This window comes from Aulonocara stuartgranti (genome assembly GCF_965226115.1).
Source record: "Aulonocara stuartgranti genome assembly, chromosome: 9".
NCBI lineage: Eukaryota > Metazoa > Chordata > Actinopteri > Cichliformes > Cichlidae > Aulonocara > Aulonocara stuartgranti.
This window is the reverse complement of record NC_138960.1, coordinates 15,143,431-15,287,609: the sequence shown is the minus strand read 5'-3', so window position 1 is coordinate 15,287,609 and position 144,179 is coordinate 15,143,431. Positions and strand designations below refer to the sequence as shown.

General features: G+C 41.2%; 1 protein-coding gene and 1 long non-coding RNA gene across 11 annotated transcripts; one reads left to right on the top strand and one right to left on the bottom strand.

Moving 5' to 3' along the window:
* Positions 1-44,120: 44,120 nt before the first annotated feature.
* On the top strand, positions 44,121-142,592 carry LOC309714817 (cadherin-20-like). 10 transcript variants are annotated; one of them, XM_082547518.1, is made up of 14 exons: positions 44,121-44,310; positions 44,408-44,553; positions 81,838-81,935; positions 114,185-114,488; positions 119,306-119,600; positions 119,903-120,022; positions 125,243-125,410; positions 126,849-127,036; positions 127,453-127,706; positions 134,577-134,713; positions 136,259-136,380; positions 136,635-136,752; positions 138,662-138,913; positions 140,795-142,592. In XM_082547518.1, exons 4-14 carry the CDS (start codon positions 114,270-114,272, stop codon positions 141,313-141,315), a joined length of 2,394 nt encoding a protein of 797 aa, XP_082403644.1. In that variant the 5' UTR covers positions 44,121-44,310; positions 44,408-44,553; positions 81,838-81,935; positions 114,185-114,269; the 3' UTR covers positions 141,316-142,592. The 10 variants fall into 10 exon arrangements, with proteins under 10 accessions (XP_082403644.1, XP_082403645.1, XP_082403646.1 ...); XM_082547519.1 differs by adding an exon at positions 112,027-112,134 and having other exon boundaries at positions 44,121-44,553; XM_082547520.1 differs by having other exon boundaries at positions 44,121-44,553; positions 114,188-114,488.
* Positions 78,329-79,558, bottom strand: LOC309714799. Its single transcript, XR_014279030.1, has 2 exons — positions 78,723-79,558; positions 78,329-78,478 (listed from the first exon to the last, which is right to left on the bottom strand). It is a non-coding gene; the product is annotated as an uncharacterized lncRNA (long non-coding RNA).
* Positions 142,593-144,179: the final 1,587 nt, after the last annotated feature.

Below are 144,179 nucleotides of genomic sequence, written 5' to 3'. Positions count from 1 at the left end.
GTGTTGCATGATGTCTTTCTGTGGCTGTGGATAATGGCTTGGTGTTGTCTGCTCAAAGGACATCGCTCCAAATGTCGTATTGTCTGTTCAAGTCCAGCTTTGCGACTCTAAACTGTTCTTTCTAGACAGAAAAGGCTTTCTCCCAGCAACTCTTCAAAACAAGTCATATTTGTTCAGTCTTTTCCTAATTGTACTGTCATGAACTTTGACTTTTAACATACCACCTGAGGCCTGTAGAGATATAACTCACAGCATCCAATATAAACAATACCTGTATCCCTCATTTTAAGAGGAACTCAGTCTTTCAACATACAATATTGCTGCAGCTGGTGCATCAAGACATCAACGGTAAAAGAAAGTTTTAGCCATTGAAATGCTTATGAATGACATATCTGATGCTCATGTCACTGGTTGCATCTTGAGGCTTCAAAACAGAATTTAAGAAAGCATTGTGTTATGTTCATCTTGCTAAAAGACAACTTGCTCAGATCACTGCGAAGTCAGCAGCATTTCACAGATAACCTTGATGTGTCTAAGGTTACAAAATACACCTATCTAGCCCTGGCAGAGGCTCATTTCCTTGTAGCAATAAAGGCTGCATCTGCCATTTAGACATTTTCCTCTCCAGCCCTATCTAACTGAACCAACACCAGATGTAAACCCAAACCATGAAACATTTTACAACTCCTTTGATGAAGAGAAAGAAGTCCATAGATAACAAGTCCATAGTACAGAGCCTTTACCTTGGCTGTGAGGATCCTCTTGATGCTCTCTCCATTGAGAACATTTTGCAGTTTTCATTTTTAGACTGCATACTCAATAACAGCCGCAGAAACTATCGTGGGAATCTTTTCATATTTCATGAGCACTCTTGCTGGAAATCAAGTTGTAATCCAGCTGCCTGCGAAAGAAATACAACTGTTGTTGCTTCCTTTATTTTCTTCCTCCAAGGCTTACAAAAAGGTGTTATTTCATCAGTGCCATTTTTTTTGTAAACACAGGTTTGTCAGAACCCCAGCACACCACCTCCACCACCGTGGTTGCCACACTGACTGATTTCTTTTGTCTTCCCAACAATACCGCCTTTGGCATTTTGATCAGAGCTTCAAGGTCCCTGATGCCCGAGCTTATGTTAAAAGCAGCAAGAGAAAGGAAGTCCAATTAGTTTTCCTTTCTCTTCTCATAATTCATTTTCAATCAAACAAAAGACTCTGTATAAAAAAAGAAGAGAATAACATCAGATTATGTACAGCTGCAGCTGAATACGTTTGTGAAGCCTTTAGAAGAAACCAGGATTTCTGCATTGATTCCTCGTATAATGTGGTGTGATATTAACAACAGCAGACAAACGATCTGACTAAATAATGACACAAACTGTGAAACCCACTGAGTAATCAAAGTGCCAGATGGAAAAAGTAACAACTTCCATCAGAAACTGGAGACTTGCACAAAAAGATTTCATTTTTTTTGTATCATTCCTCCAAAAACTGTTTCAGCTCTTCAGCATTTTGTTTTAGTGATTTGATTGTAAAGCCCTCGTCAGAAGCCTGTATTACGATGAAGCAGGATTTAGGCTTATTCAGGTAACATTAGGGTTAACCCTGCTTTCTCAGTATTACAAGTTCAACCTGCTCCCAAACAGGTAAGCTTCAAGATTAGCCACAAAATCACCATCTACTGACCGGTCAGTTTTCCAGAAAAAAGTGTCAGTATTGTTGGATGATCCCTCAGACCTCTGTGCATGGATAATGTACATTTCAGGTTATTTTTTTTAATGATTAAAATGCCTTTCTATTTCCCTGATGAATATAAGCAATAAATATAGATTCTTATAGATGCAAACTATTTTATAGCAATTTTAAAGCACTATATGTATTCATATCAATTGTACAACAGAGCAGCTACACTCACTGGATACAAGTGACACCTTGTTACTACCTAGTTTGTTGAGTTTTACCTTGAGAACTGCCTTAATTATTCATAGTATAGATTCAAAAAGGTGCTGGAAACATTCCTTTGAGACTTTAGTTCATATTGACATGAAGCCATCATACAGTTGCTGTCGATTTGTTGGTTGCACATTTGTGATGAGTATTCCATAACATTCTATGGAGGTCGTTTGAGTACAGGGAATTTCTTTAATAGTTTAAGAAACCAGTTTGAGATGATTTGAGCTCCATGCTTTCATGAAATTCGTGCCAAATTTTGACTCTACCATCATAAAGTTGCAGAAAAAAGAAAAACCGAGATTCATCAGATCAGATAATGTTTTTGGTGAGCCTACGCCATCTCGAGCATCAGTCTTCTGTTCTTACCTGACAGAAGTCTGGTCTTCAGCTGAATCACCCCTCTGACATCAACAAGGCATTTTCATCCACGGAACTACCGCCGACTGCAAGTGTTCATTTTTTACAATAAATTTTGATTTATATTTAATCATAGTCTCTTGACACTATACATTTATATTTTTTAGTTTTAGTAGACTAAATCTGAAGTTGATTAAGTTCACTAAAAGTAAAGTGTTTGGTGTGTTTTTACCTGTGCGAGTTGTTCCACAGTTTCCAAATATATTTTGCTTGACATCAAATGCGAAATGTGTCCACGTGTCTAATCTTCTCTCCCTTCAAACCTTTAACATGTTTTCGTATTTTCATGAGAAACAGGGAGCATGGAAGCTAGCTGCATCGCTTGCAGGGTGCAGATTAAATGAGCACATCTAACCCTACTGCACAATGAGATTACTTGGATCACTTCCTAACTTGTGCCATTTTCCACAAAATTTAATTAGTTCTGATTGGATCTCCTTTCACCTGAATGTTCTCACTCAAGTGTCAATACATTTCATCATAGTTTTTGTCCGTGTTCGTCAGTTTTTATTTGGGTATCATTTTCTTTTCATCAGAAAAACGAAGATTGTTGACAAAAACTATGACAAAAATTATTGTTCGACAAAATTAATACTGCTGTTAACCATGGAGATGGTTCTAGGTGTATGTGGAAAATCCCAGCAGATCAGTGGCAGATGGCCGCGCCTCCCTGAGCCTGGTTCTGCTGGAGGTTTCTTCCTGTTAAAAGATTTTTCCTTCCAACTGTCGCCAAAGTGCTTGCTCATAGGGGGTCATATGATTGTTGGGTTTTTCTCTGTATGTATTATTGTAAGGTCTACCTCTATAAAGCACCTTTAGGTGACTGATGTTGTGATTTGGTGCTGTATAAATAAAATTGAATTAAACTGAATCAGCAGTTTTTGAAATACTCACATCAGCCCGTCTGGCACCATGTTCAAAGACACTTAAATTGCCTTTTTTCCGATTTTATGATGGTACTTAAATTGAATTGTCCTGCAATGTGATTGGCTAGTAAAACATTTGAAAAGTTAAACACATATAATAACGTGTCTGATGAGTTGATTTGTACTTAAATCACATTTGCACAACCTACCTTTGAATTCTCTGATTATATTTATTCATTACTTGCTCTCAGACTGTTAAATGCTACCAAGGCTGCAGCTGTAAGAAAAAAACTGAAACTGTCTTGGACATTAAATGAATATTTTCACCATTATAGTCCTTCAGCTTCTCCTGAGTCTCAAACAGAGCTGTGATACTGACTCTTTCCTTTCACGTTGGGTATTTTTGCCTAGTTTCCTTCCTAGCTTCACACTAAACTTTATTAATATATTAGGTCTTTTCCCATCTTACTGACTAAATGTTTTTAAACCACACACACATATTGATACAACACTTTAGCATGTATAAACTACTGTTCAGTCTTTTCCCTAACACACAAACTTGCACTCTTAAGCTCTTCTTTTTTTTTTTTCTTTTTAGAGTTTTTATCTTCCTTTGTAAAAACCAGCTGGTCCGCTCTCAGGATACTCACCAGACAAAACAACTAAAGGCAAACATTTATTAGGCCAGTGGCAAAAATCCTAAAAGGCTGAATGAAGCCCCAAAGAAATTAAAAAAAAAAAAGAAAAAAGAAACACAATTCAAAAGAAGAGGCACAATAAACGAGAGGTGGGCTACAGGAACACAATGAGAAAGTACAACAGACAAGACAAACACAGGTGGGGAAGCAGGAATTCATGGAATACTAATTAGGGGAACAAGATGGACGTGAGGACAAAAACACAGCAGGAAACCTAACAGCAGGTGAAAACTACAATATCTGGGAAGAACAGGACATCACAGAGGAGGGAAAGGCAGAAACCAGAACTAGTAAGCAAAGGACAAATAACACAAATACACTACATCTTCTGTTTACTGTTGTTGTATTTATATTTATTCTTATTTTATGTTCAGCACTGCTTGGCTGAGTTAACCTTCTGTCACAGCGGGGCGCACCGATTGTGTTTACGTGAGGACGCAGACGCTGACAGAGGAATGCAGTTTGAACAAAAAGCGATCCTTTAGTTGGATGATGGCAGGAGTTAAACATGAAACACTGTGAAACAAACACTATGAAACTCTATGACTGACTCTGACTATGGCGGAGAGAACAGACAACCTGACGATGACACACAGAGAACACAGGACTTAAATTCACACAGGAGGCGATCAGGGGAAGTGGGAACACAATAAGTGGGGAAACAGCTGATTGACATGAACCTAATGACAGGACAGGGGAAGTGAAACTAAATACAATGAACAAATAACACAAGACTGCTTCACAATAAAACAGGAAACATGGAGAAAAATACAATAATCAATGAAATAAAACTAAAAAACACACAACACTGGGTCGCAAACCCAGTACCATGACACCCAGTTGATCGTTTGCTCTGGTCCGAATGAGTTGATGAGTTTGGAAACTTGTAGCTTTCCCTGTGATTAGTTTCTAAACCCAAGTAAACTCCTAGCGAAACAAAATGCAAACCAGTGGCTCATTGGCCAGATGTGCCTGGGCGGGACCAACAACAGCTGCTGTGTTCTGGACTCTGGATAAAAAGAACTGAAGCTCATCATGACCCTCATTAAAATTAAATCAAAACAGAAATAATCCAAACTTAAAGGCCACAAAGAAAAGAAAAATGTGACAATGAAAATTGTTTCATCCACTGACCTCTGGTAAGAGTGAAGTTCTACACTTGTCTTTTCCTGTGTTTAAAAAAATAAAAGAAATGACTGATAGAATTTTGAATTCATTGTTCCTTCAGAAAGTCCAGATTGAGACTGGAAAGAGGCCCAAACTTGCCAACAGTGTTCTAAATGTTCCCTCATCTGTCCTTTGATTTCACCTTGATTGGTAAGATTGCACTCTCTGTGTGATCTTTCAAGGATACTTACTCACAGGAAGAGCAGCAATAATCCTGAATTCCCTCCATTTGTAGAAATTTTACCCTATTTGAAATTTAGTACTAAGGTCTTTGGAGATGCTTCTGTAGCCTCTCTTTCATATTTCATACAAAGACTGCACTCCTTTTGTGCACACTTTGTATGCGTGTTATTTATAGGGAGGCCACCTCAGTAACACACACTTCCACTCTCATTTTCTTAACTTGAACATCTGCCCCCAAGTAAATTTCGAAAAAGTCATTAGCTTAACAGGTTGTACATTTTTCATCCTGGACTCTGAATGATTACTCAATTTGTGAAATAAAGATATAAAAGTTGCCGCTGTTAATGAGGCACTGAAATCCGGGCAATATCAAACCTTTTCTTACATTTGTATGTGACTATAGCCCATCCCAGCTCTAAAATGACTTGCACTGACACCTGCAGTGAGGAGCTCTGTGTTGGTATTATTTCACAGCATTACTATTTGTTGCAATTTATCGGTCTACTGTGTAGTGGGGGGTTGCTTTCCCCCCACAGGAAGCCTGGGGATTTCTACACTGAACAAATTACATTAAAGAACTCAGTTATTTTTTGCTAAAGCTTTTAAATACAGGAATTTGAGCCAGATAATAATTTCCCCAGGAGCCTGGATCAAATCCAACTTTAAAACAATAGAAGACACACTTGTGTAACTGCACAGAGAGGTTAAATGCATTTATAGAAAAGTGCTATATTTTTGAAGTTTGGATTTGATTGCTGCAAAGCAACAGGTTTCAGCTGGCCTGCATCATTTGTGTGCTTTTTCAGGCACTTTGAATTATGAAAGACTTATATTGACTTAGATGTTGAAAACTGGTAAGATGGAAATGTTATCAGCCGTTCCACCGTGATGAATGTGTGTGAGTGTTATTATTTTTTATTGAATACAACGCAACATATTAATTTGCAGCTGCAATATGGTTTTAGCAGGGTTTACAATCCAGGATGTATTTGCAGGTTATTTTAATGAGGATAAAAATTCAATCATGACTTCTTATAGTGAAAATACAGGAGCACGCTGGACAAACATATGCTGAGTAAAAAAAACAAAGTGCAACAATCCCGTCTTTTATGAATTTGCATTGTAAATATGTTCCTTTCAGTCCTTAAAAACATGAAATCTTCAAAGGAAGATGAAATTAAAGTGCTCTTTTTGGCTCAGTTAAGCTTAACAATTATTTAGAGATGGAAGCACAAACTTCGCATGCACTTTCTTGACTTCTCTAATTGAAGGAGAGAAATTGGCTTGTTATGATTCAGTGCAAAGAGTAGACCCAACAAAAGAAAGACTAAACAGAACTTAATGGCAACAGAAAGTACAGCATGAAACTGGCAAGACAGTCCCAAACTGAAATAATTCACAAAAACTAAAAGAAGCACCAAAAACAGCAAGCTTACAAAAGCACTGGGAGTACATGAATTTAACAGGATGTTAAACAGAGGGGGAGACACAGGTGGGAACAATTAAGGTAAACCAGATGATCAGAAAAAGGTGGATAAGGAAAAAAGGCAGGAAGTAAAAAAGAAAAAGAAAATAGAAAATAAAAAAAACATTCACAGTAGACGTGCCAAACAGAAAGGCATGAGAACAGAGGGCAGCAGAAAAGTGAAAAAGTAGAAACAAAAGAGGTACTTGCTCAGGAGAGTGATTGGCTTGCTGAATACAGGTCTGTATAAACCTGATATAAATCTGCCCACTTGTAGATGTGCTCAGTCTTCTGTGAAAATGCAATGACAAACCAGAAAATGAGGCGCTGTCCTTCGAGGTTGAAGTTGCCAAAGTAATTGTTCAGCTGGTTTTCTCTGAAGCTAGCATGAGAAGAAGCTCTGAAATTGTTTTATTGCGGGAAAATGAGTACAGTCCTCTTGATCTTCCACGTTATAAAAGTCTCCAACTCCTGCTGGAGAGACTTGAACAGTTGTTACCAAATAATCCCACACAGAGTCCACTCATTTTAAGCAAACGGCAATCTCCGGTTCAAGGTGTTGACCAAAACGTTATTTTATAAACAGCCTTTAATTAGCAGTGATAGCATGGCAACCTACTGTACCATAATATCCTTTTTTTTTCCATCTTTCAGAAACGGATGTAACTGGCCTCATGGTTCGTCTGTTGTGCCAAGAATATTTTTTATTTTTCGTTTAATGTTGCAGTGCAAACGTAAGTCTTTAAAACTGCATCAACTTCTGTCGGGAATTCTTAAAGCAGGCAATGCTGATGGGATAAGGAAGTGGATATGTTTCATCACTGAATTTATTACCTCTCCATGTTGGAGAATAGGGGTAGATTACACTGATGGATAATACATCTGGGTTATCCTGTCTTATAAGATGCACCTCTTTTCTTTTCCTGTTATCGGAAGGTCTTTCAGGATCCCGTATACTCTTGAGTGTTCCACTCCCACTCATGTGTGTTGGAAGTGCTGTGTCCTCAGTGAAGCATTTCATCTAATATACAACAAAAGCTGAGCATTGTCATTAGTTGATTCATCGGCCTCCAGAGCTATGTAAGGTGCACTCTAAAAAGCATCATCAAGCAATGGCTGCACATCCTGTGCTGATATTTTTGTTCTTTTTGTGGCTGAAATGGGGATTTTGTTAATGTTTTCACAGTTCATATCTTTTCTGTTTTTCATAACAGTCTCCAAGCACTGCTTTACTATTTCCCTATCAGTAAAGGTCTTCTTATATAGTCCTAAAATTCATGTTATTTGCAGCAGACACTTGTGTGTTTGTCCTGTGAGGGAAAAATTGTGGCCCTTTGAAGAAGACTCACATTGGCCTTGGAAGCAGCTGAAGATTCACTTACAGACTCACTTTTAACCAGTTTGATGGTGCATGATATATGTATTCTGTTTCATGCTTTTGTCTTCTGTGTTTTCTTTCACGCTGGTTTTTACTGTAGAGCATTTTGTGTGGGTTTTTTTTTCACCTATGAAAAATGCTGCATAAGTAAAATAAACTTTATAATTTATTTTTTGACTGTTGCCCTTCAGTTTCTTCGAAGTATCTATGTCTAGCCTCAGTGTGAAAATTATTATTTGCACAATTACAAACAAGCATTTCGTTCTCATAGAGTGCAGAAGGAATAAATGTTTCTTTTTTTCTCTGTTTATCTTACATACAGTTGTTAATAACTGCACATGTTTTCATGTTTAGTTACTTTTTCTCATACTACAGTATGCACAGGACATGACACTGCAGAGAGGGAAGCATTTACAGTGGCTATAAAACATTGTTGCAATGTCAAAGTACAGTAATATCCTCATCACTGGTACACTTCACATTTAAGCTTCCTTTCAAATTACTATGATTTACTTGGTCCCAAACAAAGTCCAGCTGTTCTCAGCTGACCTTTATGACAGCTATAATACAGTTAACTTGATCATAAACACACCAGTTTAACAGATTCTTAAACAAAGATGACTTCTTTATCTTCAAAGAAAGGAAATTCTGCTAAAAACTCACCAAGAGTTTGTCCACATTGCTAAATTTTGGGGATAATATTTCAGTACAACACAATATAATACCCCCCCACCCCACCCCACCCCCCCAAAAAAAACAAAAAAAACCCAGCATAATAATTACAAACTTAACAACCAAAACTGATCGTTAATAACCTTCATCTCTGCAAGATTTATTGCATGCTCGCCATATTAGACAGCATTTGTTTCAGTTAGCTGAACATAATAAAGTGGAAACTCTCTTTAAGCCTTAAAGCTGCACTGATCAATATATAATATTAACAAACTGACTGATAGGTATGAGTAATGTTAAAGAGTTGCTCGTAGTGTGAAACCCACAGGGGATTATCAATAGACCTCACAGTGTGGAGCAACATTAAGGCTTATTATTTTGGTTTCCTCACCAAACTTATTGGAGCTTCACAAACAAAAAATAAACAAAACATACAACTAAAGGGAAAGTAAGTCCCTAAATCAAATCTATAAATGTACCTTTGTATTAGTCATCCTTTCATCCATCCATCCATTCATTCATCTAGATGAATTTGGTGTGAGTTATATGATTTTGGAGATAATGCAACCACTCCCAACAATTATGTAATCACCACACATGGAGGATGTTTATTCATTTTTTAAACCTTTGTTTTTTTGGTGATTCATACTTTTCCCAGCAGCTGAAGCCATAATGTCAGCATCTTCAGTGTCTCAGCATCCTATTTTACTCAATAAATAAAAAAAACAAGAGCAGCAGATCTAGATATCTTTGAATGCCTGAGCTCCTCTCTCTAAGTCTGATCCAAGAGGAAACTCTCCCAAACCTTACCCGTTACCCTTAATTTCATGACCATTGGTCATGTATCTGGGATCTAGATGGACTGGTAAATCAAGAGCTTTACCTCACCTTCGGCTCAGCTCTCTCTTCACCATGGCAGTCTGGCACAACACCCACATTACTGCTAACACCGTCCCAGTCTGACAGTACTCACGATACAATTTCCTATCAGTTATGAAAAACTTCCCAAGATACTTGGGAGCCCACAGGAGTGAATCCAAACATTTACATACCATTTATTAGCTTTATGTATAAAAATACAGAAGTGTGGTAAAATCCTAATGTATCCTGTGGTGTGTTTATAGCTATTTCTACAGCCCCCAAAACATCAATTAATCGACCTTTAATAGTTTCTTATTGAACAGTAGCATTCAGAACTGGCATCACATATTTGTAAGAAGTGGAATTACCTTCTGAAGTCATTCCCACTAGTGTGCAAAATTCCCCCTAAGGGCCAAATAAACTCATCTGGAATATCTCTGTAGAAAACTTGGCAATTGCTACATACAACAGACTATATAAAGAACAGCTTCTGAGGGTCCCTCAGTATTTAGATTATTGTATTTTGGTCTGCTTTTATTAATTACCACACCATTTCACAGTACTTGTTCTCCCCATTCGCTGTATAATAAACATCATCCATTTGAATTTCTCTTCTCCTCACAGTTGCACCCTAAGTTTATCTTCTTATCATGTTTGGAGAGGGAGAAAGATAGCAGGCTGAAAAGTCTAAGCCAATCAGTGTTACTCGGTTCCTTGCAGGATGTTCACTACAAGGTAGCCCGGAAAGCTGACAGAGCCAATCATCGCCAAAAGACCACGCATACCGCCGGAAACTTCCCCCTCCCTATTTTGAAGCAGGCACCTCGTCATCTCATATTAGCCCCCTGCAAGGAGAAAAGACGTGCACGCACGCACCCCCAACCCGGAGTCATCTGGCATCAAGCTCTATCTGAGAGCTTTCATGAGCCAAATCAACACGCCGCACCTCTTCAGCCCCGGAGGCGAATACTGTACCTCCTCTGAATTACTTTGTCAGATGTTCATACTGCCTCAGAACAGGTAATGTCACTCCTGAGATCATCCAGCAAGTCTTTCATGTCATCATGAAAGACAATTTCCACCGTAATGTGAAGTGTGCTACCAGAGGAGATAGAACGTTGGACCAGGTGTACACCAACATGGCGAATCCGTACAGAGCCCAGGCTTATCCCCACCTGGGTCTGTCAGACCATCTCTCCCTTCTGCTACACCCAATATACACACAAAAGATCAGGAAGGCGGCCGGGCCGGATGGAGTGCTGGGCCGGGTGCTAAAAGACTGTGCTGCGGACCTGGCGGACGTCTTCACCTCTATATATAACACCTCGTTGTCCTGTTCACTGGTACCATCCTGTTTCAAAGCAGCAACCATCGTTCCCATCCCAAAACAGTCAAATGTCACATGTCTGAACGATTTCAGACCTGTGGCACTCACCCCCATTCCCGCCAAATGCCTGGAGAGACTGGTCATTAAACACATCAGAGCTGCTTTTCCACCATCCCTGGACTCGCACCAGTTTGCATACAGGGAGAACCGGTCAACCGAGGATGCGATCGCCACAGTGCTGCACACATTACTGAAGCACTTGGAACACAGGAACACCTATGCACGGCTCCTCTTTGTAGACTACAGCTCGGCTTTTAATACCATCCGGCCATACAAACTCCGTCCCAAACTCCACCAACTGGGACTTAACTCCTCTCTGTGCAACTGGATTGTGGACTTCCTCACTAACCGTAGACAGAGTGTCAGAGTGGGTAAGAACACCTCTTCCACCCTTGTGGTCAACACCGGTGCCCCTCAGGGGTGTGTTCTGAGCCCTCTGCTATACACTCTCTTCACCCATGACTGTATTTCCTCCTGCGCGTCCAATCTCATTGTTAAGTTTGCAGATGACACTACAGTGCTCGGACTTATATCCAACAATGATGAGACAAACTATAGGACAGAGGTGCAACAGCTAGAGTCATGGTGCCACGACAATAACTTGGTCTTAAACACCAAAAAGACCAAGGAGATCATTGTAGATTTCCGGAAGAGGGGTCATAACAACCATCTGCCTCTCTTCATTGGCAGTGAGGCGGTGGAGAGGGTGAGCAGTTTTAAATTCTTGGGGGTAACTGTGACCGAGGACCTGTCCTGGGGCAACCATATCACCTCAGTTGTACGGAAGGCCCAACAGCGCCTCTACTACCTGAGGAGACTGCGGAGCGCACACATTCCCAGATCTCTGATGTTGAACTTCTACAACTGTGCCATCAGCAGCGTTCTGACGTATGGATTTCTAGTGTGGTTCCCCAGCTGCACCAAGGCCGATCAGCAAGCACTCCAGCGGGTGGTGAAAGAAGCTGGCAGAATTATTGGAACAAGTCTGCCAGAGATCAGTAATATCTTCCCCACTCGCTGTCTGAGGAGGGTGCACAGTATCCTGCGGGACCAACATCACCCTGCGCGCCACCTTTTCCATCTGCTGCCCTCAGGGAGAAGGTACAGGTCTATACAGGCCAGAACATCCAGACTGGCCAACAGCCTGTATCCACAGGCTGTGAGGCTCCTGAACTCTCTGCCCCCCTCTCACGGACAATAACCATATCCAACTTCTTAATAGCAATGAACTGGTCTGCATTGGTGCATCATATCTTTATTCTCTTCCCCCTCCTGCCCCCCCCCCCTTTCTTTTCTTAAATAGATAACTATCATATCTGATATCATATCTCACAGTACAATAATATTGAATGGGTTGCATTGTTGTATTTTGTCATGTTTCTCAGGTCTTTGTCTGAATTTCTACGAACATTATTGCTAAGGATTGTCTTATTGCATTGGAGTCACACTGGGTTAAATATGTACACTTGGGTTTTAAGGGGTATTTATTATTTTCTTCTTTTTTTTTTTTGGGTTGTATGGAAGCCCCAAACGCAATTTCATTGTTCTTGACAATGACAATAAATAAATAAATACTAACTTGTTCATTACTGCTATCATGATTTGTTGTTTGGAAAAAACTGAATTCAAATACCTAACTTGATGTTATGTTTGCAACCCACAAATTTGAAAATCAAAAATGTTTGTTTGCACTTTTTTTTTGTTCAGTTTTATAAGAAAACCAGGGAAGCTTTGCAGCTCTTTATGGCTGCTTTAAACTGCTATAGTTGAAAATATTCTTCAGGGAACAGAAAGCGTTTCCACGCAAGATGCTCAAGGAAATTCAACTTTTTCTCATGATTTACTTAGATAAGAAAACAGTGATTCATTGATAGCTGTTAGTACATCTAATGGTAAATTGCAAAAAAAGAAGTCTTGAGAGTGGATTCTGAATTTTCCGAAATGTCACCTGACTCATCCTGCAGCCCTCAGTGTAGCTCGCAGCATCCACGGCAGCACCATACATCCAGTTGCTTTTAAAGGTTTACAAGATTGAAGCCCACTAATGTGACACAAAAATAAAAGCATTTGATATTCAAGTTCATATTCATTTAATGAAATCATTGCATTAATTATTTAAAGATCTCTTTTTGAGTCTGACTGGAAGTGAACACATAAATTAGTTGCTGTCGGGAATCGACATTTTGCTAACTGCATTAAGGAGATCAATTCAGGGATACTTGCTGTCCGACCTTATCATCCTCCATATTTATCCAACGAGGCCAAGTTACTTACAGTCTTGATGTTCGTTTTGTTTTTTTTACGCTGTTCCCTCTTAAATAACCCAACAAGCCACAATATCACCTTGACTATCACCTGGTTTAAATTTGAATTCGATTTGGCTAATTGTTTTGGTGAACGTGTTGGTCATGACATTAAGAATACACCGGCTCACTGACAGCACAACACATAAGATAAAATAAATACTGTATTTATCACAGAACATGAAAAACAACCAACACCTCAGAAATGTAAGAAAACACATTAAAATGAAGCAAGCATTACCTGTAAACCACTTTTGACAAACAGGAGTCACAAAGTGGTTGCACAAAAAATATAAGATAAAAGTTAAAACAGATAAAAGCTAAACACAAATGTAGAAAATGTATGAACGTAATTATTAAAAATGATTAAAAGCAGTATGAGAATCAAAGTCAGCATGTAAACTGTGCAAAGGCAGAACTGGCATAGAGTGTTTTACTGAGAGGCCTGAGTAAACAGATACGTCTTTAGCTGGCTTTTAAAAGATTTCACGGGATCAGCAAACCTCAGGTGAACAATTAGAGTGTTCCTCAGCTCAGGCACCATTGCCTCAAAGGTTCTTTTACCAAAGGTCCTTAGACAAGTGAGCTGAACAAACAGTTTGCAAGTGAACCCGAAGAAGCAAAAAACAAAACAAAACAAAAACACATCACATCACATAAATTAATTTGAATGTTCTTGAATGAAATAAGTATTTGATCCCTGAGCAAAACGTGACTTTGAACTTGATGGAAAACCCTTGTTGGTAATCACAGCTGTAAGGTGTTTCTTGCAGGTCGCCACCAGGCTTGCCAACGTCTCCGACAGGATTTTGGCTCAGTCCACCGTAAAGAAACTGGCAACTTGAAGCTTCCGCTCCCACACTGGATTTTCTCTAGGACTGAGATGTGGAGACTTACTAGGCCACTCAATGACCTTAATGTGCATCTTCTTTAGCCACTCCTTCAGTGCCTTTGCTGCTATTTTGAGTCGCTGCCATGATGGAAGACCCATCAGTGACCAGTCTTTCTTCCCTCAGTGTTCTGGCTGAGGGAAGAAAATTGCCCATCCATTGGCCCCTCAATGCAGTGAAGACATCCTGTCCCTTAGCAGAAAAACACCCACAAACCACAATGTTTCCACCTCTGTGCTTGACTGTGAGGATGGTGTTCTTCGGCTCAGCATTCCTCTTGTTTCAAACACGACATGTTGAGTAGGGCTGGGTATCGTCACTGATTTCTAGAATCGATTCTGATTCACAAGGTCCCGAATCGATTCGATCCATGATTCAATTCAATTCGATTCGATTTAAATCTGGGAAATTTTGCCTCAGACAGTCAGAAGTATTATAATTCAGATCAGTACATTTACATATTTTTGTATCTATAAAAAGGAAGCTGACACTCGCAAGACTTTATCAAAGGTGCAAGCATCACAGCAGATGCCTTTGTGTCAAAGCAGCTGAAGATAAAACAGAAAAACATGAAGGTGATTTTCCTGGCCTGGGATTTTATAAAAATATTCTGCAGTACATCAAAAATGAAAGAAAACCATTAATCAACTTATGAACATTACCTCTGAAGTTACAGCGGTTTTATTAGAGACACAGCGTTTTGCATTTTGCATTTTGCATGATTTTAAAAAGTTTACATTTGTTCAGAAGCCCATTGAACGGCAGAAATGAGTCTTTCTTTTCGGAAGTAAGTAAAAGGGGAAAAAACAGCGGCCGACAGCGCTGTAAGAACGGTAGACTTGTGCGTAACAAGCAAGAAAATAATGCAGAAAACAGATTTTTAGACGGGAAACTGTTCTTGAAGTATACAGAGAGAGAGAGAGAGAGAGCTGTGCATGAAGAGTGGTGGCAGCAAAACCGCAAAAGTCAGAGTGAATTCATGACGATGTTTTTGTGAAGCGTAGTTTGGATCTTCTTTTGCTGCTGGTTCGGTCAATAATGTTTGGAGAGAGATAAAACTAACAGCTTTAGGATCAGCGCAAAAAGGGCGTAAACACAAAGCGCGGAGCCGCCGAAACATCAGAATCAGTGAGCTGTCGGCTTTCAGCCCCGACCGTGTCCGTGTCGTCGGGTGAGAAAGGCGACCTGCTCTCATTTACTGTTTTAGCTGTTTGGTGGTTGTTGAAATTTTGTGAGGTTTAACCTGAGATTCTGGCCTTTCGGGCAAAATAAATTAATATTAAAAAAATCAATTCAGGATTTTAATGAATTGATATCACGTTATCCAAGCCAGAATCAATTTAAATCGATAAATCGATTATCAAAACCCACCCCTAATGTTGAGTTTATGCTGGAAAGCTATACTTTGGTTTCATCTGACCACAGCACTTTCTCCCAAGACTGAATCATTTAGATCTTCACTGGCAAACTTAAGAAAGGCCCAGATATTTGTCTTGTTGCCTTGTTTTGTTTTGGGATTTTTTGTGTGGGGATTATAGTAAGTGAGAAAATGTATAAATTCTGCAGGGGATCAAATAATTATTTCCCCCACTGTAGGTAAAGATGAGGATTTAAAACTGGATCCTAAATGTTGCAGACAGCCGGTGTGGGATGATATGAGACTGTTTGATCTAGCGAGCAGCAACATTTTGAGTTACCTGCAGTTGGTGCAGGTCAGATTTACTCAGTGTGAAGAAAACTATGAATTACAGAAGTTTATACGAGAATAGAAGTAAGCGCAGTGATGCAAATTTCCAGCTACTCTTCATATGTGTTGGAGCAGCTTCCTGTGTGGAGTTTGTATGTTCTCACCGTGCCTGTGTAGGTTCTCTCTGGATACTCTGACTTCCTCTCACACTCGAAATCCATTGTGTACCCGAGCCTCTCACCTAATGATAGCTAGGAGAGGCTCCAGACTGAATTGGATAACCAGAAGAAAATGGATGAATGAATATGAAGAACTATTTGTAAGATGGGTATGAAAGTGATAGCTTAAAGATAACCCCTAGATTAGATGACAAGCAGAGGACAGAGGAACTATATTTTTCTATATGATCTATATGAGAATCTCAGTCTTATAAGTTCTAAAGTGGGGAATTTGTCACTGTCCAGTCCCTGACATTAAGGTGAATTAGCCTAGAGAACTTCTAAACCTCGACTGGTGTGAAAGAGAATAAACCTGGATACCATCAGCAAATAACTGGCACCACCAAGCTGTCCAGATAGTCCAAATAGATATAAAGCCACCAGTACAGATAGTGAAGCTAATGCAATTAAAAGGCTTGAGTCTGAGGAGCTTGATAAACAGTTCTTAATAGTTTGACTTTTTAAACTAGGTCAAAGCACTTTAGTTAAGTTTTATTGCCAAAAGGTGAAAAAATGGGAAAAATGAAGGTAAAAACCTTCCATCCACACCTGAATGACAACACTTTTACATGCTGCTTATTTCTTTTTTTAAATCTCTATTCATCTTTTAATCAGTGGAAAAAAACTTTTCATTTTCCACTTACAGTATTTCACATAACATGGGCTCCAAAGAGAAGTGTTTTCTTTTTTTATCTGGCTCTTTCAGCAGCTAAAACAAATACATGTTTGTTGTTTTACCTCATTTCACACTTTCTGAGGAGAGTTGAAGTATCTGTTAATAAGTAAGACAAGCGGCGGGTAAAATTCCGCCTGTGTTTCTTCTTTTGTTTGTTTTAGGGAAACATTGTTATTGTGATGTCTCTACGGTGAATTGGGAAAGCATATCGAAGACAGGTCACAGCTCTCCTTGTATTTGCACATTAAAAAGGCTTGCGGTTTCTTCTCATTATTATTCTTTTTTTTCCTCCTGTATAACAGTGAAAAAGGTCCCTCGGCTTTCATGGCAAAAGCTATCTGACTGATACAAGGAAATGTCAGCCGAATCCAAAAGTTAAAAAAAAAGAAAAAAACAACCTGATTATTCCTTCCCGTGAAAGGTCAGCGGCGACATGGGATCTCAGAAATGTAAGATAAATTTGTGCAACATTAGGTGTACCGAGCCAAACCTGAGCTGGTTATATGTGTCTGTCCTCACCCCCTTTTTTTCATTTGTTTATGAAATCTATGGGTTTCTGATAAACTCCACGCAGCTCGACAGCATCTGCAGCTCATCTCGGGACTTCTGTTTTGCCTTCACAGTGAGCGGACACAGTTTATAGCAGCTGACACAATCTGACGTCTCCATCAGGCTGATAGTTCGCATGCAGTCATTTTGTTTTCTTCCACAGGTGACCGCTTTGCTCGCTCACACAGGCAGTGGAAGATGTAAGAAGCTTGCTTTTTATGGATTGCATTCTTAACAGTTGGGAGTGGGTTTTTTTTCCTCTTTCCTTTTTTTGGATGCTCTTTGCAAAAACACAAAAACACAGTGGGTGATGGAAAATGTTTTGAGCTGTGCATCACTTGAGGAGCTTTTAAAAAGGTTCTCCTCTGATGGCCAAAGGCAATTTCAAGTGGCATATGCAACCACCTTATATTATCATGCGTATTTTTTAACAGTGTTCTCTACTCTGGGTAATAACAGAAAACAATCTAGGACCAGAGCAGGTAGATGAGAGTGTCTCGTGTCACTCCCTGTTGAGGATCTTCACAAATTTCCACTGGAACTTGGCACAGCACGCCTTTGCTCTTGCCTAATGATGCAAATTATTAAAATGCTTTCTCTCCACAACCTGTTTCATCGCGTTTCCTTCCAGAAATAATTGAGGAATCTTTTTATGTTTTCAATTAGCTGCTTCACCCTCCTCTCTCCCCGTTCTTCCTCGCCAGTTGACATTCCTTCTAATTGCCAAAGATTCAGGCTTTTCTTGGAAATGTTGCGGGGCATCACAATAGCAGTCGCTTTATTTTCCCCGTCAATCTTCTACAATGGAAAGGAGGAGTGAGAAGGAGCTTACATATAATTACTTGAAGAATAAAAGCTTTAATTTTTTCCCCTTTCTGCATCAAAAATAGTGCATACATATTCCTCTCAGGGAGTAATTACACTGAATGTTGACACAGTTATATTTTTGTTGTTTTCATATATCACTGGGAATCCTGCCGAGAGCCTCCTAAAATAATCCCTCATGTTAGCTTTTCATAAGTTAAAGTTTGATACCTAGCAATAGACTTATTCTGGGGAGTTACATAATGCTGTTTAGATCAATGCTGTCTGTGTCTCATCATGTGACAGACAGCCACAAGGCGGTTTGGGGTTTGTTTTTGTTTTTTTTGTTTCTTTTGGCACTGATGCCTTGGTGCTCTGGCTGAGAGATAATGGCACCGTTTTATAGGCCTAAAAAGTCCATGTTCCATAGATTGGTGGAATGAAGATGGCATCAGATGTTTTCCTCACTCACTGATTAGGTTAAGGCACTAAAAGCTACTTAGTTTGGGTTATCAAAAGATTTTGGTTTGGGGCATTGACAGTGGTGTTTCCCTCATACATCAGGGGCCAGCACAACAGGCTTCCTTGTGTATAACTGGCATGTCTCAGTTATGCACAATTTGCCTGAATTCGCCCTCTTCTAATTAAAACTTGCGTTTAACTTCTCTAAGGACCTCATTTTTTCCCCAACTTGCATTCTTGGAAGATCCAGCCCTCCCCTGCCTCTGTTTGTCTCTAATACAGTATCATCTCCCTCATATGCAGCTTAGCCATAATGCAGTAGGGAGTAGGGCAGATTTTCCATAACTTAAACGTTGCTTGTTTGGCCTCTGAGGAGTATTTCCCATCTATCATAACAGCTCTGAGTGAGATAGATCCATCTCCTCTACCTGGATATTGAATTTGACTGACAGGTTTCCCCACCATTCACCAAATCAAAGATGGAAGCAGCTACTATGACATCACCCATGAGTTTGTGAAGTCTTGTTATAAAGTCTTGAGATGAATGCTTTTGTCGTTAGCATCTTTGTGTTTTGAAAACAAATTTGCTTGCAGAGCAGTCTATGTACTCATTCTTAAACAGCATAGCTCAGATAATCCTCATTTATGACACGTAAAATAATGAAATAGAAATAATGAAACAAACAAAGTCCCAACATTTGTCAGGAAACCGTTGATAGAGGTCAGGGGCAAGGGCTTTTCCCCCATAGACTCCTGTAAGGCCCTAAACCACAGGTATCGCCCTCTGGTGGACGCTGAAAAGAAGCTTCTATGTTGGCTTAACTTTTCAGACTCAGAGGCCATCGTTCATACCTCTATGATCTCCCAATCGAGGGCCATTCTAACTTTATCTTAATGAAAACTAAATCTGTCAGAAATTATATTACACATTAGATATGCACATGCACCGAGCCTGTTTTCTGTGAATCCCTCTTCACACAAATCTAATCTCCCTCATGTGAAAGAATGGTTAGTTCTGCCAGTGACAATTAAAACTCAAACCCAAATACCCTGAATGGCATTTGCAGAAGTGTCGACTATAAATTCTATCAAAAAATGTTTTATATATTAACAAACTTGCAAATTATAACTTGTAAAAAGCTGTTTAGCATTTCCAAGACACCATGCAGACTGCCATTCATTCATTCAATTATTTGTTTCCCCCCAATCCTCCCTCAGATGAAGACTTATTGGATAATTTAAATGTTCCTGCTGCTGCCCCAGTGCTGATAACGAAATTAACCACTCTGGATGGACAGTGGGCTCGTGTCACTGTAAAATAGCCTTTGTAGACCCTGTGTACGGGCTCCATAATATTGTGTCTTTATAGAAAAGTAAGACAACTCTAATAAAACCTTTTTACGGGGTTGCTCACTGCACTGGGGTTGATCTGTGATTTCTTCCACGGTTGGAGGCTTTAAATCTGCACTCTGCGACTGCAACAATTTGTTTGAACCCTTGTGGAAAGAAGAAACAACTTGTAACACTACACAGACAGATTAACACATTAAATTGATTGTGGACTCATTCAGCAGTTGTGGAGCAACATAATCAATGTTTTGTTCCATTAGTATATCCAGTATATGCATCTATATGATTATTGCCTTTAAAATCTGTGACTACTCTAATGGTGTTTTTCTTCCAGCTTTTCTCTTTAGTGCCTGCTGTAGTTGATTATCTGCCTCCGTCTCACCCTATTGCCAGCATGCTGCTCTATCACACCATCTCTTTGCATGTCCTCCTTTACTACATCCATCAACTTCCTCTAAGGGTTTCCTCTTTTCCTTCTGCCTGACAGCTCTATATTCAACATCCTTTGTCCAGTATATTCACTATCCCTCCTCTGCACATGCCTCTCTAAGTTTGTCTCCAAACTTCTCAACCTGAGCCGTCCCTCTGATGAGCTCATTCCTAATCCTGTCCATCCTGATCACTCATAATGAAAATCAGCTCTGCCACCTCTGGGTCAGCCTGCTGTCTTTTTGTTAGTGCCACCATCTCCAAACCATACATCATAGTAGGTCTCACTACCACTCTGTGAACCTTCCCACTTGCTCTTGTTGGTATCCTGCTGTCACAAGTCACCACTGACACTCATCTCCAGCCTCTCCACCCTGCCTGCACTCTCTCTCTCTTCACCTCCTCTGTGCACAGTCCATTGCTTTGGATAAAAACACAGTATTTATTTAAAAAGAAAGGATAATAATCTGACAAAAATATATAGATAAAATAAAGGCTACACACGGGGCACAAGAAAGTCAGATTTACACAAGAAACAATAATAAAACACCAACCACTGGTTGCTGTTTGCTTGTGTGTTTGCTTAGCAGATAATTTGCCTGTAAATAATAAAGTACAGAACCAGTATCCCACTGAAGCTGTGCACTAGTTGTTATCAAATGTTTGCAAAATATGTCGATGATAACAGCATCCAACAACCAATCCAGTTATGTTCACAAGGAAAGCAAAGGAGCGTTACAGTATGCTGGAAGAGCATGAAAAACTAGCGTTACCTCATTCTTACAGTGCGTACAGAAAGTATTCACAGCCCTTCTTGTCCACATTTTGTCATGTTACAGGCTTATTGCAAAATAAATTAAATTCTTTTTACGCCTCAAAATTCGACACACAATACTCCTTAATGACAAAATGAAAAAAGGTTTGCTTGAATTACCTGCAAATTAATTAATTCAAAATAAAAAACAAATATATATCATGTACATAAGCCTTTGCCTTGACACTCAAAATTGAGCTCAGGTGCATCGTCTGTCAGATAGCTTGATTAGAATCCATCTGTGGTAAATCCAGTTCACTAGACATGATTGGGAAAGGCTCACAGCTGCCTATAAAAGGTCACATAGTTGAAGTCTAATTGTCTGTAGACCTCCAAGACAGGATTGTATGGAGGCACAGATCTGGTGAAAGGTACAGAAAAACTTTTGCAGCATTGAAGATCTCAATGAGTACAGTAGCCTCCATCATCTGTAAATGAAAACGTTTGGAAACCACTTGGACTCTTCATAGAACTGGCTGCCTGGCCAATCTGAATGACTGGGATTAGAGAGCCTCAGTCAGGGAGGTAACCAAGAACCTGATGGTCACTCTGACAAAGGTGTCAGATTGCTCTTCAGAGAGGGAAACCTAACCTTTGCCAGATGGAAGACAGTCCACTTGGAATTTGCCAAAAGGCACCTGAAGGATTCTTGCACCACGAGAAACCAAATATCTAGTTTGATGAAACAAACACTGAACTCTTTGGCACAAATGCCAAACATCATGTCTGGAAACCAGGTACCGTATCATCACCTGACCACTTCCATTCCTTCATCCATCCATGTTGTGGGGATGTTTTTCATCCTGGAAGATTGATCAGGCTCAAGTTAAAGATGAATGCAGCAACATTCTTAATGATAACCCGCTCCAGAGCACTCTGAACCCAGGACAGCAACTGAAAGCACACAGCCAAGATAACAAAGGAATGGCTTCATGACCACTCTGTAAATGTCCTTGAGTGGCCCAGCCAGAGCCCAGATCTGAACCCAATTGAACATCCCTGGAGAGCTCTGAAAATGGCTGTGCACCGATGCTCCCCATCCAAGCATATGGAGCTTCTGCAAAGAAGAATCAGAGAGACTGCACACAAACAGGTGTGCTAAGCTTGTAGCATCATGCTCAAAAAGACTTCAGGCTATATTTGCTGTCAAAGGTGCTTCAGAAAAGTAACGAGCAAAGGCTGTGGATACGTATGTACTATGTTATATTTTTATTTTTCATTTTTTAAAAACTTAGAAGAATTTTAAATGATTTCTACTTTGTCATTATGGGATATTGAGTAAAAGTTTGAAGTAAAAAACGAATATGATCCATTTTGGAACAAGGCCTTAACATGACAAAATGTGGATCAAATGAAGCACTGTGAATGCTTTCCGGATGCACTGAACTTCCCCTGGCCTTTGTTTAATTGCATCCTGTGCTACTCTTCACTGGGCATCTTTCTTCTCCCGCTCATCTTTTTCTATTCTTAAGTCAAGCAGGCTGAGCAGGGATGACAACTGCTGACTGAAACATTCATAATAAGAAAGAAGCAGTTAGAACATTATAAATCTCTTTGACTTCAAGTTCACCACACCAGTCTGTTCCTGCCGACTCTGTGGCATCAGTGCTGCAATGCAACTAAGAAAGCTACTAAAATAAAATGAAAGGTATTTTTATATGTCTGCTTTATTATATTTGAGAGGAAAATGTAAATAAGTTTTTTAACCAATTAAAATGCATTAACTTATTCATAATATAGTATTTTTGTCTCATTTTTAGCTTGGAGATGCTGCTTTCCTTCTTTTATTATTGAAGACAGTAGTTAAACACTTTAATAAACTGTAACATTTCCTGACAGAATGCTAACACTAACTGTAAAGCTTAATAAAGATGAAGGAAACCGTAGTAAGTAGCAGTAGTAAAAACATCAGTTGTAGCAGTCTAATTTTAGGCAAACCAACAGGCCCTGAAGTAAAAACTGTATTTGTGACTGTAATTAATAAAGCAAACACATATAGAATCCTAGTGGGAAAAGCACTGAGCTACACGTGCCATAATGAAATCTAACTAAGAGTAGTTTACTGTACATCCTCTATAGTCCCAGTTGGTGAGAATAAATTCACCCTTCTGTCTCCTGCAGTGTCCTGATGGAGGTGAAAACTAGGCTAACCTTCCTGGCACTATCCCCTGGGAGGAAGTGGCAGATGTACAGAACCCTACTTGCCCTCCCCAGCACAAATGAAGCACACATACACACTCACACACTTCTAACCCAAAAGCTCTCCAGGGTTCTGTCTCAAGCCGAGCCAAATACCCAAGCTAGGGTAATCCCAAGGGAGCTCAACTCCACCAGCGGCTCTCCCTTCAAATCCGTGTGGGTCAGAAAATCCAAAGAGCAACTGCTGAACCTCTGGAGAAAGGGGGTGAGGGCGGGGGGGGGCTTTTGCTTTGTTCACCCTCCTATGTAGCACTGCTACTCCTGAGGAGAAAGTAAGGATAGCAGAGGGAGCCTGGCCAGCTATGTGCACCCTTTGAAAAAGCACACATATTGAATATACAGGCCTCTGTGGCCTCTCTCCTGGGGTTCAGCAGCACATCACAGATGTTTACCATTAGAGATCCATCAGTCATGATTATGCCACACAAGTGAACTGGAAGGAAAATCAACACTCACAGCATCCTGGAAGTACAACAATCAATTACACACTAATCCCATAAATCGCTCCAGTCTTCTGATCAGAAACAAGGCTTCAAGGTTCGCTTTTAAACATGGCAGCATTGTGCTGGATGCCACATCAATGAGCCATAATGTTAAACAGCTGTCAAAGAAACTAAAATGGAAGAAGTCAGAGTTACAATTGCAATCAGCCAAGCTGGTCCCCACCCCCAAACCGTCCTTCAAAGCAAAATCATCAGGATTATGGTAAAGATATTTTGGACTTTTTAAAAAAGTATTTATTCATGCAGTGACTATCATCCATCCTTCCATCCATTTTCTGGTGCATATCCAGGATGTTGCAGCAGCAGCCTTGAGCAGATATGCCCAGGTCAGTGCGGCCATCTCATCCAGCTCTTCTGGTGGGACACAGAGAACACTAGGAGGAAGTCAGGTCCCTAAACCACCTCAACTGGCTCATTTCAATGTGGAGGTGAATGGCTCTACTTTAAAGGGGGCATGAGACGCAACACATATAAAGGCTAATTTACAGCTTTGAGCCCTGCTCTCAAAAACTGACATAGATCTAACTCTGTCTGCGAAGCTGGATTTAAGAAATAAGTGCTTAAAATTGAAGTTTTAAAAACATGTTTAGTGCCATCTTCTATCGGTACAGAACGTGACGTCATGTGGTTGGTTGGAGCTAATAGACTTACTTTAGTTAGCTAACTAATGACAGAATTGATAACTCAGAGGAAAACAACGACACTAAAACTAAAAATCTGTTTAAGAAGGTCACTTTTGGGCTGTCCCTGGCTGCAACAATGAGTTTTATGTTAACACGCAAGCATATACTGTCCACTTTCACTCTCTGTGTCTTTAGCAGTAAGTCGCTGTTCGTTTGGCTAGATGCACTCAAACAGGAAAATGTAGCTGTTAGTCATAATGTTTGGGTTTGTAAAGCACTTAATAAATGAGGACTGTGAATAGCTGTATATTAGCCTTTATTTGTGTAGCATTTCATGTCCCCTTCAATTATTTTGGTCACTACCCAGCGCTCGTGACCATAGGTGTAGGTGGGGATATAGTTTGACTGATAAATTGACAGATCACTGTTGAAGTTTGGTGCAAATATTCAGAGCACTGCAAATAGTGCAGCAATCTGTTTGTCTCCAGGTCCCTTCTTCCCCCAGATACTTAAACACCTCCACTTGGGCAGAAACTCATTCTCAACTCAATGTGGGCACCCCACGCCTTTCCAAGTCAGAACCACGGCCTCAGACTCGGAAGTGCTAATTCTTATCTCAGCAGCTTCACACTTGGCTGCAAACCTTGATGAAGCCAACAGAACAGCAACAAGAGTTAGATCCTAAGACCAACAAACCCTCGACTTTAGACATTCTGTCCATCAATATTATGAATAGAATTAATGAAAAAGGGCAACCCTGCATAAAATCAGTTTTTGTTTACCAAAATATCCTGAAGTAACAGGAGAATATTTTCCTTATCAAGAAAACCACTGTAAAGGCACTGTAGAAGGAATCAGAAAAAAATAGCTCAGAAGTCAACACATGTAGACATGTTAAATTTGTGTTTTGCGGTGCATAACACAGAAATAATTTTTGGTTGAATATAAAAAGAGTAAAGCGATTTTATTCCTTGTACCTCATCCCATATTTTGATCGGTTCCTGGACAGGATCATTCTGACCAACAATGCAGCAATAATGTTTAAAATTTACAGGGATATTAAAAGTAAAAGCCTTCATACACCAAAGAAAATTAGGCTCCCAAAATGGAAATATGCATGACTGAGTCAGCTTTCGGGAGTAGCTCCTAAAGACCGAGTCAATATGGTTTGCAGTCATGAAATATTTACATCCAATATCCACATACAAGCTGTGAACTGATGGAGTGGCCTAATAACACCTCATTCCCCGATCCCCCTGTGCAAAGCAGCCAAAGGTCAACATCTGCTCTCACCAGTTTGGAAAACACTGGGATGCACAGGATGACTGGGAGGAGGGAATGCTGTCATTAACTGGAAACCAGAATCAGAATTGTAATTGCTTCATTTGAGCGCTGTGGCAAATGGATCGATGTCAGTGGTGGGGATAGTGTTGCAGGGATACATGAACAATATGCAGATGGATACTTAATGTATAGCGTGCTTATCAACAATCCTGCAGGATCATACTATCTAAATCTTAATAAACTGACATTAGATCTACGGAAATAAAACATTTGCTATAAATTTCATCAATATTTGTTTACTGAAATGAGAAAATCACATCACATTATCCTAAAAATGGTGAGTGAAACCTACATTCTTTTAATCCAAAACACTGGTCACACATTTTCAAGTAACATTAAGTCACATTTTTTTGCTCATTTTTCTCCATTTTTCTCTTTCCAGTAATGAAATGTAAAACTTGCTTTATTCTTAACAAAAAAAAAAAAAATCTCTTCCCTTTCTGGTTAAGAATGTCTAATATATATCACCAGTTGAATAGAAAATTACATCTCCCTCTTCAAATCAACTCCATATTGGTAAAGAATGTCTTTGAAACTAATTTCATTGCAATGAACAAAAATGCTACTTTAAAGAAGAACTGTAAAAAAAAATAATGAAATGTACAAATATTTGTATACAAGGTTAGCGGTACTATGAAACTCAGTCTACATATTTTTAACAGTATGCACGTCTAAAGAGATATTATGAGTAACAGCACTGTTTCAGCCTCAGCTCATTATCAGATGTCACTCATATGGCCAGTCTGTGAGGCCTTGTAACAAATGAAAGCGATGTCTAAGATACACTCATAAGATCGAGGTTTATTTTTACAGGCAAATCTTTTCCTTTGTTTCCCCCATCTGCCTGGGTTGGCAGTTGTATTCAGTATGTCTGATCCACCATGTAACATTTATTCCAGTACAATTTTAGATATTGGATTTGATTTGCATCCTCATGTGCGCAGCATGTATGGATCAGTCTGCGTGGCATCTCGCATTTCACACATCTCATCTTTGTGGAGGAGAGAGACGGTCCCCGCGGTGAGACGCAGCAGCTTCTGCCAGGGGTCCACACACCCGTATCATAAATACACAAACACACCCGAGCACAAACACACAATCGCTCAGTCACGCTGAGATACGTGGAGCAGACTGACAGTGTTTAGCTAAGGAAGAAAAAAGGCCATTCAGATTATTTGCTTGTTGATTGAAAGGTTGTTGCATATCAGTTCTGTGGTGCTGACAGCTAAACACCAGCAGACTAACAGTAGAAACGGGTTATGATCAAAGCCTAAAAATCTCAGCTTGTGCCATATCAAGTCTGATCTCTTCTGATTCGTCACCTGCAGGACCAACGCAGAACTCCTCTCTGAGCATTATTCATCGCACCAACACCAGACGATCCACTGGAAAATGGGAACCAAGAGAATGGTAACTAACTGTCAAGAAAGAAATTTGTGCAACCCTTTTTTCTCTCTCCTCAAGCTGAAAAACAAACCAACACATCAATCTTGCATGTGCTGCTGACGGATTTTGGACACCTTTTCAGGGAGATTTTGTTTGTCATTTGAATTTGTGCCATTGTTGTTTTACAGCCGGACCTTATCAACAATTTACAGCGCCTCTGCGGGTCTCTTTTCTCTTCTCTTTTCAAACTATGACAAACTTCATGTGACAGTTGTGTTTGCAGTGCAACACTGATCCAATATAGAAAAGTGTGAGGCTTCCAAACCTAATTTGCTGTATATGTTACCCTGGTGGCTCACTTGTTTCTTGTGCTAACTGACGATTTTGATTTATTTTCTGGCTACACAGCCACGACTCACATTTCACACCACAAATTTCAAATTTTCCTTAAACTGTGAAAACAAGATGGGCTTTACGTCTACCAACAACTGCTCACACTGCCAAACCAATTCACCGGACAATTATATCCACGCTCTTTGGTTCTGTCCACCAGTTCAGAAGTTTTGGCGCGAGATATCAATCAATCAATCAATCTTTATTTATAAAGCACTTTTCATACAGAAAAAATGTAGCACAAAGTGCTTTACATAGTTAAAAGCAGCCCACCCCACCCTCCAACTCACTCCCCACACTCTCAATACACATATATCCCCCCACCCCCACCCACACACACATACACACACGCGCACACTTAAAGAGTAAAAATTGGGCTGGGCTCGCATGAGCCAAGTGAGGAAACATTATAACAGAGAGCCGTCTGCACCGGGAGCCGGTCACAGACCGCAGCCTCCGGGCTGGGCACACAGCAGGAGGGAGGCCAAGGAGCCCCCCAACCAGGCTGAGAGGACCCCAGAGACCCAGCAGCCACGGTCAATAACAGCCCCGGTGCAGAGAGCGCCCTCCGAGGAAACACTGGAGATATGACGCAATACGATATATACAGGGTAAAATGATAAAATAAATAAGAACAGGATACAATATAAATATCAATATAAATAGAGTAAGAAGATTAAAAAATGAATAAGAATAAAATCAAAAAATATTAGGTAAATCCTAAATTAATAATAGAATAACAGGATAGAATAAATAAGCATAAAAAATAAATAAACGCTAAGTAAAAGCTAAATTAAAAAGGTGGGTCTTGAGCCTGTTCTTAAAAACATGTACGTTCTCTGCGGCCCTGAGCTCCTCCGGCAGGCTGTTCCACAGACGAGGACCATACCACTGAAAAGCTGCCTCTCCGTGAGTATGTGTCCTGACTTTAGGGACAATCAAAAGGCCAGTACCAGAGGACCTCAGGGTCCGTGAGGGTTCGTATGGTAAAAGCAGATCTGAGAGATAAGAAGGCCCAAGACCATTAAGACATTTAAAAACCAATAAAAGAACTTTAAAATCGATCCTGAAACACACGGGGAGCCAGTGCAGCGATTCTAAAACCGGTGTAATGTGGGCCCGCCCTCTGGTCTTCGTCAGCACACGAGCTGCCGAGTTTTGCAAGAGTTGTAAAGTTGAAATATTCTTCTTAGGAAGACCAGAGAGCAGGGCATTACAGTAATCAATGCGACTGGTAATAAAAGCATGCATCAGCATCTCCGTGTTGGCCCGAGAGAGAATAGGGCGGACTCTGGCTATATTTTTTAGATGATAAAATCCAATTTTGGTTAGATGTTTAACATGTGGGATAAAACCAAGCTCAGAGTCAAAAATAACACCCAGGTTTTTCACTTGTAGCGAAGGACATAGTGAAAATGCCTCTAATTTAGACAAGAGTTTCTCTCTCTGAGCCTCAGGACCGACAATTAAAACTTCAGTCTTGTCCTGGTTAAGCTGTAAAAAGTTTTCTGCCATCCAAGATCTTATATCCAAGATACAGTTAAAAAGGGCATCCATTGGTCTGGTGTCATCAGGAGACACGGAGATGTACAGCTGCGTGTCATCAGCGTAACTGTGGAAGTTCACTCCATGCCTCCTGATGACACTGCCGAGAGGCAACATATACAAATTAAAAAGTACAGGGCCTAGAACCGACCCTTGAGGCACACCACATGTCATTCTATGGATCTTAGAGGAGCATGTATCCATACTCACCATAAAAGATCTGTCAGAGAGATAGGAAGTGAACCAGTTATGTACAGCACCAGAGAGGCCCACCATGTGTTTCAGTCTGTTTAAAAGAATAGCGTGGTCTACTGTATCAAAGGCTGCGCTTAGATCCAGTAGCACCAGGACTGAGAGCTTTTGGGAGTCCCAGTTACATCTAAGATCATTTAAAACCTTTAGGAGAGCCGTCTCTGTGCTGTGGTTCACCCTAAATCCAGACTGGAATATCTCCAGGATCTGTCTATCATTGAGAAAATCAGTAATCTGAGTAAAAACAAGTTTTTCTAAGACTTTACTTAAAAATGGTAAGCTGGATACAGGTCTGTAGTTATTAAAATCATTACAATCCAAATTGCTCTTCTTCAGAAGGGGCCTCACCACCGCCGTTTTAAAGGCAGCAGGGAAGACACCCAACTGAAGAGAGCAATTCATCATGTATAAAAGCTCAGCCTCAAAAAATCCATAAAGTGTTTTAAAGAGTGAAGAAGGGATTGGATCTAAAGGACATGTGGTGGGTCTCACTGTGGAGAAAACCTTCTGAAGATTCTCAGCATTAACCAGGGCAAAGCTGTCCAGTGTCTCCTCAGGTACAATCGAGCCCTCAGATGTGTTTACAATCATATCGCGATTAGATAAAATATCAGATCTGATGGCGCTGATCTTTCCCCTGAAGTGGTCTGCAAACTGCTCACAGAGCAAGTCTGTGGGGGTTCTTTTGGAGCTTTTAAAATCAGGGTTAAATAAATGATCTATGGTGGAAAAGAGGACCTTGGGATTATTTTTGTTATTACTGATTATTTTGGCGAAGTATGAATTTCTTGAGTTCCTTAATGTATTATTGTACATTTTAAGTTGCTCGGAAAATATTTGATGGTTGATATTATTTTTATTTTTCCTCCATCTCCTTTCTGCTGCCCTGCAATTTCTTTTGAGTTTTTTGACTTCTTCGTTTCTCCAGGGTGATGCATGTTTTACGTTAATCTTTTTGGTGGTGAGTGGAGCAACGGAGTCAAGGCTTTTCTTCAGTTTGCTGTTAAAATAACTAAAAATCAAATCGCAGGGTGCAGGTAAAATCACAGGGGGGCATTTGACTAAAACCCTGGTAAAATTTGCAGCCACTTCAGAGGTTAGATAGCGCCTCCTCACAGTTCGCACTGAGGTCTTCCGCTGAATAAAACCGGTGATGTTAAAAAACACACAGTAGTGGTCAGAGACAGCCAAGTCAACAACAGAGGACACGCTGGTGGACAGCCCATGGGTGATGACCAGGTCCAGAGTGTGTCCTCTGTTGTGAGTCGGCTGCGTGACGTGCTGGGTAAAATCCAAACAGTGAAGAATGTTTAAGAATTCTTTTGTTGCAGGGTCAGAAGGATTATCTATGTGCAGGTTAAAATCACCGGTTAAAATTATCATATTATATTTTGAATGTATGTTTGTTAAAAATTCTGAGAATTCCTTGATAAAAGCAGCGCTGTCTTTAGGTGGTCTATAAATTGTGACAGATAAAACTGGAGGGCTGCTGAAAACAATAGCATGGAATTCAAAAGTGGTAAAATGATCAAATAAAATTTGTTTGGTGGTGAGTGTGTTGTTGGCTAAAGATGCAGTCCCACCACCTCTCTTACCACTTCTAATAGAAAAAGAGAAATTAAAATTTGGTGGGGAGGCCTCAGTGAGAACAACTGGTGCATCCGAACCCAGCCATGTTTCAGTTAAAAATAAACAGTCAAGTTTATTATCTAAAATTAAATCATTAATACTAAAAGACTTGTTCGACAGAGAGCGTACATTTAAAAGTGCCATGCTGATTGAGACTGGTGGATTTTTGACAATAGAGTTAGATGGATGTTGATATTTTTGAAGAGGCCGGAGGTTATTAATGTTTTTGGAGTTACTGGATTTATGATAATTCTGTTGCTCTCTGTTTGTGATTATGACGGGTATTGTGTTGACTGTGGGAGAGAAAGGTCCTAGTCCAGAGTTTTGTGTATTACTGTTAAAAGTGGAACAAATATAGGAGCTGGGACCAGGGGAACATCAGTCAGTGGCAGACAGTGGCGATGTGCGGGAGTGCTGTACGCCAAATGCCAAATTGGCGGACAGCAAACGGCGTCCCCAGGCGTTGAGGTGGAGCCCGTCTGCCCCAAAAAGATGCCTCCTCTCCCAGAAGGTATCAAAGTTGTTAATAAAACCCACGCCGTGGGAGATACAGGCAGAGGAAAGCCAGGTGTTAAGGCTGAGCAGCCGGCTGAAACGGCCTATCCCTCTGCCACAGGTGGGGGTGGGCCCAGAGATAAAAGCACTCACCTGCAACTGACCAAGGAGGCTGAAGAGTTCGAGGAAGTCCAACTTCAGCAGCTCAGATTGCTGTTTGGGGATGTCATTGGTGCCGATGTGGATGATGAGCCGGTTAACCTGTGGGTGGGATGCCAGAATGTTGGGAATTCTGTCCACTATGTCAACAACAGTGGCTCCCGGGAACGACAGCGTGAGCGCCCCCCTCATCCGCACGTTCCTGACGATGGAATCCCCGAGGACCAGCGTGGAGAGAGGAGGTGCCACCGAGGGCTGTTGGCCATCTGAGACGCCCGCGCCGCGACACCGGGGGTGTTCAGATGGAGATGCGCCAGCCGGACTGCGTGAGTGACTCCCAGGTAGCCGCGCCGTGGGTCCTCTTCTCCGAGGAGCCGGGGTAAAGCACAGCTCTCCGCGGTGGGTTTGCACCACAGCGTCGGGTTGCCCGCCGCGGCTCCGGGGGTGTAGTGGTGGAGATGGCGCAGACCTCAGCGACACAGCGGGATGGCGAGGGCTAGCGGTCAGAGGAGGAAAGTCCACAGGATCCAGGACATTGAATTTATTCTCCAATACTACCGCACCGGAGGGGTAAGGGTGCGAGAGACGGATCCTCCTGCCCCCTCTGCAGCCACCACGCGTCTCAACCATGGTCCATGGTGCTGGTTGGAGTGGAGTGGAGCTGACCAGAGCCTTGGGTCTGGCCCCTAGCTGAAACCAGGAGTTCTCGTCCTTGGCAGAAGCACCAGCGACGCAAGTTGAGAGCCTGTGTTGACTGTTGGCGGGATCTTGGGACACAGCAGCTGGATGGTGCACTGTGTCGGCTAGCTCAGCGCTAGTAGCGGTGGTTTGAGCTTTGCCAAGGAGGATCGTGTCAAGTTCGCATTCAGCCCCCTGGATTTGGTATAGCGTGGATATCCTTTGTTCCAGCTCGATCACTTTTTGGCTCAGGTTGATGCAGCTTTCACAGCTGGATGTTGAGGTAAGTGGTGCCATTCCGGAATCTCGTACCGGCGACAGCGTCAAAAACAAAAACAGACACTGCCACTTTAGCTTACGTTAGCTAAAAAGTCAGTTGTGACGCAGCAAGAAAAGAGTTTTCAGATCAATATCCAGCAAATGCAAAACCAAGCTTTCGTCAGCCTTGATAACTTTTAGCCGAGCAAAATATCACAGATCCGCACGGAGGTTACGGTGGAAGTCTACCTCCTCTTCATGTGAAGACTTATCGAAGTGTCTGAAATGTAACATTCCAACTTCCCCCTTAGTGTGTTTCTTGGGCAGCTTAGATAATGTCACTTCAGAAAAGAATATCGCCCATATGGTTTTCACTGCCCTATGCATAGCCAAGAAAACAGTCCTCATGAACTGGAAAAATAAAAATAACCTTAATTCTAACCAATATAGAAATTATCTATTAGATTACATTAGTCTTGATACAGCTTCTGCCACCACATCAGATCAATTGCTCTGGGCTCCTTTGATCAGCTCCATCACCTAGTGGGGGTGGGGGGTCATAGTTTGGTCCCGCCTTCACTGTTGTGATTGGTGTGGGGGTAGGGACAGGCTTAGGGTGTCGGGGGGTTCCCCGGAGGCATCTTCCTTGGGGGGCTCAACCCGGGGTAGCGGTCACGTCCGGTTAGGGGCTCTGTTGGCTCTCAGGTGACTGTTTCCTCGCGGCTGCGTGCAGCGGGGCTAGGGGAGGGTCTGTGCTGACGGACGTGGGTTACTGACCTGGTAGCCTGGCTGCCCCTGGGTGGGTCCGGGATGGGCGTGAGGTTCTGGGGGCGCTCCGTCTCTGGGCTGGGGCCCGGGCCGGGCCTTGGGTCCTGGTTGGTGTGTTGCCGGGGTTGTGGGCGGGTGGGTGCATGGGGGCCCAGCCCTGGAGCAGGGTGCCGCCGGTGCATCGAGCCACCTGGGGGGCTCTTCAACTGGTGGGGAAGATTGTCACATCTTGCAGGAGCTTTCCTCTCCTCAGGGGCTCTCTCTGCAGGAGGGGGAGATACAGGAGAGGTGGAAGAAGATCTCAGCCTGGGTGTTTATTGTCTTATGTAGTCTGGAAGAAGAGTGGATGGTGGGGTGGGTGCAGTTTTCTCTGTGGTGGGGTTGGGTGGACTGTCCCGGGCTCTGTGGGGCCGGGAGGTGCTGTTGCGCTGGGCCCCGGTCTGGATGGGCCTGGGGCGGGTCGCGGAGTATGGGGGTGCCTACTGGGGTAGGCGGGGGAGCTGGCCCCAGGGAGGGGTCACTTGGTGGTTGGTGGTTGGTGGTTCTTTGTGTCCGGGGATGGGCGTCCAGGTACACACCGGCTGACTCCTTGGCGGCCGCTTATCGGGGCCTAGGGCCTGGGGCTCGCTCGGGCCACTTCGGAGGTGGGGTGCCCCCGGCCTCTCGGCCTGGGGCTCGGTCACTCAGGCACGGCTGGCTGCCGGCGGAGCTCACGGGCGTGTCACTGCAACTCCCCCTGGCTTCTGCTCCGCGGCTGCTGAGTGACCCCTCATCTGGGACTCTCCTCAGCTCTTTCTGGGACAGTGGCGCGGCTGCCCCTCTGTTGGTCTTCCTTGGTCTCTTGTGTTCTGGGGGCCTCTGGATGTCTGGAGTTTTGATCTCCTCCATACCTGCTTCATACCCTGGAGGACGGGGCTGTGGCCCCCCCACACCCTCTAGCAGATCATTACATGAAGGAACCTTATAAAAAAAAACAAAAAAAAACAAGCGCGTCCATGCTCACAGGTGTACACACGGGTGATCACACCCACAAACTACACCCTTTTTGGCTCCTACCTCAAAGCACACTGTGTTCTGTTGCTCTTATGTGCTGCACAATAATGTTTAATATTTAGTATTTACTGTCATATTCCCATATATCATTGTGATGTTGTTTATTCTATTACTCTTGTTCTCTTCTGCTTGTTTTCTTTTTTCTTTCTCAGCAGGTGACCCAGGTGATCGATATATGCATTTTTTTTTCTTCTTTTTTTTTTTCTGCTCATTCTGTTGGTTTTTGTCTTTTGCCCTTCTCCCCTGTCCCTCTTCTCAGCTGTTTCTCTTTCCTTCTTTCTTTCTCCCCTTCTTTCCCCCAGTCAAGTCTGTCCCGTATTCAATAAGTGAAAATAAAATGAACAATAAAAGGTGAATCAAATGGACCATTACGGCAAGGCTGGGATGGTCAATTTGGTAAAGTAAATCCGTTGGGCATCTTTCTTTGCCTTTAGACAAAAATTCTGATGGCAAAAGAGCCAAACGGGACAGGCAAAAAAATAAAAAAATAAAAAAAATAAAATAAAATAAACTGTGAAAACACTGGATGTTTTTCTGTTTTCATTAATATGTACCTTGAAACTTTTTGTTGTGTATTTTTCAAAGCTTCAACACTCAGTGAACAAGAGCTTGATTTGACAGGTTCTGCACAGAGGCTTCTAACAGTAACAAGGAGCTGAATCAAGAATCAGACAGCCAGGACCGGCAGCCACTGCACATGTCCATCACAGAGAAAATGGCAGCTGGCCCAAAAAGCCGCCGTCAAAACGCCAGCCAGTCCCCAAACATGCAACTGTCACGAGGAAAGAACTACAGCTGACAATTAGGAAGCTATCGTCATTCCCAAATCATTCTTATATGAGATTAGCCAGTGGTCCAGAAACAGAGGATGGATTTTAACCAATCATGTTCAATCATTATCGCTCACTGATGCTTCACAGAAACTTTAACCACCTGTCAATCCCGGAGATTTGGTCATCAACCACGACACCCTAGGGGCATCTGGCACATCCTCAGTGCTTCCTCCATGTGACTTTCAGGGAAACTGCAATGTCCCTGCACAGCAGGCAAACCAGCAGGGAGATGTATGATGTCATTTAATACCAGCCTGATCTCTGCACATCTGCATTAACTCACAGAAGATGTGAGAATTTGAACGAACAGCTTTATGTTGCTCAGCATGTTTTCTGTCTGGATTGATGATGCCCGATGCAGTGTTGTGTCAAAATACTGGATTTTATGGCGACAGTCAACATAAATCTCTACAGTGGAGTGCATCTGCAGCTACTGGTGACGGGTGCCACAGCACACAAGTTGTGGTAGGAGCAGCAAACTTCACAATATTCAAGCCAATCAAAGAAATGTTGATTTAGAGTTTTTAGTTTTCAGTTGTTGCTCATCTGCAAGCTGCTTTGGAATATACCTCCACCCCAGATCCTTCTGCTCACACTGTGCCAGACTTAATTAGTATCATATCTGTTGACAGCAATACCTTCCCTTTTCAGTATGTGAGTTTTGCCTATGCTCTCTGAGCCATAATATAAAATGCAATAAATCAAAATAGCTTTATGTATACAGAACTTCAACAGTAGCTCTGACGACAAAAGCCAGATCACTTTTGTTTGCGAGCTGAGACCTTGGAATAATCAGCAGAGCCCCCTTCACCAATCTAATTAAACACCCAGGCACAAAGGATTTATAAGTTATTTATTTATGGGATAAGCTCATTGAAAGCTTTAAAATTAATTTGTGACAGTTTAAAATCTTAGTGTACGTTTGTCACGGCAGGAGTTATGTGGTGATGTTTCTTGGTGCCAGTTGAAATCTAAACATCTGAATTAGCTGATGTCAGGCAAGTGAGCTTTGACTGATGATGTGGTGAAAATCATTCCAGGTTGAATGAAGACTGATTGGATGACATTTAAATTTTTTTTATAAACATACAATTTTAAATTACTGGAGAGGAAAACAACAATTTTCTTTTGACTGTAGTAGTCCGGCATGAATACAAGACACACACTACAGTGAATCTTCAGATTCTAATTGATACTCTTTGACCACTACAAAATCTCTGCTCTAATAAAGGCTTTCGGTTGCTTCTGACCTTGTTGCATTGTAAGATCTTAAAATAAATAGAGCATGCAATGTTATGAAAATGTATGAGCTGAGCTGAGAACTTCTTGCATTGTTTTATTCAGAGAAAGTTTGTGAAGCCTGAAGAGGGAACCCTCTCACACAGGACACGAAAGAAAACGAACCTTCAAAGTAAAACTGCAAACAATCAAAAAGACATACTAAGAATGGAGACAAGGAAACACTCAAGGAACAAGGCACAAATCCTATGGAAGATACATTTAGGGAAACACTAAGGGCATTAAATCCACAGGAAATAACAATCTCAAACTGTGGTTTCATGCACAAGCTGAAGGGAAATAACTCTAGAAAACGTAAGATAAACGGTAAAAATTCTAATTCAGTGAGTAGCTTCTGTACAACTGTAACAACCAAATAAATAACCTTGGGCTCTGTGAATAAGACACTTGAGAGTTTTTTTTTTCAAATACATCTTTTTAAATTAGTGAGTAAAAATGAACCTTTTAACAAAGAATCAGTGCCATCAATATTGAACTCGTCCCCTGCAGCTCTACTAAAGTGAAGAACAATTTATAGTAGTTAGTAATAGAAAGCCTCACCAGTGAGTTCACCATGATCGGTCGTTTGGAGTGGAGGTCGTTTGGAGTGGAGGGCCCACTCCTGAAGAAATTCTATGACTCTGTTGTGGCTTCTATTCTACTGTATATAGTATTTTATTTTATTCTATTATGTACAGTTGTGTACTGTATTTATTCTTATTGTATTCTAATTTTTGCCTCATAACTTTTGCACTGTCCACTTCCTGCTGTGACAAAACAAATTTCCCACGTGTGGGACTAATAAAGGTTATCTTATCTTATCTTATCTTATGATCGGCAACTTTTTCCAAATAGTTTAATATTGAGTTAAGGTAAGGTTAAGGGTTAGGGTTAGGGTTACCCTAACCCTAACCCTTACTAAGGTTCTTTCAGTCAGGTTGATGTTTGAACTTTGATGGGGCCACTGCAGCACCTTGAGTCTTTTTTTTTCAGCTCCAAAACAAGCCCAAATCATCACCCGTTGACCACTGTGCTTGACAGCTGGTATTAGGTGTTTGTGCTTATATGTTGATACGAACTGTGGCCAGAACCTCCAACTTGGTCTCATCGTTACAAAGATCATCATTGAAGTCATGTGGTTTATTCAAGTACAGCTTTGCAAACCTAAGTTGTGTTGCTATGTTCTTTTCAAGAGAAGAGCATTTCTCCTAGGAAGCCTTCCAACCAAGCCATCTTTATTTTTTCGTATTATTGTACTGTCATGGACTTTAAGAAGCCAAGTGAGGTTTGTAGAGTTGTGGGGTTTTTGCAGGTTCCCTGAGTATTGCAGAGTCTGACCTTGGGATAAATTTGCCAAGAAGGTTGCCGACTGTCTTGATTATTTTTCACTTAAGAATAATCTTGATGAGCAGCAACAATCATTGTTGTCTGTCCTGTTTTGTTGTTGTTGTTTTGCATTTTGTTGACACATACCTGAATACTCCAGACCTACAAACTGCAAAAACGTCTGATTTTAAAGAGGTGCGCACTCTCGCTGATGATCAGGTGCATTTGATTAGCAGCACCTGGCTGCTACTTTTCAGTCCTATGGAAGCTGTAGGGGTGTATTAAGTTTTACACCCTTTGCTTCCACTTTTGGATTATTTTGCATGAAACAACACTGTTAAATGTCACGTGTTACTATTCATCTGAGATTAAATTATTATAAATCCTATTTAATTATATGCACACAAAAGGTGTACTGTCTTTTTACATCACTCTATATAAATATCAAGTAAAACACACACTTATGTATGTATATATATATATATATATATATATATATATATATATATATATATAAAATATGCTTATTTCACACTTTCTTATTTTGCAGAAAGTCTCTGCCTACCATTTCATATCTAGACTACAGTATTTTGAGACAAGTTAGACAGACTCCACAGGTCAGGGTTAGGAAAAAATGTCAGCAACAGTGTGAGAAAGATATAGAAAATAACCCGCTCTGCCCTATATTTAATGGCTCCTCTCTTTGACACGTTCTGTTTCTGAAACTCTTGACAGCTTGCACCAGCATCATCTTCATTTTGCCTTTTTTCTATTGCCTTTATTCTTTATCCATCTATATATCTATTATCTATCTATCTAGGTCTTACTTCTGTTCCATCGCTGTCTTTGTGTCTTCCACACTGCTCTAATTGTTTTCCCACCTCACTCTCCGGGGATGTGTAGGCATGGCCTTGTTATCCCGGCTGATCGATGTGATTTATAGGTTTAGGGAGCGAGACATGCAAACTTTCTCATCTCCCGGGGATAAACCGGGGAAATCAATCACATGCTTTCACTTTGTGTGGGCCAATTCAGACCCGAAAACTACTTTCTCCAAAGACTATCAGGGAAGCTTTTCAAATCAAGCTCTTTTCTTATCCCAAATACTCAATTTAATAATCGTACTCTGAGCTGTTTTTTTTTTTCCTTTTTTATCCACATCTGCTAAAAATATACCTTTATTCGCTTATGACTGAAGCACATTTCTTTCCAAATGTACCATTTTGTGATTGTCTCTACAGTTCCGCTGATTAATATCCTCATGCAACTGTACTTTGTGCTAATTTGCTATGATGCAGTTGGCCTTCCTAACATTATCGCTTTGGCCCTCATGAGGACAGCAGAATGTAAAATACTGTAGCTGTGGAGAAATAAATCCACCAAGGTTGGATGATAACTGCTGTCATTTTTTAACAAACATTTTTTTTTCTTTAAGGAGCTCGGCTTCATTAGAGAAAAAAAAAGGAGCATCGCAACTGAGTCAGGCACACATCGACTGTAGATTTGCAGCTTGTTTTTTTATCGATCTTACACATGACTCAGGCTGATAAAGGCTTCAGGATACAACAGCACTATCACATACTGTATTGGATTAAAGATGGTGGGATTTTTTTTCTTAAGTCTCTCTTGTCCTCGATAATGCATCACACTGAGTACCTGTCAGAAAGGTATGTCAGATAAGCCACTGGATCAATACCAAACAGTTAAGCATTCAGAATCAGCCTTTAGGCTCAGCAGAAGAGTTGTAATGTTTGATGCACGTACTAAAAAAAAGAAAACATCCCCATCAAACTCAGCAAACACTTTAAAGAATATTAGAAAATAGGAGGCAGAAGGATGAATATATGTCAGTCTGATTTCAATCTGCCGTATATTTTATTTTTGTCAATGCTTCTGCAGTAAAACACAGTAAATGTCTCAGTATGGCTTTGCTGAGAAGGAGGAGAGGTGCAGACACCAGCACATAACAGAGCGGGCATCAGAGACCAACAGCCATGATTAAGTCGGGCATAGCATAAAATTTGCCTCCAAATTTGCTTGCAGGCTGTGTGTGCTTAAATACTTGACATTTGCCAATTGGAAGTGTAGAATAACTTTGGCTTTGTGGCCTGCTTAAATTTTTTATCCAGGCTGATTATGCCTCAAATGAGGAGAAAATCTATAATATTCTTTTCACATTTGACTTTTGTGACCATTTGTAAATTTGAAAAATACCAAATATTGACATTCAAGCTTGTCAGAATATAGCCTATGGCTCATGTGTCTATATATAAGCCAGGTTTTAATAATAATAATAATAATGATAATAATTTTGGGAACTAAGCAGAGCCGAGACTTTAGTCCTTCCATAAGCAACAAGTACTTGTTTCAGTAATGCTGCTTTATTTGAGATTTTCCAGGTTTAAAAGAGTGAAATCTAACAACCACACAGCATGAAACAGGAGACACAGTTAAGTGGAATTTATGGTCCAGTGAAGCCAGTGGGCTCGCCGTCCACTCCACTCCAGGGCCTGTCCACCTGCCTGGAGTGAGGTCTGTAGTCAGATGGAGCCAGTGTAGAAGTACGACCGGTCTTTGGGTCACTTTGCTCGAGGTGTAGTTGGTCGCGGAGAATATCGAAATTATAACACACAAAGAGAGCGAAACCGAGAGATAAAAACAATGAAAAGTGTCACTGCAGCTGCTTTCTGTACTCGTCGTGCTTTGCTTTGCTTTATGATCTTTTAAGATATTCAAAGGTGGTGGAGACCAAAATAGAGCAAAACCTAAAGTTTCTATGGGTTTCTGTGTGAACAGAAAATTAGATATTATAAGTTTATAAGATTCTGCTGCCCTGAAGTGAACAAAAATAAATTCTTCTTCAATAAATCAAACACTTTTTGTCATGGGGTATATCTGCTTTTTCAAAATGCTTTCACAATTAACTTTGGTTTTCAAGCCGTCTCCAGCTTGTCGTTTCTCTCTTTTGAGGCATCATTGATTCTCCAACATGCACTTTCACTTTGTTTGTTACATCTGCACGTTGGTGGTAATGGCTTGTTATAATAGCTTTTGATGCCATGCAATTGATCAGTCGAACTAGGATTTATGTCCTATTCAGATCAAGTGGGATGGATGGTAGAGACGGAAAGGATTTCCATGTTGTTTGTCTAAACATTATATACTATGTGTTGTGCACAGACAATACATCAGTTTGGATATACCAACAACAACAAATCTGATGTGAGGCACTCGCAGTGTTTGGTTTCAGGTATTTGCATTGCATTACATGCCACATTGGACACTTTGAAGGAAAAATTTGCTTTTTAACTTAAGGAAACAACATTTACAAGTCAAAACCTGCTGAAACTACCATGACTTCAATGTGCGGTATAATCTTCAGATAATGGTTCCAGGAAGTTATCCATAAAACATGTGGAAAGCAATGCATATAACACGTGAGCTGCAGCAGAACCCTGCAGTGTGTATGTAATTCATCTGCTCCTGCTAGAATTATGTGTCAGAACACCAGTAAGCTTAAATATTGTGAAAATTCCTAGACAATGTGAATAATGTTGATTATCTCTAGAGAATACCAAAGTCAACTTCCTTGTATTAATCTTGTTGTGGGAGAAAAAGTCAGGTTTAAAGGCCTGAAAGTGAAATTTTGATGACCAGACTACTGAGGGAAGCATCTGTGAAACAGGCGAGACTCATGGTGACAGTAGCCCAATGAGAGAAAAACTGATGACAGGGTGTTACAGGACCTAGAGGATTTTCTGCTACCATCTGGTTGACCAACATGACATGGAACACTGCAAATGTTTTGTCAGATGGTGCTGACATCTCATAGATACAACTCATAAGGTGTTCTCTGGCATCTGTCCCTCGACACAACAACCAAAGAAATGTCAAGAAACTGGTCCATTTAAAGGCTGGAGGGGTGGCATTGAAGTAATTTGCATGTTTTGGGTTTTACACTTTTCTTGCTGTTTTCACTTCCCTTTTACTGTCACAGTAAGGGTTAGGCATTAGGCACCAAAAAATTGCTGTAAGTTTTGAAAAGCATTTTGTTTTGTTTTGTTTTGTTTTTTTGTTCTCAAACATCCACCCATAGTGATTAAATGTGATGCTAAGAGCTCATTTTTTGTAAACATTGATTTGTGATGAGTTGGGCGTGAGAAATTTATCCCGGTATTACCAAAAACAACATTTAACACTTTAGGGAGGAGGGTGGGCTGGACTGCCAGTTACCACAGGCAATCAATAGGTATTGTTCATTGTCATGTTGGATACTCGTACTACAAGTTTCAAAGAATAAGGTCTCAGATGTATTTTGCCAATACATCTGCAGGAATATATAGTAGATTTGGCAGTGTGGTTCTATTCTGTGGTCTAGCATGGAGCACATGATGCAGGGAGTATGTTGACACCAATAATCCAATTAAACAATGTTAATTCTGTTAATCTGGATGCAATGGTTTCAGTAGGAGAAACATTTTATCACTTGTCCAAGTGACCTCTTCAGTCATCTAGCTTATGGTTACAATCAAAACCAGCACCATTGCATCACCCGTGCTTCTTAAATTGAAACCCATTGCAATACAACCAGCATAACATTGCATGAGGCAGGAAGAGTATCAAAGACCAGATGATGTATCAGAAACCAACAACACTGATGCTGATTAAGTCAGGTGGAGTATGAAAAGAAGAAGGTGAAGGTCAGGTGGGTTGCAAAGTGGCTTGTAGGCAAAGGAAGCTTAACTTGGCCAACCTTCTACATATACGAGCTGAATAAATTTCTGAGACTAGTTTTAGAGTTTGTTTTTTTACACTTGTGTCTATATAATCTCAAAGAGAAAATCCTTAATATGGTCATTCCCAAGCTCCCAAGGAGAAGTGGAGAGGAAGGTCAGCTTAAATAGAAAGGAGCTAAAAGGTCTGGCTTCAGGCAGTTAATCAGCCGATGAACTTCACCAAGGCTTAGTAGACAATAAATACGATAATAAATTATTGTTTTAAGCTGGGACTCGTGCAAAGCCACCCTAGTAGAGACAAAAATATAGACCTAAAAATAAGCAGGTCTCCTTTTTTGTTATACGTAGCTAGTATGGTAATACTGTTTTTGCTGTTGCAGAGAGAAAGAATAATCAAACAGCAAAAATCTAAAGTATAGGATCACGTGTACACATGATGCTTTAAGAACACCTTTAACAATACCTTCGTTTGTTAGTGGGAATGAAAGCTAGGAAGTGTATTTGCTGGAAAGCTAAGTGCAACACAAAGATTTAAAAAGTCCCTATAGATGACAAAAAGGGCAACAATTGCTGCAGCTGCTGCTGTTATTGCTGTGGCATTGGTATCTGAATCTAAAAGGAGGTGTGTTTTCAAGCGATGTATAATATGATGCAGAACGGGCCAATGCCATTCAAAGTACAGCAGCAGAATTGTCAGCGGGGTTAAGGAATTGAAGCTGCACTTATCTCCGGTGACTTGACATAAATTGATGTAAGACTTTAAATCCGGGACTTCTTCAGACTTTGATTCGGAGGCATATGACGAGCTCGGCTTTCATTTGACTCATCGGAAACGCTTCTGAGCCCGCGGGGACATGAGCGGTTTGATTTTTATCTGTTTTCCAATGACTCAATACCTTCAATTAAGCCCAATTAGACTTGTTTAAGGACAGTTAATTATTAATCAGCCAAGGGAGAAGCAAATATTTACTTATTCATCATACATATTTCTTGTTTTGTTCATGATTATTTTATGAACCAATTTTCTTATAATGTGGAGTCATGTGTGCTGCATTCTAATGTAACAGGCTGAAGTCTGCTGGGGATGTTCGAGTCGCAATCCTTTAACCAAGCTTCAGACGGTCTGTTGATAAAACCCAGTAAAGAGAAAAGACCACAAAGTTAATAGACTATCACTCCCCCTAAAAAGAACTGATTGTGCTGCTCAGGGGGGTCACATACACAGTGAGAGGGGTTGCAGCCAATGCGAGAACAAAAGAATAAAGTGGGGAAAAGTGAGTGGAGCGAAAGAGTGTATTTTGAGTCCTGCGGGTTAATTCAGTGCCTTTCAGCTACAATTGCCGTGTCTAAACATTCATGAGCCGTACAGGGATGGATGAAGGGAGAGAGGGAGGGAGAAATGAGGGGAATAGATGGAGCAACAGCACAGCGCTCAGACACAAGAGGGAGAGCTGTGTGTGAGCTCATCCACAGCGCTCTGAGCAGGTAGAGCGAGCACAGGACACAGAGAGAGAGCGTGCAGGAGGAGGAAAGTGAAAGAAGGAGAGAGAAAGGGAGTCTGTCTCCTCACCTGAAGATATCTTTGCCTCACACTTCATTCACCCCGAGTGCTGGAAGGAGCAGCGAGGTAGAAGCTGAGTTCATCAGGAGTTGCCAGCGCTTGCTCTCTGGTCTTTTTCTTTTCTTTTTTTTAAATCCCCTCTTGCCTGGTTTTCCCTGCGCAGGGGGTCAGCTGGACTTTTCTCTGCAAGAAAAAACCCACAGTGGAAAGACTGAGATAGAGAAACCAACACGTCGGGAGGGAAAGTGAGAAAATTGCAGTAAATCCCAGTGTCTGCGAAGGAAAAGAAGTTCAGAGAAGCTCCAAAAGGTAAGGATTTTAATTTATTCCTCTCTTTTCCAAATCGTCTAATAAAAACATAATTATCAGAACAACCTGTAACAAGGTAAGTCAAATCCTTGCATTTTAAGAGCTTGTGCAGAGTGTGTCTTTGTGCAGTGGGTGTGTATTACAGCCATCATTTACGGACTTCGAGGAGAAGCAGCAATGTGCACTTGCGGCGGCAGGAAGTTGACTCAGGAGGATGGGTTAATAATACAAGAAAAAGCAGAGGGACAGCTCGAAGTACAGTGACAGAAACAGGGGAAAAATACATGAGTGTGAAGGAGAGTTGAACTGAACGACTGAGAAAGAGAGAGGGGAATAGGAGGAGGAGGGATAGAGTGGAGTGGCGGGGGCTCGCTGGCAGCCAATTCAGTAACCAAGGCAGCTGACATGAGGGAGAGCCAACAGGGGGACAGTGGGATTTCTATTTTTCACCCTTGCTGAGATACGCCGGGGCTCTGCCAAGTCCCCTGCCTCATCCCCCATGGATAAAGATTCCATTGTGTGCTGCTGTGACTGAATTCATTAAGCATCTACATGTACTCTCCTCTGGCCGCACTACTCTCGTACGCTCCTTCCTCTCTCCAGCTTATACTCACTCTACACGACCGCTCCTCCTCTCTCGCTTTCATTGTAGTCTCAATTGGCCCAGCTCAACTTGTGTTGCATCAACAGTTGTATTTTTTCCCCCAATGCTCTGCAGTGGATGATACTGTGAACACAATTTTGCCAAGAATGACCCCAAAGTTTATTTAAGCCTGGCTTCAGGATGCCACATGGGGTCGCTCAATGTAGGTGGGGGGGTGTGGAGTGGGGGGCATGGGAGATTTATTAGATGGCAGCTTGGGAACTTTGCTGGCATTAATAACAAGAGGGGCTGTGAAATCCTGCTAAAACATGAAAGAATGCAACATTACAGTGGCTACCAATTATATCAGTAACACCTTTATACTACAGTGGATCACATAAGTGTGTTTTTGTGTTCCTTGGTCTTATTTAGCTCATGTCCACAAAACTGCTTTTGTTTGCTGTCATCAGTTTTTAGCTTATGTCTCAGGGCAAAAGCACCAAAACGCCACGTGATGAAAATAGCAGATTTACAAGAGCTTATAAATAGATGTAAATGAAAGCTAATGCTGTTCTGTTTTTTTTCTGGGTGTTTGCATTTGCTAACAAACAAATCAGTGTGTTGCTTGCAGCTCGTTTGTGCTGCCCCCAAGTGGACAAAAAGCTTGTTGCTGTAGGTTTCGGTTGGTGTTTTACGTTTTTTGTTTCGTTTTGCTCATTTGTGTGGTCAACTCACACACACACAGAAAAAAACAAAACATTATTTGATAACTGACCTAAAGATTGCTATTGGTTGTCAAGTAATTGGTCCGAAAGAAAAAGATGAGTTTGCCTGCCAGCAAGCTCACGCTAAGGCTAACAAGAAGAAATTCATTAAATTTAGAGAAAAGGCAAAACAATGCACTGAATTAAAATTTATCTAATAAAAAATAGTCAATAACTGAGCTCAGAGCTGTTTTATCATCCCAGAATTGTTTATGGCAGCACATACATTGTGGGCTCTTTTTCTGCCAAGCATGCCATTTATTTTCTTCTACGCACTTAGGCTAGTCCCCCGGAGTTTATGTTAATTTCTCAAACTTTTATTCGACCCCATCTCTGACTTTAGGGAATCTTTAATTAGTTTCTAGAAGCAGTGACACTAGTGATTCTTGACAACATTAATTAAAAATTGTTTTTCTTAAAAAAAAGTCACAATTTATTCAAAAGGTCACGCTGAAAATGAAGGTACTGCTTCATTAAAAAGGAGAACGATTGAAGTAAGAGAAAACACAATTCAGATGTTGTTCACTTTTTGTGCATTAGCCTTTCCCTACCTTTCTCTCCACACTGAAGACCATGTCATCACCCTTTAGGTAAAAGGCTAGTATAGCCTTTATGGGCTCCTTATTGTTTCCAAGATGTGAGGCGCTTCGCTTGTGGTGAAATCAATAGCCCAGTAAATTCTTAATTGAATGACTGCAGGGCTTGGAGCCTGATGGTGCTTTATGGGCTACCAGAAGGCGCCTTTGAGAACAGACAAAATAACAAGGACCCTGCTGGCATTGTTGTGGTCTGGGAAGCAATGTCATGTCAATCAGCCAGGCCTGGCAGGCAACAGCGGCTGTGGGACGGCGTTAGTGCTTGTACACCTGCCATGTTATGCTTGAGTTGAAGCGGGTGTCACTTTACCTCTAATTAGCTTTTCTTCCTTTGAAATACTTTTTATGGCTCATTTGATCATCACGCAGTACATTTCAGTGCTATTTGACACCGGGGAGCCGTGTCACAGGTACCGCTGCTGTGATCGAAGACAGAAAACCGCCTTTGGGTTTAAAATTTGGAACACGACCAGATATGTTTCGTGCACAGGAAACACCCGTGTGGTATTGTGTGGTGGTGCGGATCCTTTTGTCATCTGTCTGAGCTACGGATGGATTGTCTTGACCTCGGGGCGCTCGCTGCCACTTCAGCAGAAACAAAAGACTACGATGCACACTTTTGGCCAATTTGTTAAATGTCACACTCTTTTAACACTGCAGTTTTTCACCCATCAGTTTGTTAACTAGTTGGGATGAGACAGTTATATGCAATTTTTAATCAAGTCCAAATCTTCAAATATTTTCTTTATTCGGAATAAAAAAGCTGTTTGCTAATTGTTTTTTTATTATCCTCAACAACATCATCATCATCATCATATTGTAACAAAATAATTCCTCAAATCTGGGATAAATATAGTATTGTATAGTTGATGCATTAAGTAATAGCATGAAAACTGGTATTCTCTGAGCCATTCTTGCTCAATGGCGAAGAGCTCTTTTGGCAGAAGAGCTGCTCTGGTAGTCATAGAGTGCTGAAAAGCTTATTTCATGCGGGTCCTGCGTGAGCCAGTTTCTGCAGCTAGTATCCAGCATTAGTTCTCAGCTCTCTCACTCTCAGCTGCAATCGGCCAGCTAGAACAGGTATGAAAACGGGCAGAGCTCCATTTGCTTCTGGTGTTTATTGCTCATTGCTAGTCGTGCTGAATATCAGGTCATGAACAAAGGCTGCAAACTTCAGAGAAACTCTAGGCAGCAGAGTCTGTCACGACACCTCTCCTTCACATATTTAACACACTCCAGCGATGTGCACTAAGTTGCTGGGTGTTATCTTTGAATATTGCCCGTTTTTGTGGGCTGTTTACTGATCTGAACCCAAAAAAGGGAAAATACTAAAACTATTCATTTAAATGTGTTTTATGTTTTGAACCAAATATCCAGAAACCATAAAATGATGAAAACCGATTTGGTAAATGGTGTTAAAACAAGGCTCTTTACTTCATTCTTTAACGGCAGAAACAATAGAGCTCACACCGGTACATTCAGATTTGATGCTTTAGGATATATTTGCTAACTTTGTGTTCATTGCACTTACCAGTACATAGCCTTATCCATACCAGCCAAGTGCAATAATATGCAAAAACTGGAAATATCCATAGAAAACAGGCTGATGAAAACCAGTTTCATTCAACAACCTCACACCGGCTGCGATTAAAAGAGAACATTTTATAACAAACTGTAGCAAAGAGCAGGACTACTTATGCTTTGGAATTTGCATTTTCTTTACAAAAACAGTCACAATTTACAGTTTAGACCCTGAACTCTAAAGTAGGCAAAGTTTCTCGATATTTTGTGTCCTCGTTAGCTCGATTGGCACCATGTAAGCAAAGAAATTATGTATTTCTTAAGCCACACTGGTGTGCCTTGACGCACCATTGGGAAGCCACTGCATGAGGGGGCACAGCTCAATTGGAGGTCAATCCATAGCAGGTGTAGCATCTTTTATGTAAGGGATATCATGACAGGAATGCAATAGGAGCTTGGTAGCACCCGCAGCATCCATACGACAAACAGCTACATGAATATATGTGTAAAATGTTAATGCTGTATATATAAAGTATACACATATAGCGTGACTACTCAATGGCACACAGGAAAGCCTGACTTATGTGGCAAACATTTATAATAAAACAACCACGATCAATACTGTAATTTACACCACACACACTTTTTTTAAAGCATACCACTCAACAGCACCGTTATCTGGAAAATCAACAATGATCCAATAACAAGCATACCGCAAAGTAAACAAACACGAGACAACAGCAGCTATGCACTGGCTGTTATGAAAGCCCGATTTAATAAATAGCCATCCATGAAATAGTCTCGAGCTCTACTGATTTGTCTCCCGAATATGATTTCTCATTTGTCCGGTCTCATATGTGCTCATTATCCTTTTCCCTTTATTTATAGGGTGAAAATGGCCACCTTCAAAGGTTGAGGCCTTGGTGGTGGATCTATTTACACCAGAGACTCAAGTTTAAGTCTTCAGATTTCACAGATGTTCACACTCCATTTGCATTGGGTTTTTTTTGTTTGTTTGTTTTTCAAAATATATTACAAAATAAAAATATGTCACTTGGTTAACTTTAGGCATTAAAAACTACAGGGTTAGGTTTAATATAGAAAAACTACCGTATTTTCCGCACTATAAGGAGCACTTAAAAGCCTTTAGTTTTCACAAAAATCCACAGTGCACCTTATGAATGAATTCTGGTTGTGCTTATTGACCTCGAACCAATTTCAGGTGGTACACGGCACTCAAAAATCTGTCAAAAACGTTTCAGTACGACTTTGGTAAGCTATGAAGCCGCACTGCTTGATGGATTGTCAGAACATTACGGCTACCGTAGTCAGGAGCCTCGCGGAGTAATCTGGGTCCAAAACTCCGTCTGCTTCAGGTCCCAAAGTCAAACAAACACTGCGGCATCACTGAGAGGTAAAAACTGCCTAAATTCTTTCATCTTTAACAAAATGATCAGTGTTGCTGCTTTACCAGGTGTAACAATTAAGTTTAACATTCAGGCATCCGTGAAAACAGGATTTATTAAATTTGACGGAGTTAGAAGTTAGCAGGAAGTTAGCTCGCTAGTTTCCACCTAAACATGATATAGCATGTTCTGACTGAGAGATTTCTGAAATAATTAAAACGTACAGCTTTGCTATCACTTCCAACATAAATGAAGACAGAAAACTAAACAGCAGTGACGTTTGTAGGGTTACGGAAGTTGGGCTAGCTGGTATATAATGATGTGCTACCTGATCGCTAGCTAACACAGCTTTGTTAGCATAATATAACCAGTGAAGCTGGAGGATGAATGCTAATGCTTGTTTCGCTTAATGCGCCTTATAGTCAAGTGCGCCTTATTGTCTGAACAATACAGTAGTTGGTTGAAAGTCACTAGGGTTGGTTTTGGCACAAAAAATTAGTCGGTTTGGCAATAAAAATGACATGGTTATGTTTAGGCACTGAAACTACCTGGTCAGATTTTGCAATGAAAACTACTTTTGTACAAGAAATTCCTCTGTTTATGCATTACAAGGACGTAGTAGATTTTGCAATTGGAAAAACTTTGCTATTTCTTTACGAAGGTCTTCTTTAAAACCTAACAAAGGTACTTTGGCTGTAATAATGTGGACTAAAAATGGCCCTTTTTTCGCTTCATTGAAAAATCCCAAATCGGCGTTCGGATAGATATTTACAGTTGCACCTAACTAAACCAAAATACAATTTGCACTGTTAAACATCCATCCATCCATTCTTTTCCACTTATCTTTATCAGGGTTGAACCCAGGCTGGAGCCTATCCCAGCGATCACAGGGTGAGAGGCGGGGTACACCTGGTCTGTCGCAAGGCTAACACAGAGAGAGAAACAACTATTTACACTCACATTCACACCATTGGCAATCTAGAATTACCAATATCACTTGACAAACTACATGAAAGTGGTTTTATTCATTGGCTTCTCTGAAATAAGATGTGGATATGTGGTTCTCTTTGATCACTCCACACTCTATGATCACTTCACATCCCCAGAGACTTTGGACAAGTTAAACTTGGTGCTCTTATTCAAGTTAACATTTCCAAGTTCAGTAACTGTCAGCTGACAGGTTGACAGTTGACAAGGTTGTGCTGACGTTGGAAATGTAACTTTGTTGTTGGCTACATGTACTGCTACAGTTTCACAAAGACGTTTTTGTTAGAGTTTCTGCTACAACCAGTTCTGCCCGGGGAGATGCTGTTACTGTTTTAGCCATGATTGCTGGAAGCAGTTGTGCATCTACACCTGCTTATGATTTCAAACAAATAAGCAAAAAAACTTTAGGACCTCTGTTCCTGCACCACATTAGCAGTCAGAACCTGCACATTGCCAGAAGCATCTGTTTAGCGGTTAAAGAAGAGGCACATAGTGAACAAATGGACTCAGGCAGCTAGAAAGTACAACTACAATTTAAACTGTCAGTGCCAACACAGCTAATATAGCTCTGCATCCTTAAAGAACACCTACAGCAAGTAATAAGTCCATTCCCATGGTATTCAGAGTTTTTAAATACAGAAAATATTCTCACTTTCCACCTCAGTGTATATACACTGCTATATTATCCATCACTTTGTGCCACATGTGTGCACACAGCTGATAGTTTGGTTGTTCATTGGAACAAATTCTTCAATACCTGATCATGCACCAAAAGATGCAGGTTTTCATTTCACTGAGCTGGTCCTGCAGCTCCCTCCAAACTCAGATGGTGAATTATTCCATGCCCTCCTGAGTTAAAGAAAGCAATCATGTTTTTTTTTTCTTTCTTTTTTTTCTGGGACTGACTCTCAGGCAGTGGATCTATTTAAAATGAGAGTTGCTTACAGTAATAGACAGAAACACCTCATCTTGAAAAATTAATTTGAATTGATTCCCCGTGGTCTTTCCCCCCACTGGTCTGACAGGGTTTTGAGAAGGAAATTTTCAATATTCAAGGCCACATGTAAAAATCAATGTCTAAATGAAGCTGATCGGAGATATGAGCTTTCTCTCTCAGTGGTCCTCACTGGAGCCAGGAGGGAAAACTGAGCACATAAACTTTCCTTAACTGTTACATTGTAGAGCCCGTAGAGCTGTTTTCACAGAGTGCTTGATAGATATTAATCAAACATTTGAGCATTTGTGAACCATATCCAAAGCCCACATATTTAATTCAATTCAGTTCAGTTTTAATTATATAGCACCAAATCATAACAGCAGTGCCTCAAGGTGCTTTATATTAAGTTAGAGACCCTACAGTAATATGTGATGTTCAGTATGTGTGTTTCTGGCTTTAGCTAATATTAGTTGATATTAGTTAACAGTGTTGGTCAAGTTACTTGAAAAAGGTAATCAGTAACTAATTACTGATTACTTGCCCCAAAAAGTAATCCCTTTACTTTACTGGTTACTTATTTTCAAAAGTAATTAATTACTTAGTTACTTAGTTACTTTTTTAAAACGTGATTTACAACCTGAATAGGTAATAAAGCGATAGATCTTTCAGCCCAGTTCTACTTTTTCTGCCTAATCCATCATATAAAATGGAATCAAATGGAAAAGTATCATTTTAAAACTTGTTTTATTAGTTTTAATCTTTTAACTTTATGCATCAAGCAAAAATTAAATTGGATTACTGCCTATCTCTGTTAATATTAAATATGCATGTTTCTAACATTAGCTAAGTTTTGCTAATGATAGTCAAAATGTTTCTGGCAAAATGAACATAACGAAGAAGGGCAATCACTCAAAGTACACCTGACAGAATTGTAATTTAAATGGTGATTTTTGAAATAAAACAAAATGTGAGTAAAAAGAATCTCAACTTCTCAGCTTCTATGTCTATATTTTTATCAGTTCATTCTAATGATGTCTTCTGGAAAACAACATTTTGAGTGGTATTCAGGGTACTACAAATCCCTATGAAAATCCCTATGCAGCTTCCTTTTACCTTTAATTTCAAGGTGAGTGGCAGAATTGGGAAGATAATCATAATATTTCTAAGTCTAGTTAGAAAAACACTGGTGGGGGTTTCAGGCTTAGATCATGGAGTTTACAACACAGGCTGGTTTATGAAGAGCTCTCACAAGGGATAAGAGTCAACAGGATGATGTCAGACTGGCTTACTAATGCCAATAGAGGATTTGAGGAGACCATCACCACAATGAAATTTCACAAGTGTAATTCATGCAACAGGAAATGTGTTCACTGTAAACCTGTTCAAACATCCTATCTGCTCAGTTATCACACTCTGGATTAGATCATCAGGAAACAAATAAAACACCTAAACTATAATCTACAATTTCATCAAAAGCAAACATCCCCTATTTAATTTTTTAACAATCCATCTTACAGGCATAGGGAAAAAATAAACAGCCAGTCGACCTTCAGAGAGGGCCAGAATGATCATCGCATTGCTTTAGGAACATAGTTCGACCTTGGTCCTGGCAGACAGTGATTACATTTTATTGGCCCCGAAAAAAGGAGCCCAATACTCACCAATGTACTCTGGCTGAATAAAATGGAGTGAGATGGCAAATGAATTATAGTCTCTGGAGTTGGTGTGCTCCAGTCAAATTTTTCTCATAGCAGTGGAGGGGATGAGCTACCATAAATCTGACCCAGACATCCATTAGGTTTCTGTACTCTGCAGTTCTCAGCATGGTGCTACTCTCTGTGAATTTCTGGTGCATTTTTCCCATACATGCAGTACGTAGTGTGCTCATATGGCTGTGCTCATTTTGCTAATGAATTACTTGAATTGTTCGTTGACCACTTTTTGGATTCAATCCATAGACTCATTTTTACAGAGAGAGAGACTAAAGTAAAAGGAATCCAAGGACACTTGGATAATTTTCAAACACAGACCCGTAGAAGACTAAATGCTAACCAGAGTTAGAGCGAGATCTCTAACACTACAAACAGCATGATGCACCACCAATTAGCCAGCATTTGAAAATAGTAACTATTTACTGTGATTTGACACACAGCATGATCAAAACTGATCTAGTCTATTAAAAAAAAAAAAAAAAAAAGCAGGGGCATGTTTCACCAAAAAGCAGCAAGAGCAAATTCCTGCTCCTATCATAATGCTTCATTTCTCCAAAATGATTTAAAATGTACTAAAATGTACTGCAATACATGCAATACATTCGAACTTTCAAACATTCACTCAATATGATTTGGATTTTATCAAAAATACATTTAGATGCTGTGTGTATAATTTCCAATGGACTTTTAAAAGCAGGAGCTAAAAATTTCTAGATGACTTGGAGTAATAACCATAAAATAATGGCTTGGGTTTATACCAACTACTGAATGCCTGGCAACCTTGGGGTTAAACTGATCACCCACAAGATATGTTATTTATTTAAGAGTTATTTTTCTATATAGAGAACAAAACACAATAAGATGTCAACCACAAACATAAAAAATTATGTAGCTTCCAGAGTGAATTCCTTAACCTAAAGGGTTAGAGAGCTGTGATTCTACAGAAACGTGATACTAAATCACATATCTAATTTAGTGAATACATAAATGTTTGTTGTATAACTGGAGATACCAAATTGCATTCACATTGTATTTTTAGCAAAAAAAAATTCTGTAAAAGTTCACAAGTTATTAGTGTGCTTTGAGTTGATATAGACGCCCAAAACTACTGAAGTCTTTCTTGGCTCATGGGTGAACTTTTCATTAAACACGAGAGGCAATAAAAAGAAGATTTATTTTCTGAGATACATTGTGCTGCAACTGAAGCTGTTTTCACCTTCTTTTCATGTCCAAGCTTGATGTGAAACTTGTTACTACAGTCCTAAGCATGAGAACATTTCTTTTTGCCCGTCATCTGTTCTCAACTTCACACGTGTGTGTGTGTGTGTGTGTGTGTGTGTATTTGAATCAGCGCCGATTGCTCATGAAATACGACCTCTGGAAAAGTTTCCTGTCCGCATTCTCCTCTTTGAACTCCAATCCATTATCTCCAGGTATCAAATCCATCCCAACAGGTGTAGTGTGGTAAATGATACGGGCTTGTGGCAGCTTGCCACAGATGCAAGGATGAAAGAGAGGATCGGGTGTCCGGTGTTGGATGCTCACAAGCACACATATACACAAGCATACCGTACACATTTCACAGGGCCCCTATATTGCATTTATCACCCGCATCATCTGTAGTTGTGAGACAAGCGTGTTTTCTTTTTTCTGCAGAATATGTACTCAAGGCTTAAAGATATATATTGTGTTGTATGATAGTTTGCTCTCTGATTGGCTAGAAAGCTTTTATCTGAACTTTCCTCGAACATTGTTTTTCCTTCATATCCCGAAGCTTCCGATCGATACAGCAAGGACCATGCAGACAAAGTCAGAAAACTAGACGCTCACATGTGTTTCTTTCCTGCTGTTTGCAAAGACGAGCTACTTGTTTGAGGTAGAACAATAAATCACTGGAAGTGAAATAGTTGTAGTTCATGCACTCTTCCCAAACTCTGCTATAGCAAATAATATCTGATCACAGTGTTGATCTGTAAGCAGCCCTCAGATATGTAGTCTGAAATTCTCCTGGCTGTGTCTCGTTAAAGCAATAGCTTTTGGGCTTTTAAGCTTTAATACATTTTTTAAAACACGGTGTATTAAATGCAGGCATCTAGCTGGTGAATGTAGTCAAGCATTTAGCAGACAAAGAGACAGATTATTTTTTTTATTTTAAGCCTCTAAATGCACAGCAGAAGACTTCTTTACATCCAGGTCCAGCTAAAATGGTAAGAAAAGATTTACAGAACAGTCCGTAAGAGGTCTGGGAGTCACTGTTAGGCATCATTTGAAGGTGAGACCTCCAACCTTCAATGTTTGTTGGAGGTCTTATTTTAAAAAGCCATGAATCTGAGGAAAAAGTTCCAACTAGAAGTAATAAAATAGTATTTTAACCCTTTCCTTGTAATTTAAGAGAAACAATTTCTCTTGTCTTCTAATCTCTGCCTTACTAGAGCTGCCTTTAAAAAACCTGGAACCTGTTCTTATGGTTGTCAGACAATTATTGATCATCATTAAGGGTATAGGGGAGGTTGTCTAGTCTTTTTGAAAGAAAGAGTCAAATATTGCTGAACTCATTTGCACACGGCTAAATAAATGTTGATTCATTTTATGTAACAGGTGTTCTGACTGTACAACCAAGGGTCATTCTAATAATGATTTATAGCGTAGACAAAACAGGGGTCAGTTACATCTTCATGTGTTTTTGCTGGCATTGAAAAATTACATTAGATTTTATTTTACAGAGTGTATAGGTTGCAGTCTCTTTCATCTATAAAAGGTTGCTTCAGCTCATCGAGGTTTTTCGGTATTAATTTATGCACAGCTCCTTTAGGTCCCACCACAGTATTTCAGTTAAGTTTTCAGTTTATTAAGAACCTTGACTGAACCACTGCGCCACCCTTATTCTTTACTATTTCTGCCATTATGTTGAAGCTTGCCAATGGGCTTGGGATCACTGTCTGGTTGCATGGCAAAGTTTAAGCTGTTAGCCAGATGTCCTTACATTTGATCCTGTATGACTTCATGGTCAACTTAGTGAGTGCAATGTCCTATGGCTGCAAAACAAGCCCAAGAAATCACCCATCCACCAATTTACCCAACAGTTCGTATGTGGTGTTTGTGCTGATTTACTCTGTTTGGTTTTCTCCAACCATGTTGCTGTGCACTATAGCCAAACATCTCCACTCTGGTCTTGTCTGTCCAAAGTGCATTGCTAGAGAAGTCTTGTGGTTTGTTCAGAATCAACTTTGCAAACCTAAGATGTGCTGCCATGTCCGTTCTCCCAGAAAGAATATGGCAGAGAGGACGCGTTCTCCTGGCAACCCAAACAACTTCTAATTGTGCTGTCATGAACTTTAGCTTTTCACAAGCTAACTGAGGCCTGTAAAATCTGAGATGTTGCTTTTGGTTTTTTACAGTTTCTCAGTGCATTGCAACCTCTGACATTGGGTTGAATTTGCTGGAACATCCACTGCTAGTAACCCTGTGGTGTTAGCACACACCTGAATGCTTCAGACCTGTAAACTGTGAAAGCTTCTGATCTCACATAGGCCTTCACGTTTGTTGATGATCAGTTAATCAGGTATATTTGATTAGCAGCACCTGGCTGCTACTTACCCTCTTAAATCCTGTGGAAGCATTAAGTGTGTACTTTACAGGTTTTTCACACTGCATCCACATTTTGCCTTAGTTTATGTTAAACAAACAGTGACATGGTGTAATATGTCAAGTTGTTGCTCATCTCATTTTAAGATCTGCTGTGGAGATTATTTTTTTTATTATATTCTGATACGTAAAACCTTAGAACCAAAAGAGAGTGTACTTTCTTTTTCAAATGTACTTTATAAGCTGGTGCAATGTAAATGTTATGTTTGAGGCTGGCTGCCGAGCTTCAAATGAATTAGTTATAGCTCATTTATGCACCTCAGTTCGGCAGCTACATGGAGATTTTTTGGCATCAATAGGTCCCACCAGGTTCAAGAGGTGATTGTCATTCTGCCTCTGTCCTGTCCTCCATATCCCATCTTCCATTTAATTTAGCTCCTCATCTTTTTAATGCAGCCTGGGGAACATGCCAGAATGATCTATGGGATAATCTGCCATTGCATTTAGCTGTCGAGTTTCCAGAAACTGTGCTTCACATATGTAAACAAACCAGGGTGATTAGGTCCGCTGGCAAGTTGTCCCTTATGGACATCCCTAATTCAGCCAGCAAAATGGCTGTTCCAGGCTGTTAATTTCTTTATTTACTTTCAGTCTCACTCTACGCACCAACACGGATGAGCCGTTTGATCTCACTCCACTCAAGTTAAAAAAAAAATCCCTACCCCTGAACCGCAGGCACACCGCTCCCCTGAAATCACTTCAACACCCATCCCCTCCCTCTCCCTCCTTCCCTCCTCCTGGTATCATTATTCTTCCCTTTGAAATCACATTACCTGTGTTCTCTTTGTGAGCTGAGGAGTGTATGCTAGTAGATGAGACAGAATGGAAAATGTAGAGGAGGAGTGAAGTGAGGAAATAACCACAGCTTGAGTTTTATATCACCCGTCTACAGGAATTCCCAGTCAAGTGGGTGGATCAGTTTCTCGTCTTCTTTTATTCAGGGTCTCATATGTCTCCTGAGGAGACTTATGTCTCGTGTGGTTGCCATGAAATCAAAAGTAAAGGAGAACTCTTTAACATTTCCCAGGAAGCATGGTTTTGATGTCTCACGGGTCAAAAATGTCTAGACATCTAGATTACATCTGGCCCGAATTCAGTTCAAAAGTGGATGTTTGGGGGTTGTTTTTAATACAGTATATATTGAATATATCAATATTTAACGGAAACATCACTTTGTTTTCATTACATGAAATCACCTTATGTAGTCGACATTGCTATCATGGCAGTGAACAGCTGCCTATTCAATCAGACACAACATTAGCAACATTATCATTAAGCTCACTGATTTTCTGCCATTTTAGTGGTAATTTTGGACATTTACTGGTTTAATTTTTAGTCAGTGAAAAAGCTGGTATACACAACACTGTACACCTGACATAGAAGATTAAGAAACTTTTATGCCAGATACAAACCTTACAACATACCCGGGCTTTGTTACATACACCTATCTAATCAGCCAACCACATGGCAGGAATTTAGTACATGAAGGCATGTACACGTGGTCGAGATCACCTCCTGAATTCCCACCTGAACACTGAAATGGAGATGAATGGCGATTTAGGTGAGTTTAATGTGGCATGGTCGTTGGTGCCATGGCTGGTCTTTTTCATAAACTGCTGATCTACTGGGTTTTACCCAAAGAACCATCTCCAGGGTTTATGAGAAAACGTGCACTGAGCTACAGTTCTGCAGGTGAAAATGCCTTGTTGATGCAAGCAGTCGTGACAGAGCACCCAGATTGCATTAAGCTGATAGGAAGCAAACTCAAATAACGCTCGTTACAACCAACGTATGCAGAAGAGCATATCTGAATGCAAAATACGAACTTTGAAGCAGATGGACCAAAGCTACAGAAGACGACAATAAGTGCGACTGCTGTCAGCTAAGAACAGGACACAGAGGCTACAATTCACACGAAAATTAGACAACAGAAGATTGTAAAACTGTTGCCTAGTCGGATGAGTCTTGATTTCTGCTGCAACGTTTACATGGAAGGGTCAGAATTTGGTATAAACAACATAAAAAGCATGGATCCCTCCTGCCTGATATCAGTCAGTGTTTCAAACTAGTGGTGGTGATGTGCTGATGCAGTCGTGTGGGAGATATTTTTTTGGCATCACTTTGGGCCCCTTAGTACCAACTGAGCCAATGCTGATTTTTATAATAATATTAATAAAAAATAATAATAATATTGGATGTAATTACTTTGTACACTTTCAAGGACAGAAGCACAGTGGTTTGGCATCCATTGTTCAGTGAAAAACTCTCATGGCCGTATGTTTGAGTAAGCGTCTGTCTTGTACAACAACCTACAACCACTTCATCAAGTGGAACCAGGATCCATGTTTGCAGTCTCTTCAGTTCTTAAGTCCTACCTTTAAATATTTGAAGAGCCAGACGCAAATTAAGAACAAGGAGATGAGAGGCTTTGCGGTGCACATGCAAGAATAGGACAGCATTCATAATGAATGTGCTTCGGCTCCCGCTCTTGATTTATTTCAAGGCGAACGAGCACGGCAAGTGAATAAACTTGTTTCACACGTTTAACATGCAATGTGAATAGCAATTATTTTTCCTGATCTGGAAATGCAAGGAGTGATGGTTATTTAAAAAAGAAGAATTAAACATTTCATTTGTCAGTGAAGAGTTCAGTAGATTCCAGGTGTGCAGTCTACTATAGTATTTTTGAACTCTTAGCCACTTTCCCCCTCTTCCTGCAGAGTATGTCAACTTGAGTTTGTCATTTCTGACATTTCCCAGAATATGTTTTTGAAAAGTGCCAGACAGCATGCTGCATGCAGTCGGGGGTTACAGTCAGGAAAAAAATGGGAGTCGTGTAGTGCGTCCATGTCTTGTAGCTGTATGGCACCATGGTCTGCTGAACCCACTGTTGTTTGAGAAATTGGTCTGTGTCTTACAATAGATTTTTCTCCGTATGATGCTTCAAATGGCTGTCAATAACTCTGAGGGTTGGGGTATTTTACAGATCACAACCCATTTATTTGGAGAATATATGTTAAAAAAAAAAAGAATACAGCATCACAGATTTTAGGATGGACTTTTCCTGTGGATAACAACATGTCTTTTCAGAGATTAGACATGGAATTATCTGCCTGGCATGCTGGTTACATTTTTCAATCTCCGGTGGTCAAACCAACCAAAAACTAAAACAATAATAATAATAATTTCCCCCTTTTTGTGTTTGTTTTGTGATGGGAATTGAACGTGTCTATAATCATGAGAGAGCTGCTATTTTGAAAAGCAGCTCGCAGCCTTCAGAGACGTGTTTTATTGGCTCGGTGGACGCCCTAATCTGTCATTTCACCGACGACAGCTTTACACATTTGGCGTCGCTGGATGGATTTAATGTTTATTTGAGCCCCTGAAGTAAATTACTTCTCAAGGTTTATTTCCTTCTCCAACAATTACCCAGCTTCGTATGCAACACTTTCTTTGGTTGCACTGCAGCTCTGAAACTATAATCTGCAACTGTACATGATGATCTGTATTCAAAAACACAAGGAATAGAGTGTGTGTGAAAGAGAGAGACTGCAAAATGTGCCAAGAAAAAGTGAGGAACGTTAAGATGGTGTGAGTCAGGAAGAGACAGCAAGACAGAGACAGACATATGTAAACAAAGCAAGCAGAGAAAAAGCGAGGTGGACGCCTGCTGAGTGTTGGACTGTGGAATTGTCTCCTCAGCTGCTGGCTAAGTCTGTCATCTGTTCAATAGTTGACTCAACATCTGGTGAATCCTGCATAAATACAGCTCTCTGAGCCACCGACAGAGAGGCAGCGAAGGATATTTAAAAGCTTATACACTCGACTGGGTGTTGTAAAGCACCTACACAGAACAGCAGAAGCCAATGATGGAGTATTTTCAGTGCATCATAGTCAATTCTGGTGGAAGTAATGCATTATAAAGCTGTAATCTCATTACTCCTTTCTGTAACACAGTAATGCAGGATATTAAAGCTCTAATTTTAGTTATCACATTACATTTACTGATCCTATCGACAGGTCGTGACTCAAATTACACCCACAGCATTGTAAATAATTGTGAAATATCATACCTGTTTAAGTCTTATTCGTTTATGGGAGTCTTTGTTCTCACCCCTGCATTACAACAAGGAGCACAGAAGTAGAGGATACATGCAGGAAAAATGAGAGGCTAATAGCCAGAGAAACAGATTTAACTTTGTTTTATTGGCTCAATGTGCATTTTGCAGGACTTAAGGACGCTAAATGAGTGAGTGGAGCTTAATGACTTTTTCCGGCTCCTGGTTCATCTGAGATCCAAGTCTGTTTTAGTCCTGGGTTTATTTGTTGAGTTTAAACCATGGATGCTTAGAAACGATGGACAAAGATATCGTAGCATGATCTGGCATAGCAGTTTCACCAGTGAAGGCAGTTCTGACTGAACGTCTTCTTGTTTGTCATCTTTTTTGACACTAATGGGGACAAAATTTTGAAGCAAAGAAAATCATGTTATATCCAATTAGATGTGAGACTAGCAAGTATTACTGTAAACTGTTTTCCAAGGTCACATATCAACAGAATATGAATGGAAATTGAAACAGGACAGTTTTCCCACAGACTTCCACAGCACTGTGCAGAAGTCTTGAGTCACACCTCATTTCTTTAAATTTTGTTTCGTGGTCTTAAGCTACAGTTTTTGAGGTTTTCTGAAGGTCTTTCAAAGTTTTTCTTGGGACATTAAAGGACCCGTCCCGTCTCAGCAACAAACTGTCCCAACTTCTGCAACAGCCAGAAGGTTCCGCACCATCCAGGCTAAAACAAAGAGGCTCAAGAGGAGCTTCTACCCTCAGGCCATCCGAGCCCTAAACTAAAACATGTTTTAGGGCTCAAAACATTTGTACATAATTCACTTACTGTATATAATGTTCTCTTTTTTGCAGAGTCGAGGAGCATTTCAGGACAGATTTCACTGCGTGTTGTACTCGTATAACTATGCATGTGACAAATAAAGAATCTTGAATCTTTTAACCCAGAACAGACAAGCAAGGAAACCAATTCCAAATTCTCTAGTGAGCTTGACAAAGAAGGCAGCTGGACTTTTTTAGGTTTGTGAAGTTCTTTCACAAAATATAAGAAATCAAATTCACTTAACCTGCATTCTCTTTAATTAATGCATTCAGGTTTAAGGCCCAACCCATCATCCTATATGGGATATAGCCACCCATTGGCTTGTCCCTACAAAGCAGAACACCAAACAAATGTTTTATGCCATCTTGGCATTGTGAAATCCAATGCAATAAGCAAGGAGTGAATCAGATTGAGAAACACTGCAGGGGAACACTGCAGACCCTTTGGCTAACAACCTAACAGTCAAGAGTCATAAGCCTTTTAGCAATTACAATCCACACCACAGTTATTTTGACCTGAAAGTAGTGTTCACAGAGATCACAGAAGAAGAGATGGCAGGGCCATTTCCTTACAGACGTCTGTATAACTGTAAGTTTTTGGCAACCAAGCCCTTTCAGCTTGCAAGCAGGAAGCTTCAGCAGGCTTTAACAGCTTTCAACCATCACAGCACTCTTCAGTTAATAATTACTTTTTTGTTTGATAAAAGGGTGGCCAATAAATCTGGAGCCAAAGTGAAATCAAAACAATCCACAAATTCGCACTTTAAGTGAGCGAGCAGGCTGTGTTTCATTCAGCCATCAGGGCCATCCTCAATGCATTAGGCTGTCATTCTATTTCTGGGCAGTGGGTAGAGAGAGATGTCCTATATCAGCGCCTGTTCAGGCTGGCTTTATGGGAGACCTCCTCCTCTTGCAGTTCAAGTCAATTGTCAACATGATTTATGGAGATGTGAGCTATCTCTAGACTGGCTCCTCAATCTTCCCCCTGACGAATTGGTACCATTGGCCCATGCAACTGCCGTTTGTTTTCCTCACTGGCCAATTTTCATCCAAGCTGACAAATTAAATCTGCCATGTTTTTGAGGAAGCTATTTTCCCCTCCCTCCTCCCGTTTTCCATATATGACCTGCTCCACAATTACCAGAGATATGAGATTGACACCAGCGTATAAACTTTCCAGAGCAGTTTAGGAGTCTAACATGAGTAATATCCGCACTTTTAATGGAGGTATAGTGTCATAACGTTTAATGGGAAGGAACGTGGCTAGGATGACATGCATCTCTCAAAGACACGCACCACTTATTGTCCCAATCATCTCATATGGCTCACCAACACCAGTACTGCCTGATTAATGCGACTGGCTTTTATGAGCAGGATAAAAGGCTCTGCATATTACCCAGGCAATTATAATACCTGGGAAAGTCTACTAAAAACAATGGAAAGCTCATGCAATCAACTAAGTGACAGTAACTTTTTAAAAAGTTTGGCTATTTAAGTTTATAATTGACTCCTCTCCACGACCACTAAAAAGGAAATGAGAGTCCAGTGAGCAATCAGCCGTATCTTTATCCTGAACCTTTGTTGCCCTGCTCTGCCCTGACCTGCCTGCAGATTAAGGGAAATTAACAGCCAGTGGCAAGGTGGCTGAAAGGTTGGAGAGAGCTGAAAAGCCAGCAGGTTTGACCCCTGCATCTACAGCCAATGAGAGTCCCCAAAAGTAAATGTCAATATTGCTAAGAGGTTTTAATCCAGACCCAAGTAAACAACATGCTACTCAGTAGTTTAGTAGTGTAAGGGTATGTTCTCAATAGTGTAGCTACATAACCATGTGGCATTTGTGTGGCTTAAGGGGATCATAACGGTATTCATCCAACATTTTTCTCTAAGTTTGTAGTTTCATGGTGGCACTGTACTGTATGTAAATATTCATGTGATCACGGTGACATCACCTGTTAGTAAAGCCCCTTTGGTTACCTTTGAGGTATCTTGAAACAGATGAATACCGCTCTAAGCCTAGGCCGACCCTAAAACACATCTTGTTTATTGTCCTTTTTGAATCTAAATTTGACCATAGCTTATAAAATAGACATCTTGTTATGTTTAACAAGTAGCTAAAGTTTCCATAGACTTCCATTTTACCAGTTGTGAAACTAGAGCAGTCGACGTATTCTTCTATATCGTTTTCAATGGTGAATCCACAGATTATCCACTGGTTTGTGAAGTCTTTGCTGTTTTGAAACCAGATATGATGATCTGTCACTTCTGACTGGCTAAAGCCTTGTCAGTCACGAATCTTGAGCCAATGAGGATACCAGGAATAGTCCTATTTTCTGAAACTTGAAATTACCAAAATTAGTAAATTGCACTTATTTCTTCCAAAATGAGACACTGGGGCAATAAACTCAACAGGAACTGTTTACAGAGGTCAAGTCTGAAGACATGCTTAAGTATTTTTGCAATCACAATTTAAAAGAATGCAGGGTTCAGGCTATTCTGCATTGGCTTCACTTTTCAAAAAGTTTACACATGAGGTGTTTGGAAAAGTAACCAACTGATCCAATCAAAATCAGGCAGTATGGATCTATGACTCGTATATAACATTTAACAAATATTAGGAAATTGTTTTGTGTGTCTGAAAGAAAAATATATCAGCCAGTATATCAGTTTTTTTTTAAAATAACCGTATATATGTTTCAAAAGTACTATATCAGTCGGGGTCTAAAATAAGTACACAAGCAAAAAGACAACATTCACGAGACATTCTTGAGAAATGTGTTAAAAAGACCCCCATGCTTACTTTTATACTACAGCTGATTAAAAAGCTATTTTGTGTTTTGTTTTGGGGTTTTTTTTTCTGAACACCCGTTATTCAGGAGAAGAATGGAGTGCCCCCACCAATGGATCTTGGTGGGTGTAACAACCAATGTAGTGACTGACTCTTTTTAGGGATTTTATTAATGTCAGCACAGGAACTTAAAAACAAAGAAACTCCACAATAATAACTTTTGATTTTTTCAATGAAAATGTGTTTAAAGTGTGCAATATATAGAAATTGTTACCTATTCCATGCATAAATGAAATAATATAATTTATTATCATAGCAAAAAACTAATGCAAATATTAAGAACATTTAAATGATACTGCAAGCTCTATGTTTATGTTTTGCTGTTGAAGACATTTACTCAGGGGAAAAGCTGTTTTTCATTCTTCAGTGTGAAAAGCATCTCTTATGAAAACAATGTATGATTCCTGCACAGGCAGAATTATTAAAAATGACTGTTCACTTTGCTCAAAGCCTGCAGATCCACCAGCAAATACTGTCAGACTTAACCAAACAAGATGCTAACTGTCAAAATTTAGGATATTTTGTATGTTACTGCTCACTCCTTCCACTTCTGCATGAGGCACAAACAACACGCACGCATTACGCACAATCCCACTCAGGAGCACCACCATCCACAGCGCCAACTGAGAGGGAAAGGTGGGGCGGCAGTGCTTTCTGATTTAGTCCGCACAATGTGGAGTGATTTTCTCTGAGGCACATTTGTTGCTTCTTTTAACCCTGCGAGGGGGATACACACCCTCCCAAATAAACCCAAGCCCTCCTCCTTCCTTGCTCCAACCTCCTTGCTGCTAAGAAGATTGCCTGAGTTTTTCCCGGTGTGATTGGGGCGATAACCACTAATGGATTTGGAGCCCCGGGCACATTAAAGAGGAGAAGTGTTGGTGAATCTTGTTTTAACTTCAATAAGAAGGAAGCACTGGTAAAAATGTTAATTCAGTGCTGTACGGTCAATATGATCAAAGCAAGATTTTAAAAAGGTCTTATGGTTTTGCATCTGAGGATCTCTTTTATTTGTGATTTATATCTTCTGTACAAATCCCTTGAATCTTCAGGATAAACAATAGTTAAGCGAGGGAAAACATGAAGATATACAGCCATAAATCTGCATATGCACACGCCGAAGACAACAAATGTGTACAAACACTGGCATGCTTGCACAGTACTATCTGTGTGCAGGCGTATTTCAGCTTGCCCTGGGGTTGGGGAACCCTCATTGTCATGTTTAACAAATGTGCCGTCAAAGATGCACTTTAAAGATGGGACATGTCACAAGGGGCATGAGAGAAGCCCGCTCGCCTGGAGGTAACAGAGACGAGCGGTCTGGAACAGAAGGAAAGGGAGGAGGAAGTAAACACAACAGGCGGCAGCAACAATCCTTGACATTTCGCTATGAGCACATGTCTTAGTTTCTGCAGAATAAATCATCTAAACAGCTGAGGAACGATAAAGATCCTGCAAGGTGGCGAGGGAGAACTTTGGGTTTGGGGTCATGGAGGAAGTAGGTCATTTTACATAGGTCTAAACAGGACAAAACCAGCAAATGCCATGTTAAGGTGATTAATTGGTATTAAACTTGTAATATCTTTGGTTTATGTAAGGCAAAAAAACATAAATTAATTAAGAAATATCTGAAAATTAAAGAAAACTATTCAGAACAAAATGTAAAACTCCTCAAAACTAGAGAAAGCAGCTTGACTCCAAATTCTAGTTATTTTAAACTACAGTAAATAAACCAAAAATAAAGCAGATTTTTGTCTGTGCCTTCTATAATTGTTTGGAAAAGATTGAAGTTTATGGTTGGGATTATACAGCAATCTGAGACTGTGGAAAAGCAGGAAATATATTATCATGTTATTAGTGTTATTTGCATGAGTCTGTGCTGTCATTGTTTCTTTGAATTCAGTGGTAATTTTTCCCTCCCTATCTATTTGTGACCACATCTATCAATCTATCAAGTCAATTTTACTGACAACCACTGTCATCTCAAGTACTTCATACTGTAAGGTCAAGGCCCACAAGACTAGAAAGAAAACCCCAACAATCAGACAATCCCCTATGAGCAATTGGTTGGTGAAAGTGGGAGGGAAGAACTCCCTTTCTATAGGAAAAGACCTGCAACCGAACAAGGCTCAGGTTCCAATATCTCATTGTTGTGATGGGTTGTGAATGAGGGGAAAAACGAGAGAAAAAAGGAGGGCAGTGAGACAAGGACAAAAGACAAACAACATGAGAGAGAAGGCAGAAATTAATGACACACAGTAGTGGCAAATAAGTCCTCAGTGCATGACGGGAAGTCCTCCAGCAGCCAGATGCTATAGCAGTATAACTGAGGGATGGGTCAGGGTCACCTGATCCAGCCCAATCCAATATTGAAAAACTGCTTTACACTGCCGTTCTCTCAGATAACGCTGGCATCACTGACATAAGGAGCTGTTAGGTGTTGTTGCCTTGAAATTCACCGCAATCCTGGATGCTGAATCCTGATAATCCTTTTCCATTACATGAGAAAATTTGGAGGTGGGCATTACCTTTTGTCTGTTACAATATGTCATCATACTTCATTACCTGAACCGCGCTAGTATTGGGTTACACCCCTTTTGCTTTCAGAACTGCCTCACTTCTTTGTGACATAAATTCAACAAGGTGCTGGAAACATTCCTCAGAGATTTGGTCCATATTGACATGATAGCATCACACAGTTGCTGCAGATTTGTTGGCTGCACATCTGTGATGCAAATCTCCCAGGGGCCTAAAGTGTGCCAAGAAAATATCCTTCACACAATTACACCACCGCCGTCAGCCTAAACTGTTGGTACAAGGCAGGATGGATTCATGTTTTCATGTTGTTCTGACCCCATAATCCAAATGATAGATAGATAGATAGATAGATAGTAGTTGATGGAAGTAGGCGTGGTCTTCTTTTGTTGTTGCCCATTTGCTTCAAGGTACAGTGTGTTCTGCATTCTGATATGCTCTTCTTCATACTTGTTGCTACAAGTGGTTATTTGGATGTTCTTCTCTGACCTCTGGCATCAACAAGGCACTTTTACTAGGAGAACTGATGCTCATGGGATATTTTCTCTGTAAACCAATGATATGGTTCTGTGGGAAAATCCCAGTAGATCAGCTGTTTCTGAAATACTCAGACCAACCCACATTCAAAGTCACTTAAATGACCTTTCTTTCTCATTCTGATGCTCAGTTTGAACTTCAGCAGGTCGTCTTGACCATGTCTACATGCTTCAATGCACCGAGTTTCTGTAATGCTATTGGCTCAAACCTATATAAAGCTGGCATAGAAACACACTTGGACTCTGTTAAAAATAGTAATTCAGATTAAAAAAAATTCAATCGATGACAAATACACAATAAAAACACTGGATTTTATTCATTCCATTGTCTTTAATCTGAATCCACAATTCCCTCAAATATCTCCTCATATTGCCTCAAGACAAGTTTCTGAGTAAATATTTTCCTCCTCGGTCCATCCCTCACACAGTGAGATCTCCAAACTTTCCAGCCTCGACTCCTCTGCTGATGTGAGGCTCAGGCTTTGAGTAAAATTAGCATAATTTAGAGCGATTGTGCCTTCCCCACAAACTTCTTCCCAACGTGCTCCAGCGAGCCCCCTCTCGCCCTGGCTTGCTCTGATCCGACGTGTATACAAAGCACAATGTTTCGGAGGCTTGTTTTTCTTGTTCTTGAGCTCCACAGAGGAAAAAAAGATGAAGAGGAGGCAGGGCAGATGTCAGAAACTTATCCAAACATCATTGATTTCCATGGGTTCTTGCTGGAGCTGGACAGAACAACCAGGAAACCTGTCAGGATGATTAAAAATGATATGAAGGCGCAAAAAGCTGTCCGCCCACACCTTTCCAGCTTGCTAACACATATTTCCGTTCAGTCCAAAAGCCTTTAACAAGAGAGAGGTACTTTGATGCAGGACTCTCTGGAGTGTTTGTACACGTGAAGAAGAAGAAAAGGAAAGAAGCAGGCATAGGCCAGAGGAAAGAAATAATTGGCCACACTGGTCATGTGTCCAGCTCTAGACCCTGTGTTGACTACACTCCTGCTTCTGTAAGTGTTTGACCTATCTGCCCGTTTGAAAAGCTCTATCTAGGTATATGTGCACCTACTGAAGCATGAAAGCCCTCAGAGGCAGCGTGTTAGACAGCCTGAATGGAGAGAGGTGCAAAGGGGGCATACGAATAGGATAACAGGAGGAGACCTGTCGAAGAAAATACCCATCTGGACAAACAGTTCAATCTAGCAGCAAACTTTTCCAAAAACAAGTGAAATAATCAGACGCTCGAATGACATAATATCACTGCTTCATGGTTCGAGGAGAATCAAATGATGCAATCTTGACGCCACAGTGATATAATGTCACTTGTTTCCAGAAAACAACTGGTGCTGCATTTAAAAGCAGTCTCAACCCCCTGACTGATTGTTTTACTCCTTTTTTAAAAAAGGATGCAGGCTCTGCTGTCTGATTTCACTAAATGACCCTAAATGAACCAACAAGTGCTTTGCCAGGTGTTGAGATCAGCGACTCCCCACCAGCCTCCTTGTATTTTGAAGTGTTCAACAAAAGAGGCAGGTGCTTTTGTGCTGCAACAGATGTCAACGACATTTTATTTGCAAGCCAAAAAAACAAATGAGACAAATGCTGTTTTACAGCTGCCTCCATGATCACAGATTTTTGCTGTAATTCTGCTGCATCTCTGCTTTAATTATAGACTATATTAATCTGTCAAGGAGTCGACATGCATTTGGTCACTGGAAGATGGAAATTGAAGTTAAAAGCATGTTTTTAAAGGAATTTAAATGTTAAAAAAGGGGGGTCTGTTATGCTTTATTTTCTCTCATAGATACCCCGTTAAGATGGTGGACATTCGTATTAAACACAAAGTAAATTTCCAACAATGAGCTCGCTGAATGTGTGAGAGATCCCTGACTTCAGACTGCTCCAAACAGCTTTTTTTAAACTCATGAATCCGTATGATCAAAGAGAAAGGACTTCCTTATTTGATCTGAAGCACATTCTATCCTCCCACCTACTAGAGCCAATGATACCATATTACACAGATTCTTAACTCAGAGAAGACACTTAACCTGTGGAAGATATATTGTGAAATATTGCGAAAAATTGAGAATTCTGCAAATCATGTTCCGAAAGGTAAACGCTGTCAATATTTGTAATGTTAATTAGACAAAGTGTGTTCGTCTCACCTCGGCCATTTTTATTGCTCCAAAATAGGATCATAAAGCACACAGGCTGGCCAATAATGTCAGTAAAACCTGTCATAAATGTTGCATGCACCTGGCAAACTGAACTGTTTGTATTGCAGTCTAGCCCAAGTTAACTGAATGCGAGCATGTGGGAATATTGGACTGTAACAGGCATTCTGAACGTGAGAAAGCAAGTCACCAGTGCTCTGAGATAATGAGCTGTTGCACATGAACCCCGCAGCCCGTGACGTCGTCCAGGTGTTGCAAGTTAATGCAACCCTTTTTTTTTTTTTTTTTTTTTTTTCCTGTCCCGTTTGGCTCTTTTGCCATCAGAATTGTTGTCTAAAGGCAAAGAAAGATGCCCAACGGATTTACTTTACCAAACTGACCATCCCAGCCTTGCCGTAATGGTCCATTTGATTCACCTTTTATTGTTTATTTTATTTTCACTTACTGAATACGGGACAGACTTGACTGGGGGAAAGAAGGGGAGAAAGAAAGAGGGAAAGAGAAACAGCTGAGAAGAGGGACGGGGGAGAAGGGCAAAAACCAAAAACCAACAGAACGGGCAGAGAAAAAAAAATGCATATATCAATCACCTGGATCACCTGCTGAGAAAGAAAAAAGAAAACAAGCAGAAGAGAACAAGTGTAATAGAATAAACAACATCACAATGATATATGGGAATATGACAGTAAATACTAAATGTTAAACATTATTGTGCAGCACATAAGATCAACAGAACACAGTGTGCTTTGAGGTAGGAGCCAAAAAGGGTGTAGTTTGTGGGTGTGATCACCCGTGTGTACACCTGTGAGCATGGATGCGCTTGTTTTTTGTTTTTTTAAAAGGTTCCTTCATGTAATAATCTGCTAGAGGGTGTGGGGGGGCCACAGCACCGTCCTCCAGGGCGTGAAGCAGGTGTGGAGGAGATCAAAACTCCAGACATCCAGAGGCCCCCAGAACACAAGAGACCAAGGAAGACCAACAGAGGGGCAGCTGCGCCACTGTCCCGGAAAGAGCTGAGGAGAGTCCCAGATGAGGGCTCACTCAGCAGCCGCGGAGCAGAAGCCAGGGGGAGTTGCAGTGACGCGCCCGTGAGCTCCGCCGGCAGCCAGCTGCGCCTGAGTGACCGAGCCCCAGGCCGAGAGGCCGGGGGCACCCCACCTCCGAAGTGGCCCAAGCGAGCCCCAGGCTCCAGGCCCCGATAAGCGGCTGCCAAGGAGTGAGCCGGTGTGTACCTGGACGCCCATCCCCGGACACAAAGAACCACCAACGCACCGATGTCTGAGGGGGTCCGCCACTGGCAGGGGAAGTGGTGGGGGGAGATAGGCCTCCAAACCTTGGAGGGCCTGAGATGTCCCCAGAGAGGTGGCGCCTGACACCCAACCTGACATATAGACACAGACATACAGGCACACACAGATACAAACATCCATTCCCACCCTCATGCTCTCATATGCACTTACTCCACACTCAACCAACGTGGAGACAGACATAAAGAGACGCTGTACACACGATCACACTCCCCAAGCGTACTCTACAAACCGGGTCTAGGTGCCCCCGCCCCTGGAGGGGGGAACTGCACCCAGACCCAGGTGGTGTTTCCCTTTTCCCTGCGGTTGGGGGAGGCAGACCGCCCCGACTCCGCAGCAGCAGGAAGGCTCCACACTCCAGACCGCAGTCAGACGGCCAACTCCTCCTCCTAGTCCTAGCCCCCCTGCTCCAGCAGGTCGCAGAGAACGGGGGTGAGAGAAGACTCCGAACCTCCCTCCACCCGCTCATAGTAATGTTGATGCATGTGTGTTCTAAGGTGCATTTAAAACCCAGGAGGGCATGGAGCTACCTGCCAGAGAGCAGCAGGTAAGCGCATGGTCCCTCCTGCTAGCCCTCAATGTCTACGTGTATTTAAAATTGAGAGGTGGGCAATGATGCCAGGGGTGGGGTGTACACCCTGATGGTACTTTGGACTCCGTGTATCGTGCCCACCCCCAAGATCCTATATGTATGTGTAATGAGAGTGTGAATAATGTGAATGTCTAAGTTGTGGGATAAAATTGAGGCAGAGGCAGCCAGAAGGGGACAGAGGGGGGGGTAGCCTCCTCTGCACCCTGGTGACATACCCCTACTCCAAGGCCCTGCATGTGTGGGTGGTTGTGGTGGAGCGGGAAGAGGGAGGCAGCTGGAGATGGGGAGGGAAGGAAGGGAGGGGCAAGTGACCCCTCCCTGGGGCCAGCTCCCCCGCTGACTCCAGTAGGCACCCCCATACTCCGCGACCCGCCAGGGAAAGGGGGCCCAGGCCCATCCAGACCGGGCCCAGTGCAGCAGCGCCGCCCGGCCCCACAGAGCCCGGGACAGTCCACCCAACCCCACCACAGAGAAAACTGCACCCACCCCACCATCCACTCATCTTCCAGACTACATAAGACAATAGACACCCAGGCTGAGATCTTCCTCCACCTCTCCTGTATCTCCCCCTCCTGCAGAGGCAGCTCCTGAGGAGAGGAACCAACCCAACCCTTTCTTCTGTTCGCAAACATTCCTCGACTTTAAGCTTCACTTCTCTGTGAGCCTCGGTACTGTGAAAAAACACTGTAACTGTCTGACATACCTGGGCTTTTGTGTTTTTTAAAAAAACAAGAAAACCCACCATGTCTTTGCACACGAAGGATGTGAGGTGTACGTGATATTGTGCTATCTTCTTTGCTGGTACTGAATTAGGAGATGTGTCCAGTGTTAGTTAGATTTTTGGTTGAGCTGATTTAACATTAGCTTAGCTGAGCCTTATCTCAGGGCAGTGGTGTTCATAGTATTCACAGAGTAGTCTACTTTCAGATGGCACTCCTTCGTCCCATCCCATCCGCTGTTGACTTCACTAGGAAAAGAAGAAAAAAACCTCACAGTGCCAAAGTGAGATGGGTCTCACTTCTTACTTATCTTCACGCCCTCATCCAGGAACACTGACTTCATTTTATATTGCTGAGCATATTTCAGTTTTTAAATTAAATACTTTATTTTTCTGTAATTTTTGCTCATTTGAATACAGCATAGCTGCACTGGTTTATTTCTATTGCTATTTCCATGTGTTCCTGTTACTATTATTTAGTAGCAGCGCATTAAGAATCAATCATGTTCACCTTACATCCCAGACAAGTCACGTCTGCTGCTTTTAGAAGTCATTGCCGACAAGGATCAGAGAACATATTGCAGCATTTAAGCACAGAGCGTTCTTTTATTCATCGGCTATCCCTTCAGCCTTGCTTCATTTCGGATGTGCTGAGAAGGGGATTGAGACCCAATATTGGCTCACCCCACCCTCCCTCTACAGTACTTACAGAAGGACAAGAGACATGGCAGGAGGTTGAGGATTGGAAGATTCAGCTGCTGTGTAGCATTAGGACTCACATTCCCAAATAGATTAGAAACAGCATCTGAGGTACACAACAGGCCTCTCAGGGATCGGAAATACCTGGCGTGAAGAGCTGCACTTCAACATTCGAGTGTGTCCGAGAGCTACAACTGCATATGAGCCTCGTGACCTGTGGCAGATGTGGAATTGGACGTAATGAGGGATGAGAACAACTCAGTGCAGACTGGCTGATGGGCTCGGGGGGGGGGGGGTCAGAGTGAAGGATAGCAACCAGAGAAGCAAACGCGTCTCTCAGAGCTCATCAAAACACCAAGTTTCGGATGAGAGATGGAGTATCCTGCTGTTTTTTAACATGGTGACTGTAGTCGTTATACGGATGAGTGGAGCGGGAGGTGGACAGAGGACTAAATGAGGAGTGAAGATGTAATCATGGTTGGACAGCTGTGGAGGATCTGAAGAGGCCGATGACTCTACAGCTGTGCTGTTACAGTACTTCAGCTTCATTTTTTTGAGGTGTGTAGCCAGAGACTGTCAACAACCTTCTCTCAGAGGCAGAGAAAAGTGGTTCTTTGCAAAGTTTAGTTAAAACCACAAAGACAAGATGGGAGCTCCTGTATGACTGGATGAAAGGTGCATGCTGTCTCAAATTGTATGAACATGTTTTGATTTTTCCTGATCCTAATGGCTTCACTCAATTTTACACTATATACCAATTTATCAAGTTCGCACCAAGATAGCAGTGTTATTCATGAGTAGAGATGTTCAAATTGCAGTATTGTCTTTCAGTCTTCCATGTTGTCTTCCCTGCCAGCTGCCTGCACCAGTACCAGTGAGCTCTAATTACATTACTGATAAAACTTAATGTGATGTAGAGATGTTTGAAAAGTGCTCCAACTCATTCCTGAATGTAAACACAGACAAACTAGTCAGAGTATCTCATGACAGAGACACATGAGCAGGATTATCTGAGAATGATGCAGCAAAATGTTGTTGAGTGAGTGGTTTCTTCACTTATTGTGGATAAGTGCAGGAAACATTTTAACTTGTAATCTGTTTAACTATTTTTTTCCCCAAATGCTCCAAAAGGTTTCTTTTGTTTTTTGTTTTTGGTGTAAATGTAAAGTTTGCAACTATAGAAAGAAATAATAGCCATGTACTCACATTCCTTATGTTAGTAAGCTCTGTGATGATTAATATAACCAGTAGTATGAATATAACCAGAATCTACTGGTGCTAGCATGCCTACAGGCTGGACGTTTAAGCTTTAATCTGTTTGAACTTTTAGACACAGTCGTAAAGTTTGCATAAGCTTACTCGGGCAGATCGGCAAATACAAATAATGAAAATGAGGCAGACAGTAAAGTTGTAGATTTTCACAGCTGTGCTTTGACCCCACCCTATGGGGAAAAAACACCATTAAGGTGGGGTTTTGCTAGTAATACCTCATTTCATTTGATTTAAAAAAAATATTATTTTTATTCATCATATAGTGAACGACAATATTAACGTTCAGGTATTTGTGTTATATTTGTTTTATTTTAGGAGTATAACATCCGGTCCACTCCTAAACATGTGCTGTGGTAAACCTAAATGTAATTTGCCCTTCCGGTCACATGGAAGTGGTGTTTTACGTCATCAAAAACTGAGCTTTTAAAAATGTCTTCCAAGGTGAAGAAACTCAGTCTCAGCCAACTCAGTTTCTGCTTTTAGATATGTACGAGGAAAAACAACATTTTATCTTAGAAAGTCAGATGTGCGAGTCTCTATCTACATTTGAGACAAACTGTGCCCTTGTATTGTTTGATGGCTTCTGATTGGCCAACAGCTATATGGTTGGAGTTACATAGCAAAAAGCACCTCCCATGGTGTGCTAAACAGGTACAGGCTATATGGCTGGGATTTAATGTAGACAGAGATATTTTTGAAAAGGAAAAGTGGTCAATTTTAAAACATATCCATGCACTTGTAGATTTATCTTTAGGTGCATGTAAATGAGTAAATTCCTCCATTATCACTTCACGGGTCTTTTTAGAAAACATTTGCTTTTACTGTCATCGTCTTAGCCATTAATTCTAATGTTTATGGCATTTTGCCCAGTGTGTTCCCTGTGTTGATTTTGCTCTCAAGGACTTTATTTTTCTGTCATTTTGACCCCCATAAAAATCAATGTAAAATGAAGAACTCAGCAGTCGACGCTGTTATATCATCAGTCAGAGCTAGTGAGATTTGATTGATAGACAAATACACAGGGAATGAATAATAACAGCAGGGCTGGATGGGCTGGTGATTGGATACTGAGTATAAGGCAGAGTAGACTTGATACATAGAGAACTGGGAAGGTTGCTGCTTGTGCAGATCAGCCAGGTAACCTCAGATGAACTGAACATAAAGTTCAGAGGGTGGACAACTCAACCAAACAGGCGAAAAGAGAAATATGCAGTGGATTTCAGGCCTGAAGAGCACAGCTGAGGAGGTGAAGGGCTCCACACTGGGGTAGAGCCCAGTGGAAAGTCAAAAAAGAGAGACTGGCTGCAGGTAGACAGCGTGAAATGTTTAGAATAATTAATTTATTAAAATGAGTTCCTTAATTTGTTGGAGCCAACTGTGTGGTGAATTTTAAAGGAAGACTCTTCAATTTGTTCAAGTGAGCACTTTGATTTTTATGCCTTGTTTATTTTTGTTTCACTGAACTTAACTTTTCCATATTTTTGCTGTGTTGCTTGTTGAAACCTTTGATATGCTTTGCTTTTACACCTCTGAAACGAATCTAAAATTTGATGAAAATTAGCAACTTTAAATGGTAAATGGCCTGGTAGGTATTTAGTGCTTTTCTACTCTGATTGAGCACTAAAAGCCCTTTGTGTAAGAGCTTTAAAGCACACAATCACACTCTGATGGATGCATTTGGGCAACTTGGGGTTCAGCATCTCAGCTGAGGACACTTTGACAGGGAGACTAGAGGAGCTGGGGATCAAATAATTGACTTTCTGATTAGCAGATAACCCACGTCCTCATGAGTCACAGCAGAGATTTCCTTTCTTGAAACCTCTTTCTGCTATTGGTGCAGAAGGGAGTCAAAATGATAAGGGGGTAGTAAAACACGCTGTTGGGCTTAGGGGACATGCACAGTTTCATATCTGAAGGGTGGGACATCATAATAAAGTTTAAAAGTAAGAATTAAGATTTGAAGGGAAGCAGAAACAGGAAGTCTTTGGCACCCTATGAGCCTGCTCTGTGCCAGCTCTCACTCGCTTCAGGCTCTATTACAGCCTTGACCAACTCCTTCTGTCAGGCCAGATCCAACCATAATCCCTCTGTGGCACACTGAAGCCAGGAGCTTGGGGCTGGGAGCATGTTTAACATCTCGAGTTCTCTTATTCCACTATGGGGAAAGCCATCTTGGCATGACTGCGCTCCAAGATCAACACAAGGTTGACGGCCATCTGGTCTACAGCGCTGCAAATCCTCAAATGGCAAATACCACCCACAGCTTGGGCTCTGTCTCCCCAACAAACACAGCAGCAGCAGTAGCAGCTCCAACAATCAGTCAGTCAGGCCGGCGGCCTCAGACCAAACGAGGGAGATTAGATCAAACAAACGCTCCCGTGTGTGGGAAGGTGGCACGTCTCTTTAAACAGAGAGGTGATTGGCTTTGTGTTCTTTTATTTATAGCAGCGTTTATCTGAGGGAGGAATAGACTCAGTGAAGGCCGCGAGGCTCAGTCATCCAAGGGGACAGGGTTTGTGAGGCAGTCAAGGCTCTCCACACCACATGGAAAGGGGCTGTGGGCACAAGGGTACTATTATCCTCCTTCGTCGACATGCCCTCTCTGGATAATCATTTCTACGAGCACCACTATAAATCACTTTTAGTGCAATGGAAACATCTATTGTGATTGCCCGCCCTTCTATTGGCAAATGTCATCATCATAATAATACCTGGGAGGGTTGGCTTTACTGTGATTATGAGCACCATGCTGATGCGGGTAGGTGCGACACCAAATAAGTGAAGAACATCCTCAGGGGGCGGATGACTTTTATACAGCAGTGACACGCTCATGTGTTCAGTATGAAAAGTTCTGTCGAGTACAAACAGAAGGTAATCCTCAATCATCTGCTTTTACTCAGTCACTGGGATTAAGTTTTGTCACGTTGAGAACATCATTTTACTTTTATGGCTCTGTCACAGTAAATCAGCCACTTAGTGATAAGAAAAGCTTTGGGTCTTTTTAGAGGTTATGAAATAAAACACATTAAATTTTATATAAATTGTATTCAGATAAAATTTTATTATGGCTGTGGTAAGGTGTGAGTAGGGACTGATTGAACCCAAAATTTAACCTTTAACCTCCTAAGACCCGAACTCTTCCACAGCATGCATTTTTAATTTCTCTTTGATATTTGGGCTGATTGGGACCCGATAAATGTAAAAACAAAGAATTACCAGATTTTTTTTTTGCCTGATTTTTGTTCTAAGAAAAGTTAGAGGCACATATGAGGATATTCGTTTAAAATTTCGATAGAACAGTAGCAGTATAATGTCCTCATAAGTGGATATCAGGCCCCTGTAGAGCAAAATTGAGTATTTTGGTCTAAATAACCCAAAATGTGATGTTCACATATGTGGACGCCAGGTCCTAGGAGGTTAAGCGTGTAAAATGAAGCCACAGGAGATGAAAAAGAAAAGCTGCAGTTCCATTAATGTCCACATGAGGCTGTCTCTAAATTTGAGTCGATCTCCATAGACGCCAGAGTTAAACTGCCAAACTTTACAGGTAAAAAAAAATCATATTTACAGCCTGCAACAAAAAGCAAATGTGCCTATTGTGACCACTTTTATCTTTCTTAAAACGCAACAAATTATATTTTCTTGTATTTATTAATTTTTGGTGCCATTTTTGTCCGATGTCTCGACATACAGAGCTGTAGCTATCCCCCCAGGTCCTGACAGCATTTTTAATCAACAAAAAGCAGACTGCTGGATGGTTGAACTGTCAAAGCACTTTTTTAGGTTTAATTAGCAGGCATCTGTTAGTGTGCATTGCATTTGCACAGTTTATGAATAATAATAACAATAATAATTCTGGCTCCAAATAACAAACAATGGCCAAACATAGCCCTAACACAATAATGTGTTCACACCAAACATGAAACAAAGGAATTCAATCCCATTAAAAATCGCATGGCACCACCACCTTTTTTTTTTTTTTTTTTTTTTTTTTTTTTAAATGACATCAGAAACAGCAGTATGCGACATTACGTGATGGCAGAGCTTCAGTTCATCCTTTGTCATTTTTTTTTTTTTTTTTTTTTTAATAAATAGGACAGGGGGAATGAATGAGAGAAAGAGGGGGAGAGAAAGAAAGAAAACCAAAGGGGAGAAGAGACGGTGAGAAGGGGGGGGAAGAGAGAGAAAAAAAAAAAAAAGAACTCCTGGGTCACCTGTATGGAGAAAAAAAAAAAACAAAAAACAAAAACAAACAGAGGAGACAGCAAACAACAAAGAGCAACATAATAATAGAGAAAACAAAGCACCATCACAATAAACTAGCTAGTCATAGATATCAATATTTACTAAATAATAAACGATATTGTGCAGCAAGCAAGATAGACAGCGCACAGTGTGCTTTGAGGCAGCAGCCAAGAAAGCTTTAGTCCGCGTCTGTGAATACCCATGTGTGTACACCTGTGTGGATCAGCATGCTTGCATTCCAAAGGTTTCTCCATGTAATGATCTGCTAGGGAGTGTGGGGGGGCCACAGCCCCATCCTCCAGGGTGTGAAGCGGGTAGGAGGAGATCAAAACTCCAGACATCCAGAGGCCCCCAGAACACAAGAGACCATGGAAGACCAACAGAGGGGCAGCCGCGCCACTGTCCCAGTAAGAGCTGAGGAGAGTCCCAGATGAGGGCTCGCCCAGCAGCCGCGGAGCAGAAGTCAGGGGGAGCTGCAGTGACGCGCCCGTGAGCTCCGCCGGCCCCCAGCTGTGCCTGAGTGACCGAGCCCCAGGCCGAGAGGCCGGGGGCACCCCACCTCCAAAGGGGCCCGAGCGAGCCCCAGGCCCCGACAAGCGGCCGCCAAGGAGTGAGCCGGTGTGTACCCGGACGCCCACCCCCAGACACAAAGAACCACCAACACACCGACACCTGAGGGAGTCCGCCACCGGCAGGGGAAGTGGTGGTGGGTGGAGATAGGCCTCCAAACCTTGGAGGGCCTGAGGTGTCCCCAGAGAGGTGGCGTCTGATACCCAACCTGACATATAGACACAGACATACAGGCACACACAGACACAAACATCCATTCCCACCCTCATGCTCTCATATGCACTCACTCCACACTCAACCAACGTGGAGACAGACATAAAGAGACGCTGTACACACAATCACACTCCCCAAGCGTACTCTACAAACCGGGTCTAGGTACCCTTGCCCCTGGAGGGGGGAATTGCACCCAGACCCAGGTGGTGTTACCCTTTTCCCTGCGGTGGGGAGAGGCAGACCACCCCGACTCCGCAGCAGCAGGGAGGCCCCACACCCCAGACCACAGTCGGACGGCCAACTCCTCCTACTAGCCCTCCCGCTCCAGCAGGCACCACCACCTGAAACTGTCAAGCAGATTATATGGATTGTTCAGTCTTTTAAGTTTTCAGTGGCGAGAACAAGCTTACATAATACACATAATTGAAATACCGCAAGACACTGACATAATTAACGAGCTAACCATGCTAACGCGTTGACGCTGTGCAGCCCTCGCACGGGGCGATCCGCGTTAACTCGCTGACGGAGATTTTCCGCATTAATGCGGTTATGGCGTTAACGTCATTTTGACGAGATTAACGCTGACAGCACTAATCCCAACACTAACCGAAAGCCAAGAATTTAAGAAGAACAAAGAACCCCAACCAAAATCGGCCAGTTACCGTGGCACGGATTGCCGGTGGGATGAGGATTTCAGTCAAAAGCTGAAATCAAACTACAGAAACATATTTTCAGAAGAAGTCGTACAACTTTACTGGCTTTTAGTCAAGCCCTCCTCTGTTTCCCTGATCTGTCAAAGTGCAAACCTGAAAAAGACAGCAATAGCAAAGCTTGTCCTCTATTTTCAACTGTTGGTCTGACCAGGCGAAGGCTGACAAGTTTTTTCAACACAACAGGAAATGTTTAACTTGCATGAACAGTTTGCTTTACCTCACTGGAAAGACTGTAAATAATCACACCTTCATGTTTAGTGTGAACTCACCGTAGGGCTTCAAAACTAATCCAAAGCCATCTTTTGTATACATTCTTTGATTGCACCTACTCACCAGAGTCCCTTCTGCTAATGTACAGCAGCATAACTCGGACAAACCACACACAGAACATAGTGAACCAATACTTTTAATTGCAAGTATTTTTCAAGTATGATTATAATTAACACATGTTGTGTTGATTCTTATAAAATAGCATAGGAAAAAAATATTTATACTTTTATGTAAGTAGAGGATAGAATGTGAAGACTGCAATTACAGATTTGAATGTTTTAAATAAACATAGCATCTGTTTCCCAGTATGGAAGTATTGGATAGTTATGTTGCATTTTTTACATTTTGGCAATTAGTTTACCAGAAATCTAAGAGAAGATCAGTTAAACTGCATGGCAAAGAAAAATTGTCCTTAAGGCCTTGTTGCTGCTTTTTCTAGTGCTTTAACTGCATTGAATGACCTTCTGCAGGAGATAGTGTGCTCCTTTCATGGAGATAACCAGCTGTCATTAATGCCTGGATGGGAGACTCAACCCGTGCATTGGTTCATATGTGATTTTTTTTTTTTTGTTTCCTCTCTGGTCAGTGCCTCTGACCTGCACTTGCCTGTTAAATTGCTTAGAATTAGCATGTACGACAGAACTGGGACACATAAAAGCTGCTATTTGCTTAAGTCCAATGTGCCGCGTCAAACAGGCAAATCTTATGAGCTGCATGCAAAGAAAAAGAGAGAGAAATATCTAAGTTTGAAACCAGCTCCCAACAGTCTTTTGTAAACAGTATCTTCCAGGACCCTGATGTCAAACATTACCAAGCACAGAACTAACAAAAGGAGTTCTGTTGTTTGGGATCTGGGATGCATCAACTGCGTTATGTGTCAGCTACCAGTGTAGTTTCCTGCTCCCCTATCATCCTCCCCCCCAAACCCATTACACCTATCTTATCGCATTTTCCACTCCCAAAGCTTTGCAGTCACATTTTCTTTACTTGCCTTCCTAAAATTAAGGATCTTGCCTGCCTGCCAGGTTAGCTGCTCGTAGATCAATCCCCTGCCTGTTTAGTTAATTGTCGGCAATTGTGAACTGTGTGTAATTCATCCCTCGACGTAATCCATCAGCTGATCGATCGTATTGACGCACAGGAGTCTTCCTGTTTCGACGTGTGTTTATCACAGCGGTGTGGAGAACACGTGTGGAGAGAGGCTGATGGATGTTTGTCATGTTGATGAATATGAAACAAAGCACTGAAGCAAGGCATACGTTAACATGACTGTGACTTATGCTCACTGTAATATTATCAATTAAGTTTAGTTTAATTGTTTTTTCTAGGACACTTAATCACACTGAGGCTTATATAAAATATAGATTATTTTTTTTTATCTGCTGACTCAAAATCTTCAATCAAAATCCATGTTAGTATTCTGTTTTATTACTGTACCATGGCAGTTATCATGTTCATTCGTTCACACTTAAACAAATATATTTATGGTCTCAAAAAAAATATTCATATTCACTCATTCTGAATGCCTGATTGTGATTCTTTGCTGTTTTCCTTTTTTTTAGACACCCTGAAGTCACCTGAAGTCGGTTAAGGTTCACATTTCGGACGGCGCCATCTTGAGCTTGACATCTTGAAACCAGGGACACGGCAGACTCATAAGGTAAGGTCGCCACTCCTTAAAACAGCCTTCTTTATTGTCTGTGTTACTCTAAATTGAAAAATAATTTAGAGATAAGGACTGGAATTCATGATTGAGACCATAAATATATTTGTTTAAGTGTGAACGAATGAACATGATAACTGCCATGGTACAGTAATAAAACAGAATACTTTTAATGACGAGTATTTCCAATGCCAGCTACTAAGAGCAGCAATGTTTAAACATATAGTCAAATATTTGCGCACATCCTTAGTTAAAATTGCTAAAACTGATGAAAAAGAGTGGTTCGTGTGCAATAGTAACCAGACCAGCATTATTTGTTGACCTAAGCTAAGAACTTGGGAAGGGATACTTTTATTTTGTGGAACAAGGAATATTATTTATCTGAAAAAAGTCACCATAACAACTGATCACTAAATGAAAATCTGTAGATACCAATTAAGGGGCTTTTTAAATAAAAATATTGTTTGTAATCAGTGATGGGAATAACAGCGTTACAAGTAACGGCGTTACTTTTTTCAGTAACGAGTAATCTAACTAATTACTATTCCTATCGTTACAACGCCGTTACAGTTACTAACAAGAAAATCCGTTACTATTTTACAACAAACAGACGGTTGAAGCTGTGTTCAGTTTACCGCATCTTATCTCAGTTGCAAGGAAGTAGCTGTAAGTAATCTGGACGCTACAGCTTTAAGCAGCTGTGCACTCCCGTGGACGGTAATCACGATCACTGTCTAGCACAACACCTGGAGCTAAGGAGGCAAAACAATGGCATGAGTGCTGCTGTTTGACTGAGGAAGAGTAAAGTAGTTGTGGTAAGCCAATCACACGACCACTTAAAGACAAAGCAACAAGGTGATATATACCAGTTTTTAAATTGTGTTGATAAGCCACGTAAAACCAGAGTCATGATAAACAATATATATGCGGCGTTTTTTCCTCAATAGTTTTGTCACGTTTACTGTCTAAGGACAGTGCAGCGAGACCTCTCTGCTTATGAGCTAAAAGACAAAAAAAAACAGGGGAAGTTTTAGGAGTGACGGCAAGAGAGAGAGAAAGACATTAGAAAAAGAGAGAGAGCAAGTTTTGAGATGTGTGATTTAGCATGTTTGGAGTGTGTAGTTAATGTGTTGTCTTGTGTAGTTAGTGTGTAGTGTTGTGGATAGTTTTGTGTTGTGTGTCAGAACAATGAGGCGACTGCTGTCTCCAGGTAGAAACAGGAGTGATACACCTGCTGCTGTCAGACCTGCAGGTATCAGGCTGTGATGTTCTCCTTTATAGTGGACAGAAATTATTTTTTTGGAGTGGCACAAATAATTTGTGTGGCATCTTATTGAATGCAGAACAGCTGATTGTTCTGTAAATAGTTTGAAATGGTTATTTAAAAAATCAACGTAAACATGTTTGTGGTTCTTACAGTAAAAAATATAACTTTTCTACTCTGATTTTATGTTTTTTGTCTGATTTTAGATCAACTGTGTTAGTACAGTATGTCAAAATGAAAACATGACTGTAAATTCAGACACGTTAGATTGTGCTGAAAAGAATGATACCAAACAAGGCAAAGGAAATAGTTTTTAAAGGTAAAATGTTGAGGTAAAATCAAAAGTAGTTAAAAATGGCCAATTATACCCTGGACCCCAGAGGGTTAAACGTTTTTTTAAAGTAACGCAATAGTTACTTATCAAGTAATTACTTTTAGAATCTTGTAACTCAGTTACTAACTCAGTTACTAGTTAGTTCTTCAAAAAAGTAACTATAATTAATTACTTTTTCAAAGTAACTTGCCCAATACTGTTTGTAATAACGTTGAACAAGAAATTTGAATACATCACTTTAGGTTTTGGGAAAGTGAGGACAAGCTATACAAGTTTACAACTGATACTTTAGCAGCAAGTTGATTTTAAAATTCACAACTGTAACAGCACCTGGTTTTCTTTCATGCGGAACGGGTATCGAGACAAATTTGAATTGGATGATCAAGGACAACCAAAGGCCAGTTTTTACAAGTGGTGTCACAAAGCATTTATAATGAATTCTAAGCACCTCAAATGCAGGGTCTGTTCAGTGAATGGGTTTCACAATTCTTAAGTTTAAAATGCTCACACTCTCACATGTGACAGCATCTGTTGTGCCAGTGATACACACAAGCCCACAGCAACAGCTCACGGTGTGAGCAAGGTGATGCCATGCATGCATAAAAACGGAATTGAATAGATTTCCCTGCATTTGCAGCACTGTAATAAAGTATTTATTTAGTATTTTTCTTGATTTCTTTTATTTCTTTTTTTACCTTTTTTGTCACACTTGTCGCACGTTACAGCGAATAAAACAAGCTTTATATCAGACAAATAAATAAATATATATTTATAGTTTTTTTGTTCATTTCTCAATGATGATTTCATTTATTATTGAGAAAGGGGTTATCCAAACCTGGTTATAAAATGGCCAGCTTCCCCCTCCGGTTAAATCATGAATTCTTTCTAATAACCACATGTTTTAAAAAAAAAAAGCTATCATATCAAAGTTTCACCCTCGAAATTCTTCCAGTTGTGACAACCCAATTATTTTCTGACATCTCATAGAAAGAGCACAAAACAGCAATTAACAGAACTAATAAATTTTGATTACTCGATAAGAAAGATGAATATTAGTTGCAAAACTAATCCAGCAGTCCTATTGTATCTTGCTAATGAAAGAAACCTGAGCTCACCTCTCTTGACAGACACACTGTGCTACAGAAAACCTGAAACTGTTCCAAAAATCATTGTGTGAGTAATGAACAGGATAAGGCCTGAGACTCGTTTTTTGATGGAGATGAATTACCGAGAATGAAAGAAAGAAGACAACGAAGGGGAAAAAACCACTACAAAAGCAGCAGAAACACCGACTGACAACCCAGACTCGGCGCTCAGATCTCAGAGTCCAAGTCTCTGACAACACTGATGGCAGTGTCTGCACTGGGTGACAGGCCCGATCCATTTGGCGCAGCGCGTGAAGACACAAACACAAGCTGTCTAAAGAGAGTAAGGTAGACTTCAATCAGCTAAAAGGTGATAAAACATAATTAATTCAATCACCCACTCAGAGGACAGGGAGGGTAGAGGAGAGAGAGAGGCTGAGAGGAAAGCAAAAACCTGGAGGGATGCATTCGCACGGGCACGTTAATGGGAAACTGCACTTACTTTCTTTCAAAGCCCTTTCTACCTATTTATCCACTACTCAATAAGGAGCTTGCATCTGATTCTGTGTGGTTTCACAATACAGCCATTAAACACACAGTCGTTCAGCAGCGCTTGTGCATGCAGATAAAAAAGAGAAGGGATCCATGTTAATATAACTCATACTTAGACACCTTTATTCATTAACAGTAACCCGGATCATGATAAATGACTAACAGAGGGGACGAGTGCATATGTATGCCTGCCTGCGTCGTCCTAAAGCTGCCCGAGAGACCATTAACACCTCGACCAGTCCAGCTTTCTGTATCAGGGTCAAGTAGGCTGCGATTAGTCCACCACAACATGCACCGCACCTCCTCGAAAAGAGCCTGAAAAACAGGTTTCAATAAAAGCAAGAGCATCAGATTCCTTCTTGTCAGCCTGGTGTGAAATATACACCAGGAAAATTAGTAGTTTGTGTGTGAAGGTAGATGACAGTGAGAGACGGAGATCAGAGAAGTGAGAGTGAATCCGTGAGGGGAAGTAGATGTTCATTTCATGAAGTATATTCCTGAGAAATGGCGTACTGGTGAAAGTCGACTCCACTTCCCCAAGGCACACCGGTCTCCCACAAGAGGAAGGTGTGAGGAAGGAGAACAATAGCTCCTCAAAGGCAGAGTCAGGTTTCAGCACAATTGCTGCCCGCAGTTATACAAGGCCGTTACATCCTGTCTCCCATGACAACCAAGCCCCAAGCTCCGGGGATTGGCCTCGCCGGTCTTACCTGACCACAGCAGGTAGTCGCTACTAGAGATGAGCTGATGACACAAACAAGCTCCTATTAACAAAACATTTAGCTTTCATTAGTTTGACATTTAAAGTCCTCATACTTCCATAATTTAGCTGCCAGTGGCAGCAGTTTCTTATCAGCATGTTTTGATCCTTTGTAGGTCTCCACAAATCAATATTAATTAAATAAATATTTCATACTCACAGTGAATCAAATAACAAATGTTAAGAAAGGGCTAGTGTGCAGTTGATGAACCCAGAGAAAATTAGGCTATCAGACAGTCTCTGAATTTAACATTGAGAACAAAGTAATTTGATTCCTAAATAAAAACATTAAAGATGCAAAGGAAAACTGCTGTTACCCGTTAGCCCAGTCTAACAGCAAATCATGAAACAATCTGTTCTCGTTCAGTAAGTAATATAATATCATGTACTTTATTGTGTCCTAAGATGAATTTGTTGTGCTGTTACAGAAGTTGCTTTAACACAGAGTCAGTAAACATGGAAAGAAAAGAGAAATTTCAAAGTGCTTTAATTTTGCAAGTTCACCTGCAACAATCGAAACATGAACTGTTTGGAAAAGCGGATTTCAAAATCAGAGAACATCAGGGATAATTATCAAGGAGCACAGAGAAGGAAGACACAGCTTACCAAGGTGACCTGACAATGACTGAGACAGTGTTTAAAAAAGGTATACAAAGCACAGCTGAAGACAACGTAATGAGACGGGTGGAAGGTAAACTTAACACAAGACACAGAGAACAATAGCTACCAAAATAAAACAGAAAGTAAGACACAACTGAAACAAGATTAACTTGAGACAGGAGACACCAAAAGACAAAAATCACAGAGACTGGAACAGAATGGAACAAAAAAGGGAGCAAACTAAGTACTACCTGAAAGTCACAGTAACAGAAGTCTTAACAAGACTAGAAAATAAACCATAAAGAACCCATGAAATACAGAAGATATACAACCACGAGTGAGTAAAAACAACTCTGTTAATAGAAAACTAAATACTGACTAATTAGGACACTCATGTAGTTCTTTATGTTTGAAAAACCCACAAAAAAAGAAAACCTTAATACAAGGCCCAGAGACTAACAAAAAAGCCTCTGTAAGAGCACAAAACGAATTCAAGGAGGCAAAATACCGCACATGTATTGTCACATGGACACAAAAAGCATGCGCTACAATACAATACAAAGTTTTATATGGGTAATGTTTTGTCTAGAAAACTAGTATTATGTGTTACATCCTACAGAGAAACAAGATCTACAAGAAGATTGGGAAAAATACAAGCCGCATAATCCAGACACAAAAATACTCGATTTTCAGAAACGGTGTATTTATAATCTGCTGCTCTTTAGAGCTGATGACTCAGTCTGTTGGCTCAGTTCTAAGGACTTTGAAAATATTTGTCTCTGTCCAATGCCCCTAACTGTCTGCTGCAGCTTTATAAAAGCATAATTAACCTTGTTAGCCATGTCCAAAACCTACAAGCTTACACGAAATCTGCTATTCTGTCTTGTTAAAGTACTAGCAAATGGCACAGATAACCACCTGAATCCACCTTGCCACCTTCAATTTGCAGATGTGGGACTAAAAAGAACATAGAAGTGCTCACGTTGGCATTGTAAATCGTAACAGCTGTGAACTTACTAAATCAATAGTTCATTTGTATTCGCGCACACGTGTTAGCATAAGAGAACTGAGTTCACTTGTTACAGTGTGGTTATCTGTATTTTGGGGTTTTTTTTGTGAAAGCAAATTTTCCTCTGGGATTGTAGATGTTGTCTTTGATATGAGAGCAATTAGATGAAAAAGAAAAATTGAATAAAAATTGAATTGGGTCTTGTGTGGATTGATTTTATGTCACTAATGATTAAATCTTAATATCTAGCGGACTCGTAGATCATTTTAAACTCACTTGACGCAGATTAATGGTGAGGCTTGTTTGATTTTTCTTTTTTTTTGGTGCGACTGAAATAACATTTAACTGACATCCACTAGATTTACTTTCGACCTGATGGCAGATTACAGCATCGCAGTCCAATGTAACGTAGCTGGCATACAGGACGGCACGCTATAATCCCGTTACAAGCTGGTTTGTTGTTGTTTGTATAAACCCCTTATAATCTTAATATCTGCCGGTCCTGCCATCATAATAAATAGCTCCTATCAAACTGTATCACTTTCTAAAGCTGCTTTGTCTGTTATGAGAATTTTGAAGCCGTAATAAATGGAGATAAGGCGGGCCACATGACAAAAATCCCCATAAATTTGTTTTAGGGACAATTTATATAATGATATGGATGGTTTCCAAAGACGACACACAGCTTTTGTTTCCTTTTGTGCGCCAGTGGATAATGACGCTCATCAAGAAAAAGACCTGTAAGAAAAGCGAGGAAGCATTATAGTTAAAAAGAGACACAAACAATGAGACAGAGAGTAGAAGGGAAACACAGAGCAGCTTCTGTCTCAATGTGGATAATTACATTTCTACCTTTCTCTGGCAGTTGCATAGCCTTAATGCTCGTAATTAATTTCATTATTTTTGGCCCTGGCTGTTGAGTGCAGATTAGTTCTCTCTGAGTTGTGGGGATAAACACACAGTAATTGCTTATTACTCTCAGAGCCCACATTAGATTATACTAAAGCCAATGAATTAGAAAATATCCAATCACCTTTAGCTAAAATTCAAAACCCGCTTCTGTTATTGCCGGCGCTTGTTTTCATTTGTCCAATACATCCTTCACTGTGTGTGGATCAACCTGTAACGATGCTCCAGGCCCAGATACTCTGAATTACTTCTGTATTTGTTCTTTTAATGTCATCTTTTCCTGGCTTTCCCAAATTTACTGCAAGATTACTCACTTAGAGACTTTCTGCATAGGTCTATATGAGCAAGAATATAGTAGAAATACAGGTTTTGATGGTTTTTTGAAACACTGTTCTCTCGTATAGAGCAGCAGTGTTGGCAAAGATGAAAAGCCTTACTCAAAGTGGACCTCCGTGGTTGTTGCTTATCAGCAGCTCCCAACTGAGATTTTACCAGCTGGACTCGAATTGAGTGCCTACTGCTTTTAATAGTGGCTCCCTGGCATTTGTTTAATATTCACCGGGCTTGTAAAATAAGTTACTCTGTGTTTGTCACTAATTCTTCAGAGAAAACTTTAGGAGGTATTAATAGTGTGAGAGCCAGAGAAGCTTTTTTTTAATCATCCGACTAATTAATTCTCACCAAAGTTCTCGTTAAGTTAAAAATGAATTTATGATTAACCACTTTACACCCACACATCTGTTTTCACTTATGTTGTTTTCCCTTATGTTGCTCTTCCCTGATTAGATCTCACAACTTCAGCATTCCTGTGAGTTTTCTTACACTTCAGAGCAAAACTGGTGGGACTGACAGGGCCATCGGAGCTGTTATTTGTTAATGAAAAGCAAGAGGTGATGGAGATCCTCCAGATCCTCCACTGGTATCCACCGGAGCCAGGTTGAAACCCATGTTGGTGCCATTCCTTTGGACATTCAGAGCCTGGACATGCCACCTGAAAATCCCACCTGGGCTAGCACGTGCAACTTTACACAATGCTATAACAATATGTATTAACAATTAAAAACATGTGGCCCAGCAAGCCATATATTATTATCATTACCTCCTTTATTTAAACAAGTACTCTCATTGTGATCGAGAACTTAAAAGACACCTATACAAATACACATATACAAAAATTGAGACAAACAGCTACATAACAAAAGGACACATATACACAAATGTTTGAATAGCTGCAGATGAACTAATGCAACCTTTAAAATGTTCCAGTGAAGTCAAAGAATACAGCATCACAGCTGTTTCATTTATAGGCAGCACGTTATTTAAATCCAGTTTTTCCCATTTCAGTATGAACAAGAGGTACAGCTAATGTTAAAATGTCCTACAAACTGACATAGTAAGTACTGTATTTAAATTCAAGCAAGGAGTGGAGGTAAGCAGGGAATCTTTGCAGCGAAGGCTTGAAAATAAGCATCATACAATGCTGCTCTTTTCAAGTTACCAGGCGGAACCATCTTTCTTATTCATATAAGATGCAAAGGTGACTAAGAAAAGAATCGCCAGTGATGAATCGTAACGCACTGTGATGCACAGAATCAAACGGCTTCAAGGTGGATATAGAAGCACGAATATAAACAATATCACCATAATCAAGTGCAGACTAAATCGTGGCTTGTACAATGATCTTACGACTAGTGAATGACAAACAGGATTGGGTTCTACATAAAAATCCAGTCTTCATCTTTAGTTTTCTTGAGATTACGCCCACACATGAACAAAGATCAGGCAGCTACGTCATTAACATTATGACACTTTTATTCTAAACTACTGCGTAATCCAAAAGCACATAGTTCTTCTTATAAAAAACAAAAAGACTTAGTTTCGAACATTTTTACCGTCACTACTGCTCACTCTCCTTTTCACTCTCCTAAGAGCCCTAGCTGATATTCCTGGCACTTCCCTCCCTCTTGGTGCGTAGTGGGGAATATTTCATAATTTTATTTTTGTTTTTCTATTTATACACAACTTTTGAAGAAAGTACTTTTTGCATAATTGTTTAAATTAGGTTTTAGACACTCTAAAGCTTTAAGTACTATATTTTTTTTTAAGTATATTTTTGGGGGCTTTTTGCCTTTTTTTTTGATAGCGCAGCAGTGACTAGATCAGAAAGCGGGGAGAAAGAGGGAAGACAGCACAGGGCCTTGGGTTTGAGATTAACCCAGGCTGGTGGATATTTTCCAGGGAAGGTTTGCTGTGGTTCAACCTCAGCCAATGACAAGCTGTTGGTAGTTTCGAAAGAATCAGATCACAATAGAAGCAACTGGAGGGTGCCTGAGCTCCCCCTTAGAGACAAGGTGACGAGTTTGGTTGTTCAGTAAGATAAAGTCACAACTTTTAAACATTAAAAACACCAAGTTGACGTAACTTACTTATTGCCTCCTAAGTGAGGTGTTTTGAGGAGGTCTCAAAGAGACCTCAAGATTATGCCTCTACAGCTGGAACACCTAAGTGTCCTCCCACAAGAGCTGCTGGAGCTGGCTAGGGAGAAGGAAGTCTGGGTATCTTTGCTTGAATTGCCGGCCTCATGCCATGACAAAAATGGAGGGATGTTGCCAGTCAATAACAAACTTTGCTTAAAGCTACGTGTTCTGCAGAAAGCTTTATAGCTCTATAGTGCAAAAAGTGGACGTGGAATAAAATACACAAATGAAGCATGAGTAATTATATCGGTGATGCAAACACGGTTAAACACAGAAATGGAAGGATAAAAGTGATGTGAAGCAACTAAAACCACTGGAGTTAAATACAGGTGTAGGGATCCAAAGTTAAAATTTATCCATAGGAACAAAAGCTAGTAGCAATCCAAAGCAACTCTTTTCTAAATTTCAAAAAGTATCCTAAAATATAACTTTGCAGTCACTAGTGTGGCAACACTTGGACATATCTCTGACTCAGAGCTCAATATGTGGTTACAGAAATGTGCTTATCTGTCACGAACAGGAGAAAATCTACCTGAGAAGCACATCAGAGCACAGGCTGTTATGAATGGGTCATAACTCCTGTAACAAGATCTCTGCAGAGAAACCTTGTGTTCCATCAGGCAGGGTGAGAGTTTGACGGGGACTGAGGACAGGACTTCTGACAGTGCTTCTTTTGATGAAGCCAGTTTTCAGTGTGACTCAGTGAAAAGCCAACATAACGAGATCTAGTAGTTAGGAGGGTAGGTGAGACAGACACCCAATGGAAAAGAGAGGAAAGATGAATCACTGTGGCAACAGAAAAAAATGGTGCTTCAAAGAATATTCACACGCCTGCTCTCGAGGTCCTCATTTCTGCATCGTCGTGCTTTGTTTGTTCACTTAGGAGCTACTCGCCAGAGATTTTTTTTCCCTGCTCAAGGGTTCTTCAGGGGACTAGAGCAAGATTTTAATGATAGAGGGTGTCCTGTGGTGTGTGCTTGTTAATCTGATGTTGTCTTATGATGATGTGCTGATGACCACAGTTCTAGTCACAACCCTAAAAGGATATTCTGATAGCATAGGTCTAGGTTTAGGATAATCATAGATGGTGACTTAGGTTAAAGTCCAGTTTACTTCACCCTGTTTATTTCCCATTATTGAGTTGACTGTGAACACCTGCAGACATATAAGACCAATTCAAGATGGTTTACCAGCAGCTTATAAACTTTCATGAACAGCCTTTTCTTTCTTAATTCTCTTTTTATAGAGACATTTTCTCCCACGTTCTGTCTTTTAGAGAAAAAGGATTTATAATAACTGGGAATTGCAGTGAGACCAGGTGTACCCTGTCTATCATCTATAAGTTTATAGTGGCATAAAATACAGATGCTATTTATTATTTAAATACTCAAAATCAAGGAGTGGACAGCTGAGGACAAACACGGCGGTTCTGTGAGTTGTCTGTCTACCCAACACCTGACAAGGAGCCACAGTTAGCTTTTATCAGTAAGCAGCTGGACTGTCCTTGAGGTCTTTTGTGGAGACAAAACAGAAGGCACCAAAACAGTCAGGTCATCATGCTTCACGCAGGTTCCACAAGGACTGAGATGTCAACTCCACCTCCCGAAAAATCTAATCTAACTTTGTACTCTCCATCACCTTTGTGAAAAAAGTAAGTCGTAAGTTAGTAACTAGAAGGCAAACTGTTTATGGTCGATCCATATGCATACAATTACACAGTGACCAAAAAAATCAATAAGCACAAGCAGTAATATATGGAAACATAGAAGGCAAACAGATTATCTGACAACTGATGAGGGAAGACGTAAGACTATTTAGAGACAGAGCTGATGAGACATAGGGCAAACCACAGAGTACTTCAGTTGAAGACAACTGGACTTGGAAGTCTTTCTTTCTTCTCCAGAACTGAAGGAACCTTTTATGGGATTGCTCCCATGGAAACAAACCAGCTACTTTAGTATTGGAACTGCCAACATGATTCAGAGACTACTCTCCAACTGGTCAAGGAATATACATTTCTCTGAAGAAATGTGTGTGACGGGTTTCTATAATTTACTACAAAAAACATGACTGAAATTGCACTTGAAAAAAGGGGATTAAATATGTAGCTAAAGTTCTTGGTTTCCTCTAGATTATTAGGGAGAAGTCTAATCTCAGTTCATTTTGAGTTGTATGGAGTTTTAAAGGTTTAAAGTTTGCAAGGTTTTGCATCAGCCACAATACAAAGCAGATAAATGTATTTTTAAAAGGTGCTCATTAGTTAGTTATAGCATCTAGCATGGCTGCATTAATCTGCTACAAGGCCCCAGGGGCAAAGACGAGGTGCTGGTTCTCTCATTAACTGCCCATTACTCCCACTCCGTGCGCAATGTTTTTCAGTAATGGAATACCCCCTGACCCAAGGTTGATGGTCTCTAAACTTGATTTTTGACACGGAGATCTGCTTAAATATGTCAGCTGATACTGCACTTTAAACCTGAAAGTTGATCTTACAGCACAGGTGAACACGTCGGCTAATAGTGGGTTGATTACATATCAAGCGCAGAATGGGCCCCATTATCGTTCATTCGTAAGGAGTCGTGTTTGAGTCCAACATTCACTCTTCTTTTATCACTATCAGATTATAGAACTCCTAAGGGGGATATCTCTCTCTTTAGCTGATAAATGCTCAAATATCTTCAATCTGTTTGGATGCAAGTTTGCTAGCAGTCACTTTAGCAATAGGCATAGTTGTTGAATCTCACTGATGTGACCTTATTAGTAGTTTTTCATTTACAAAAATGAACTGGGAAAGTCTCATGCTCCTGGTTTCTTCTTTAATGTTTGTGTTATTCCATATCTTTGTTACTTTCTTCTTCTTCTTTCTTTGCACTTCTGGTTTTTTTTTTGTTTTGTTTTGTTTTTTTACTTTTTCAACTTTTTGTCCATCTCCTGTGACTTGACTTGTTTTCTTTGGGTGCAGTTGAATGCTCGGTTTTGCTTAGGAAGAGTTAGTGAAGTTATCATGGATTTTTGAGTTTCAGTATCCAGCCATAATCACAACTGTATGATATCTAAAAGAAGACTTATTTGGCTTTTGGAATATGTTCTGCAAAGTCTTGGCACACAGGATACCAATGATTGACATATGACCTGGTAGTAATTATATTAGAGGGTTACCAACCCAAGTTAGTCTGGAATGAACGATCAGCTTCAAAGCTCTGAGTGTAGATGCAGAGCGAGACCACATTTTCTTATGTATGTAACCCAAACAAATTAAACAAAAGAGATTTTTTGGAGCAAGTAGAAGTTAAAGTTGAGAGAGAATTGGGTACTTACAAATGGAGGGAGTTTTTTCTTCTTTCCCCATTGTTGCCTTTCCCACTGTTTGTACCCCCGTGCTCATAGGGGCTCATATGATTGTTGAGGTTTCCTCTGTATTTTGTCGGGTCTTTACCTGACAATATAAAGTCCCTTAAGGCACATGTTGTTGTGATTTGGTGCTATATAAATAAAATTTAATTGAAAATTGAATTACAAATAAGCAAGATAATTTCCACTGTTAGCTCCAGCCGATTTTCTTTGTTGGCAGGCTGACCTGTGCTGTTTCTGCTGCTGCTGCTCTGGGGTTTACTAATCCTTGTGGATTCTACAATATATATACTGCATGATGTATGCAGGTGTTACATGAGCAATCACATCTAGTTTCCAGCCCCTGCAGTTCCCAGTAAAAACTAGTATAAAGGTGGACCTTGGCAAGCAAACATTGCCAACTTAAATTCAAATTAATGTCCCCTAACAGAGCCCTTCCAGAAGCTACTCTTGTTACTCAGCACCCATACTAAAATGCATTTAAAGCACTAAATTAACTTGCTTTCAGCGGGACATAAAATCTGCATGTGCAGGCCTATCTAGTCAAATCTGATATAAAACGCTTAAAAGTTTGCTGCGAATTAAAGTAACCCCGACCCCTATTAACCTTTAGTTCTCCTTGGAAAATACAGCAACTGTGTCTTTGTTGTGTGCTGAGCTAGCTAGATTCTGAGGTTCTGTGACCACAACTTTCGTTATATTTGCGTCTGCTGACACATGACAGGGATGAGAAGTTAAAAAATGATGTGCAGAGTGTGCAGGTAGGGCCTGGGGTGACATTATTTCCTCCATGGCTCGCTTGACAATGTTTTGTATTAAACTGTCTATCAGATTTAATTACTCATTAACTGAAGGTGATGTTCTGGATCGCTGCAGTCCACTTTAAACCCTCAATCCAGATACAAATACTTGTACAGAATGCATGGAGGCATGTTTAAAAGCCAGACTAAATTTCTTCTGAAGGACTGGAGGAGTTCTGGGCGGCAGCAGCCTGGCCCTGCCACTAAAGGTAATAGGGTCAGACAGCTGCATATTAGCCGCGGATCATCTGCTTTGACACAGCCTTGGATCTAACTGGCGGCAGCAACCCAGAACCCATACCTGTCCCAGCAGGCATATCCCAGAACTCGCTGCATATACAGGGGACTCAGTTGCATGCCTTTTCCTCCCCAGCTTCCCAGGTACACTTCACGCCTCGTGGATTCTCCGTGCGGGCCTCATCTTCGAAGACATCCACACTCTCTTCTTGCGAAGGTTGGCAGATACATGCAAAATGCACCGAAGCAGATGAGTTGCAGAATGTGCTTGCTCTGATATACAGCACCTTCTCTCCAACCACGTGTTTTGTTAGAGGTCCATAAGTCCCGAGGAGATGGGAGGTCTGGCCATTTATTTCACAGACACTAGAGCAGATCAGACTGAGAGAGCTCCCTCTCCCCACGGCCCCTCATTTGAACAAGACAAACACAAAGCCTGTAATTAAAGATGTAACAAAAGCTCTGTCAATTGTTTTTCCTCTCATCTCCGCTGGCGTGTCGCCTTGCATTACGGCACAAAGCTTAGTCTGGCGTGCTCCGGGACTGAAGGCTGCTACGCAAGGTTCAGCTGTCCTCATATCCACTTGACTTAAAAAAAATAGCCCAGTGCCCCTTTGAAACAAGAAACACACATTCATTTGTGTTCTTCTTTTGTTTTAAGCTTCATAATATCAGGGATGGAGATAATGAAATCCTTTGGAGCTCACAGTGATTTATATTGCATGACTGAGCAGTTTGGGATTTGTTGTCTCGCTCAAGGACACTTTGAAAGCACGCATGGTTGTTGATGGACGTATGCTGGCTGTAGAGGGAATTGAACCTATGAGCAAACTTGAGTTTGTTTTTCTGCTTAAAATATTTCTTGACGACAGAGCTGCTCTGAAAGCAGAGATAATCTAATTGATTACTGGACAGAGTCGAAGATCTGCAGTGGTTGTTGAAGTAACAAAAGATACAAAGGGGACAACAAAGACACAATAACTTGCATGTTTCGTAGGAGACCACTTGGCTTTGATGGAAGGTGCATCATCTCTTACTGTCACTGTCTGTCAAAGGTGTTCATTTGCAATTGGATTTGGAAGGATAGTGTTACTGAACTCCTATAAATCATCTTCACAAAGCACTTATTAAATTAGGATAAAATTCAATGCACTATCCATTGCCAGCTCACATCTCTTACAACATATTAGACAATTCTGAACACCAAATAAATTAAAAACCTAACTACTTCTGTCCTTTTACTCCTGGAACTACACCTGCATGTAATTTCATTGTCACTGCAGCAAGGTGAAAACACTGGAATTCAGCAAAGATTCAACTTTTATTTGCAGAATGTGCAACAGAAAATTACGTTTAATAAGTCCAGTGCATCAGAGTCCAATAAGGGAATTCAAACGCCACAAAGGAATTTGACCAGGAGCAGACGTTGTGACAAAGACAGCACTACATAAACACTGACGATGAACTGGGGATTACACACAGAACAAGACAAAACCTTGTGGTGAAGTCAGCTAGGAAGCAATCCTTTAAAGTAGGATATAACAAGTGTTGTAACTACCCTAGAAAACAAAGGAGTGAAAGAAACCCAAGATAAACTCTTAGGACAGGGTCTTTGATTGATTGATTGATAATACTTTATTCATCCTGAGGGAAATTGGGTTAAGGCTGCCAGCCTTGCCAGCGCCATCTTACCCTTCCGACCATACATACATTACACAAACATCACATGGGGAAGACAGGTCAGAGAGGTATAACAATGGAAAATGCACAACACGAGGAAAGACGGGGAGAAAAAAGAACTCCCCCCAGACTCAGCTCCAACAGGGGGATCAGTTTGAGAACAGAAAAAAACACCTCAGCACATGAATCATCACATCTCACAACATAGAAGACATAAGCTTCGAAGGCATTTGGAGGGGATGGGGGAGTGAGTTTAGGTCTGTGTCAGTGTACATACATATGTGTGTGTGTGTGTGTGTGTTTTGTGTTCAACCGAGAGAAAGTGTCCCTTCACCCGGTTAAGCACAAGTCAACAATCTTCGATCAACGCGGATGGCCTTGAAGGAGGAACAAAGAGTTCTGACAACAATCCTGTTATCATGGAGAATTTTGTTGTTCCAGCCAGCTTCGACCTTGGCAGGCCTTCAGCTGGTGCCAGTGGGATAGCCGCATGAGTGAAGATGGTGAATGTTTGGGTTTAGTGCGAACAACTGCATCCAATTTTTCCAGTTGGACTAATGTCCATCACTGGTCACCAAGTCTCTCAATTCCCGTTGTTCTTCTCCAAGATCTTATCCATATTGCTTTCAAAACACAGTCTGAGTACTCACAGCCCTGCCAATCGTCTATCATGTCAGCCAGCCTTATGAGATTTTGAACAGCTGTAGCCGCTTCTTGTTCTAAGCCAGGTCCGAGCCAGCTCCAGTCAACCAGAACTCTGTTATCGTGGTTCCGAAATGGTAGATGTCGTTCAATGTCTTCCATCGAGAGTGTCGCCAGACACACGACGCAACCGAGCATCGAGTACCCGGCAGCAAACGTCTCCGCAGGACAATCGGGCTCTCCCAAGCCCAGGAGGGTGTCAATTCCGTTATGAGACCAGTTGATCAAATCCATAATTCTTCTTTAGGTTTTAGAGAACAAGACTGAGAAACTCTTTGAGGGTTAGAGAATAAGCGAGACTATACAAAAGACATGAGAAGCCAAGCTAGATAAAGATAAGGGAGAGGGAGATGGAGAAAAGTGCGACCGCCTCCATCAAGAGCCAAGAGAGAAAAAAGTAATCTTTGTAATCTTTATACTGCAGAAAAAACAGTCTAGACTAGAGCATGTCATTATAGCAAACCTACAGCTCACTAAAGGGTCAAAGTTCTCACTGCCAGAGTTTAGGTTTGTCATCACCCTTACCTTCTGCCCACTGTCTATCCTCTTTACTATCCTAAAATCCCCAAATAATTCTCAAAAAAAAGCATCTCTATGAATGAATATCTGCATATATGGTGGAATCAAAGGGAAATGGCCAAGAATTTTAGTTCCCTAAGTTTTCTGATTCCACTTGTAGTCTTTCAATTTGCATTCTTGCAAAAAGAAAAGTGTATTATGAGTGTGAATGTTTTCACCAGAAGCAAATCTCAAAACCACTTGTGTCATCTGATAGTAATTTAGGTTTTTATTAGCTCTTTCATATTTATCTCCATTACTAAGCAAACAGGACGTCTAGAACCTAGATGCCCTGAAAAACGCCGCTGCTGCCATGAGTAGGCAGACTAGCTGATGGGCTTCCTGACTGCTCGATTATAAACACAGATGAGTTTTGGAGCTCTTTGAGATTAGATTCGATTGATGCTCCACTGCAGAATAAAGTGCAAAACTTTGATGTGCTTTCTGTGATGCATTTTCTTGATCTGTTTATAGGTAATGAAATTTACCATTACTGAAATAGGTTTAGGAGATGGTTCATGCACTGGGTCACTTTTCCAATGAACTTTAAAGTCCCCTGACACGATTCTGCTCCTAATAGGCCATGTCACACTGACTCCCTGACTTCAGCATCTCTACTAAATTCGAAGATGTCAATTTGGTGAATGTGGAGGTATCATATTATCCCATTTTGTGCACGGGGGATGAATTCTGGATTAATTTTCCTACAGATAATGCCAAGATCAGTCCCAGAAGTGTCACGTTTAAAAAAACTCATTCATGGCAGCAGCCAAAGTGATGGCAATTAATTCTGACTTTAGGAGCGTAGGCCTGGTTTCTTCCACGTTCGTCAATACCAAATGTTTCCACATCTCAGGATAGTTTTTGTCAGCTCCGTAAATGAGGTATTAAAATTCTTCTTTGCTTTCCGTGGCTGTCTATCCAGCACAAAAAAGACTGTTCTTTAGAAATAACTGATGGTGACGTCTCAGCTACGCCTCCAGATTCAGCAGCCCAGATTCCTACTTCGGTGTAGAGCTGAGCACAGCAGTAGAGTCATTAGAAGAGTCAGAGAGAGATGATTTCAGATCAGTCTGTCACCAACCTCTGGGCTGTCAACCGGGCATGGAGTTAATGGGAACATTATTAAATCAGCTAGAAAAACAGGTGCCAGATTTTTCCACAAATCAAGCAGCACTTCAAACCTTTGTTTTCCTGTGCTCCTTCACTTTTGCCTGTTCACTCCATTTCCATTTTCTCTTTGTAAGAATCAGTGTAACTATACAGTAAATTCATTATTCAGTATGCACTAGACGAAAACCTTTTACTACAACTTGAAACAGACTGCCAAAAACATATTAATTTGTCTTGAAAACACTGAAATAGAAAGAAACTGGCAGCTTTCTTGCCAGTTCAGTTCATTAGTTATTTATATGGCACCAATTCACAACAATAGTCAAGTCAGGGCTTTTTAAAGGGTAAGCTTAAGCCCTACGTTATAGATAGAAACCCAGCAATCCAATAATCCGCTATAAGAAGCACCTAGATCAAAATACATAAAACTACACTGAAAAATGAAATAGTCCTGATTAAATTTGTCCTTGTATAACTTTTTTTCTTTTTTAGCCAAAGTAGCTTCTCAAGCAATGAAAATGTTATCCTTTCAGACATTTAGCCCACAACCTTCAGACATTCATGTTTCCCAGAGGGTGAACCCTAACGAGTGCTGTAATCCTAAAACATTTTCCCTAAAGCCACCGTGAGGTTGACATTTGCCATGAATAGAAAGGTCAACTTTCTAATAGATAACCATGACATCTGGTGCAGGCATTCATGTTCCCCTGAGGGTGAACCCTAATGATTTTGGTTATTAGTGATTTCCCAATCACACAATTATAGGTTTCAGGTTTGAAGAGAAATGCCTCAGCAACTGTTAAGTGACTTGCTATGATATCTGCTTCAGACATTCATGTTCCCCAGAGGATAAATTTGAGTGACTATTGTTTTGTCTGATTTTGTTTTACTTGATAACCATAAAATGTTATATCTATTCATGTCCCTTTCCGGATTAGGGTTGTTTTGTTAATTTGAGAATAAACATCCAAATTTTAGGATGATTTAGTTATGATTATGAGTATAAAAACAATTTTACTACAGACAGTAAAAATAGTGGATGTAGCGTAAAAAACAGGAAGTCATTAGCAAAGGTGAGGGTAGAATCCTTGATTTTTCAGTCAGATTCACCCCTTTTATCGTCACATTGTGCATCCATTCAAATATAGTTTCACTATAGCATGTATCCCAATCTACAATTGCGTCGCTACCCCTTTATGGCAAGCAGTGATATTCTCTGATTCCATTGTTAGTCGCTTCAGTCACTCACTTCATAGTTGAGTTCAGCTTAGGGCTTGCCCACTTTGTGCTATTCAGCTAAATTTTAGGGTCTCTTAGTAGGCTACCTAATTAACGAAATTTTTAGCTCATCCAGCCAAATGGCTGATGAGCACTTATGATGTTGAGGCATCATTTCTCCGTCCACAATTCACAAAACATTACTTCTCCCACAGGATTGGTAAGAATTTCACACTTATACACAATGATCATCTAATGGGTCTTCAAAGTCGCATTTGTTACTTTCATGGGCACTTTCTCATGTTCCAGGTAATTGCTACTTCTTATACATTATTGGTCAGACTTTAGTGAAACAAGATGAATTTGTACCGGATTTGACTGTGTGGGTGCTTCCTTGACTTCTCAGTGGATTTTAATTCCTATTCGTTTGTGCAATACTGCCAACCCATGACAACAAAATCCATCACTTTCTTTCTGTACATCACAGATTACATTAACCTGTGACTTGAGTTGGACTGTGAGTCAGACATTTCTGGTATTTTTAGCCTGAGCATGTCAGCATGCTCACATTAGTGTTACCTTTAAGCTCCAAATGTGACTGTTGTAAACTGGTAGCTCATTTACAATTTTGAAAACGTATCTGTATGAGGGTTTTTGACTTCACTATATGCAAGCTGAAATGATTATCCCTTAATTTATAGCTGATTATTATATTCAGCTCCCTGATGCATCACTATTTACTGTTATCTGTGCTTTACCTCTTTCTGTGTCTTGTTATTCCCCCCTTTTCGTGCAGGAAGTTTGACACTAATGCCGTTTGGCGTACACTGCAAGGCTGCACAGAGGCTGGTTGTTGCTTATGAAGCTACACGAAACCAGACACACATATAAAATATGCGAGTACCTTTTTATTCCGTAGCAACTTGAAAAGTCACCAAAATGGGATTGTTCAACTTAATTGTTAAGTGCACTGATGAAAAAGTCATGTTCTTTGGTAAAAGGGTTCACTGCTGCAGCCTAAGAATCTCTGACCTCCAGACAGTCTGTTTGCTAGAATAAAGCAGCAGGCACAGCTCGGGTTTTTTGGGTCGTAGACCTTCTGAGATGAACGGGTCCTTTGAAGCTTTTAGTTGCCAGGTGACAGGGGTAAAAAATGTTATGCTGTGACAGACCTCACGAGTTAGACTTCAGCGAGGACTTCATAACCAACCTAATTGTTTTCATTTTTTCCGACTAACGAGGAGTCAGCCAAGACTGGGCAGCACGAGTTTTAGAAGATGATTCTCTGTTCTTCTTTTTGGATTCATCACATTTATTTTGCCGAAAAACTTTTCATGCACAAAGCTTTGAAAGGAATCACTATGATAAGCAGAGTTTGTTTCAAGGTGGAAGAAAGTGGCGGATGGTGTTGTTTAAACCCCCGCTGAACTATTTCTTTTTCTCTGATTAGTGGATCAGTGTGGAACTACAAACACACAGAAACCTACAAAAGAAGGCATTTGTCATGTGTGTCGCTGCCTCTGGCATACCTAAAATGTAATGGAGCGCGCACACCTAATTGTTATTTTGTTTACTCTAGGAAGGGGAGATCAGGACTCAGACTCAGTCAAACATGCTTATATCAGCGTCGTGAGAATTTCTTAACCAGAGATGTGTGTCTATTACTTCCACTAAGTCCTGAAGAAAATATTTTTTATGCTTATGCAAAAGTTACCAGATGCTGCCAGCGTGTGATTTAAAATACTGTTGAACAGGATGCTATTTTTCATTTGGAGAAGCATGTATTCCTTTCTTCTTTCTATATTCATTTTGTTGGCTTCGTGTAAATAATTAAGCAGGAGTAGCATTGCAGACTGGATACATTCATAATTCAGGCATTTCATGTTCTGCACGCATTCGCGTTTGTTGCTTGCATCAGTCACAACGCATGTGCTCATCCTTAATTCCTACTTCAAAAAGTTGCTCCAGTCTTTCAAATTCAGCCTCGCAGACAGGGTCACAGGGACAGAGCGCAGAGTAGGGGTTATGGGGAATGACAGAACTAGGAGGGGTAAATATCAGAGCAAGACACACTGTTCCTGAGGTTTGTGGTCCTGCTGCTTCGAGGCCCCCATGTCTCCTCAGCTCCTGTCAGCTCATCAAGGCCAAGTCGCTGCCTATTCCCGCTGGAATACCGCATCAAACAGCCCGGGGAGCCTTTTATCCCAAACAGAATGCCGCCTCTTGTCACAGCGGAGTCTCTGCAACAAGGCGTACACGGATGGCGAAGTTTAACACGGTGGAGTGAAAGTCAATACCCTGCTGAGGTGGCGTAGCTCAGACACGAGAGGGGGAAATGGTGAAAAGGTCACCGGGAAAATGGGATCTGGAAAGAGGCAGCTTATCTGAGACAATAGCACGAGAAGCAGGAAGCCAGATGAAGCCAGGCAGGCAGGCACTTAATGTCACGGTTCACTCTTTCAACCCCGTGCCAGTTCTGATGCCTCACAATTAAGGCCAAACATCTTATTTTTGTCTTTTCTACCAATTACTGTAAAGGTTACCGCATCTTGGCTTGCGTACACAAATCCTCCTTCACATGTGTGTGTGTGTGTCTCTCTCTACAAAGACACAATGACTTCCCCGTCTAATTTCCCTTTGTTTCGACCCGTAGCCAAAATCAGACATGAAAAGGCTTGACTGTGCACCCCAAAGACACAGAAGAGCTCTTTGTACTCAGGCTTGTTCTGCTCCATGCCATTTCTAATCTCGGGCAGAAGGGAAGAGAGCTGCTCCTCTTATCTTAGATGACATGGAGGCTTTGCTCCCTCTCTCTGGAGCTCTCTCATCTTGTTCTTCTGAAACCTAACCCTCTTTCATGCTTTCTCCTTGTGGTGGTTGTGGTGGCAAAGCGATACGCTGAGTGAGACTGGCTGAATTTTGTTTAGGTTATTCCGTCTGAAAGCTGTTACATGATAAGTGAGAGTAAAGAAGCCGGGTTTTACCTTCCCGGGATGGTTTTTTTTCCATCACTTCTTTGGACCTTAGCTTTGTCATTATTTTTTAATCGGCTCTCTGAAGCATGGCAGTATTGAGAGCCGTTTGAATGTGGAAGACTAGGGTTTATCAAGTGTAGGTTTCTCTACTTTCCCTTCTAGAAGGGTGGCCTTGTGAATGTCTGTCTCCCAGCCAACCCAAGGCTTTTTCTGAGAAACAATATTTGGGCTATCTGAAAAGTTGTTTTCAGAACTCTTCAGCTTACACAAAAGATAGTGCTGTGTGGATGCAGTCGGAGAGATGGATGCAGCCAATTTCTCCTGGAGAGCACTTTTACTAAAGCAACAAAAAGAACCCCCTATGGCTCCAACCCTTTCACTAATAGATCACTATTAAAACCAAACAGTAATTTTTAACTTAGAGAAATTTGGTTTTATTTATTTATTTATTTTGGTTGTTTTGTGTCATCACAATGTGGTGTTCAATTGCAGTCAACCTAATCACTATCCCGTGAGTGCTCATAATATCTCCTTGTATTATCTAATATATTTAGTTGTTTTCTTGTTTGCACAATAATTACAGAAACATGAAGTGCGACATGTGACTGCGTGGTAAATACATGAGAGATGGAGCCTGCAGACCAGCCATTAGATACAAAGTGATGCGCAGCAAGCAAACAGCTTCCTGTGTGGACGGGGCTTTACGTTGCATACCTTTAATACTTGATCGAATTTAAACTGGATGAATAAGAAAATCAGCCCAGAAAGTTTTTTTTACAGTGGAATATTAGCTAGCATAGGTGTCAGGGGTTGACTCACTTTTGAAAGCAGCTCCTGGTGGCCAATTGATGAACTGCATTTTATAATTTTGGGGGTTGTCACTCATTGCAACATCAGTCAGTTGATTGTAAAATGTTGTAATCAAGAACAAAGCTAGTGTGACTGTTTCATGTCATTGTGTGTAAGACAAACAAAAGGCAAGCAACAAAAGGAGGAATCAATAATGCAGCTTTGTTTTGAGTTGCTTCTCTAAAGATTGGCGAAAGACTGAAAAACAATCAATAAAGCGATTAGTGGTGTGGTACCAAAACCTTTAACTTCTCTGCAAGTCTAACAACCATGACATCCGCTTTCCTCACGGACGCCTCCGTTTGTTGTAAGTTGTGGCAAAAGGTGCACTGAGGTGACACAACACGTCACGGCTTTTAAAAACGTTTAGAGAAGGCGTACTTTATCCGATGCATGAAAAGCAGCGTATCCTTATAACATCCCGCATATCACAACAGAACCAAAGTCTGGCAACATGCAGAACATAGCTGTATCCAATCTATTTAAACAGCAGGTCTGGGCCATTGTGACGGGTGCCCAAAGGGACCTGTTCTCCAGACGTCCACCAACACAGACAGAGGCCCTTCCATAAGTCCTATAGGTTCAATTTGTTCTGCCAATTATTATCCTCTGCTCTGCCACAGTGATGGAAGGTGTTGTTCAGTGTGCCTGAATGCCACCCTCTCCAACAAAGAGGGAGCCCCTGCCTTTTTTCCGGGGGTCCAGTCAAGCATTCGCTAACAGATTGGCCGGGGCGCTAACCAGTCAGGTCTTCAAAGAGACAAAGACGACAGGGAGGGCAGCAAAGGAGGGGAGAGGGGTCGGTGGTGAAGAAGAATGACCTGCCAAATGAGAAAGAAGACATATTGAAAGGGACAGAGTGGGAGAGAGAAAAAACATATTGAACCGATGGAGAAGTGCAACCTTTTGACCATCTGGCTCGGTGGGTGACAACAGCCTTCATCTGTATTTTTAGAGCTGTACAACACACCAAATTACTCTGTCAGGAAGATTAAGGAGAGTCAAAGGGCTGTCGAGTGGAAAAAAAAAGAGCAAAGTTGTCCCAGAGGGAACAGTGGATAAACTTTGCTCCATCACTTTACTTTGTCTGTAAATACAATATGTAAACAGTTCAAACTGTGTAATGAAAGAGGAAAATAGGAAGCCAAGCAGCTGCCTAGAACACTTTCTGTGCAATATATTCTCATTTCTGTTTAAACATGGTTGAGTACATCTCCAATATGATTTCACTTTCGCTGTCCTCCTCCTGAGGAGAAATATGCAAGAGACCCGACTCCGAGAACCTCTGCATTAATTCCATGATTGCTTAAATGAAACGCTGCTATTTTCTCTCTGTCGGCGCTAAACAGGGATCAGATCTCCGTGACCATGACTAATCTTCCGCTGCGCTTATTGTGTGTATTGGTGTGCGCCCGATTTTTTTCTGGCTCTTTTTGCCAATTTGGAAAACTAATTGCTTTGATTCTGACCGCGCGAGCAGCGGAATATAATGCAGTGTAAAGCTTCATCTTTCATGCCCATAAATCCCTCTACAGATCCAGCGGTGTACAACACCGGCTCATTAAAATGCATTAGGGCAGGTTTGCCGGCATTTTCCTCTTTGTCCTCCATCCTTTTTCTGCTTCTAGTCGGTGATCTTGCACCCCTGGCAGTTGCCACACTCAGCCCATGTTGTTCCACTCCACACTGGCCACTTTATTCACTTGCAAATACCCCGAAATGAAATGGGTTGCACGCCCCTCCACAGCATACTATCTACCACCTACCTCATGCCTCTCTCGTCTCATTCCTTCATCCTTTGCTTGCTTGATTTTGCACCCCCCCCGCTGTAATTTCACCCCTGTCCTGCTCTCAGAGCCCCCACCGCTCCCGTCCTCTTTCTCCACCTCTTCTCTACCCACTGACCAAGGTTGTAGATTGCTGGATTACGCTGGAGCCGGGGGGAGGTCGTCCCACTGATTGTAAAGAGAGGGACAATTGGTCCTTTAGTGTGATTGGGTTCCCAGATAAGCAACACCCGGGATGAGAGTGTGCAGACAGGCATGAGAGGCAGAAAGCAGTGGAGACGGAGTACACAGGCAGCACCAGAAGATCTATATTTATTTATATATACGGATGGAGAGAAGGGAAACTTTACAAAGAGGCCAGTGAGAGACGAAGTGTGGACTCGGGGTGACTTTAGGGAAGCTGATTCACTGCAGGCAAAAGCTCTCACAACTTTTACAAGGCAAATTTAGCAAGCGCGCAGGGAAAAGAAGAACAAAGAGATAAAAGGAGGAGAAAAACGAGCAGAAGGAGGAATAAAGTTAAAAAGGTAAGGCATAGATTTTAGTGTGTGCGTGTGTGTATGTGTGTGTGACTTTCACCGGTCACGTTTTGAACTGTGCCAGTAACACTTTCAAGCTGTAAACAGGGTACAGTTAGGGATGGTGTAGGTGCCACTGGGGATTCCTCAGCGATAACTGCACCCTCCGATCAATAGTTGGAATTTCTTTTGGTATGCATTAATTAATAGGGAGTGCTTAGAGAAACACGCATGTGGCTGTCAAAAGTAGGTCGTGGTGAGTATTTTTTTAGCAGAGGAGGGGGCACAACAAACTTTCCGTAGCTCCAATTCTCAGCACGTCTGTGCTGTCGCTGCTTCAAACAAGTCATGCCGAAGGAGAGGAATGCCTATCTGCTTTTAAAGGACCACTGTTTGGCATTCAGACCTCATTCGACAGCCTGAGTCGAGGTTCTAGTTTCTCAAGATGCGGGCTTTTTTTCCCTCCCCACTATCAAACCCATTAAGCTATCGCCTCTCTTGTAAGGCCCACAAATAAGATACTAGATTGGCAGGTGCGTCCTCGCAGGAGCTGACCGGCTTTTCTTGCCATTATCAGAAGCAGGATTCTCTGAAAGATGAGCATCAAGCGCTGGAATCCAAATTCACAACACCGTTCAGGTTTCTCAAATTACATTTCCAGCACAGGAAATGGGCCTAACGAGGAGCGGGGGCTTCTCCAGCTGCTAATTTGAAAGGATCCGTCCCCAAGACGCCGCGGTTTAATTTGTGACACTGATTGCAAACTTTTCCAGATGACGCTTATGAACTGTGACATCATTTCCATGCACCAGTGCCCGGGATGAATGCCAGTTTGTGTGATTTAATTTCTCAATAAATGACAAGGCTCCTTTTATGGCCTCTACTGAGCGATGAATGAACTGAATGTGCATCGAAGGAGGAGATAGAGGCTAAAACTACAGTAGAGATGGAATGAAAGAGCCTTACGGAAAGTTAAAAATAAGCTGGAGCGGTACAGTAGCACAGATGTTCAAAAAGAGGGAAGAATGATGAAAGGGTGAATGGATTAGTTTTGTTACCAAGCTTCTGAAGCTCAGCCAGAACACAAAGAGAAGCAGAGTGTGGAGGGAGGGAGGAGTAATTAAAAACACCTTACAGTAAATGAGCTGCAGGGAGGGAGACGCTCGTTGCGGCGCAGCGGTGGCGGCGTGCACAGCTGCACGGGCCGAGCATCCCACAATTAAAGAAGCGGGTTCAAAGCCGGGCCCACGCCAGCATCTGTGTCCTGAGGGGGTCCAAGGTTGGAGGAAGGAAGGCGAATACAGGGTAGCAGCCTGATGGGCACACACACACACAGGCATGCTGTGAACTTATATTCATACCAGCACACAAACAACTGTGTGATCTTGAGAGAGTTCGGCCAGATTGCACACACCCCCCCTCTCTTAGCTCGATGCTGCCTTTGAAGGCTCACCCTGTGAGCCAGCTCAGGAAACTGGGTCTTTGCTCCAGGCAGTGACGGTATAGAAACCACAAGAAGTGGTCAGCTTTATCCACACACATACAAACCACACCAGAGGCCACGCTGAAGTAAAGGCCTGTTTATTAAAAGTTAGCGCACGCAGCAGCCGAGTCTCCGTTTAATTACACGTAAATCAGTAAATAAACATTCAGAAATATACAAAAAACGACACTTCTATAGGGAATACAGCCCGTCACGCTCGGCCCTGGAAGTGAAATTAGATTCAGAAAGCCCTTCTGCATTTTGTAACAGCAGCCGCTCGGCTTATTGTGTTCGGCTTAGTGAAAGACACTTTCTCATGCCGGTTCTGCATCTCAAAAAAGTGCATCAAGGCAGCAACCTCGCCTGGGTCGGCGATATTCAGACCTTCCACATGACCATCGCTCTTCACCATGCAAAATCAATTGTGGTTAACAAATTGGCCGTGACGTTTTGCCCTGCCGGGGTGGGTGGATCCCTTTTTCATGGGTCCACCCAGTTTTTAAGAACCTTTTTCCACAGTCTGGGAGGCCTCTTTTTAAAGCTGAGGTGAGTGGAGCAAAGACATGGCCACTGTGAAATTAACACTTAATAATGCTCCACATAACACTTGAACAGGGTGAACCCATACTAATGTGCCACACACTGAGCTGGCCCCTGGTAACCTCACAAAGTAAAGGGTTTGAAGAATTGAAACGTTTCTGGAAAGTATTTAATAGCATTTAAAATCAAATTAGCCACATCTTTTTTATTATCGACGAATAACTGGCCTATAAAATAAATAAATATATGAAAAATGAAAAAGATGACTTTCGAAATGTTTTTAATATTGCTTGTTTTTTACATAATGTAAAGTTTAGATCCCAAAAACAAGTTAACTTTTTGGAACTTTCCCTCAAAAATAATGAGGTTCCAAACTTGGAATGTCATGCTGTCCGAGCTTTGCTACAGGCATAACCAACTATGTGCTAACTTAGTGACTAAATAGTAGCTTTGTTGTACTTAGTTGTGTAGTATGTTCTATTTTGACAGGGTTGAGTCAAAGTGAACACAGTGTGTTGTGTACTTGCCAGAAGAAACTTTTGCAAACATTTGACTGTGACCGTCACGCTCGGTACTACCTTTTATAAGCTTTTGCAGCTTGTTGTGTCTCTCTGAACACTATATTATTCTATATATCAATATAGATGAACATTTAATACAAAACAACACGAAACAACACATGTAATGTGCAGTCTGTAATTCCTGAAACTACTTGTAGGTAATGAAGCATGCAATTTGGTATGGTTGCTATGGGCTCAGCATCTGCAAGCCTCTAGCGCAAATTTTGTCATGCACAGTATCCGTGTCAGAAAAGCTATGCAGATGCTTGATTTTTGTTCTGTAAACTTTTCACTGCTGTGATTTCCAGAGGGTGGGCCACGGCCCCCTGGAGTACTGTGAAGGTACTGCAGATGGGCAAAGAGTGGCCATTTACAATAAATATGTATTGTTTAAAGTCTGTTCACTGAAAAAAAGAAGCTTTTAGTCTATATGCAGAAGTGCAGAGGTAGTTTTTAGACAACGTTTTTTCCACCTAGATCGTTTAACTGATTGTTAACTGGTAAAAAAAGAAAGAAAGAAAAAGGACACTGAGTTACCTCCAACAGCAGTGTACCATTCAGTTTATATGCTCTTAAAAGAGTAGCATGAAGTAAAAATGTAACTTATTTAATCCTATTCATTCATTTTGAGAAACCTCTGTGCACAGGAAAATAAAAACGAATGTCAAGAGGATGCCAAAGCAACAGGTGTATAGAAATGTTGAACAATCAGAAACCTGCAAATAATAACCCTATGAAGTCTGACATCATGAAAGGAGTTAAAGACGCACGCGTTTGAGGCAGCGAGACAACCTTCAGTTTCAGCTTCGTTACTGAAACTTTACAGAGTTCTCAGTGACCTAAAAGGCGGCTTACATGCGGACGAAAAGACAAAACATGGAAAAGACTATATGGTTTAGCAAAATACCAAATACATATGGACACGGCCTGTAAGGTAAAACTCTGAGGAATCAAATAAATTCTTCTATTAAAGATTTCTTGTGGAATCCTAAAAGACTTTTGACTAGAAAGAACTTAACTTGGGAAATAAAGCTATGTCCTCTTCACCTGCTTCTGTTAATTTTCTCTGGGGTCTTCCTCTTTTCCTGCTCCATGGCAGCTCCATCTTTAACTTCCTTTGTGTAATAAATCCACTATCCCTTCTCTGGACATAACCAAACCATCTCAGCCTTGCCTCTCTAACTCTGCCTTCAAACAGCTCAACCTAAGCTGTCCCTCTGAAAAGTGTGTTGATTCAAACCGGATTGAAACAGCATTGATGGAAGCTAGCAGTTCAATGGTCAGGCCTCAGAAGCATTCCTTCACAGTAAGTCTGTGATTAGACTAGTTTTCAATTACAGCTAGTGCAGTTCCTCCATATCTCTTCTTACCTCTCAGATTTATCTGGTACAAATTTACATGCACTGTATTTCAGGTGTTTTCTGCCTGCTGACACTGAAACCTTTGCACAAGTACCCAAAATGACCCTAAAAGTGTCTCCAAAAGCCTCTCGTAACTAACTTTCGGGACTTCTTAACTTTATGATGGCTCAGTCGGGTTTAACACCCACTCCTATGAGCACAAGTTCCACCAGTTAGTTCACCTGGATGGAGGTGCTTTCTGAGTGTATTCAAGCAGCAGTGACTCAGTATGAACAGGTGGAGGTACAGATTCTGTCCGTCAGTCATACCGCAGCAGTTTGTTTTCCTCCATTGGAAGAAATCACTCACCTCACTCCCTCACGCAGGAACAGTTTGATATAGTCTGTTGTTGTCAGATCGCAGCTAATGGAGCAGCAGGTGGACTCTGAGTACGATGATACGACAATATGGTCTATCATTTTCTCACACCAGCTGCTCCCTCTGACAATCACTGTCACTCATTTTCTTCCTCCAACCCTTCCTTCCAATGCTTTCTTTCATTTTAAGACAAACACTGGACAAATTGGATGTTTCTGTAGCTTCTTTTCTATTTTGATTTGTTATTTTTCTTTTGAATACAAAGGCAGATTTTTCCACTTGGAGGAATGCTTCAGCCCGGTGGGAAAATACCTCTTTGCCTTAAGTCTTGCAAAGCTTTTTCATATGATTGCTCTGCTGCCCTCCGCCTAGCTCCTCATCCCCTCAACCCTTCATCTTCCCATCCCCTTCTATCCGCTGTTCACACCAGCTGCCGTTTTGCTTAAACAGGTGAAATGCCATAAGATTAACAGAACAGAGATGTGAAGAATGTTTTGCCAGCACAATTGCGTAGCATGTCACCTCATTAGGCACGACAAAATGGAGCAAAATGCCCGGGTGCAAGCTGCGACCTTTGAGGGGAGGAGCCGAAAGGGGAGGAAGGTCTGGGAGCTAATTTGACTTCATAATGGCAACCAGTCAGCTTGAATAGGCAGAAAAGAGAGGAGCAGCGAGGTCAAGTGTCAGTCGTCCTGCCAAGCGGCCCTCGCGGGGATTGTCTTAACACACACACACACACACACACACACAGCTCAGCCTCCCGCTGACAATGCAGCCACGCCTCCCACCCTTCCCTGCCTTTTGTGCCTCTTCAACAATGATTAACTGATTCAGGGACTCCACGGCAGCACAATGCACTCTCTCTTACAAAACATAATGGAGTCAACCAATGAGTCAAACAGTCTCTCTTTCTTCCGTTGCTGCAAACTTTCTGCTAACAGCCTCCTCTCTTCTTGCTTTTCTTTTCCTTTTATCCCCTCCCCTCCTCGCTCCCTTTTTCTACTTTCAGACCTTAAATCTGCCTATTTTCCCCTGAGCTCATTAATGCAGGAAGATGCGGGCAGATGCAGCCGTCCTCCTAATACATAAAACCAGGATGCAGATGGGAAGAGGCAGCGTAGGTGCCATGCGCTGCATGTGAAAAGGTATTGATCTGAGTTAATCAATACCTTTTCACAAGCATCTCCTGCAAAAATTCACAGACGTGACCTCGCTGATCTTAAGGATTCCTGTGATGCTCGTATCAAAAAGAGCAACATGGAGGAAGATGGTATTTAGAGGCATGAAATCCTGCAACCAGGCAGCACCATAGGGGCATTCAAAACCTGCGATATGGAAGGAAGAAGAAAAAAAAACGTACACAGCACACTTGTAATGAACGGTGTGCAGCGCTGAAGGGAGCTTGTTGAACACGGTGTGAGTAGAGCTGAGCAGGGGTGTTAACAGAAACACTACAATCTCAGAACATCACACCCCCGGGTCTTTTACAGGAGGTGTGAAGGAGCTCACCTCTCCTCATGACAGGAAGAGGAGGAAGGAAGAGAAAGAGTGTGCTTACACTTGCTGATGTTTTGTGTCCCGAGCTGGAGGGAAAGAAGCTGGAGCTGGTGCTTCATTATTTCTGTTATCTCCTCCAGGCTCCAAAACCTTACATTGCTTTAACATTTTTAGGGGAAGTTTGGGCAATGTAATATGAAATGTGCAGGCTTTTGTATGACTATATAATATGAGATAAAAGATGAAATGCCTGCATATAAAAGATGGAATTAGCCACCATTAGCAACAAATTAGCTTTTTAGGTGACTCCATCTTGGGTTTTTGTAGCCAAAAATAACCTTGTTTGTAAGAGAGGGTGGAGTGCTACAGCTACTGTATCACACAAACACAGATACCTGCTAATTGCTGCCAAGAAACAAAAATAAAGAAGTACGATTGATGGACAGATAAATGGATTAACCGTGCAGTTCCTGAGTCCTTTTCCTTAGTTGGATGCTGTGTAGCTAAGAGTGCTAATCAGTATTAATTGAAGCACAGATTAAGTTAACGATAGAAAGCAGTAGTCTTTGTTCAATAATTACAATAACAATGAAGTGGAAAATGAAGCCAGCGACAGAAACTGCAGTTCTAGTGTTTGCCCAACTGCAAAGTAAACTAAACTTCTGAATAGCATGAGTAGGGTGAAACTTTTTCTCACTCATCCACCTGCATGAGTGTAGCTGCTGTTACTGACAGGAATCCTGGCATCTGCTTGGGCCCATCCACTAATATTGTACTGGACCTCTCCACGGTGTGTTTGTGCTGTTGGTGCCTTTTCGACCATTTTATGTGACTAATATTGCGGCTTGCTGTGTCGTGCAGACCATCCAAGAGGTCTGTGCATTAACTGAAATGAAACGTTTATGGAGGTTGCTTTGTGGAGGAAGCTGATAAATTAGGCTGACTAATTTTTGCTGCCAGCCTCAAGTGGCCATAAGAGGAACTACAGTTTTAGTGACTTCATCTTGTTGTCATGACTATTAAAGCTGGTTGGCTGTTGGCCTAGCTTGGTACTGGTTGCCTTACTATTAAAATTTAAAAATGCACCTGCCAGTGCTTCTGATGCTCCCTACTTTATATAATACATTCAAGTAGAAATGACAAACAGTGGTTTGGAAGTTACATTAGTCTGTTCAGTTCCTGAATTTTGTACACCTACGGACTGATTTGATGTACTTAAATGACCCATAAAAACCACAAAAGGTCATCTTCATTCTAAGGCAATCCTCACTAGAGATGTTATAGTTACACATACCTGTGACATCAACAGTCTTTTTGTTTTCATTTTATAACTTTTAAAAAGAAAAAATACAGCACAACGTTTATTTGGTTTACCTAAAAGCAACAAAAAAAAATCTGAAGAACATGTACCCATTCTCCTCATTTCTTTTCAACTCCACATTGCCAGTACAAGAGGAACCCTCTCATTCAGCCGTTATAAGGCTCACACAGATACACAGCTCATCATAAATCTACAAAAGCTCAGTAGTAGAGAAATAATCTGGAGTCAGTGGAAATGTCCTTGTTGTATCCCGTGGCACTGTTGGAGACCTGTGGATGACACATATTAACAGAAATGAATGTGTCCAGAATCTGAGACTCATCTGTGCTCTTCCTTTTTTCTCTTCCAGCAGCCACAAAGACGAGACCCAGGAAATAGCTCCACTTGTCAAGAAAAAGGGAAAAGTCTTTTCAAATACTACTCCGTGTTTCACGATGGGAGACCGAGTGCATCTTCCAGCAGTTGCGTGGACCTTGCTCCCCGTGGCTCTTGGCATTTTGACCCTTCTGCCTCATAGCCTTCTGGGTACGCCGGCAGAGGAGGAACATGTAGGGAGCTCAGCACTGCTGCAACGGGCAAAGCGAAGCTGGGTGTGGAATCAGTTCTTTGTCCTGGAGGAGTATACTGGACTGGAACCACTTTATATTGGAAAGGTCAGTCTTCACTATAAGTTGCACTTTACATGTGGAGGTATAAGATGCAAAGAGTGTGGGTTTCTAGCCTTGCAAAGAGCATGGTTTCTAAGTAACCTTTGAACTGATAGGTGCTGCAAAGTGAATTTAACTCCAACTCCTTCAAACAGAGCAAACTAAGAGATCTATAGGGGAGCTCTACTGCTGGAGGTCATCGGCAGCTTGGCTAGAGCTGAGCACATGAATACAAAAAGAGAAGATCATGGGTGGGCAAAGGCAAGCTTCAATAAACACAAGAAGAAGAAAAAAGAAAAAGAAATTCCAAATTTAATCCCTGGATGCACTGAGTTCTTCTGAGAGACAGCCTCTCTTCTGTCCACTTTGAACCAGAGCCAGACAGCAGTGATTGAGTTAATTGACTCGAACCGAAGCTTCAGTCGGTCTCCGTTTCTCAGAAGTGGACGGCACATCTGCAGCACCGCTGACATGCTCTCACAAGAGCAGAGGAGAGGTGCTCACAATGGAGCACTTTGATTGCTCGCTTGCTAAAGTGAATTGAACATTTGATCAATAGTTGTAATTCTAGTCATCATCGGCAGAGAGAAGCATCATTTCTGCAAGCTCAAACTTAAAAAAAAAATGCCATTATATCACTAAAAAAGATTTCTCTGGAAAGAGAGAAAGCAAAAAAATAATTTAGTGTCAAGTGCCTGCACAAATCTGAGTCGATTTAGGAGCCATTTCACTGAGTATTACTCTCACAGTATAGAAATTGTCTGCAGGAGCACATGTTTTCTTTTAGTTTCAACAAATACAGAAGTAATAATGTATCTAAATTTAAACAAAATGCTCAAGCCTGCTATTTTTTCTTACTGTGAAGCCAATTTTAACCAATTTACGAGCAACAAACAAGTATTATCAGTGCAGCTAACACCACAGACACTATGAAAGATGGATGTGAAGCCAGTGCTTATTGAAGTCTTTCTTTTTTCTGAACTCAACCACCAGGTTTGGGTCATTCTGAGTAAAATATTAACTCAATTGTGGAAGTTTTGGTCTTTCTGAGAATGCTGATTGGCTAATGACTTGTGATTGATGAATCACTCACTTATCACAGCTGGTTTCAAAACACCAAGAAAATGCTTTTTGCTATTCCTGAATAGCTAAAAGTATAAAGCCCCGATTTCAGAACTACCACTCCCTCAATATCCCTCATCAGCTTTTAAAGCACTGCAGTATTAACTGCTCATCCTCAGAAATCACCCTTTGGGAGTGATGCAAACCTGCTTTAATTAGTCTTCTGGAATAATTTCACTACCACCGCTTGGGAATACTGAGGAAAATGTCAGATTCCTAAAAGCCATGTGCTTATGCAGACAGAGAGATCTGCAGGAAAAATATTACTTCCACTTAAATATGGCGTGAAAAATTTCCATACCGTGTTTCTCCTCATCTCTAATTTTTTCACACTGAATGGATAAAGTGATTCTAACAGGCTGAGCTACAACCCAAAGGGCCACTCAAGTCCGGGGCAAAGCAGAAGATGTATTGCAGCCTCCGTCCTTAGTTTGCTTCTCCTCAGTTCTCCCTACCTCTGCTGAGGAACTTTGTATTCAGAGCCGCTGGGTTGATGGAGGTTTGGGGGTTTGGGCCAAAGCTGAGAAGGAGCAGGTAATTGATAGCCCGAGTGTCAAACTTGCTACTTTCAAAGGCTTTGAAGGAAAGGAGGCACTGGAGCCGGAGAAGGTGGATAAGCAGAGGAAAGCTGAGCCTGTGATATATCACTACCAGACACAGGGCTAAAGTCCACAATGAGGTGCTGATTAGGAAATCTATTCTGGGCTGAGCTGGGCTTTGCAGGAGAGCGTGCAGGTGGGCATGTTGTCGGCAGTGATAGGAAAAGCTGTATTGTCTGCTTCTCGGCAATGAAAGATATTGTAAAAACTACTAGTGCATTATCACTGGCATAACAAGTAGCAAAACTTTTAGCCGTTCAACCACCTCGGCTCGGCCCCAGATGAGAAAAACAGCCAAAGGAAGTGTGTCTTGAAAGGAGTGTTTGCAGATTTAGTGCTGTGTTGTGGCCTGGCTGCACACCTGTTGATTATATATGAGACAGACTGGGGGGCATTTAATTTCACTCCGCTAGTGTGATGGCAGCAAGCACTCATCATACGCAGAGGCCCTTTAAGTACAAAGTAAAGTCTGATTGCAGATCAACAGGATGACATTTGCTCTTAGAGGCTACAAAAGGCTTCTGATTGCACTGCAGGGTCTCGGGCAACAGGCTATAAGCTGTGATTATATGTCTACTTCCAGCAACAATATTAAGAACAACACATAAGCACACACCATCCCTGGAGGTCAAGAATTTTACAATTTTGGGGGACTCAAATCAGTTTGACAGTAATGCATTAATTTATCATAAGGACATTTCATGTTTTTCCAGATTATTTAGACTACAACGTAAAAACCATTAACAATGAGCCCTGGTGAGGTCAAAATTAGTTAATTGCTAATCACATTACATCAAATTACATCAGGAAAAGCTTAGATCCATGTGCCAAAATCATCACATACCCACTGATCTGAAGTGGGCCAGACTGGGAACTCTATTGGTACATATCCTACATATCGCAGAAAACATTCAGTGAAAAGAAGTTTAACTACAAATTGTAGTGCAGCGCAAACCCACCAGCATAGCTCGACATGCTTGTCAACACAACAAATTACAGGACAATGTTAATTTGCAAAAAAGTGCTGAATTTATATATCTATTTGTTTATTTGTTTTCTTTTTTGTTTTTCTTTTACTGTGACAAAAACTGGAAATTTTCTGTTATTTAATGTAATACGAACAATAATAAGCAATTTAACTACAACCAAAGTACTTTGATGCAGTACAACGAGCAACGTGAGGTCTTTGCCAGTGAGACATTCTGGCCCCACCCGGGTCTTAGGTTTGACACCCCTGGCTGAAGCCGTGGAGTAACCTCTGGGGCTGAAAAAAGATGAAAAAAAAACTGATAAAGCGACATCACTTGAATTATGTTCTTCTGATTTTATTTTACCTACTTTTGATTCAGAGCGTATCTTATATTCCATTACTGACGAGAGAAGAGGGAGTAAAACGGAGCAGGTGGTCAAATGAAAGCTGTTAATGAAGAATCATCTTCAGCAAGCAAATCATCAGAAGATCAAAATGAATCCCTGACAAAGGCAAAGATACTTTAATTCATCTTGTTCTCTTGAATCAAAGGTTTGAGTGCGCTGCAGCAGATTTTAGATAACAAATTACTTACCCAAATTTGACAATATCCATGAAGCATCACCTTAACCATTGTCAACAATGCCAGCATATGCATTGATTTTTTTTTTTAACCTACTCAACCTACTTGCTATTCAAACCGTCTCTTTGTTAGGGCCAGTCAATAAGACTAAAGCTGTTTACAGGGGGAGGGGCTTAAATGGCTTGTTTCAGACAGAGAATCCAAAGCCCCTGACAGAGCCCTTCTAATAAAAGTGTCATGGTCCTGGGTCTTTTGACCCAGCGTTTTAAGTTTGAGTTTATTTTGTTCATTAGGTTATCTAAGTTCATTTGGTTATTAGACTCCTTGTGTTCTCTTCCCCTGTATTTAAGCTTCCCCTCACCCTTCGTGTTTCATGCTGCGTGTCTTATGTTATCAAGTTTGTATTATTATGCCTAAGTGTTTCTAGTTATTATTTTCCCCTCGTGTTTCCAACCATGTTAAATCTCCCCTGCTCTTCATGCGTTTCATGTCTGTGTCTTACGTTGTCAAGTTCGGGTTGTCATGTCTATGTCTCATTATGTTTCCTGTTTTATTGTGAAGAGGTCTGGTGTTCTGTGTTCATCATGTTCAGTTTTACTCTCCCACTGTGACGTCATTATGTTCATGTGTGCCAGCTGTTTCCTCATGTGTCTCCACTTCCCCTAATCACCTCCTGTGTATTTAAGTCCTCTGTTTTCAGTGTGTGATTGTCAGGTCGTCTGTTGTCCACGCCATGTTTCCTATGCCATGCTTCCAAGTGTCTTGTCTAGGTTTTTCTTATTGTTTGTTTAGATTTCCCAGTTTAGGTTTGTGTTAATTTTGCTTCAGTTTGCCTTGCCCTTTGTTTGTACCTTTTTTACCAGCCATATTAAACGGCTCGCTTTTTGTTAACATTCAAGTTTTGTTCCCTGTTCCTTGGAGTCTGCATTTTGGGTCCTTTTTCAATTCATACAGTCTGCCCTCGCCAGACTGTGACAAAAAGCCCCAAATAAAAATATGGAGCTGGAAAGGAGCACAACAAGTCCACTTTAAGAAAGTTACCCTGTAGCTGTGTTGTGCACACTGAATCATGGCTACTCTTACACTCCTAACAGTCAGGTTGCAAAAATGTGAAATAGCAAATTTTCATCACATACTTTACTGTTCTTTGATAACTTGACTAATTCCCTAAATAGGGAGCCACGTTGTTCCAGGCATGTACTACAGCCTCTTTTCTTGTGTATTCTCATTTCTGGGTGTGTGGGTTTTTTTTTTTTTCTGCAGCAACTATAACACATGTTTAGTTGGACTGAGATCATGAGGTTGACTTGGACGTTGCTTCATTTGTCCCAGTAAAGCTGTTTGTTTGTCATTTCTGTATGCTTAGGATCGCTGTGCTGTTGCATTTTTCTAAAATTGGAAGATACGACCTAATTATCATTCCCAAAACATGTCAATGCCCTAATACTTTTGGACTGCACCATTTGTCTGTTGTACTGTCAATTTATGACTGGTCTTTCATGCTGGTCATGAGAATTTCACTTTTAACTAACAACTCTGAACCGCACAGCTCCACTCAGACATGGACAAAGGTGATGGCTCCATTAAGTACATCCTCACGGGGGAAGGGGCGGGCACCACGTTCACCATCGATGACAGCACGGGGGACATCCACGCAATCCAGAGGCTGGACCGAGAGGTGAAGGCTCAGTACATACTCCGTGCACAGGCCCGCAACCGCCTCACGGACAGGCCCCTAGAGCCTGAGTCCGAGTTCATCGTCAAGATCCAGGACATCAATGACAACGAGCCGAGATTTCTAGATGGCCCATACCAGGCGACTGTGCCTGAGATGTCCAAAATAGGTAAGCAGAAGGAAAAGGAAAGGCGGGCGCATGGTAGGAGACAGAAACAAAAATGTTCTCTGTGCATGTTTGTCCACGTTTGCAGCCATGGCGAACAATAACAAAGTGCATAAAAGCCCTTCAGAGTTGACGCTGTTGCTTGTTCTTACAGCCTCGTTTCCATCTGCTTCATTCACAATTCATAAAGATACTTTTAAAGTAAATAAGCACAGTTAGTTTGTGTCTACAGATGGAGAAATCTCCACCTAAGAGGATGCTTCCTATTTATAACTGCATCATCTCCCGCTAACCTCTGCTTCCAGGAACATCTGTGATCCAGCTGACCGCTACAGATGCTGACGACCCCACATATGGCAACAGCGCACGTGTGGTCTACAGCATACTGGAGGGCCAGCCTTATTTCTCTGTAGATGCCAAGACTGGTACGAAGCTGCAAAACCACTCATTGCATGCAGAAGCTGGAAATTTCAAGCTTCACCAGCTACTAACTATTTTATGAGCTCCATATGAATTTGTAATTACTCGGAATGATGTCAGATGACCCGATAAAGTCCACAAACTTCCTTAAGATTTATTAACAGGCACCTACCACCTCTTTTTTAACACTATATCACACTGATTTTGTCTGATTTTAGCAGTCCACACCCCTGTGTATACCAAACCGACTTTGAATGTAGGAAGCTCAGCATGGTTCCTGTTGTTGCTATGAGACTACCGAACACTTGTCTGAAACGCGACGCAACTTGCCACGTCTCTAAATCCTGGCACCCGACAAAAAAAGAGCTCAAAGTGTGACTTTTCTGTTGAAAATGAGGACAGAATAAGACAGACGGCGCCTCATAGCATGGAGAGCAAACGCTTGGAGAAATATAAAATTAAATACTATGTATTTTGCAGTATACTTTTAACCATCTTGCTGGTTTCTGCTCACCTGCTTTCTCTTTTTTATCTCTTTCCAAGCAGCAGTTGAGTCCCAGTTACCGGCTTATATTTTGAGTATTTTCTTCTGAGATGATGAATCCATCAATGGTGACAGAAACATACAAAGTCATTTTATTAGTAAAGGACTATTTGAAGTTTTTGAGAAACCTGCTTTAACCCACATCCTGTTAGCCTAGCTTAGCATAAAGACTGGATCAAGAAACAAACAGCATACTTGGCTTTGTATTATGTATTTCTTGCAAATGCTTTTGATCACACAGCTTGACCTTCTTCATTTCAATCAGTACCAGAAGTAATTAAAAATAATTATTAGTATACAGTAGATAATAAAAGGAAGTGTTGCACCCTGTACTTAAAGCTAAATGATATAGGCTACTACATTTGACAAAAGTCAGGGCCCCAAACTTATGTGTGGCGTACTCCCTTTGGTTGTAGCGAAGATTAAAAAAAAAAGAAGAAGCAGTTTTTGGTTTACGGGCAAAAACTGAGTCACTCCCCCGAGACTCTCACATTAAAATGTCTGGCTTTATAGCAGAAATAAATACGTTTACAGCTTGCTACAACCTGTCTGTATATTTAGGATAATTGTGCTGTTGTCTTGATTTAAAACTGCAACCTAAGCACCTGGGTTTTTTCAGGCTTTAAGTTTTCTATTATTGCTGTGGCAACCTTGACTTGCAGCTGGAAGCCACAGCTTCACTTTCTCTAATTTGAGTCACTGAACTAGATTTTGTGTCTTTTTTTAGTGATGTTAGTGCCTTTTACCAACTAATATTCCATTATGTTGCATCCAGTTAACTAATTAAATGTTGTCAAGTATGCAACTACACCATTTTAACACTCCTAGTGTCACACATACATTCATACAGTGTTTTTATCTAGACATAACATTACACACATGAAGCACTGGGGTAACTAGCTGGTTCAGCATCTTACTCAATGGTGCTTCAGACCATTGATGGGAGGAGCCAAGTATCCAACCATCCAACCAGCCACAGCTGCCCCCAAAAGACAGGAAGAATAATGCACGAATACTAACTGCAGATAAGAAACAGAGTACAGCAACATGGAGACTAACCAGGGACCTCAGGATGACAACAGACGATCCCAAAAAGGGAGACAGGAATATTTACACACTGAGGGTGTTTAAAAAAGTGGAGACATTTTTGGTAGTGCACTTCCACCTTTGTGTATTTATCATTTTCCTGTTTCAACATGACAGTGCTTCAGTGCGTGAAGCCAGCGTACAGCATGGTGTGGAAAAAAACTGGACTTGTTCAGACAAAGCTCTGACTTTGACCATCTAACAGCTTTGGGATGAACTAAATTATCAACCCACAAGCGTGAGAGACCTCTCCAATACTCTTGGGTCTGAATTAGATCAAACTACTGCAGCCAGGTATCTTTTCAAAGAAGAAGAATAAAGATTATTGGTTGGCCAGCGTGTTTTACAAAATAACAGCATATAAAAATAAGGTAAACATAACTTGTAAAAGAGGAAGATTTCTTTAAACCTGTAGCTTTCTAGGATGTGGTTAAAGGATTTACTACCATGTCCAAAAATCCATTAGTACCTCTGGCCAGTGTTTAACACAGCTGTCCCGTTTCTTTGTCAGCACAGAATCTGTTGCCAAACCGCTGAGGGTGCACTGCCCATCAACAGCCAGTCAGACTACTGCTACCGCTGCTGCTGTAGGTCGGCTCTGCAGCCATCAATCAGCCTCACTGCCTCGACTATAGGCACAGCTTTTATTGGTGCTGCCACAATGTACAACTTAAACACAGACAGCCTTGGAGCTGCCCGCAACTTGAACTCCTTTTCTGATTCTGTAGCACAAAACTTTTACCTTGCATGAATTGTGCTGCAGATTTAAAATAAAAGCAATTGAAAAAAGCACGCAAATGTGATTCAGAGAAATTAGGCTGTAAGCCAATAGTGAGGTTGCAGGGTTGAGGTTGGTTACGTGCACTTTAACTGTGCAGCTATGCAAAAAAATACCTTATTTAATCCTCTAGAAGCAACAATTTCTTACTTTTCTTTGCTCTCATTTTCAGTTCGAACTAAAGTAAATGTGATTATTTCCACTTCTTGATTAGGACACTGACATGAGTGATAACTTCATTAGGAACACCTGTGCATCTGTGTAATTATGTGCTCATCTGATCACGCAATCATGTGTTTGCAGAGCAAAACATTAAAGTCTGCAGATAAGTCCGAATGCTTACTTAATCTAAACATAAAACATCAGAATCAGGAGTAATGTGGTTTTTCTCCAACTGCTGATATTGTGAGATTTCCACCACAGCTGCTTCTGGAGTTCAGTTAGGTGAGAGGTCAGCTGGCAGACCGGTTGGAGCTGGCAGACAGTAGCATAGATAACCAATCTTCACGTCCGTGCTGAGAAAGAAAGCATTTGAGTCAGAGGTGGACAGGCTACAACAGCAAAGGACCACATTGAGTCTGACTGAGGCAGCAGAGGTCACAGACTCACTAAAACTGGACAAAAATGTATCTTGGTCTGATTAGTCTCCTTTTTGTCCTAAAGCTGCAGATAGCAGGCTCAAATCTATGGTCAGAGATGATGTTTTCTGTACCACAGTTGACCTTTTCTAGAAGCAAGTCACGTTAAGTCAGGTACTGCAAAATTATTTTGAAGTCCACTAAATATGAAGCCACAAAGTTTGATTCTTTTGACTCAAAATAGAATCTAAAAAGGACATTATTACATCTTCATGACCACCACCACATTGTTGTTATTTTTTTTTTCAAAGTCATGGTAGTCTTAGGTGCTTGAAGGCAACTCTTTTTTTAGGTCCTTGAAAATGATATCATCGATCAGTCGCCTACAGATATATTTTGAGATCCCATCTGTTTCAACTCCCATTCACATCTAGATGCATCTGACCCTAATAACTCTCATGATAACAGCATAAGTCAAACCTCAGGTCTACTTCCAAGGTGACAACTCCACCAGGGTTTAACTGGCTGAGAATCCCATCAGCTGTTAAAACCTAAAACCTCTTGGATGAGAAATTGGCAAATTGTATGAGTGCAACACCTATACCTGCTAATTAGTGCTAATTAACTAGATTTTCTCACCCAAACTGAAACAAAAGCTTCTTGGGCAGGCTGTTTTTAGCAGCGGCCAATATTATTTGTCAGGTAATTCAATTAGGCGGTTCAGAGGTCCAGTTCGTTGACTCCCATTAGCAGAGGTGAAGTCTACCAACTACCAAAGACAGAATAAACAGGAACATAGGAACATGATGCGTCTCACTGGTTGGTGAAGTCACGCTATAAATAAATCAAAATCAATTAGCAAGTGAACGAGTGAGCATCACCAGGATAACAGTCCTTTCTGACCAATTTTTAATTTGGCTACATCGTATGTACTGTCTATGGCAAATACCTGTGCATTCATCTGCTTGTGCCAGACCCCTAACTCATCCAGGTTGATGATTCAAAACGTAGTGCCCTTTGTAGAGAAACTATCCGTAAAGGCCAGAAAAAAATTTTTATATCAGGCTATAAAGATGTTTTTGAAAGCTGCAGCTTTTTGCACATCTGTGCTAACTTGGTCAGTGTCTGCTTGTCCCACAAAAGCTCTGGACAAATGCAATCTAAAGTCATGCTATGGCTACAACAGCAAAGCAAAAAGAATGCTTATCAACATTTCTACCACATTAACAAGTAGATATGTCTGCTGCTGCACAATTAAAATTGTCCCAAACCTCTGCTCTGTGCATGTCTCAGTGCAACAAGATGATTGGCTTTCATATTTCTCAGCTTGGGCGTTGATTGACTCTTTGTGGTCTGGGACATTTGCCTGTAGATTTTGATTCATTATTATCTGAATACCATGTCTCCCCTTAAACGTTCCTGGTCATTCGCATGGTTTACAATCTCCTAATGACTGCTCTCAGCATGATAATGCACCATGTCACAAAGCCAAAAAAGTAATTTGAACCTGGTTTCATTAACATGACAATGAGATTATTGGGCTTAAGTGGCATCCACTGTAACGATGCACAGATTGCACATATGTCCGCAGGCACAGTGGTTAATCTGCATAAAAATTAACATTCTGAAAAACAGAGGATGGTTTGTGAGATGCATCATTAATGAGGAAAATATTAATTATGATTTCTAAAAAAAACATTTTTCATTTTTCATCAGGCATAAACTAGACTGCCATTCTGCTAGCTTGCACAATTTATAATTTAAAAACAGTGTACAGTTGCCATAACATCATATCATACTAACATATTGGATATCCAAATGAGAAATAACAGTAATGTGTGTTTGGGTGGGGGACTCTAAATTAGAGAAACTAATTAGTTGTGGTGTGTGGTGCGAGGATGATTTATGCATGCATGTGTATTAGGATGACACTGGACTCCTCTCAAGCCCCCCAGGCACCAGCAGATCACCTTTTGTATGTAGCAGAATGCACATTTACTGTCGACTTTATTTGGTACACCTTGCTAGCGATGGGTTTGAACTCTTTTTGCCTTCATGACTTGCGTAAATCTTCATGCACAGATTCAACGAGATGCTGGAAAAATCCCTCATGAACAGACAGAGATCAATATAAAATCAGTTGATCATCAAGGTTTTACGTTCATTTCAGGACACCATCCTTTGGCTGTTTCACCTCAGTCTGTGTCAACTGACCTTTAATTTGCCTCTCTGTTTTTAGGCATGGTCCGTGTGTCCCTGGCAGACATGGACCGCGAGACCAGAGAAAACTACACTGTGGTCATCCAGGCGAAGGACATGGGCGGGCAGCTGGGGGGGCTAGCCGGCACCACTACTGTCAACATCACGCTCAGCGACATCAACGACAACCCGCCCATGTTTGACCAAAGTAAGCAACCCTCTGCAGATGTTTTTCTTAGTTTTATTGATTTTCTACCTGAACCCATATCAGCCTCGAGGAGGAGCAACATGTACTTTGTCTCAGCAGCTATGAAACAGCAGCGTGTGATATACTGCAGGAAAACTTCGAAAAGAAAAAGAAAAAGCCTCTGAGTATATACAAACTGTGCAGCTTTGAGCTATGACTCCCTGAGGTAATGAGGGCTGAAACAAAGCATTACTTTAAATGTCAGAAGATATTCTTCCAGTGAGCTGATTTGTCCAACCAGCAGTCCACAAATTAGCTCTTAATTTTTATCAGACAAATGACTGAACTAAAAGGAAAAACAAACAACCATTTAACTTCTACTGCAGTAAACACTTTTTTTAATCTTCATAAGAAGTCCTCTTTTCAAAGTTAAGTTTTGGAGTCTCTGGAGAAAGCTCAGATGTCGTTCTTTAGGAAGACCTTATCATGCAGTTTTGTATATTTTTATGGTTCAGCATAATACTGATACTGTTTTATTATTTTTGGTAAGAAGTAGGATTAAGTCTCGATTTTGAGCCAGTTGGTGTTTTTGCTTTCTGGAAGCTTGGCCTTAAAATGATGCTGACTTTACACTGAACTCTGCCTTGTGCATTATAGTACAGCCTGAGCGTGCTGCAGCTGAGACAGGCCAGGAACCCAAACTCAGAGCCCTGAAATGGCCCTGAGATCACTGTTTAGTTTCAGGGTTGACACCTCACTCGTGGTGTGCTTTGTGTATTTTTAAAACTGCCCCCAATAAGAACTGTGCAAAACTATTCATCTCTACATCTATCCACTTCATTTCTCTGGAGAACCCAAGCCATTAGCCCCTCTGTCCACTTCTAGCCACCAATCCCCAGTCATTTACCCTCTGGCCTCCTCCCTCCCTCCCTCTTCTCCTTCTTCCCAGCCACCAGACGCCCCATGCTGTCTCTTTCAATATACCAATTTCTACTTCTCTCATTAGGTCAGGGGTTTGTCTAACTGTCTGCGGTCATCTCGGCTTGGCCGACCGGTGGCTTCGCTCTTAGACAAAGAAAACACCCAGCGCCCACTTCCTCCTCCATCACCAGTCCCCAAACCAATTAACGCCATCACTCTGATGGAACTTTGATCGGTTGTGAAGAGCTTCAGGGATTCCCCTCCGACAAACACAATGTGCAAGCGTTTCGCTTTAAGGCTGCGGGGAGCTCCACAAATTGGGCAGCTGTCACCTCTTCTTTGAGGTTAAACGGTAGATGAAATTCAAGCCGACCCATGAGACAGTAGATAACCCAATTGTGAGGCGTTTATGGAGCCATTTATTTCATCCGGCTTGAGATGTGGTTTGGAGACAAGAGGAGCCGAAGAGGTTTGGCTCCCTCTAGAGGACTGAAAAGTGAACCCGTTTGATTACACTCATGTTAATCTGTGTCTTCAGGGCTGTACCAGATGAGCATTCCTGAGTCGGCTCCTGTGGGGTCGGTGGTGGGACGCATCTGGGCGAAGGACAGGGACATTGGGGTCAATGCTGAGATGAAGTACAGCATCATCGATGGGGATGGAAGGGACACCTTTGACATCAGCACCGACCCTACAAACCTCTTTGGCATCATCACAGTGAAAAAGGTACAGACTAAAGATCTGTGATAGAGATAAAGATGATATTATGATATAGATATTAACTATCCAATTTCTTTTTTTTAAAAAAAAGAAACAGTCCATTTTTTATCATTTACAAAAGGCTGAAAGCCTTCTTTGTCCTACACTCAAAAGTCCCTTCAGGAATCTATCAATTTAATTTCACCTTGAGTGAGGGAAAGATCACATTCTTTTTGCAGCATCTCTTCAGTAAATTCAGCACTGAAATAAATACTTAATATTTATTTTTTTATTTTGAGCTGGACAGTTCCTAGCAGATAGGCCCAGCGTTTGCTGATTTTACCATGAAATACCAGCAGTTTAACCTTTTAATCTCAATCAACGTCTTAACCCCAGAGTTCTTTTTTAAAGGTTTAAAATCTTTTTGTGTGTTACCCCATCAGCCGCTAAACTTTGAGATCAAGCCAAGCTACACTCTAAAGGTGGAGGGAGCCAACACCCACTTGGATCCGGCCTTTCGCCACCGCGGGCCCTTCAAGGACGTCACCATCGTGCACGTGAGCATAGAGGACGTGGACGAGCCCCCGCTGTTCGACTCGCCGGCGTACTACGTCGAGCTGCCAGAGGACGCAGAGATCGGGACTATGGTGAAGACCGTGTCAGCGAGGGATCCGGATGCTGCCAACAACACTGTGAGGTGAGGATGACAAATAAACCACTCCAGATTTTGTGTGCTTCAGTAGTTTTGCAGTTTTACTGCAAACATGCTTACTGTGCAAGAGTTTAGTCTACATTTTAAGCATTTAAATAGGTCAATAAATACCCTTGATACGACAAAAAAAACCACCTCAAAGGCAAAGTTTCTATTTTTTGTGATAATGCTCCAGTTATGTGCTTCGCATGGTTTGATTTAGCAGAATTTCTGTGCAGATGTGTGACAGAAACAATCTGCTGAAAGTCCTCTTTGTTGTTTCTACTGGCTTCAGATTTTATGCACCAACACTGTAATATATGTAGATACAAGATGCTTGATATAAGGTGTGGCCTTATCTGGATGTGATGCTAGCAGTCACTGTCTAAACATGGACTGCACAATCTGTATCTGAGGATTTTTTCTCCATTCTTGGATAAGTGTAGCCTTCAGTGGGTGCAAAGGTCACTGATTGAGCCTGATGAAGGCATCAACCCAACATGTTCAGAGACACAGGGACTAAATGTTGGCTAGAGAAGTCTGTATATGGCACAAGCTTAGGTTGGAATGCCTCATCTCGGTAGCTCAGATTCCACCAGAAACAATCAGATCAGGTATGGTGCTCTCATGGATATGCATGCCAACATCCTGCATGCCAACAGCCCAGCCTCGATTAGCTTCTGAGACCACTGGCTTCAGAAGCAGTAAACTGAACCAATTCTGAGATGCATCAATGAGTTAATTTGTGTTCGGCAAACAAATTATCCATCCCACCATTGACTAAAACCAGTCAACTGGAACCAAGACAGACTCACAGAATGTGTTTGGGTTCTCTCAGAGATTAAACTTATGCACTGAGAGGTGAATTTAAAACAGAAGTTAAAAAAAAAATTCCCACTCTTCACCTTTAAATATGGATATTTTTTAAGCAACTCTTCTATAAGCTTGGAAACTTATAAACCAAAATGTATTTAAAATATGTCGGTAATTTTCATTAATTTCATCACAATTTTACAAGCGTTGTCAATTCATTAATTTAATAATGTAATAACTGCAGTCTATCTGGAGCATCATATTTAGTTAAATCTGCATTTTCATTAGTTTAAAGTAAAATAAGAGTAAAGTAACCTGTTTACCAGCAGGGGGCAGCATCACAACACAACTCACAGCTGGCTGCAGCTGCAGGCTGATATGACTGAGCTCCCATTTATCCACATGTATGTTCAGAGCAGGACAGCTGACACGAGATAGAGGACTAATCTGTGTAACAACCAAAGACCACGCAGAAGTAGAGACGCTGACGACGTATGTCATTTATTTCAGTCTGGTTTGTGCTCAGGTAGAACAGATGTTGCGTGGTGCGTTGATCGTCCAGACTGCACCTTTCATAAACTAATTAGACATAAAGCCTTTTAATTAGGCTATTAATCATCTGAAGGAATGAGCGGCTGCGGGGGTGACTGAGTGCTTCACACAAGCTGCACCTCGTCCCAGCTTTCCCTTTTTTCCACCTCGATCAGGGTGAAAAGTAAAGATGTAGATGACTCCTGTGTGTGTTTGCTGCTCACTTCATCCGTCTGCACGGACACTCAGCAGTTTAACCCGAGTGCTGTGTCAGGGTTTTCGTCCTCTTTCACTCATAGATATTGACTTCTATTGTTTCCCCCTTCACTGACAGGTAACACGTCATGCAACTCACCTGTATAACAGTACTGCAAGTCTTAAGTCATCCCCCATTTCTTCATATTTTGCTAGTGAGATGAGGAAATAGGTGATTTATTTAAACATGTCCAAATGTACATGGACATACATGTGCATACCTGCAACACATGCAAAACAAAACACAGAAAATATTTACAGAAACAGTTTTGAGGATCCTAATGAGCTTGAGAGTCGATTTCTGGTAGGAGCACCTTTATTTTTCAACACAGCCTGAACTGTCTTAGGAAAGCTTCCTTATCATTTATTTAAGTAGTCTTTAGGAACAATTCTCCAACCTTCTTGAAGGAAAAGCTCATCTTTGGATGTTAGCTACCTTCAGATGACCCCAAACTTCTTCTGTAATGTGGAGGTCCGAGCTCTGAGGAGGACAATCTACGACTGATTGTGTTTTTCTACCCAGGTATGATTTTACTGCACTGGCAATGTGTTTGAAATCATTGTCATGCTGAAAGATTTAGCCATTACTAATGAGATAGATTCCAGATGGTGTTACATGTTGGATACAAATCTGACTGTACTTCTTTGTGTTCATAATTTGATCAATTTTGACAATTTCTCCTGTCTGTAAAGTGGGCTCAAACCACCGTGTTTTACAGATGGCTGTGAATGTGTATGAATGTTAGATAGAAAGCACTTAAGGACAGAAAAAAGTGTCTGTATGAATAGGTGAATGTGGCAATGAGCCATTTCTTCCTTTGTCCTTCATTTTCACAATCTTTTAAGGACACTGCCATGCTTAGATATATCAGGTTTTCAGCTAAAAGCTCTTCAAGAATCATCTTGTTGGTAGAAAAATTCTATTTGACAGTTTGACATCTTTCATACATTCAACTAAAGAAATGGGGAAATATGTTTATGCGTTTTTGCAACAGGCTGGTAGTGAAAAAGTGGCTAAGGAGGTGGTGGTTCTTTGCTAAGTGCTCTGTTATGTGTAGATGCAACACTGGTTCATCCCTTCAGTTAGATGCCTTTTTATCCTTGAATGACTCATAGGTCAGGATTATATGGTTTTAAAATATTCTTACAAGGACTGGACAGAAAATAAGTGAAAAAGCAGCCAATGTCCAAAGAAAAGCCTGGAGAACTATTGTTCAGGACACATTAAAAAATACTCTCTTGGCCTAGAGAATGTGTTTTATTTTTGGTTTTTTTAAATGAACCTCATAGCAGAAAACTGATTTTTTTTCTCCCCCCCATTTCCCTAAAAACAGCCCTTTTGTTTGCTGTTTGAAGACTGAGGCTTCTTAAAATCACAAGATGCAGCCAACGCTCGAGGTTACCATGTACTGCTGTGACTGAAGTGGCTGCGGTATTCTGGAAGTTCTTAGTACAAGTTCAAATGCATCATTCTTTACTGACTCACTGTTATAAAAGCCTGCTATTTATTGACAGTAAAAGTTGTTTTTCTTATTATGGCCTAGTAATGAGGACCAGGAGACTTCTCGCACATGTCTGTCTATGATCAGTAAAAGCTGAGCTTGTTCACTTGAAGTTCTGAAGCTGTTGAAGAAGCTTGTCTCCAAAGAAAAGAACAGAACAAACAGTCCATCTTCTTTTTAATCAGCTTCTTTTTAACACTTCAAAACAGGAAAGAAAAATTTGTGAAACTTCACAATCATTGGTTAATGATTTGTGTTCAACTCTAACACTGGATAATCCTCCTTAATGACTTTTAGAGTAAGAATTTGAAAATGAGCTCAATGTTTTATTTTATATGGGCTGACACAAGTGGCCGAGTTTATAAAGTAATCCTCGTTTACTGATGTGACAGAGAGACTAGCAAAAGTAACTCTAAGACTATTTTTTTGCTATGGGAGATCTACAGGTAGTCATCCAAGGTTTTGATGATTAATAAAAGACCCAATCACGACCATCAGCAGAAAACTGATTTCTAATATCTGGAAGCAACAGGATTCAGAGCAGCTGAAGTTGCAGTCTGAAAATGTCGTGTCACTAAAATCTTCAGGGCTGGACGAGCATCAGTGAGAGATTTTCAAAAAGCGAGTTTTGGCAATGGGAGCTGCAGATAACTGAGGAATCGGCTGTTGCAGCAACAGCAACATCAGATGGCAGATAACAACAAGCAGCAGGTGACCTTCAGTGTCTCTGTCTGCCTCATCTGTCATCTCTCCGTCCTTTCTGCGCTGCAGCGTGACTGGCAGATACATCTGTATGCACTCACCTCACACTTTTTCACCTGCTTTTTCACACACACTGCCCCCTCCCCCCCTCCTCAGGACTGTGGACCAGTGATATTAATAGAGATCCTTCAGGGAGATCCTCGCCAGCGGCAGACATGCCAATCACGACCGTTTCCTGTCGGCAGTCAGTCAAAAATGCGCACAGCGAGCAAGTCTGCAAGCACAGTCTGCTGCTAATGCCTCAGTGTGCCAGCAACAGACTTTTATTAAACATTTGATATCTGCATCTGGTGATGATCACAACAGCATGTGTGTTAATTAGTCATTTAAAGGCAAAAATATTTCTTCCTTCAGTATGTTGCCTGTGTCAGTATGATGTGATGCATTTAATGCGCTTCTACGAGACAAATAAAACTGGTCATATTTATTAAAAGAGAAGACTTAACCAGGGCAAGTTCAGACTAAAATATCAGGATTTGCAGCAGTGAAAAACAAAGCATATGACAGGTTACATGAGGAGGAACTGTGGTACTACATGAAGAAGTTATGAGTGGGAGAGAAAGTGGTGCTAGACATGAACATGGACAACGAGAGAGTGATAAGATGTGCAGTACGAGTGACAGATGGGTTCAAGGTGGGGGTAGGATTACATATATAGATATCTGGTCTGAGCCCCTTATTGTTTGACAGGTTGACAGATAAGGTCAGATACAAGTCTACGGTGAAGACTGGTGTTTGCAGATGACACTGTGATCTGTAGTGAAAGTAAGAGAGCTGCAGAGGTGGAGGTATGGTCTGGAGAAAAGAGGAATGAATGTCAATGGAAGCAAGACACAATGCATGTGTGTGATGTACAGTTAGTGAAGGTACCAGAGTTTAAAAACCTCTGGTAAATGTAGCCGCTAAGACTGGTGGACCTAAATCTTCACCACCACGTCTGGTATACATACAAGCGAAAAAGGGGAGTGGGTGGGTCAGCGCTCAGGGCACAGAAACTAAGCTGGCTTCAAACACCATTTATTTCCATAATAAAAAAAACACAGCCAGAGTCACAAATACAAGACAAAATTCCCCATATACAATAAAAGTAGTGTTGCAACCCGCTAAAAACCCTGCCGGCAGAAATAACTATACAATATTAAAACAAGGCTAAAACATGTTTTCCATATACTAAAATTACTCTCCCATAGTCCCATAATCCCACAGTCCAGCCACACATGGGCGAATGGTCCTTATATGAAGGAGACAGGAGAGGAACTTCTCTTCCAGTATGGTAAAACTCGTCAGCAACAGACCAGGGAGGGGGCTCCTATCGCAGACCTGTCTCCTCCTGACAGCGCGTCGCCGCACAGTCCCGCCCCACTCCACACCTGAACACGGCCTCCCTCGTCTCACCGTCAGATGCAGGCAGAGGGGCATCCCTGCCCTGTCGTGCATTGCAGCCATCGCCACCCACTGTTGCCGTTCCTGCCGTTAGGACTGGATCGCCGAACAACTCGCGGCGCCCCACAGTCAGGCAGCAGTTCGTTCCACACACGTGCGGGGTTGCACGCGTTCCTTTTTCGCCTCCTCACCCTTCGTGCGTCACTCCTCTCTCCTTTGTCTCTGCGCTCACTATCCCCTTTAACAGGTCAACCTGGCGGCTGATAGGCCACCTTGGGGAACGCCCCCACCTCACAGGTGCCTACAATTATCTGTTTAGTCCACAGTGGGTTAAAGGAACATGGTACAACATTAACGCCAATATAAATATGAGGATAAAACCATGCAGTATAAATATCAATAAACAAACATGCAATATAAATATCACTATAAAATCATGCAAATAAAATCAACACTATGTACCAATACACAGATTGATAAAACATAAAAACACAAATTTCCGCTGTGTGACATAAACAATCCAAAACAATGGACGATGCACAAAAGTGATGAAGGAGAGGGTGCTGGCAGGGTGGTGTGGGTGGAAATGAGTGTCAGGAGTGATTTCTGACTAAAGGTTAGCAGCAAGAGTGAAACAAGCAGATAGAAGGTCGAGCTGGAGGTGGCAGAGCTGAAGATGCTAAAACTTTTATTTGGAGGATGTTGAAGATGGAGCTGCCAGACAGGAGGAAAAGAAGAAGGCCTCGGAGGAGGTTCGTGGATGCAGTGAAGGAGAAGATGTGTTATATCTGCGTGAATGCATTGCTCTCAAATCAAATTATAAAAGTTCAAAATAGCACAAAAGTGGGTTTTTCATAAGCTATTATTGATCATCTGTGCATGCTAGTCTTGCCTCAGCATATGAGAGATTTTCTGCTCAATAAGTGCTGTCTAGTATTCACTGCTCCAATATAACTGCAGAAGAAAATCTTACGTCACTGACGCTCTGTTATACCATCATTTTAACGTTCCTTTAAGGAATTTAACAGAATACAGTTTACTTTCCTTTTTTTCCTTATGTTTGGAAAAAATGAAAGTGCAACAACATGCAAGTTATCATCAGATCACAGATTTACACACATATGCTTGTTTCCTGGTTGAAACACACATTTGCGGCTCTTCCAGGTGAGAGGAGAGCATGGCAGTGACAGGTGAGCTCCATCTCTGTGTGAATAAACTGGTTTATGCTCCACAGCCTGGAAGAGGATGCGCTCTTCATCCCTCTCCTCCTGTGTGTGTGAGTGTGGCCGGTTGTTGTTGTTGTTGCTGCGTGTCTCTCTCAAAAGAGCGTTTCTGGAAAATGGCCCACGGTGGCAGGAAACGAGCCAGGGCGGCACTCTGCAGGTCTGCATGTCCCAACATGTTGGAAGTTTGGCAGAGGATGCAGATACTCTGATTAAGTCTTATCTGGAGCCTCTTCTCATAGTTCCCTCAGGAGTTTCCAGCCTGCATCTTATCACACACATCCACGCGTGGGTCACGCACTGGATTATGTGTGCTTGCATGCATTACCCTATGAACCACTTAAAATTACACAATGGTGCATTTTATTTATCACTGTTGTCATTATGTCATCATCTTGTGTCACCAGGTACTCCATCGACAGATCCAGTGACCCCGACAAGTACTTCTACATCGAAATCACCTCCGGGTCACTGATGACGGTGCGCTCGCTAGACCGAGAGGAAGTCGGCTGGCACAACATCACCATCCTCGCCATGGAGATGAGTACGTCTTATACACATGCAAATAAAGACACATCTGGCTGTAACTGAGTTCTGCTTTTGCTGCTTTTATGCCATTACAGTGTAGTCTCTATTTAAAGACTAAAGTAGTTTTTGAACAGCATGTGCATCCATAGGTGGTATGGGAGCACTACGTGACACAGATTAGTGCTAACATTTCAAAAATATAGAAATCAATCATGCATACAGTTATCATAACCTGTAAAACTGCAGCTCAAATTTAAATAACTGTTTGAATTTAAGGACTTAACAGCAGAAAACTGTGAGATTCATTCAGCGGCTTTATGCAGAAAACAGAAACAAACAGGTGGATGGAGTAAACTTGAATGAACGCAGACTGACTGATTTTTTTGAGAACAGCTCTTGCAGAGTTATGTAACGCTGAGCAGGAGATGCCCCGCAGAGCCGCACACAGCTGGTAGCCCCGAAAGTCACCTTCACCCCTCCTCCCTTTGCTTTGTTTGTCTGTTTGTGCCTTTGTTTGGTAGACACACCTTAAAGGAGATGGTAATTGAATTAATGACTAATTAAAGAACTTCCCGCATGGTGGCTAATTAAAGATGTGACGGAGACGGAAAGGGCACAGAGAGGAAGAGGGAAAAAATTTCAATGTACCGGAACAAAGCAAAGCTGACGATAAAAAACTTTCTCTCTACTTCACAGTCCTTATTTTCACTTCATACTTTAAAAATGAGTAGCTTTTTATATGTTGCTGTAAATTCAAGAGCAAAAATAACGAGGAACTCACATGAAATTGTAACTTTATAGTTGTGATATAAGTATTTTTAGACCTGTGGACATAAGATTACTGAGATTGAGCCATGTTTGTGAAAGGTATGTGTGTTATGATGTGTCAACAATTTTACATTAGCTTCTTAATGACAAACTTGTGTTACTTGTAATAATGTAATTGAGTCCAAAAACTGCTAAATGTCCTAAATTAAACACAAAAAGCAGTCGGACACTAACAATACTAGTAATTAAAAAGGTGATTATGTGAGAACTGAAAGCATTAAGTGAAATTTTTTTTAAGAATTTTGACAATGTGTTTAGGATTGAGTCAACACTTTGTTACCAAAAGTGATAATTAATTTGGAGATTGTGTCAGAACTTTAATTTGTTACACAGTGTAGTTCAATTTGAACTAAACTAATTCGTAGATTATTAATTTACCAAATCTTCAACTTCAGCAAAGTTGGAGCACGCTCACTGCAGTGAATATTAAAGCACAGTAAGACCACGTGGAGCTTTGACCTCGAGAGCTAATCTCACACCTCTGATGGATGGATCATGTGATGAAAACTGAGAAAGTAGTTACTTTGCACTAATTGTGTTTTCACAGCTTATTACACAGCTGGTTAGGGTATGCAAATGGCAGGCTGTAATGGGGAATAACAGGACTGTAATCTGTGAGGATCCTGCTGAGCTCCTCCGTAAATCTTTTACAGCAAACATGCTGCACCTTAGGATTTCTCAGAGTCATTTATCTCCGTCCATCAGCCTCTGACCAGTTTGCGTTTCCCTGCAGATAACCCCACACAGATCGCAAGTGTGTCGGTGGCTGTGAGGGTCCTGGATGTGAATGATAATCCTCCGTCGCTGATGCACTACCTGGAGGCGTATGTGTGTGAAAATGCCAAAGCAGGGCAGGTACGGAGACACCAGTTTGCATCAGTGTTTGGAATAAGTCCCTGTAAGTCATTAATGATGATAAAATACTTGTATAATTTATATTCTGGTGCTCTTAGAGTAAAATCTGAGACACATTTTATACCACCCTTACCTGTACTCCAGAAAAACACATTTTTCTCCACTACATAACATCTGTTCGACTATCATTTCTTGCTGAAAGTGAAATAAGCCATTAGCAGATTTTAAATATGACTTTCATGTCTGTAATCCAGCTGATCCAGACCGTGACAGCAGTAGATCCAGACGAGCCGCTTGGTGGGCAGCACTTCTACTACAGCTTGGCTCCAGAGGCCGTCAACAACCCTAACTTCACCCTGAAAGATAACCAAGGTACACGTTCGGTCACGGTTCTGTGTCATGCACGAGTTTTCCATGCAGGCTAATTTGATTTCTAGTGAGTTGGACCAGTAAAATAAGATCGCTGTTTCTCCTTATCTATGGAAGAGCAGCATCCACAGTAAAATATGTAGTATGGAAGTATGCAGCCCAGCAGTAAATATTCATGGTTTTTACATTTTAATGCAGTCGTGGTAAAAAGCAAGTACAGCTTCCTTCTGTTCTAAGGTCTTATGAATCAGGACATAATTAAAAATAATCTGCAAGTCAAAATTTTTAAATTATTATTAAAATACAACCTCAAATGAACTGCAGCATGTGTGTTTTTTTTAACAAAAACTACACTGTATCACCGCTTCTTTTTTCGGCCAGTCTGTTGTAGAGTTGCTGCTGTATTTGGGATCATTGTCCTGTTGCATGATTCAGTTTCGATGAAGCTGCCAGACATATGGTCTCAAAACTGGCTCTAGAATACTTGGAAGTGGAGGCAGATACTCTGGAGTTCATGGTCAAGTCAAGTACTGTAAGGTGGCCAGGTCCTGTGCCTGTGCCAAATCATCACCCCTTCACCACTTGGTATGGGGCGTTAGTGCTGGCATGCTGTGATTGGTACTTGCTGTACATTATAGCCAAACATCTCCACTTTGGTCTTTTCTGTCCAGAGGACATTAATGCAGAAGTCTCGTGGTTTGTTCAGATGCAATTTTGCAAACCTAAGCCATGCTGCCATGTTGTTTTTTAGAGAGAACAGGCCTATACCTGGCAACCCTGGCAAACTAACCATCTTCCGTCTTCTCCTAGTTGTAACAGAATTTTAACATATAGCATGTTAACTGACACCTGTACAAATTGTTTAAAACCCATCTCAATTTCTTTGAGCATTGCACAGTCTGACCTTGGGTTGAGTTTGCTGGGATGTCCACTCCTGGCAACTTCCACTTATGAAGAATCTCTCATTGCAGAATGACTTCAGATTGTTTGAAAAAGATTGTGTAACTTTTCCAGACTAATGTCCAGCGATAGTTGCTTCTATAAGATCATTGCAGATGTCTTTCCTCTTTGGGTATACTTAGTATTCACCACACATGCTGTGTTTTGGCTTCATTTTTTCTAAATCAGTTATGCAAATATGAAGTGTCATTTGTATTTATCAAATTTTAGAACTTGCTAAGGACTTTTAATTCCTTTCATTAAAACACACAATTCACATTCTTATGAATCTTCATGTTCTTGATATTGTTAAAGATGATTCTTCTCAAATATCTTCATTTACTTAATAAAAAATATAATGAAGGATTCAGTGTTTCTCCATTATAATTACATTCTAGGGGCGTGGGGAAGGGAATGCAAAGCAGAATTATATTTATAGTAATTTAGAACAATCAGATAATTTTGCTAACTTTTTCTCCCTCAGGCTAGACAGAAATATTGCACTAAAGGATATTTTAATACATAATTTTAACTACAGTAACAGCTGTAGAAACCGTGGGAGATGATCAAATGTATGTGAGGCTATTAACTCATTCACTGCCAGCGATTGGCAGTGAATGAGTTAAACCCATTGACTCATTCACTGCAATTGACGGCTATAGACGTCAATGGCAGTGAATGAGTTAAAACTCTTTTTTCCTGCTATATATTGACAGTAAAGATCAGTGTCTTGAAATAAGCCTCTGTGAGTAATAGGTGTGATATTTAGTAGCTTCAGTCGACATTTCCTCTTCACAGCTGTGCTCGTCTTCAATTCTCACCATCATCCCATGACTCCTCCGCGTGTTCAGTTACCCTGAACGCAGCACATACATGAAACCCTGCTGCTATCAGCTACCTCACACTAAGCATCTTATTGTTGTATTTCTGAACACTAACTTGATCTTTTTGTGACCTCTGTGTTCGCTTCCAGACAACACAGCGTGGATCCTGACACGCCGTGGCGGTTGGTCACAGCAAGACCAGACCGTCTTCTATTTGCCCATTTTCATCTCGGACAGTGAGCAGCCGGTTCAGAGTAGCACCAGCACGCTGACTATACGTGTGTGTAGCTGCGACCAGGAGGGCAACGTCATGTCATGCAACGCTGAGGCCTACAGCCTGCCCGCCAGCCTCAGCAGGGGGGCTCTGATCGCCATCCTGGCCTGCATTTTCGTCTTGCTGGGTGAGCTGCTGTTACGATGATGTGCAAATAACCGTGTCAGCTAAAAGCTCACAAAGCCTAAGTTTAGGTGACACACATAAGTGCTGCTGCCCTACATGGTTTATTATTCTTACATATTAAAGGGAACGAACGTTTGAGTTTTAATATAAAGAGAGTGCCAAAAACTGCAGTTCCTGCAATGGCCACTTGAGGCTGGCTCCATGAGACAAGAACCAATGCCCTTAGACTTCCATGCTAACATGCCAAATTTTAAGCATATTTACAGTCTGCTACAAAACAAGATTTTATTATCTATAGTGAATTCAGATTAATGACCTAAACCTACCTGAAATTAAAGGACAAAGCACTGAGAATCTGTAGTAAAACCTTCCACTATACTTACCCTGAAGTGTCCTGTGTAACAAGTGAGATTTAAAGGGATAAGGGTTAGGCATGTTTAATATTTGTGAATATTTATAAAATGTTGCGTTTGGTCTCCATTTTGTGGTTTTATCCTTGAGTCCTGCAATCGCTGTTTTAAAAAAGAAAAACATTGGTGAAACAGTTGTCCCTGATTTGTCCAATCATGCTCTGCACAAACTGTGAATGTCATGTTGGAAACCCAGCACGACGAGAACCTTTTTCTGCACCGAAATCTTCACGGTTCGTCTCATTTTGGACGCCTGTCTGATTGACAGGTCAAACGTGAAGTGCACAAATGCAGAAAGACATCATGCAGCTGCCGTAAACTGCTGGAATATGTGGCTGGAAAACATTTTCCAAGTCAGACCACATTTTAATCTCCTGTTGTAGGATGTGAAAGAACCAGCTGAGGGCGAGCCTCAGGGGTAGGAGCGGGCCGTGATTAAAATCACTGCCGCACTTTGTTTTACACCCTGACCTTTCAGCAAGTCGGTGTGCTACTTTAAATATTTGTGATACCCCCTCTGAAGAAGGTAATCAACCCTGAAGCTGAACTTAAAAAGCAAAGTGCGCAAAATATGCAGCCTGCCGAGAGATCTTAGATCACCCAAGACGTGACACAACACAACAGCCGAAGGCTAAAAAGTCTGTTTGCAAAAAAGGAGGCATCTCCCAGTGTGACATCATTGTAGGATTAAATATGGATTTATTTTCTCACCCTCGCAGAAAGTCTAGCATTCATTAGCACCAGCTGCCCTGTAGCATCACACTTTCAGTTCCCCAGGGGACGATACGGACCCGCTTTATCTCTCCCTGCAGACCTGTAGCTGCGGGTAGGAGGGCTCAGCAGGTTGACTCGCTCTGCTGCTCTGACAGGCAGCAGTAAATTTTCTTAAAACATCCTTGCTCGCCTTCTTGTGAATTTTATTTTTTTCCTCGTAGATGCAGTAATTTTGGTTTTGATGGCACAAGCGTTTCTTCTTGAACACTGTTGATGTATTTGAGCTGAAGGGTTATGAAATAGTGTTTTCTAAAAATATCTTTATTTGAGCTTTGTATCAGTTGGTAATGTTTTTATACTTGCTCCTATTCCCAGAGTTAGTTAATTATTCATAGATGTGAATAAGTAAGTTGAGTCCTTATTATAAAAGTTAAAAATCTATGCACTCCTTCAAATATTCCAAAGCCATCCAGCGGCCCCATTGGAGCCTTTCTGGACCCCCGGCCTTATGTTTGAAAACCCCGGTCTTGACCTTTTGCCATGAGCTATAATAGACTGTATATAAAAGATGGGAGTCTATAGAGCCACTAGAACTTCAATTGTTGGTTTGTAGCTGCAGAGGTCGAGGCTTGGTTTTACATTTTAACATTAAAACACCAAGAATTTTAAAAATGAATAACCGTGTCTGTCACAGCATTTACTTAAACCACTGATTCCTTATGGCCTCTATACTCATTCATTTTTTCCCTTTATAACAGTGATGATCCTGCTCATGCTTTCCCTGCGGACCCATCGTAAGAAGCCCTACCTGTGTGACGAGGAGGAGAACGTGCATGAAAACATCGTGCGCTATGATGATGAAGGCGGTGGCGAAGAAGACACCGAGGCCTTCGACATCGCCGCCATGTGGAACCCTCGTGAGGCGCACCACCATCCGGGCAAGATGAGACAGGACATGCTGCCGGAGATCGAAAGCCTGTCCCGATACGTCCCTCAGGCATGTGTCATGGGCGGCGGCAGCGGGGACAGCAATGTTCACGGATACGTGCTGGCGAAGCTCCTGGAAGCCGACATGGACCCGTGCGCCCCGCCTTACGACTCCCTGCAGACGTACGCTTACGAGGGGGAAGGCTCTGTCGCGGAGTCCCTCAGCTCGATGCAATCTGGAACCTCAAACACCGACCATGAGTACGACTACCTGAATGACTGGGGGCCTCGCTTTAAAAAACTTGCTGAGATGTACGGCGTGCTGGAGACAAACAGTCCTCCACTGTGGTAGGACGACGGGGCCTTTTCCTTTACAAACGGACGTATGAAAAGATTTTTTTTTTAAAAAGACACAGAAACAACCAAGAAGTGACAACAACAAAGCTGAGATGTACTCATGGCCACATCCATGACTGTTAGAAATCAAAATCCTGCCGAAGCCTCTATTCTCCACAGCCTTGAAGGCCTGCAGCAGGTTTTAAATCTACCCCAGAGACGGGCTTCACAGGCAGGCCGAATCTGGCAGCCTCTTGGGGGCCAAGCTGAGGAACGGCTTCAAAGCACACGCCAACTTCAACTGCCTGACCCAGCCACAGGCAGAGCCCCTTCGATTCAAGACGCCGAGCAATTTATGCCAGAGATGGGCTTGAAGAATCAAAGCGAGGAGTCGTTGCTGCAGTCATGTTTTTGTTCCATCCGTGGCAGGTCTTAATTTATTTCTTTGTTCCACTTGCTGTATTTATATGTTCTGCTAAGTTATTTGGGTCCTTCAAGCCGAGACTGTACTTTAAGCCTCTGCCATGCGAGGAAATCTTCAAAAGATCACGCATACGTTGTAACATACATGATGTAACTGCCTTTGTTTTCAATCCGTGTGAGAAGCTGCATCTCTAAATGTCATATGACGTGCTGCGGAGACGGCGATGTCGTAGTCCCATGTGGGGTTTCAGAGTTAATATGTTTACTGTATTATTGTTTTTGTACCATTTTTAAGCTCTTTGTATTGTAACTCCAAAACATAAAGCAGGTATCCATTCATTAGGATGAGAGGGAAGCATTTTATTAAAAAAATGAAATAAAATCTTGGATTTGTCTTAGTGGATGTTTAAATCTCATCTGAGACATGTGGCACAGCGGAAAGGACTACATGTGGACAAACGCCCGACCGAGTCGCCTTTCATTTTGGATCCACCGCCGTGCCAGCCGGAGTCTGGTGGCAACGAGGCTTGATCTGTCCTGTTAGAGATACCGTGTTGCTTTTCTGTCCCCACACAAATGTGGCTTAATCCTCCGATCCTGTGGACTACAGAGACATTGAGAACCTGCATCAAGTGCCAACTGTAAAAAGGACAAATGAAAGACATTTTAGAAGAAGGAAAGAATAAAAAAAAAAAACGTAAATCACACACAAACACCAAAAGGATTTTCCAAACTGGGAGAGATGTGGAGGTAGATTTTGATAATTCAATTGGATGGAGTTTACTTGAAATCTATGTTGTGAGTCATGCTACAGTAAGTGGTATGTGAATGTAGATATATTTTGTATTCTTGGTAATAAAAAGTCAAAAATGGGTGTTGCCTGCCTTCTGGTCTTCATGTTTCTTTGTTTCTGTGCACTGAGGCTCAGTGGGTAATTCTGACTTGCACAATCTCCCATTATGCAGTGCAGAGTCCAATAAATGAAGAGTTGCATGACTAAAGGCAGAACGTTCTGTCTAGTCTCTGCAAGTCCTGGTCTGGACTCTTCCATGTGCACATTTGAAAAGAAAACCTGTGGAACAAACAAGCGTCAGCTAATCTTTCATGGGTCTCTTAAAAAACGGTGGAAGTATCCACCATGATGTCATTCACTGGTGTGTCAAGTCCCATTCTGAACACCTGACATCACCATCTTAGCTCTTTTAAAAGGGGCGTATCAAATGAGGGCTGTCTTTTTCTCCTAAATCTCCCACTTTTTTCACAAAGTTGCCTGTGTCTCCCTTGGGAAATTGCCACTCTTCTCATTTTCTAGTCAGGTTCAAATTTTGAGGGAGGGGGTTCTGCATCCTCATACATTTTCAATGTTTTCCTTGTATATTTGTCAGTTTTTGCATCAAATGCCTTTGCTGCTTTCTTCTTGTTGTCATTTGCTTCCATCACTATAAAGTTGCCACATTTCTCTATCATAATTTGAAGGGTTTTTTTCTCATAAAGTTGCAGTTTTTTTCCTCACATATTTTTCTCTTCCTTTAAAGTCACTTTTTTTTCCCTCTCATAATTTGACATAAAGTTTTTTTCTTGTAAATCCATCACTCCATTGTCCAGCAATTTTCTGGTTTCTGGATTGAAACCATTAACCAAGTGGCTGGGTGGGGTCATTTAGGATTTAAGCTATATTTCTGTGTACTATTGTGAAATTAATTGCAATAATCTTTTACTAAATCAGTCTTTTTTCCCTACAACAATTTTTGTGTTGTTCTAATTTGTAATCACTATATTTTCACGGCCAAGAACACTAGAATCAATTTCAGAGATACCCTTAAATAAAACTAAAGCAGGCATGCAGGACAGGCTACTTTAAGGGATTTTAAGGGCACAATGTTTGAGGCCCAATTACCCTCTGATGCTGATCTCTGTGACTGTTTGATTGGACAAACAGTTGGTAACTTTTGGAGGAAGGTCCACTTTCAGTCAAGTTTGGTATAAAGATCTAGCGGAATGCTAAAAATGATTAAAAGCTATAATTAATTAAATTACAATAATTTAGATAGTAGAGGTAGTATAGTCTAAATACAAATAGAGACATTTGAAAGCATATTAGAGCATAGTAAATGACCCTGATGTGTAATTTCTGTCAATAAAATAGTTTGGTTGGTTGACAGTTAATGTACTAAAGAATCTGAGAAGCGACTTCCAATGAAAACTTTCTAAACTGTGACATCATGCTGGAGTGCAGTGGCATACAGGTTTCTGACCAGCCTCTTTCCTTGTGTTTTTCTGTAGTCATTTTTGCAGGTGTAGGTTCAATATCTGAGATAGTTAGGTCACCTGCAGATGGCTGCCTCCTTCCTCTATCACATATGTTGGGTCTGTGGGTTTCTCCTCTACAACATTTTTGCATACTTTCAATTCCAATTTACCTTGAGATGACACAGTTTAAATAAAACTGAATTGAGC

Coding starts and splice junctions, on each gene's coding strand:
- LOC309714817 (XM_082547518.1), top strand. CDS start 114,270: ATGGGAGACCGAGTGCATCTTCCAGCAGTTGCGTGGACCTTGCTCCCC. Junction 136,381..136,634: donor AAAATGCCAAAGCAGGGCAG/GTACGGAGACAC, acceptor TCTGTAATCCAG/CTGATCCAGACCGTGACAGC. Junction 138,914..140,794: donor CTGCATTTTCGTCTTGCTGG/GTGAGCTGCTGT, acceptor CCTTTATAACAG/TGATGATCCTGCTCATGCTT.